General features: G+C 36.3%; 10 protein-coding genes, 3 long non-coding RNA genes and 1 pseudogene across 22 annotated transcripts in view; 10 read left to right on the forward strand and 4 right to left on the reverse strand.

The window, feature by feature from the left end:
• Window positions 1-1,093, forward strand: part of LOC132156196 (zinc finger CCCH domain-containing protein 18-like) — a 32,415-nt gene extending 31,322 nt beyond the window's left edge. For all 6 annotated transcript variants that reach the window (XM_059565095.1, XM_059565094.1, XM_059565097.1 and 3 more), the window contains exon 19: window positions 36-1,093. In XM_059565095.1, coding sequence (XP_059421078.1) covers window positions 36-267 — 232 coding nt within the window. In that variant the 3' untranslated portion in view covers window positions 268-1,093. The remainder of the gene's footprint in view (window positions 1-35) is intronic.
• A 1,370-nt stretch (window positions 1,094-2,463) lies between these two features.
• On the forward strand, window positions 2,464-4,078 carry LOC132155691 (interleukin-17C-like). Its single transcript, XM_059564411.1, has 3 exons — window positions 2,464-2,712; window positions 2,853-3,097; window positions 3,619-4,078. Exons 1-3 carry the CDS (start codon window positions 2,707-2,709, stop codon window positions 3,848-3,850), a joined length of 483 nt encoding a protein of 160 aa, XP_059420394.1. The 5' UTR covers window positions 2,464-2,706; the 3' UTR covers window positions 3,851-4,078.
• A 3,405-nt stretch (window positions 4,079-7,483) lies between these two features.
• Window positions 7,484-9,087, forward strand: LOC132155764 (transport and Golgi organization protein 6 homolog; annotated as a pseudogene).
• A 22-nt stretch (window positions 9,088-9,109) lies between these two features.
• LOC132155693 (uncharacterized) lies at window positions 9,110-11,591 on the forward strand. Its single transcript, XR_009437340.1, has 3 exons — window positions 9,110-9,160; window positions 10,464-10,533; window positions 11,520-11,591. It is a non-coding gene; the product is annotated as an uncharacterized LOC132155693 (long non-coding RNA).
• Window positions 11,592-11,902: 311 nt separating this feature from the next.
• On the forward strand, window positions 11,903-14,203 carry LOC132155692 (uncharacterized). The gene is made up of 3 exons (XR_009437339.1): window positions 11,903-12,677; window positions 12,725-12,785; window positions 14,110-14,203. It is a non-coding gene; the product is annotated as an uncharacterized LOC132155692 (long non-coding RNA).
• A 3,909-nt stretch (window positions 14,204-18,112) lies between these two features.
• LOC132156201 (hyaluronan synthase 3-like) lies at window positions 18,113-24,909 on the forward strand. 3 transcript variants are annotated; one of them, XM_059565103.1, is made up of 6 exons: window positions 18,113-18,378; window positions 18,506-18,699; window positions 22,426-22,469; window positions 22,544-23,173; window positions 23,719-23,820; window positions 23,943-24,909. In XM_059565103.1, exons 4-6 carry the CDS (start codon window positions 22,544-22,546, stop codon window positions 24,870-24,872), a joined length of 1,662 nt encoding a protein of 553 aa, XP_059421086.1. In that variant the 5' UTR covers window positions 18,113-18,378; window positions 18,506-18,699; window positions 22,426-22,469; the 3' UTR covers window positions 24,873-24,909. The 3 variants fall into 3 exon arrangements, with proteins under 3 accessions (XP_059421086.1, XP_059421087.1, XP_059421085.1); XM_059565104.1 differs by having other exon boundaries at window positions 18,113-18,699; XM_059565102.1 differs by lacking the exons at window positions 18,113-18,378; window positions 18,506-18,699; window positions 22,426-22,469 and having other exon boundaries at window positions 22,476-23,173.
• A 4,624-nt stretch (window positions 24,910-29,533) lies between these two features.
• Window positions 29,534-37,560, forward strand: LOC132156202 (TBC1 domain family member 15-like). Its single transcript, XM_059565105.1, has 17 exons — window positions 29,534-29,618; window positions 30,638-30,733; window positions 31,009-31,080; window positions 31,260-31,401; window positions 31,604-31,808; window positions 32,889-32,991; window positions 33,116-33,313; window positions 33,437-33,565; window positions 34,593-34,696; window positions 34,785-34,879; window positions 34,997-35,113; window positions 35,383-35,483; window positions 35,700-35,799; window positions 35,916-36,013; window positions 36,187-36,303; window positions 36,886-36,972; window positions 37,094-37,560. The coding sequence occupies exons 1-17, from the start codon at window positions 29,595-29,597 to the stop codon at window positions 37,298-37,300; spliced, it is 1,995 nt and encodes a 664-aa protein (XP_059421088.1). The 5' UTR covers window positions 29,534-29,594; the 3' UTR covers window positions 37,301-37,560.
• Window positions 37,561-41,913: 4,353 nt separating this feature from the next.
• LOC132156204 (uncharacterized) lies at window positions 41,914-42,709 on the reverse strand. Its single transcript, XR_009437390.1, has 3 exons — window positions 42,607-42,709; window positions 42,130-42,275; window positions 41,914-42,033 (listed from the first exon to the last, which is right to left on the reverse strand). It is a non-coding gene; the product is annotated as an uncharacterized LOC132156204 (long non-coding RNA).
• A 4,770-nt stretch (window positions 42,710-47,479) lies between these two features.
• LOC132156206 (P2Y purinoceptor 8-like) lies at window positions 47,480-49,737 on the reverse strand. The gene is made up of 2 exons (XM_059565108.1): window positions 49,233-49,737; window positions 47,480-48,608 (listed from the first exon to the last, which is right to left on the reverse strand). Exon 2 carries the CDS (start codon window positions 48,594-48,596, stop codon window positions 47,640-47,642), a length of 957 nt encoding a protein of 318 aa, XP_059421091.1. The 5' UTR covers window positions 48,597-48,608; window positions 49,233-49,737; the 3' UTR covers window positions 47,480-47,639.
• A 7-nt stretch (window positions 49,738-49,744) lies between these two features.
• LOC132156205 (uncharacterized) lies at window positions 49,745-58,234 on the reverse strand. 2 transcript variants are annotated; one of them, XM_059565107.1, is made up of 7 exons: window positions 57,634-58,234; window positions 57,364-57,477; window positions 57,075-57,188; window positions 54,428-54,619; window positions 54,054-54,210; window positions 53,034-53,222; window positions 49,745-50,195 (listed from the first exon to the last, which is right to left on the reverse strand). In XM_059565107.1, exons 1-7 carry the CDS (start codon window positions 57,812-57,814, stop codon window positions 49,994-49,996), a joined length of 1,149 nt encoding a protein of 382 aa, XP_059421090.1. In that variant the 5' UTR covers window positions 57,815-58,234; the 3' UTR covers window positions 49,745-49,993. The 2 variants fall into 2 exon arrangements, with proteins under 2 accessions (XP_059421090.1, XP_059421089.1); XM_059565106.1 differs by having other exon boundaries at window positions 57,075-57,191; window positions 57,634-58,232.
• A 3,061-nt stretch (window positions 58,235-61,295) lies between these two features.
• Window positions 61,296-66,727, reverse strand: LOC132156208 (uncharacterized). The gene is made up of 11 exons (XM_059565111.1): window positions 66,598-66,727; window positions 65,623-65,662; window positions 65,430-65,549; window positions 65,043-65,267; window positions 64,322-64,678; window positions 64,093-64,220; window positions 63,842-63,983; window positions 63,286-63,523; window positions 62,597-63,175; window positions 61,858-62,076; window positions 61,296-61,472 (listed from the first exon to the last, which is right to left on the reverse strand). Exons 4-10 carry the CDS (start codon window positions 65,244-65,246, stop codon window positions 61,892-61,894), a joined length of 1,833 nt encoding a protein of 610 aa, XP_059421094.1. The 5' UTR covers window positions 65,247-65,267; window positions 65,430-65,549; window positions 65,623-65,662; window positions 66,598-66,727; the 3' UTR covers window positions 61,296-61,472; window positions 61,858-61,891.
• A 2,185-nt stretch (window positions 66,728-68,912) lies between these two features.
• LOC132156210 (zinc finger protein 143-like) lies at window positions 68,913-75,359 on the forward strand. Its single transcript, XM_059565112.1, has 14 exons — window positions 68,913-69,039; window positions 69,297-69,392; window positions 69,537-69,617; window positions 69,969-70,153; window positions 70,478-70,543; window positions 70,649-70,765; window positions 70,870-70,945; window positions 71,033-71,158; window positions 71,295-71,474; window positions 71,630-71,857; window positions 71,936-72,069; window positions 72,263-72,418; window positions 72,855-72,998; window positions 73,874-75,359. Exons 1-14 carry the CDS (start codon window positions 68,928-68,930, stop codon window positions 73,955-73,957), a joined length of 1,785 nt encoding a protein of 594 aa, XP_059421095.1. The 5' UTR covers window positions 68,913-68,927; the 3' UTR covers window positions 73,958-75,359.
• Window positions 75,360-75,389: 30 nt separating this feature from the next.
• LOC132156207 (wee1-like protein kinase 1-A) lies at window positions 75,390-79,858 on the forward strand. Of its 2 annotated transcripts, none has more exons than XM_059565109.1 (10): window positions 75,390-75,863; window positions 76,256-76,461; window positions 76,789-76,858; window positions 77,002-77,174; window positions 77,285-77,553; window positions 77,719-77,811; window positions 77,909-77,994; window positions 78,086-78,256; window positions 78,398-78,543; window positions 78,689-79,858. In XM_059565109.1, exons 1-10 carry the CDS (start codon window positions 75,390-75,392, stop codon window positions 78,843-78,845), a joined length of 1,845 nt encoding a protein of 614 aa, XP_059421092.1. In that variant the 3' UTR covers window positions 78,846-79,858. The 2 variants fall into 2 exon arrangements, with proteins under 2 accessions (XP_059421092.1, XP_059421093.1); XM_059565110.1 differs by having other exon boundaries at window positions 76,792-76,858.
• Window positions 79,859-80,814: 956 nt separating this feature from the next.
• LOC132156211 (switch-associated protein 70-like) lies at window positions 80,815-99,121 on the forward strand. The gene is made up of 12 exons (XM_059565113.1): window positions 80,815-81,033; window positions 81,665-81,805; window positions 85,740-85,913; window positions 86,355-86,582; window positions 87,836-87,982; window positions 88,154-88,262; window positions 88,868-89,049; window positions 95,054-95,161; window positions 95,585-95,751; window positions 97,409-97,607; window positions 97,776-97,872; window positions 98,400-99,121. Exons 1-12 carry the CDS (start codon window positions 80,938-80,940, stop codon window positions 98,516-98,518), a joined length of 1,767 nt encoding a protein of 588 aa, XP_059421096.1. The 5' UTR covers window positions 80,815-80,937; the 3' UTR covers window positions 98,519-99,121.
• Window positions 99,122-122,671: the final 23,550 nt, after the last annotated feature.

Consider the following 122,671-nt stretch of genomic DNA (forward strand, 5'->3'; position numbering starts at 1 on the left):
TAATTCACTCAATTCTTTCTATTTTCCCTCTCCAGGAAGCGTCCTTTATCTCCACCACCCAAGTCTTCTGGGAAAGGTCCTGCTGCTGTGTCTACAGGTAAACCACCTGCTCCCGGGGCCGGGGCCGGATCCGGCTCTGGCTCCGCTTCTAGTTCCGGCTCGGGCAAGCCGAGCAGCACACTTTCTCGTCGCGAGGAGCTGCTGAAACAGTTAAAGGCTGTTGAGGACGCCATAGCCCGCAAAAGGGCCAAAATCCCTGGAAAATAAAAAACCTGGCTTCATCCAACTTCTGGGACATCTGTTTTCTTGACGCCCATTGTTTGCCAGAAATGGGGAAATGGTCACCGTTCTGAACTCTAAGGGCATAAATGTCCTTGGGAAAAGAGACTGCCGTTACATTTCTGCTCGTTTTGCCCTCAGAGAGAGGTTGTCTAGATTTTATATTGATGTGCTAAGGTTTAAAAGTGGCCCTGTTCACTTGTTTGTTTTCGCAGGAAGATGGAATCTTTTCTGTAGTGTCTCAAAGATTAAAAACAATGTACATTCAGCGCACATTTTTGCTCTTCATCCTGCCACAATCCCTTCTCTCTCATATTCTAGCTGCTTTATCCCTACTCCTGTTATTTTATGTGGTGAGTTGCATTGTGACGGATGTATGCTTAATCTGTTAGGACCATCCTTGACGCATCTGTGCATTTCATGTTGGTCCTGCTCAAAGAATCTGGAACCTAACCTTACAGTTATGAAAGTCCACCTTAATGAATTTGTCTGTCCACCACCACGTATTTAGCATTTACGGCTTTTCACAATGTACAACTACAAAATCAGGTGCCAGAATACCTGTTGCTTCAAGTGTATGATTCTAGAGAACCAATGACAATGATGTGAAGTATTGCTTTTTTTTTTTTTTTTATAAAGAATCTGCATTGTTTCCCCTAGTTTTTCAAGTGAAAACCTGCATTTTATTTGTCCCTCATTTTTAGTTGAAATTGAGAGGCTGCAATGGGGACACCCAGAGATATGAAATAATTCCGTCTTGCTTTTTGTGACAGAAAAAAAAAAGCTTCGAAATAAACTATTTTGATAAAGATAATTAATCTGTTGAAATGATTCCTCTTTAATGGAAAGATTGCATCTAATGAAAGACTTTTCCATCTGTGCACATATGAAGGTCTGGTGCCCTACTTTGTCCAGAGCATGTGCACATATCCATCACTGGTGTTATTTTATTGCTCAACTCTGTTGATCCATTATCCTCCTTCTGCAACTTAGAATCTATACCTACAGCAAATTAGTGAGATCATTTATTGACAGGGTCGGAACATTATTCAACTTCCTGTTTTTACTTTTATACGTCATATGTTGTAGCTGTTAAATAATCTTATCCGCTCTTCAATGAAACACCCACATTCTTTCATGCGTTATTGTAAATGATTAAGCCGTCATGATTTGTTCAATTATTGTTGTGCACTTTTGATTTATTGTCAGTGCAGCTGAATACAATACAAATTACTGTTGACTTCAAACTAACGGGTCATTGTATGAAAAAGAAATAATTATTTTAGTATAAAATATATTTAATGGTTCATTAATAAATATTAGGATGTTTAATAAATATTAGAAAATGTAAATGTGCAGTTTGCTATGAATAAGTTATTCCATATTGCAAAAATATATATAACATCCTGATTGTTACAATTTCTGTCAGCATGTGACTGAAATTAATTCACCATGTGTGATTCATAGCCAAAATAATCACTTTCACATTCTTTTTACAATGTATAGAATTTATGCATGAAGCTTAGGGGACTCCTGGGGAGATGTTTTTCAGATTGGCTGATCTGATGATGTTGGGAAATTCACTTGGTCCTGTCCCGTGATGGCAACCCCACGGGCAACCAAAACTGCTATCAAAGCTCATTTTAGTTAATGAATGACCTGTTATTGAGGTCTTTGTCATGTCCAAAACATCCAGGGGGCTCCCACAATTTATCTCCACATTCACTCTTTCAAGGATTTGAAAAGGTCACAAAAATGCTCAGAAAAAGGGAAATTTTGTCCATCTGAAGCAGAATATTGGTGATACCTCTTCATGTTGAGTAATGTTGTTCGGTTCAGTCTGAGTGAAATGCAGGGTAAGTTTGGTAAATGTTTTGTGTGAGTAAGGCATCTGGGGTTGGCTTGCAACACTTCTCTTTAATATTAATGGAGCTTTCATCTCCCCTTTCCTATCAAAGAAAAAAAATGTACTGTGTTTGATTAATGAAACATTTTGCTGAACACTTAAGGATCGGGAAAAAATGGAATACTGATGATATGAGAGGATACACTTCCACTTTCCCATTCAGATACAATCTGTTTAAAGTATAAACGGCGAAGAATTTCATTCGAATTAACTGAAGTGTTTTACAGACTGATTAATGATGAAAAGACAAAAAAAGGCTAAGTTTTTTGTCTTTTCTTTTTCCCCCCAGGTAGGCTACAGTATAATGCGCTTGTGTATAGCGCTTCATATGAAAGAGGAAGCACGGAAGTAAATATTTATTACTATTTCCTCATAGACTCGGATTTTCCCAGATGATGGATACGACAGGTATAAATTCGTAAGCACTTCAGGAAAACCATAACAGTCAGGCCCAACGCACCCTGAACACTGAACTTGAGCATCTCTGCGGGTCACCCAAGTTTGAAAATAAAGCTCGAATTATGTGGGTAAGTAGGGAAAAATGTTTTATGTGCCTAGATGCATATTTTACAAAATAATGGATATCTTAATCTATAAAATCTATAAAAAATAAATTATCGCACTCTGCTTATTTGATTTATTTATCTGTTTATTCTTTATCTTGCAGTCTCCGCTGTTTTTTGGAATAGTTTTCTTCTTCTTGTCGGAGAACATCGTGAAAGGAAAGAATTTGGGATGTTTCAGTGAATGTGAACATGGGTTCAAGAAGATTCACAACAAGCTGCTTCACTCTCTGCATGATCACAAGCACGCGCGTCTGCCGCCCGTCCATCATAAGGCGGACTCCTGTGGAGATTTCGCTCGGTCTTCATCAGCACTCAATGATCGCTCACTGTCCCCCTGGCGGATAAGGTAGATATAGCTCTCTAAACCACGCATTTTAGCAACACCATTGAAATCAGAAACCTGCACAAAGCTCTACAGTGCAGTATTGCAGATGACGTAATCGAACCGTACCTGTATTTAAATGTTTGACTATTTTGCAGTGAACTTCAAATATATTTTATTTGATACATTCTTTAATATATACGTTCATATTGTATTGTCGTTTTTATTTGATCACGTCATTTCCAGTGCCTCATGCGCTGCGTGGTTGCCTCATAAAAGCCAATTTTTTGCTTTAAAAGAAAGTTTTGAATGTTGCAAATGTCACCACGAAGCTGGCTATGTGTATGCACATTTATTAATTTATCTTGGGGGTGGATGACTAGAAAAGAACCAAGGCTGTTGAAAGCATTATGAGGCATCGTTAGTAGTGATTAAATAATAATGCAAAACCATAAAATAAAACAACTGTGTATATGCAATATCTATTTAACCGTTTTTAGACGCTTGCTACATGACTAATGTATCTGCATCTGTTGTATTTTCAGAACTGTGGAAAATGCAGACATGTACCCCTCAAAATACGAGGAAGCAGAGTGTTTGTGTGAAGGATGCATCATTAACGGGGTTGAAAATAGGACCTACAACTCTGTGCCTGTGAAGCAAACTCGTTTATTCCTGAAGAAGGTTCCTTGCCCGTCTGACCCCAAAAAATACTCCTTAGAGTATAAACTTGTGTCAGTGACTGTAGCCTGTACCTGTGCAGTTCCTAAGCAGTAAGAGAGGATGATAGCTACTATATAGACCAAAACTGTAGAGACGTGTCTCATGTACCATTTCGTGTTTGTTTTAAAATGCAATTTTTGATAAGGTACTTACATTGTTTGATATGCTTATATATATAAGCTGAGAAGTTGCATGTATCACATGGTTTATTTTTTTAAGCAAACCAACATAATCTTTCTTGAAAGGAAGATATATTGGTATTACTGTAAAACACTACTTTATTTGGGCTTTATTTATTTATATGATAATAACTTATTTACTATTTATATTAACTTTTATGTACATTATGCTAATATACGTAAATTTTTATCTTGCGCCTACCTGTCTTTTGGTAATGGTTAGTTTAATTTTGTTTCAGTGATGATAATATGTTTTAAAATGTTTGTTTTTTTTCTCTCTCAACTTTGCATTTTGTCCAAATGTTATCATGTTTATATTGTGTAAAACAAACAGAATAAAGTTGATGCTGATCTTCACTCATTCATCTGTCCATATCTGTAAATTCCTCAAATCTGGGTAAATTTCAAACACATCTGAATCATATTTAACCATAGAATGAATGAATGAATTAAACCATTCTTCTAATTACTGTTTTGCTAAAATATTTCTATATTAAAGTATTTATCAATTATAGTAGCTTTTAATTTGTTGTACTTTTATTTAGAAAGGTTTCTACCGTATTTATGTTAAAGTATTGCATAAAGTATTGCACAAAGTATTTGTAAACAACACATTGCAGTGTTGTTTAAAGGGATCATATGATACGATTAAAGACAAGTCTCAAAACCAAAGAGATATTCTTTATGAAAATTAATAGTCTCTTAGTATTTTAACAAAACCTATTCGGGGTAAGAAAGAATATATTACAGTCATGTCAAAAGTCTCAAATCACAATTTTCTAATCATTATTTAGGTATTACTTTACAATAATTAACACGTTAATACACTTTAATACATTAACATTAAGTGTTACAATTATTTGTTAATAAAGTATATATATGTTCACAAAAACACAGTTAAATTACACAAAAAAGCAAGCAGGTGTGCTTGATTTGGCGTGGCAGTAGTTTCCTTAGATTCTGCGTTTGGACCAGATCGGTTGCAGAATCACATCTGTGCTTCTTAAATTATTATATTTTTCTATATAGTGTAGTTAGCTTTCTCTGTGTCGTATGTTGCCACTTGTCAAGCATGAAAAACACGAAAAACAAGTTTTATTTAAATTCTGAATTTAGCGAAGAGGTTAGATGGCTTCAGACAAACATGTGAATTTTTTATTTCAACATCTGAATAGGTGTTTAAGGGAATGGAATCAAATTGATAAGATACAGCATTTTTGTTTTGTTTGTTTGTTTGTTTTTAGCAAATTTTGAGTAATTATTGTCTACAGTAATTAAAAATCAGTTTTTTATGCCTTATTTGCTCTTATTAATTTAAATGATTAATAATAGCATAATACCAGCCATTTATTTTATTCTCCTCAAAACCAATTTCAACACTCGTTCAGTAATGCAACCCTAAGCTAGTATAATAAAAAATAATAATAGATTTTTAACATTTAAACATTAAAACATTTAAATTACCTGATTTTTTTAAAATAATTTATGTGCTAAAATTTTACTGTATCATTGGTAACATATTTGTCCTTTATGCCTTAAGGCCCGTTCTCGCCAAGAACGATAGATATCGTCTGTTTATTACAAGCACACACTTGACTGCCGCTTTAAATTCTCGAGCTTGTTACGGCAGGATTGATTCTGATTGGCTGTCAATGTTTTTATCGTTCATCAACTGAAAAAAAAGTCGTACTGAAAGTGATTCCAACGATATTTTATTTCTCTGTGCCTTTATCATTCGTTATAGCTGTGGTATGGACTCTGCCATTCTTTAATATTGAGGACGATTTTTAGAACTATATCTTTATCGTTACCTTTACAGTATCGTCCTTGGTGTTAACAGGCCTTTAGGCATGATTCTAAATACGTTTACAAATACACGTGTTCCTGCGCTCAGTTTTTTATTGTCCACAAATTTTAATGAAATGCAGTTTCCTTTTACTGTGTCCTGTCTCCTACAACATTAACCCCCGGGCAAATGCCTGGTTTGGAATGGATAGAGCTAAAAAAAAATAGGAATGATGAACTAAACATAGGAGACATAAGTGGGCAGGTGTGTTTTGCATATTCTGTAAACAGCACAGTGTCAGCAGGTTCAGCCAAGTTATGGAATCATATATTTTTTTATCGTGGTGGAAAACGTGTACTCTCATCCAGTACATAACTAAAAATTCCAAAAGTGTTTCCAGTGAGTTTATCATGCCATTCTTTCAGTCATGTTTATCTGTGTTTCTCATTTCTGACCAGCAGGTGGTGACTCTGACTGGAGGAAATGTGATGCTGTGGCCAAGATCCTTGCCGCCTGAGTTATTACAGGCAAGTGTGTCCACAGGTCAAGTACTGTTCGCTTATTTCAGTCAAAAGAGAGAGCTTATTGCCATAATGGTGGTTCAGTTATTTTATTTGGTTCACAAAAGTTAGTCATATAATAACAAATGTAGCAGTGTATTGTCATAATTTCGTAATTTTAGGAGACTAGTTTAAGCATTTTATAGTGGCTGATTGATATAGGTTGTTATGCTCTGACTGAGTGATAAAGCTGCATCAAGCTGCTAATGTTTGTGTCAAAATACAGGCCTAAAACTTTTGAGTATTGTAAAATTAACTGATAAGCTTTTGCAGGAGATGACCTATCCAGGGATGCAGTGGAGGAGTGGGAGCTGACTCACTGTATTGGGGATGTATATAAAGTAAGCAAAGCATTCTGTATTCTTTAAGCAGCATATCATTACTTATATAAAAAATTATATATAAAACTGCAATATCATCATCTGCATAAGAGCTTTATTTAATTCTGGTCAGGTTTTTGTGGTGGGTAACAGTCCATTTGAAATGCTTCTGAAAGCTTTAGCAGATGTCATCTCAACACTGTTAAGTGTCTTTTGCTTCACCAAAAAGAATGTCTCTCATTTATGATCAGTGTGCATTTTCTGAATATGGCACACTTTTTCAGAAGTATTTATAACAGGCTATATGTTTGAAATAAAAATGGTTGTTCCCTACAGCACACCCTGTCAGGAGATCCTGACATGGTTCCTGTCTCACTTCTGCTGAAACGTCTGTGCAGACTGCTGGGAGAAGTGAGTTGAGTCAAACACGGCTTTCAGTTCTCAAATTTTTGTTGTTTTTAAATGTTTAGTGATGAATTTTAAATCGATATTGTGTAAAATACTAATGTTCAGTATCTTTGTGAGCATATAATTTGCTTTCATTAAATTAATCATGAATTATATCGCTATAATGTCAACTATCAGCTGAATTAACATTTACTTTGATTCATCAATACATTTATGCATTAAATTGATCAAAAGTGAAAGACATTTATAATGTTACAAAGATTTCTAGTGAATTCTGTCCTATTGAACTTTCTGCTAAAAATATTAAGCAGCACAACTGTTTTTTTTTTGCATTCTTAATAATAAGTCATGTTTCTTGCCCTCCCATACTTTGTTTTGCGGTTTTCATAGATCAACAACACCACATCAAAATATTAGAACAAAATATTGTAACAATGAAGATGAGAGTAAGGGCTACTGAAAATTCAGCTTTGCCATCACAGGAATAAATTATATTTTAAAATATATCATAATAGAAAACAGTGGTTTTTGACAATATTAGTGTTTTTGTTGTTTTAAATTTATTTATTTTTGATTAAATAAATGCAGCCTTGCTGGGTATAAGAAAGCTTTGAATGGTAGTTTAAGTAGCAAATCATTATCAAAACCTTATCAAGTTTTTCCTACTGCTACGGCAGGTGCTGACCTCTGCCAGTCTGGTTTCCAGTGTAGCTCAAACTATAACACATAAGATACATGAAGGTCCTAAAGATGTATTTATGAATCTAAAGCAAAAAATTGAGGCCTACTTAAGTATTATCTTCTGCTAGACCTAAAGACTTGGAATATTCCGTCCCAGAATGATATAAATAAATAGTTTTTTTTTTGCAGATGCTGTGAAAATGGTTTGAATTTGAAGGTCACCAGATTTTTTTTTTTTTTTTAGCATGCTACACTTTAAGGTGATGAAGCCTCGTTGAACATCTGATATGTCTGTTTCGTGCTGTTTCTAGGATTTAAAGGCTGTGGCTGCTGAGCAGGAAGAGGTTGAGCAGGAAGTGGACAGCTCATCTATGACGCTGCTGGAGTTAGAGCAGCACCTGCTGGGGAGTGTGAGAGGACATGGACAGAGACTGGCTCTGCTGCAGGTGTTGGCCATCATGTGTGAGTGTCTTCCATACACAGCTGCTCCGCAAGCTCACTCAGGTATGATATAGAAGAAATCATGCATACAAGGTTATTTAAACATGAGATGGTTCCATCTCTTCTCTTCCTTCAAAATCTTTTAAGCTGTTTTATCCTTTTGTATTTTCTCTTTTTTTTAACAGAGGTTTTAATAGGGAAACTTGGGTCGTCTAAAAATAGAGCACATCATCTCCTGGCCAGATGTGTTCCATTTAACTCGCAACAAAGAATATCTTCTCTCTGACTGTTATTTAGGGTATGTGTATGAGACTCTCTTGGCACAGTTGTGCTATATCATCAGCTGTGCTACTTTATGTAGCAATACTAGTGTCAGACAGAGAAGGTATGACATTTATATGCCAGCAATACATTTCTTTTTCTGCATACAGGTGGTGGGGTTCATAGTGTCCATGCTGCAGAGGGCATGTGTTAGTGTGTAAATGGAGAGTCAGACACTCAATATGGGAATGGGAATTGTGGCCACCCTACTTTCTGGAGCTGCTGAGAGAGCACCAAGAAGCACCCAGACCCAGTCATCCAGGAACTGTCATCTGATCTTAGGGCCACTATTGCCACACATGGGGCTTATCGCCATAAAACTGACCCCAAAACACCCACCCAGCACAGTACTGCCCACAGTCCTGCTCAACCTGCAGTTCACAGTTCAAAAACTCTCCCAGCTAGTACACCATTATCTAGAGGTCTTTCTAGACCACAGGTCTCTTCACCTCCAATTTCAGGATCATTAGAAAATAACAGGTAGGTGAGTTTGATCAAAGTTGGAGCTAAACTTTGAAGCAGATTGGCCCTCCAGGGCAAGATTTGAGGAACCCTGTAGTAAATCTTTCTCTGAGTGCCTCCTGTAGACCTGTGACCCAGACCTCCCCACTTGAGCCGTTAGAGATAGAGACAAGGAGGCAATGCAGAACAAGGACAAACCACTAACAGTAAGTGAGAAATATATGAGTGTGTGTGTGTGTGTGTAATGGAGAGTCGTTCCATCAGGTAAAACTGACCTTGCATAAATGTTTTTAAATTCCGTTTTCAATTATGTACGATATGAAAGTTAAGGAGTGGTCACATTTTCTACTGCTAAGCAAATAAATATATACTTTAGATAATTAGAAAAGCCTCAGCCAAGTGCATTGTAAATATAAATCCAATAAATTCTAAAATATTACCATTAGTTTTATACATTATTATTATTATATTAACTTTTTTTAAATATTAAAAATGTTTTTATATAATTATAAAAAGTTATTTTTATATTATTATTTATTTTTGTATTTTATTCCTGTATACCATTTCCATTTCATCCATCACTGTTTATTCTAAATGGCTGGTGAATTTTCTTTACTTCTAGGTTAGAAAAATATTTCCTCTTTGGTGTTTTTTTTTTTGGGGGGGGGGGGGGGTCATTTTGAGTTCTAGAGTTGTGCTTTTATGAAAATAATCATAGTATTATTACATCTGATAAACACTTATTCTCCCAGTATGCATTATTCTCTCTGATGCTAGAAGCCAGGTGTCACGTGCACCTCTCTTCTGGGGTTCCTTAGACTCTTCTTCCCTGGGTGACACTGTTTATATGGGCCAGTTATTTTCAGTGTTCCTCTTTCTCCTGTGTGCTGTTGTTGAGGATGGGTGAGGGTCTAGACCATGATTTATAAATGAGGTGGGATGTTTGGTGTGTAAAACCTCTTGCTTGAGGGCACCTGAAGACTCTCATGGGATCTAGTTATGATGAGTGGCTTTCTGCAGTGTCTCATCTAATATTCTCTGTAATAAAAGCCTCTTCTTTGTCCATTGCTTCATAAATACAACTAATTCACACTGAAACACGGAGCTTCACACTAACAGTGACAACACCTAGTAATCCAGTAACATGGTGTAGCTCAGGGAAGTTTTTTTTTTCAAGTACAAGTTTTTTCCCCTTTTTGATTCATTCAGTATTTTTTGAATATTTATTTTTTATCATGTCTTTTTTTTGTCTTTTTCGATTGAGATTGAGGTATTAACACTTAAATATGTTTGTATGGTTATTCTTTAATTCTTCTCACGGTCACACATCTTCACCTCACGTGAACTCATTTAAATCTCTTAAAACTGAAGGCCATAGACATGTTTTAATTTGCATTACTGTAAACGTGCTGAGAACTGAGCTAATGGCTCCTTGGAAAACTGTCAGCGATAATTAGACTAAGGAATTAATTTACTCAGCTTTCAGTGAATAATTTAAATGTGTTGCAGCTCTTTCTGGAAAACCAGGAACATGAAGACTCCTTTGTGTATCTGTCTGCCATTCAAGGTAATTCATTCAGTAGTTTAAGAAAGAAATCAACCCTTAGAAATACAACAAAATATGACAATCACACCTGCATTTGTCTAATTTCTTTTACACAACTATTGATGGGTTAGAAATTAATATCAAATTTTGATTTTTTTTTGTAGTTGTAATGGTGTATAATAGAACAGCTTGGTTTTGACTGGTTGAATGAATTTGTTGTAAACGGGGGTAAAAGAGAACAGACATTACATTGACCTGATTTACTTTCCCAGTGAAACTCACTGTAAGCTTTATGTTGGCACATCACAATATGTGTTCAGTATTCTTAAAGAATGCAGACATTTTGTATTTTTTAAATGACCAAATGTTTGCTTTGCCATAATGAATAGACATCATGTGTTCCCTGAGCTCTTCAAAAAAGTAGTCATTATATTAATCCTTGTGATGGTTTCTGAATAGAGTATATATATACTAAATAACTAATAATTCTTAAAATCTTTATATATATATATTTATTTTATTATATATTTTATTATATTTATTATATATTTATTATAAGATTTTAATAATTATTAGCGATTTTCTTTGCATATGTGTCTTTCTCAGAAATTACTGGATCAATCTCTGGTTATTTTAGGAATAGCTTTGGGATTTATGAGAACTTTGTTTCTGGGAGAGCAGACAGATTTAGAGTGATCTATTTTGGGGTCGATTAGCTAAACCAGCTCTGTTTGCAACCAAAATGATCTCACCTCTTGTCCATAAATAGTCATACAGGACTATCTCGACCCTTTTTAGCCCTATTGATGAATAGCTGAGTTAAGATTTTAATGCTCTGGCAGCCTGTGGTAGTTTTTATTCATCCAGTCTTAAAGAGGGTATGTCAGACATTCAGTATTTTTTTAAATCTGTTGATTCTTTTTTTCAGTTCCAGTATTGGCTAACTCTTTTCCTGAACAGATTCTGCAGAGACTGCTGGGACAGTATCAGACCGGGGTGACTGTCGGTTCTTCCAAAAGGGAGCCCTCCCTAGAGACATGCCTCAAAGTGGGCGAGGTTTTAATGAGAGCCAGTAGGGCCAAGGGTGAGCACAGTCACTGTCTGTAGTCTTTTTTTATATTTCTTTCTTTCCATATTTCTTTAAAAATAATCTATTTCAGGACCTGTTCGTCAGATCTGGGCAATGGCGTGTCCCCAGCACAAGTGTGCGGTTATTCATTGTGTCTGGAGATCATTCAGTATGGGTGTGAGACAAATCGTCTTGGCCCGGCTCCTTAAAACTAACAGACCAGCTCTGAAAAAGCCCAACAGCTGCTACAGTCTGCTGAAAGCACACAATGAGTCTCACAGCTCTCTGTCACATTCATAGCACCTTCACACACAGCAGGGGGCATCGCACACTTGAGCTTCATTTACATTTTCAACCCATGAGTTTAATCTAATGGGACACTGATTTCAATCCCAAAATCCTTGATTTTGTAATAACTAATTATCTAACCACAACATTTCATAACATACACATCCAGTCCGTTATTACAGAAAATCATTTTCCTGCATAAGTGTAGCTCTGGTTTCTAATTAAACATGTCACTTAATAAGGGGCTTGGACAGATGGCCACAGTTAACAAGAAGCACAGGATCAAAGAAGTGTGTTTCATTTTTTCTTGCCCCTTCTTCCTCCCCTCAGACACACTACTTTTTTCTTGTAGATGTAGTCCACAATAGCCATTAAAGCTCTTTTGATCTGTTTAGAGGATTGGTCAGCAGAAGAAGTAGACATTCATGTCTGAATAGGTCCTGGCACATGGGTTCTAGAAGATTTTATAGAGTTTGAATGATATCTTAAACAGAGCCAGAAAAATCAGCGGTGGATAGCAAGACCCTCCTTTTCATATAAGCCCAAAAATCCAAGTTTAGTGACTTTGGTCATGTTGTAGGAACGTGCTTTGGACTTTCACACTGAGATGGAGAGATTGGAAGAGGAGTGGTGACTTCAGCTTTGTGTTTGATGTGTGTTCAGAATGGAGCTCTCATTCAGTCTATATGCGGTATTAGAAAGAATTAGTTTATTTTTTATAATTTGAAGACTTTGTTTGTCTTTATGTCTAAATATCTGTACAAATAAAAAAAATCTTGTTGTTTATCTTTTAGGTGACCATACTCCACATTATGGCCGTGTGTTCCTGAGTGTCACACGAGATGAGGACAGTAGTCTGCATGCCAGTAGCCTCTCTAATTTGGGTGAACTCTGTCTCAACTTTTCCCTCGGACCACTGGCACAAGAGGTAGTACCGCTCTAGTATTCGAAAAAGTCAAGACAACCAGTCAAGCTGATGAAAAGCTGATTCTGTGTGTCGTTTAGTCTGTAATTAGTTATTTTTATGCTTCTAGTCTGATGTCATCGTTCTCTGCACAGCTGTGTTTGTGTGTGTGTGTGTGTGTATACACACATGTACATCTCTCTACTCAAGAGATGACCACGTCTAGTGCTGAGATCAGGATTTCTGCTAGCACAGCTGGGTGATAGATGGATGAACCTGAACTGCTGCAATTTCACTGATTTGTTCTTTAAAATCAATTTCTTGACCATAAATCTTAATGTAGCAATTAATTGTGTATGTTTAAATGTAAAATATCACTGTAAATGAAAATGTTCCATTTTTAGAAGCATGACCATTCAGAATGATCACATTTTATTTTTAGAATGAAAACAATGACAATATTTGCATACTGAATCATGTTTGGTTTCGTGAATTGATTTGCATTCTTAAAAAAAATATATATAGTGTCTTATCTATTTATAGCTGCCTGTAAAAGTGTTACAGAATGTGTTTATTATCCATTGTGTGTTAATTCTCATACACAGCCAACAGAAAACTGTAAGAAAAATTATGCTTTTCGTTCATTCTTAAAATCCCAAGATTGGTATTTTACTCCGCCTATTTTCAGTGGCTAATGCAAACATATTTGTTCAGCATTTGTACAATTCACAAAACTGGTTTTGATCAATAGTTCTTTTTTCATATGTAAGTGAAATGGACATTAATAAATGTAATATACCCAAATAGATCAGAATTTAATCTAATCGATTTGAGAGCTTGGGAATCAGAATCAAATGTATCTGTATTGATATCATTGATAGCCATCCCTTGAGTACCATGAAATTATTTTTTATGCAGCAAATTCTAAAAGCCTACCTGAGACTTTATCATTATGCTTTTCCTTTAGGAGATGGTGTTCTAGTATTCTTTGATACTTTTAAGTGATATGTGAAATGTGTGACTGTTTTGCACAGTTAGTTTGTTTATTTTTTCCGTGCTTTTACATACGATCGTTGAGAAATCTAGTGTAAGCGGCTGAGCTGCAGCAGTGGTCTGAATAAGCATCTCTGTCAGTGTGACTAACTTGCTTATTTATGAAAGAGCCCGTCTGCAACAGACTGATCTCCACTGTCTTGTTGATTAACCTTCTGCAAACCCGTGTGCGTGTGTTTAGACATCAATTGACCCACTGCATTGACATTAAGATCAGCTAGTTCAGCATTGCAGATCTTTATGGCCTGTGTACGTCCTTTATATTTGACCTCTGTTTGATTGCTGGTTCTTACAGCTGAGCACGTCTCACCGCCCTGATAAAGATTGACAAAGAAGCAAAGGTTCCAAGAGCTGCGGTCCACGTCATTGCTTTGGTTCTCAGGTGCCTTGAGGTGAGTGTTTTTTATTCAGTCTGAAAAGTAAAATAAAATAAATTTCTATGTTGGGTGGGACTTCTTTAATTAATATTGAGTAGTTCAAAAGATATATGTAACAAATGTTTACTTTGTCTTTTAGTCGATTAAATGCATCCTTGCATTTATTTATTTATTTTAATTTAATAAAATTTTACGTAATCTTACTGAGCCCAACCCTTTTAAACATTTATTTGGGTTCTGTATACTGGTTAAATAAAATAAAATAAATAAATAAATAAATAAATAAATGTGGTAGTCAACAACGTGCCACAAATACCATTAACAGCATGTTTTTAACTATTTTTAACACTTTCTTTAAAGGTGTGGAACCCCATCTCTTCAAATTATTAATGTGCAAAGACATTTGCTTTTTTTTCAAAATGATTCTAAAAAAAAAAAACGGAAAGACATTCTCTTAGTTTACAGAATATGTCTTGTGTGTGAGGTTATGAAGTAGGTTGTTAGGTCTCCTGATCTGGTGTAATCGCATCATCACATGTGTTTTGTGGGAGGAATTCTTCCAGCATCTGGACTGATGAGCAGCAGCTGTAATTTTCTACTCTCTTATTTAGAGGTCACCTGCTGTGTAAGACAACCAGTTCTCTGTCTAATCATCACTATCAGCAGGCACCCTTGTTCCCACGGCCCTGATCACTTTCCACACAATGGCTTTAGTTTCAGATAATAGCTCCTAAGGCTCATTTGGTACATGTTGAATAAAATGAATACATCCAGACCACAGGATAACCATTTAAAAATATTTTTTTATTTTAGATTTTCAGAAGAAAAGGTGGTCCTTGCTCATCCAGAAATCGTCCCTACTATGCTAGAGTGTAGTTGGTAAGACATAGTTGAAAAGTATTGATGTTCGTAACATGAACTGTGCTGGATGAGGTAATAAAGTTGAACTTTTAGGGTTAGAAGTTTGCTTTGAATCCTTTTGTATGATATGTGTTATGAATCACAAGATTAGAGCTTTGATATTGTTAGAGAAAATTAAAACTAAACCTTATGGAACACAAATTTAGTAAATTAAATAATAATTAAATGATTAAACAATTACATTTGTAAAAAAAATAAACACAAAACAAACAAATAAATAATAGAAATTAAATTTAAAATAGTTTTTTTATTGTGTTTTATACAAAAATATTTTTTTGGTAATAATAACATTTTTGTAGACAAGTATTTGTTTAGTTTTGTAGAGATGTTGACATAAAATGTAAGACTGCTAAATCTTCATCTACTTTGTCCTTTTACTACTTGACTTTGCAACATCTTGGATTTTTTTGAGTTTGTCCAGATGAAACACATCTTAAACTCCCTCTGTATACACACATAAACTGATCCCATGAACTCAGAGCGGACTGAACTGACCACTGCTAAATGACCTTTTATACTTTTGACACCCTGATTTACAGCACCAGTGTCCACCCTAGTTAGTACCCTGACTCTTGAAATATTTGCACATGCACTTTATAGAAAAGGGTTTACCAGGCTCAGACAAAGCTGTCCCTTGCATGCACCTTGACATTGGCCTGTGTGCAAAGTCATATCTGTCATCGCCGTCTGTTGAGTTTCCCAGGATGCAGATTCACAAAGGTCCTTCTGGTACGAGGAACGGTTGTTACTCTGTACAGCTGTTGCAGTAAATAATTACACGCTTTGTCCAGGTAAACCAAAAGTCTCACTGCACAATATTGAAAATTTCTATTCATGTTAACCGTTTCTATAGCTTCCTGACCTCCTGGGTCTGTACCAAAGGAGAGCTGGTTAAATACCATGTAAATTTACATTTTAGCATTTACGCTTGTGTTATGTTCGTCTGGTCATGAGGTGTCTCTGAAATAAAATAAAAAGTTCTTATTTTTCCACAGGTGGTCTAATGTGTTTTATTATTTTTTCATTATTCTGTCATTAACTGTTAATTTTTGCCTTCGCTAGGAAGGCACTTGTCCGAACATGTGGGTTAGGTTGCAGTGCATCAAGTTCCTGTGCTGTAAGGTAATAGAGGTGAACTACTGTAACCATTCACCTGCTAAAAGTAGTTCACACTATAAAAAAAAAACAAAGCATTTATGTGTGTATTATATTTGTTCAATATGGATTCATCTTCACAAAGGATTGTGCTTAGGATTGTAATGTTAAAAGGATAGTTCACAAAAAAAAAAGACATTTTATAATTTACTCACTCTCATGTTGATCTAAAACTATACAACTTTCTTTCCTCTGTACAATGTAATATTAGATATTTTAAGAAATGTTTTTTAATCTTGGAAGTCCTTTGATTACCAAAACTGATTGGTTGCAAACATTCTTCAAAATGTCGGTCATACAGGTTTGCAACAACATGGCAGAGAGATGGCAGATTTTTATTTTTGAGTAAACTATCCATTTAAGTAGTTCTGAGTGAAGCAGGAAAAAATGTAGGGCAGGAATTTTGAGGGTGTTCAATCACAATGGAGCCAGACCGATTGAGAGTTAGCAAAAACAATGCCTAAATGTTGAAGTCATTACATTTCGATTACAAATAATTTTTTTGTTGAAATAATAAGCACAGATGAAACATTCACCTGTAACGCTCTTTTAGAAAGTTAATATTGCCAGTTTAGATTTTATGTTGACCATTTTTACGTTATCATTGAGTTTTCTGTGATCAGAGAAACTTCGAGAATTAAGGAGAAACCAGGATAACCATAATTCCTAAAGATTCAAATAACAAACAAAAAAAAAAATCAGAGATAGTTTGTTTAAAGTTTTTTTTACTTATATATATAAACTCAGTGTAGCATCTACTGCTCTGCAGATCCTTCTGAAGGATCCCACCAATTTGATGTATCCTTGATCATTTCAGTCCACTTTTAAGACTAGATTAATTTGTGACTTCAATAACTTCAACCTCAATGGTGATTTGTGTTCAAAAATCAAAGAGTTTATTCAGTTTTCATTAATCACAAAGAGCAAAAAGACAAATGATTCACATCTCAGGCCTTCTTCAGTGTACAGTAAACTACCTTATGGAATTGCATTATTTTGTGATTCTGTCACAATGTAAGTTTGACTTTGACAATGACTTTGTAATAGGCAGTTACTGATGGATGGAGCAGTAACTCTCTATATAAGTTTGTATTATATTACACCTGTCAGCAAATTTCAGCTTAGGGATGCTTATTTTGCCTGTAAATAATAATGCTTATGTAGCAGCCTTAAATGCACTATATTTAAAATGAACTGCCCATTTAATCGATTCAGAGAGAGAGAGAGAGAGAGAGAGAGAGAGAGAGAGAGAGAATAAACTTGTTGTTTTTTAATTTAAAAAACTGTTTTGCACTTGTATTTAAGCCCATATTCAAGATGTGTTGGTTAATATAATTGCTGTGTAATGGGCTGCTGCCTGGTTGGAAGTCATAAACTTTGCCTTAGTGTTTCTGCGAACAAACCTCACAGGCTCTTGAGGTGTCTCTTATAATTGCTTCTGTGGTTAGAATCCAAAGACTTTTCCACAGTAAGGGGTAATTCACTGCCCAGCACTGTAGCCAGGCTGATGGAGAGTCACACTTTCGCCTTCCTTCCTTACAACCTCTATAATAACCTTCCCACGGCTGCTACTTAGCCATGAAAGAGCCATTACACTAATCACTCTTCCTGCCATGCAGCAGAGTCGGAAAGAAAAAGGGCGTGAGTGTGTTTTACCTGGCCGGTGAATTTCGGAAGGATCATTTCAAAAACAGAGCTAGTTTTTATTGGGTGTCTGAGCAAGACACCACTGAGATTGGAATGTTTGGATATACCGTGAATATTGATTATGTCCGATCCTGCTGCAGTCTATCTTTCTCTTCCTTCTCTTGCAGATATCTTCATCAGCCGGTGTTGGACCTGCAGGCTGCCAGCAGGAGGGGTGTAGGGAGGGGTGATAGATAAATAAATAACCCAATAAAGGATGCACTGAGAGGATGTGTGTGTAGCCAAGAAAAGAGGGTGCCTGCTTAAACAGCCCCAAGTCTAGTTGAACACTGGCTGCACTGCAGAACAGGGGGGAAAGCACAGAGAAGGGACCTTGAAAGATTTCGGGCTGCACTGCAGAACGATGCCACTGCAGTACAGCACTGACACAGAGACACAGAGGACACCCGACCTCCTCACATCAGGTGAGAACTTAATTCAGAGCTGATATTAGAGGCCTTCATGCCTCAGGAGGAGAGGGAGGCAGAGACACAAAAAGAAGGGGAGGGAAGCAGAGGAGGAGGAGGGTAATGGTGCGTATTTTTGGATAAGGGATCTCCTGAATTAAGTGTGGCTGGAATAAAGATGTAGTGTGAGCAGGAGGCTGAACAAGGACAGTGCTGTGCTCCACTGTGGTGGAGAGGAGTGGAGCAGACGCCTGGCAGACACACACTCGCACACACTGGCTCAGAGCGACTGAGAGAGAAAGAGAGAGAGCCCACCCTCACATCTGCGGGGCTGGGAAGGTAAGAGATGTTTAATTCAACTTGAGTTTCATCTTGTGTCTGTGTTTATTGAGGGAGTGGATTGAAATATGAAAGCATGCAGCTTGAGAGCTCTGTAATATGTCCATTGTGTGGTTGTATGTGTGTGTGATACTAAAATTGAGAAAGAGTCAAAAAGTGGTTGGCTGTGTTTCCACACAGATAGGTTACTGTAAGCTTGTGTTTGTGGAGGGTACTAAAAAATCACAGCTGCACTAAATATCTTAAAATAAATGGTTATGGATAGCTTTAATATTGGATTTAAGAGAATCCCTGAATGTGTTAGATTTTTAAGGTCCTCGTGTGTTTTTAGTAATTGCAGTCTTAGTCCTAGTGGAATGAGGCCCATGGTTTGCTGGCACCCTTGTTAGTGCATTGAGGCTGAGTAAATAAGTGGGCAGCAGGACGGCGTAAACCAGGATAGTTTCATAATTTGTGTTTTAAGAGTTGTCGCCCGATTTAGGAAAATTATGCCTGTTTATCTTTCCATGTCATCATACAGTATATTGAAAACACAAGGGTCTGGTGAGAGTTTTGAAAAATGCTTCTGGGATTGTACAGTTTGCCTGGGACCAGAATAACGAGCAAATGTTCAAGATTCACCACAGCACAATAGACTTGTTAATTATTACATGCAAGTCCATGCAAGAATTATGCATGCAGGTCCATTGTGTTTTTTTTTTTTTTTTGGCAAATCTGATGTGTTTTATAAAGTTTATTTAACAGGATTAAAATTATTGTATATATTATCCTAGCAACTTCAATATTGTTAAATCAGTTTTATATAACTGAACTTGTTCTTTAATTTATTGAAACACTAGGAATACATGATTCTGGATGCTTTGGATGTTGGATATTGGATGTGAGAGGCTGAAATCTCTGTAGGTGCCCGTGCCCCCTAGTGTTTTTCTTTTTATTTCTACATTTTCAATAAAGTTCTCCTATTCACATTTTATTGTTAAAAGGGTGAAAGACAAATAAGTAGAAATTCCTGTTTAAAATGTCTTTCTTAGAAGTGTAATCTTTGCATGACAAAACAACTTTCCTTCATGTTGGTTATGCACCACATCAACTCTGATTTGGCATATGTCATATAAAATACAATATATACATTTTTTATATTTTTTATATTTTACAATAAATATTTTTTTATTTATTTTATTTTATTTATTAGAATCTCCATTAAGTTACACTACCTACACAATTTTGACTTAAAAATGTAATTCAGAAACTAAAGCCATGTTTGTCATAGAAGAAATGTATTCAAGACATTTACATTGTTAAATTAATTTAATTTTTTATGTATTTTTAAATGACTTAATAGATCCAGGGCAAAAAAATAAAAAAATAAAATAAAAAAGCATCACATCATTGACCCATTAACTATTTTAAAGGGGTCCTATTATGCTCTTTTACAAAGTCTTGATTTTGTTTTGGGGGTGTACTAGACCAGGCTCTCATACTAGGTTGTTCGAAAAACATACTTGGTTAGCTCAACCAAGTCTCATTCCATTCGTCGATCTTTGTGATATCACAAATCCCAGAAAATATGCGTTGTAGTTCAGACGAGTTGGTCGTTGTAGTTTTTGAAAAGTGATTTCTGTTAAATAAAATAACTCCATTTGAATTGGACTTTGAGCTTTGTAGATCTTTTTATGATCAAACAGCAACATTACAGACTAACTAAAGTTGAAAAAGTGAAAAAGCATAATAGCACCCCTTTAAGAATTCAAGTATATAGCAAGCCAAGTCTTCTTGTTAAGAAGCTATAACTCCAATCACATCATGATATGACTGTGGAGAATGCGGTTTAAAAAAGTTTAAACTTGTATATTCTGTATCTGACAGTCTCATTTGATCATCATTTTAGTTGATCATTATAATTATAATGTACATTGTACTGGCACATACTCAGTTTACCCAAACACATCATGCTCTCCCTTCCAGCCATTCATCTCACTTCCTCTCACCTGCTGCCCTCCCTCTCCGGTCCTGGTGATTCCCAGCCCCCCTTCATTTCTCTCCCACCTCCTCCCTTTGTCAGTGTCTTGTCCTGCATCCAAAAGTCCTCATTCTGTCTGGCCCACAATTGAGAATACAGACTATCAAGAGGCTTTGGCTGGTTATCCCCCCACTACCAACCTGCAATGCACCTATGACTTCATACAGCACTTCTGGATCCTTTCTACATCTGTCAGGGCTGCATGATTGCCCATGATCATCCCCTACCATTACTCATAAGACAAACAGACCTGAGAACAACATCCTGCCACTTATTGGATTAAAAAGATTTATTAAAGTCAGAAATACGGATTTAAGATAATTGAGCTCTCATGGACTGATCTCCACCCGGGTCGTGAATATCTCATCATGACAACAGTGAGTAACCATTGACCTATGACCTTTTTTATTTGTCAAAAGTTAAAAGATTATTCATTTTCAGTGATTATATTCTGGCATATACTGTGACTGTTTATGTCATACTCTGACAGGACATATACAGGGGTTATGCATCTTGGTTGTGCATCTTAAGGTGACAAGTGATCAAAGACTGTAGTTTGAACACCTTTATGCCTTTCATCACACATATGGTAGTGGGTTTGTTTGCAGTGTTTGGGGACTGAGAGATGGTTAGTGTCCTGTTTGACATGGGGCTCTTCTACACCCGTCCCTCTGAGCTAACAAGCCTCCGGAGGAAGATTCCCTCTAATTATGGTCAAACATAACACTCTGCCTGCTGTCTCTATCTGACCCTCAGGGTCTATACGGTTTGTCTTTGTTCACATCACAGGCAAATGTATAGAACAAGAAAGGGAGAAATCCATTATAGTGCATAGGCAATATTCAGGATTTTTTGCAGTTCTAACTCCAGATACATTGCTTAAAGTTAAACCCAAATTGCTAATATGAAAGGATCAGTTATGTATTTCTTGGAATTATATGACGTAAAACAGCTAAGTACTGGTCTGGTGCAGCTGTAAATAACTGTGAGAACAGTCAGTTACTGTGGAAGAAAAATCAACAACCACTTCAGTTCAGTGGAAGTCAGCGTTATTTCTGCCGCTCTTCTCCATTGCGGTGGCTGTTATGATATAAGGGCACTGAGTGAAGCGGCTCTTTCTTTCATGAAAGAGGGAGCAGGAGGCAATTGAATGAATGAAAGGGGGGGATTGTTCCCTAGTCTGACTGCCACTGATTAACTGTCAAACTCATTCTAGCCTTTAATTAAAGTCATTAACCTGAGAAAATGAGAAACAAGTGAAAGAGACTGAGAGAGAGTTTCACATGAAGTTTGTTAATGTCAGTTGTTGCTGGCTTTATTAAAAATAATTATTATAATTATTATGTCTACTTAAGATGGTTTTATATAATGAAAATATTATAATTGGAAATAATTACATTAGGAATAACAAACAAACTTAAAAGTAAAACATCTGTACACATTTAGATTAATGGGAATTTGGAGGTAAATGATCTTGATGGTCATAAAAATAAGTTTTTATTTATTCAAAACATGATTTCTATTTTGTATTATTATAATTTCTTTTTTTTGGGTGAATTCATGTCGTCATGAGATTCACGGTAATTTAAAATTCAATTCTTATTACTAAAATACATATATGCATGTCTCTACCTACTAGGATATTTGCTGCTGATATTTGGATTTGTGCTGTTTCAAAACTGTTAAACATCACTGTTCCACTATAGAGAAAGAGCTACTTGCTGATGAGGAGAAAAGAGGAAATTGTCAGGTAAGGAGAGAGAAGAAGAGGTAATGATGATTTTTCTACCCTTAATTATGTCATGTCTTTTTCTCTCACTTCAGATGCCCTCTCCCTTTGGCACTGCGGTGCGGATCTTCATCACCACTCTATTTGCAGCAGTGGTGCTTTTTGCCATCCTACTGGCTTATGTGACAGGTTACCAGTTCATCCACACCGAGCAGCACCACCTGTCTTTTGGCTTGTACGGTGCCTTTCTATCCCTTCACCTCCTCCTGCAGAGCCTCTTCGCTTTCCTAGAGCACCGGCAAATGCGTGGCCCTTCCAGACCCCAGCACCTGCGGCGCACTGTTGCCCTCTGCATCGCAGCCTATCAGGAGGATCCGGACTACCTTCGCAAGTGTCTTCGGAGCATTCGCCGCATTTCTTTTCCTGGGCTTAAAGTCGTGCTGGTGGTGGATGGGAATCGGCAGGAGGATGCTTACATGATGGACATCTTCCAGGAGGTTATGGGGGGAGTGGAGCAGACAGGCTGTGTGGTGTGGAAGGGGAATTACCATAGCGATGGGGATGGGGGAGGAGGTAAAGGCTCGTTGCATGCTGAGGAGGCTGCAAGGGTGGCCAGGGTGGTGCGGAGCTGCCGTTACTCGTGCATCATTCAAGAGTGGGGCGGCAAGCGAGAGGTCATGTATACAGCCTTCAAAGCACTGGGAGATACTGTGGATTACATACAGGTAAGTCTAGACCCCACTAACTACCTAAAATGAGTTAAACAGAAAGGATCCTGCATGAATAAATGTTCACACAATAATACGACAATTACCCCTAAAGTAATAGGAATAAAGAGCATCCATTCCAGATATGCTTAATTGTTGCTTTAAGAATGCCAAATGACTTGAAAACATTGGATTTTAATATTGGTCAGCCAATAATTTACTGTCACTATTCATAGTCTGCTAACACCTCATAGTTTCCTCAATGTCACTGAAATCCGAATCCTTACAACACAGAGGTCAATGATCAGTCTTACTACTTACCTTCACCTGTAGTCCTGAACACACCTGTGGTGTCATCAGCCTTTCATTGTTCAACATGTGACTGATATCTTCAGAAACAAAGATGACCTTGAAACATCTGAGTCAATGTAGTAGTTCTTGCATTGTTCAGACAATCATTGTCAACATCAGCCTCATTTGAAAAAAGGAAAGTAGTGGTACATGAGTTAAATTCTTGAGAAGTCTTCTAAAACATTGTATATATCTCTTGGTTTTGTTTGCAGGTATGTGATTCCGACACTGTACTTGATCCAGCATGCACCATTGAGATGCTGAAGGTTCTAGAGGAGGATCCGGAAGTGGGTGGGGTTGGAGGAGATGTTCAGGTGAGAAATGTGCCTATTTTAGTCATTTTTATGTCACTTTCTACAAACTAATTTGAGAATCTTTCCAGTGGGTTTCCTCTTAATAGAGTACTCACCGAAAGGTCTTTCATTGTCTCTTTTAGATTCTGAACAAGTACGACTCCTGGATCTCCTTCCTGAGCAGTGTCCGGTACTGGATGGCCTTCAATGTGGAGCGGGCATGCCAGTCTTACTTCGGATGTGTGCAGTGTATCAGTGGACCTCTGGGAATGTACCGCAACTCTCTTCTTCAGCAGTTCCTGGAGCCCTGGTACCATCAGACCTTCCTAGGAAGCAAGTGCAGCTTCGGGGATGATCGCCACCTCACCAACCGCGTCCTCAGCTTTGGCTACAAAACCAAGTTCACGGCACGCTCACAATGCCAAACCGAGACCCCCACGCAATATCTGCGCTGGCTCAACCAGCAGACCCGCTGGAGCAAGTCTTACTTTCGAGAGTGGCTCTACAATGCACTTTGGTTCCACAAGCACAGCCTCTGGATGACCTATGAATCAGTGGTCACCGGGTTCTTCCCTTTCTTTCTGGTGGCTACAGTCATTCACCTGTTCTACCGAGGTCGGTTATGGAACATCTTGCTTTTCTTGCTAACAGTCCAACTGGTGGGCATGGTGAAAGCCACCTATGCCTGCTTTCTGCGGGGCAGGCTTGTCATGATCTTTATGTCACTGTATTCACTACTCTACATGTCAAGCCTGCTGCCTTCTAAGATCTTTGCCCTGTTGACTATTAACAAAGCAGGTTGGGGAACATCAGGCAGGAAAATAATAGTGGTAAACCTTATTGGGGCTGTGCCTGTGACCGTCTGGGCAGCCATACTGCTCGGTGGCGTGGTTTACACCATTTACTGTGAGGTGCAAGAGCCATTTAGTGAGACAGAAAAGGCTCTTCTCATTGCAGGCACCATCCTCTATGCCTGTTACTGGCTCATACTCCTGGTGCTTTACCTGGCCATAGTGGCTAAGCGCTGTAACAAAAGAGAGGAACAATATCACCTATCCTATGCCGAAGCCTAGCATGGTCTCTCCAAAAGATCTCTACATGCTGTCAGGGCTCATTAAGTTAAGGGGCTATATTGGTGCTTGGACTTTAATTAGACAGAATGTGAACTGTCAAGGATAGAGAGATGTGTGCCAACACTTGAGGAAACCGGCATAAGAGTTTGCCAAACCCAGTCAGTATTTTAACGTCTATTATCTGACAATCCAGCATAATTCTCTATTTCATCATTGGAAATTGTGGTGCTGCTGATCCTTTTGTGGGGTAGCATTATAGAATATTCAAGAAAGAACAAACAGCATTTAAATTAGACTTATGGTACTCCACAAATATTTAGTATACTGTACATGTTTACATTTCAAGATGTATATAGTAACATTCAGTTCCAGTAAATGGATAGTGTCAGGCAACCAAAGAAGATTTTCTGTAGCATCTAGAATGTTTTGTTCCAGTGTGTTAGTTAAAAAAAAAAAATGGAGGAAAGATTGGTTTACCATTTTTATTCCCATTCTCCTTTTTTACCTATAAGACAAACTTGGTAGAAGTATAAGATACATTTGTTTTTCAATTATTTTCATTATACCAGAGACATAACAAACATGGTCAGTAATACTCAAATTTTTTCCCCCTAGTTCTGAGAACTTAAAAGCATAAACAGTGTTACATTTTATATATATATATATAAATGTAACACTATTTATGCTTTTAAGCATACATACATACATATATACGACTGTCCAGTTATACTGCCTGAAAATTTACACATTACATATTTTTGTTTACAGACTTTAAATAGCATATAGTCATTTTCTATAGAGGCTTATAGTTTAATAACATTTAATTCATGCTTCACTACCTGGTGAGATTATTTTTTACCTAAGAGGCATGTGGACCTGTAATGTCATGATAGTTACAGCTTTTTCTCACCCCCCAAACTGATTATTTATATAAATTATATGTTAGCTAATTCCGCATGTTTAGCCTGATCAGAATCAGTTACAGAATCTGACCACTTTTGCAAATTCTTATGACCATTTCCTATAACATATAAACTATTTAACATATACTATTCTATTTCCATTAGTTTAATTAAAATGTTCGGTTAGCTAGAAAGATAAAAGCAAAAAAGGTGGACTGAAGCAAGATGTTTATGGTATGCAATGTTAGGTGGTTTTAAGGATTACCATATCTGGATCAAAGGTGTACAGTAGACTGTTTTAACACCCTCAACCCACCCATGCAACAAATTAGTAAATTTACTTCGGTAGCGGTTCACCACTTTCTCTGCTCCCTTCCCCCCAAAACACACATTAAACTCGGGCAGAGACCTAAACACTGAGGCTAGTGTGAATATGCATGCACGTTTAGAGAGAAGCTTTGAGTTCATGCAACATTTGCCAGCTCGACTTTTGCTTGTGCATCACATGTGATAACTGTGTCTTAACAGTGAACTGATGTGGACTGCAGCATCCTCTAAGGCTGCAAAAAAAATCAGGTGACTCTGATGATATAATACAATTATGAAACCAGAACTCTTACCGTGTTTACAATCAAACTTGGAATTGCATTTGTGTGTTTTCAGATTTTATGCAATTCAGTTGTAGACTGGGTGGCTGATATGCTCCTCAGGAACAGAGTGCAGGACTTAAAAATGAATAATAAAAAAAAGGATTTGCTCTGCTGACTGGCAAACACAACCAATTAATATGTAGATGGTTACATTTATTTTATCAGTGAAAACTAGGTCATACTTCTTTCAAGTGTATTGTAAAGTAATATATATTTTTGTAATGTAAAATTCAAATATATTTTAAACATGCAAGAATCCTAACACATTTTCATAGGAAATGTTATTTCATGGAAAACATGTTAAGTTATTTTCATTACACTGTACAGATTATGGATTAATAAATTATTAATAATCCATAATAGGAGAGGTTAAGTGTTTTTAACCAAAATGCACAATTGTTTTACAGATCACCACTGGCAGCTTACATCTACTCACAAAATTAAATATTCAAGTGTTAATGGATTGGCACCATTTAGTCTGCGTGTCACAGCTAACCTGTACTTCCACAGTGTACGATACTTAGAAATGGCCATCATGGTCTTTTAATCTCACATAAACTTTACATATTATGTTTTATGTATTTATGTATTCTGGTGTATGTAAAAGAAGCTGGATTCTTTAAATTTGGATATTTCCCATGTAATTATTTTTGCAAACACTGTTGTTTTGATACAATAAACTTCAATTGAAAAGTAAGCATTTTCTTTCTTTTTTTGACTTTTGACCTATTACTTAGAAAAATTACATTTGTTAAACTTTATTGTCAGTTACACATTCCCGACAATTCAGCAGTCTTGAAAAATATTGGAGAGCTAGAAAGACCGCTAGCAGCTTCAGTCTGTTTATGTGCCACCCTCACTGAGCCTCCGTCCAAGTCCCATGGGCTGGGCATCCTTGACAAACCGCCCCCCCAACCTGTCAATGATGCATCTGTCATGACAGTCTCGTGGGCAAAAACAGACCCCTAGTCGAAATCACCTAAGAAATTTGGTTGATGTCCAGGTCTTTATCGTCAGAACACACCTCCATGTCACTGAAATCGTTGGATGTGAATAATAATGGGGTGAAATCCTTTGGCTCTTCGTCCACCATTGAAATGGGCACATGTGAATTAAGCCTAGTTGGATTACAGGGAATGCTGCTACCATTAGACTCAAAAGTCTGAGGCACAAACTCACCATCACTGTGCGGCCTGCTTTAAAGTGCCAAAGGTATGACTTGAAAGACTGAACGCACGGGGGAGACAATCGTGTCCTCATTGCACGAGAGTCCAGATCTATCCCCAAAAAGGTTATCTGCTGGGAGGGAATCAAAACACTCTTTTGGAGATTCATGCGTAAGCCCAGGCTGCTTAGATGATTTAGCACAATATCTTGATGAGAGGATGCTTGAGTCTGTGATTGTGCTAATACCAGCCATCGTCTAGGTAATTTAGCACACGTACGCCCTGGAATGGCAAAGGGCCAGAACTGTGTCCCTGCATTTAGTGAAAGTTTGTGGAGCCAGGGCTAATCCGAAGGGAAGAACATGGTATTGATACGCTTTGCCCTCTAAAGCAAATCTGAGGAACTTCCTGTGTCTCTTGATGATCTGAATATGAAAGTATGCATCCTTCAGATCGATTGTGACAAACCAGTCATTTGGTTGAATCTGAGGCAAAATAGATTTTACTGTCAACATCTTGAATTTGCTCGTTCTGAGTGCATGAATCAAATGGCGTAAACCCAATATTGGTCATAAAATATCGGCTGTAAAAACCTGACTTCATCTGAGAGGGGTGTACTTCTATTGCCCCTTTTCTCAGCAGAGATGACATCTCTTGTTGCAGCACTGCGGTTTCTTTTGAACTCATGATCGTGGGAAGAATCCTGTGGAAAGGACGCGGGCCTTTTCGAAACTGAATGGTGTATATGTAAGGAATTGAGCGTAATACCCATTGCAGAATGTCGGGCAAGTGACCCCAAGTGGCTCAAAAAAGCTTTAATGGCCTCAAGACCTCCATCTGCGGCTGTGATGTCTCCACATGCATTAGTATTTCCGAGCACGGAAAGCTGGCAGTGTTTGTAAGAAGCTTCAGTGGACAAAACCGTTGTCATACAGCCTGCGCAGCTGAACGACATAGCTTTGCTGGCCTCCAGGGTGGGCCGTAGATCCTCGTTTGTAAAAGCTAAGGGCTCCACAAAGTTTCTGCTGACTTCTTGCACTCGAGTCGGGGAGAGCAAGCGAAGTGGAGAAAACTCCAGTGCAGCACTGTCCTTATAGCCCAGTTTGCACACATTGCCCCAAGCCATCGCCTCGTGCAGTGCCTCGGCAACCACACAAGCGTTACGGCGGGGGTTGGACCCGGGGGCATCCTTAGAGAAGATTTCCACTCTTGAGCGCAGAACTTTTAGCCACAGGCTATCACAGTGAGGACATGTAGAGATGTCTCTAAGTTTACCTCATGATAAATCTGTTACACGGCTCCTTATACTTTCGGTGACTCATTGCCAGGGGCGCTGCACAAGATCCCAGGCCCTATGCATAGGCAGTCCTAATGCCCCCCCTTGAAAATATATATTCCAGACTTTTCAAGGGCCCTCTCTTCCTTTGGGGCCCTGGTAATCAGTACTGGTTTTATCTCCAGTCCGACGCCCGTGCTCATTGTGTCCGCAAAGAGGAGTTGAACACTCCTTGTATAGTTGTTTCTGAGAATGCGAGATGCTTTCTTAGGGCACAGATTATTTGTTTTCCTGAAGGAAAAGAAATCTGAGCAAAATAGTGCACGGCACGCAGGTATACTATGCTTACGCATTTGTAAGGTGGTGCCAAGCGCTATTTTGCCAATAGGATTGATTTTTTAAATAAAATCTCGATAGTTATTCATTCAAATAGTGTTTAATAATGTTTCTGATTTCACGCAGTAACTTCAAAAAGTTATATAAATATAATATCGTTTAAGTAAATAAAAGTGAATATTATAACACAGTGACGAAAATATATGTAAAGCAGTTTCAGGCAACCACTACAAACTTCTTCTTCTTATTATTATTATTATTATTAATATTAATAATAAACAAATTTGTCAGTGCGCATGCGTGGCGTTGGCCATGCGGAAAATGACTCGTCAGTGTTGTTGTGTATCTCTGACAGGCACGTGAGCGGTGCTACGTAGTCAATAGCAGTCGACATGGCGGCCACATCTCCTCCCAAGGTACTGAGCATGCTGCTTTATAAGGCAATACACGGTCAAAACGACAAATAGCTCAATTTTCCGGTGTTTATAAGTGGGTTTTGGAGTAGATATTCTGTTTGGCTAGCTTTTTGAGCTGACGGTGCTGGTAAATAGGTGATAGACTGGTGTGATAAACTGCTGTGTTTAGCGACAGTTAGCCTGGCTGCTAACACCCAAACACACTGACATACAGCTGATAAACTGCGAAAAACACGGACGTCGGAAGCAGCGATAACGCTGCCAGTTCAGCAACGAATGCAATATCGATCGTATTTGGGGCGTTTGGAAAATAAAAACAAAAAGTCCCAGTTGTGTTTCTGTGTTTAAACTAGTGTTGAGTCATGAGTTGCCTGTCAGTTTTATGAAGATCATAAGATAGATGAATAGATTAAAAACTTGTTTTGAGCTAGACGCCTGGCAGTTTATTCCCTGATTTAGGTGAATTTATTAAATAAGGAAACTGGCTTTCAGTATTTTCAGTTCTCTCAATGAGCTATTTCTTAGTACTACAGAACCTAATTTTCATTTTGTTTATCGTTTTCTCGTGTCTGTTACTCATGCTTGAGCAAGTACCTTTACCACCCTGATGTTTTGATGGTTAGCAATTACAGCTACCAACACAGATTTAATATAGAAATGATGTGTTTTACTCATGTGGTTTAAGTTATTGCAGGGTTTTGTTTTCAAGACCAATTGAATTCAAGGTCAGTTTTTATTTTTACAGCGATCAGTGTCTTTATTTTTTTATTGTACGGTAGCCTGCAAGAACATTCAGTTAGTGTCAGTATGACTGGAGTTATCAGTTCCTTAAGTTCAAGCCTCAGGCTGCACACTTACTAGCCTTTTAAGGCACAGGGAGCGGAGTAACATTACAGGATCTTGAAATGTTTGTTTTTAGTGACCTATTTAGGGAGAATAATATATATGGTCACTGTAAATCAAATGTAAATGTGTAATGTTTTGTTAGTGTATGTACTTAGTTTTTCTTTGTTTTGCAGGTGGTGTTTGAACACGAGGGAGTCTTTATTCACACATCTCCAAATGAATCTGAGGACCAGGATCTAATATCGGGATTCCTCAGGATTGTTGATAAGGTTTGGTTTTTGTCAGTTGCTTTTTTGTTGTTTCTTATAATAATATTTGGATTTAACAAGCTTGTTGTTTTAGAATTATCATGATATACCTGAACTGGGTCAATGTGACATACCTAAGACGTTTTACCACATTCTTGTGTCATTCTTACCCAAAAACCTTTAAACAGTAGTGTATGTATCTAAGAAAATCCCACCTTGCTGTTTAAACATTTGTAAAATCGTACTGACCTTTCAGTATCTCCCAAAATCGTCTTTTTTTCCTACTTTAACTGTAGGATGGTGAAACCCTTGTGGAATATAAACCACTGGAGGATGCAGATCCCTCAAACATGCTATGTGCCTGCAAGGTTTGTTAATTATTCATAAATTATGCGTTTTCTGTTTCATCTGTGAGATTTTGCATATTTATGTTGACTGAGAGTTCAGATCACTCCTGCAGTTCTTCTGTGCTCTGTACTGGTATTTTATGATTCTGAATAGTTCTGGATTAGGATATCCTGATTTTGGTTCGTTTGATTGTGTGTAGGACTCCAGCTCAGTGGTGGAGTGGGCTCAGAGGTCAGGAGACAGCCCTCACCATCCAATTGACCATCAGCTGAGCTATGAAACAGAGTGGGACATGATCAATGCTGTGTCATTCCGGAGAAAAGTCCACACACATGGAGATGGTAAACAATTGCACTTCTACCACATCAAATGTGGTTTAAAAATCAAAATTACTGTCACCATGCACTTTACCAAGTACCTAACAGATAATGTCAGCATGTTAACTCATGCATCAGGCAGGCAATTATGTGTATAGTCCTGTTTTTCCAAAACCAGAAGATGGAAATCTGTAACAGTAACCTAGCATTTTATTTATTGTCACAGGTGGATCAAACCATGCAAATGACCGGAACAAGTGGGCCTTCTCTTTTAATGTGTGTGACCTCAGGTCCATCACAGTAAAATGTGAGGGCTGGTCATACATCACTTTCCGCTTAAAGGATGGCACAGTACTGCCAGCTATTCATTTCCACCAGGGAGGGAGCACAGCATTCCTGGATAGCCTGAGGATATCGGTTCAGATCAACGAGTAAGTGAAGTGTCAGGAGTTGATTTATTGTAAATAGGTCAGGCTAAATCTTTGGCTCAGCTGTAGACAAATATTTCGCAATATCTGTTTCAATATCATTTTATTTATGAGAGATGTGAACGGTTCGCCAGTGCTGTTTTTTTTATTGCAGCATTAGCCCAGTAGAGTGTAGTCACGAGTTACTGAAATGTTATTAATGATTTTGAATACATTATAAACAGTGCTACACGGAGCCTGCACTCTTATTTAATGTTTTATGTGCATGTTGTGGGGTAAGATCCACAAAATAATTGTAAATTTGGGTTAAATGCCTACAAACCTTTTATATTCATGTGAGGAGATCAGGGATGTAATGAGTAACTGCAAACTGATCGAAAATCAATTCAGGTCGGTTGAGATGCCAAACAAATCGCGATACAATTGGAGTAGGAGTTTATATGAATGTATGTCTGAGGGGAACTGACTATCTTTAGAAAAGTTTACGTGGTATTTTCTTTTCATCTTACCTCTGAACAATGCATATTAAAGTAGCGTTCATAAGGGCAGCTCTGCTTTGTTTGCAGTGGTAATCATGAAATCAAAATCATGAATGTAAACGTGAGTTAAGTGAATCGTTACATCCCTAGAGGAGAGTATTTAAATGAGTCATACAAGATGATTTACTAAGGTTTGCGGTAGTCAGTTTACTACCATTTATTTAACATAAAAAAATGTAATGTATTAATACGTTAATCCATCAATCCAGTGTTGTTATGAGATTATATCCTTCTCTCCCCTACCACTACGGAAGGAAAGCTACAACAGTTGAGTGCATGAAGTGACATTACAGACATTAAACTCAACGCTGCTGGGTTAATAAATAACTGTTATTAAAGTTCTTATCTGATTTTTCATAATGAAACATAGGCTTGGCTTTGTGTGCTCGGCTTCTCCCATCATTCAAACCACAGAGTGATATGGCTAGTGATGTCATGTGTTTACAATTCGACTACTTGTTGTTATGTGTACTCTTAAAATTATTGCTGCTATTTATTAGGACTACAGAGTGTATCTTACTATCATTGTTTGTGTCTTTTAAAGGAGTCCCGATGATGAAAGTGTCTTGATTGTCAGCACCTACAGCAAAGCCTTCTCACAGTCCTTTGAGAATCTTCTGGATGATACAAACTATGGCTTTGTACAGGTTTGTGATTTACAAGGGGAATCATACTAGTAACCTTCCATGAATTGACCTTTGATCTAAAAAAAAAAAAATTATTTATGTGATTGAAAGTAGTCTTCACAGTATTATCTCACTCTCCAACCAGAAATTCAAGAAGGATCCTTATACAACAACACTGGGTGGCTTCTCCAAAGTCACAAACTACCTCTTTGATGCATTTCGGGTGCCTGAATCAGAATGTCACCAGCGGCCTGCGGAGGAGGTGGCAGATTTGTTGGGAGAACTCATCCCTGGACTAGAGATTAACCAGCAGGAAGAGCCTGGATTTGAAGTCATCACCAGAGTGAGTGCAGATCAAATGCCAGCCCAAACTCTGACTCTGGGTCTAGACACAGACAGCCGACTTTAGGGATCCTTTACAAAACATACTGTTATGGTAAATTGACTTGTGGTGTTTGTGTTCCAGCTTGATCTGGGACTGAGGCCAGAGGTGCAAAGAAGGGGGCCAGTAGCAATGGAAGAATGGGCAAAGTACCAGGACTCAGAGGGAAGAATAACCAATGTACCTTATTTAAAGGATGTTATATTTAAAGGGGTAAGAAGTTACTTTGAATATCTTGCTGTAGTGTCTTCCATTAATGTACCTAATTTCTGATACACAGGATATACTTTTTGTTGCCTTTGCTGTTTTGTTTTTCTCACACTCTTCCCCGTTTTCACTATAGTCTTCACCTGTCTTCTCCTTGCTTGTGGTTTTATCACCACCTCTTCTTTCTCATCTTGTTAACTTTTGTGGTTGATTGCAAATGTTTAAGTCATGAGTTCATTTTTTTTCATATTTTATCCATCTGTCTTTGTTCTACATCATAAAGTAAATCACATACCCAACCTATCACTTATTTGATTAGTAAAAGCGTTTTAATTTAATTTAATTTAATTTATCATTGTGATGACAGCTGAATTTCCAGCAGTCATTACTCTATTCCTCAGTGTCGCATGATCCTTAAGAAATCATTCTAATATACTAATTTGGGGCTCAGGAAACATTTCTTAATTCATTCAAGTAGGTTTTCAAAAATATTAAGCCACACATTTTTTCTGCATTCTTTGATGAATAGAAAGTTCAAAAGGACAGCATTTATTTGAAAAAAAAAAAAAAAAAAAAAAAATATAAATATATATATATTTTTTTTTTTTTTTTTTTTTTTTTTTAACAATGTAAATGCCTTCACTGACACTTTTTATTAATTTAATGCACCCTTAATGATTTTAAGTAATAATAAATAAAACAAATCTTAATACAAAAACAAAGCATTAAATATACATTAAAGGTACAGTATTTCATCATCCCAGTCTGATACATTTGAGTGGATTTCCTTTTGGCATACCTTCCAAAAAGCTAGATGCAATGCATAACACCACATTTTACATGTTCAAACTCAACAACTTGATTTGAAAATGAGACAAGTCTGAGACGAGCTGTTGTAGTGTCCCATTTGTCCTGTGACTTCTTGTCCACCTGCTTTCGGTTAGACCAGAACTGTTTATACATGTATAATAGACCTGTTTTTAAATATTTCAGAGAATGTAGCTTATCAAGGCTGCTGATTTAATCACAACAGGGTCTTTGCCATGCGGTGAGGAGGGAGGCTTGGAAGTTTTTGCTCGGCTATTTTCCATGGAACAGCACTCATGAAGAAAGGAAGCTACTGCAGAAGAGAAAAACGTATGCATGTGTCCCTCAGAGAAATTATATAAAGCTCTTTTCTTATCAAATTGAGCATACATAAGATCATGTGTTTTCCTGTCAACAGTGATGAATACTTCAGAATGAAACTACAGTGGAAGTCAGTAAGCGAGGAGCAAGAAAGAAGAAACTCAAGGTTACGAGATTATAGGAGCCTTATTGGTGTGTATATAATTACATTGCAAGTTTTATTCTTTAGCTGTTTTAAAAATGTTTCCAATATATTCACCTTTTCATTACCTGAATGAAGCTCAGTTTGTGGTTGTTGACCCTTTTTAGAAAAAGATGTGAACCGAACTGACCGGAATAACAAATTTTACGAAGGCCTGGACAACCCTGGCTTGATATTACTACATGACATCCTGATGACGTACTGCATGTTTGACTTTGATTTAGGCAAGTGACTACATTTGTTTGAATCATCATTTAGTGATTCTCTTCATAATAACTACTGTAGACCACTGTAAAAAAAAAAAAAACATTTATGTAATTTACTATCTATGTATGCTCCCATGCCGATATCTTTTTTTCCCTGTTGTGTAAAATCCTTTAGTTAATGTCAATGTGATTTTAACTGCACATTCAGTTATTTAGATTATGGATAATCTTAAGTGCTTTTCAATGTAGCATTGCTTGTATTTACCTAGTTTCCTGTTCCTGTCCAGGGTATGTGCAGGGCATGAGTGATCTGCTCTCTCCCATCCTCTATGTGATGGAGAATGAAGTGGATGCCTTCTGGTGCTTTGTTTCCTTCATGGATGAAATGGTAATCCAGTGTGTTCATTACACAACGTCTCTCTTTGGCACTCTTGGGTTTGCTGTGCATGAGAAGATTTGACTGCATCAATAAAGTGTGTTTGTGTCCTCAAAATATTGCAGTTGTGTGCAAGCACTTTAAATGGACCTAGTCAACCTACAAATGGTTTATTTGTAATTGTCTTAGTAGAATGTCTTTTTTTTTTTTTAATCGCTCATGTTACAGCATGAAAACTTTGAAGAGCAGATGCAGGGGATGAAGACCCAACTAATCCAACTCAGCACCTTGCTTCGGCTGCTAGACCTAGCCTTCTGGAACTACCTAGGTAAGATACCCCGAGGAAGACTTATTGGAAATAGTCTTTTTCCTTAATGTTGATTTCAAAGCGTTCTGTGACCAAGTAGCCATTGTGTACATTTCTGTGTTTATGTGATTTTACAGAGGCGCAGGATTCTGGGTACTTATATTTCTGTTTTCGCTGGTTATTGATCCGATTCAAGAGAGAGCTGCATTTTCAGGACGTCCTTCGCCTTTGGGAGGTATGTAATAACTCTTTTTTTTGTTGTTGTTGTTCTTTGATATTTGATATCTGAACCATTTCTGTTACTCAGGACAACGTAGCCAATGACTGTAATAATTTTGAATATACTTGATTAAGTTTTATATTAGCATTTGATGTAATTTTTTTTTCAACTTCTATTTTCTCCTTCAGGTCATGTGGACCAGACTACCTTGCCAAAACTTTCACCTTCTGGTGTGCTGTGCCATTTTAGACTCAGAAAAACAAAAAATTATGGACAGAAAATATGGTTTCAATGAAATCCTAAAGGTAAGTTTTAACTGTATCTTATACACTACCATTCAAAGTTTATTTTTTCTTTTAATTGAGTTTAAAATTTAGAATTTTATTTAGGAAGGATGCATTAACAAATGTTATTTAAAAAAAATCTATTTAAAACAAATGGTGTTCTTTTAAACTTTCTATTCATCAAAAAAAATAACAATTTCCAGCAAATACTACTACATAGCACAACTGTTTTTAACATTGATAATAATAATAATAAATGTCTCTTAATCACCAAATCAGCTTATTAGAATGATTTGTAAATGATCGTGTGACACTGAAGACTGGAGCAATGGCTGCTGAAAATTAAGCTTTGCCATCAACTACTTATAAACTACATTATAATAGTTTTCTATTTGAATATATTTTAAAATGTAATATATCATATTATTACAGTTTTTACTGTATTTTTGATCAAATAAATGCATCCTTGGTTATCAATTGAAACTTCTATGAAAACAATAACAAAACCATACATACTCTAAACTTTTGAACGGTAATGTGTGTATCTACATTTTATAACTTGCATAAATCAGCTTGTATTCACCTATTATGTTTTCTTCACAGCATATAAATGAACTCTCTATGAAACTGGACATCGAAGAAATCCTTAGCAAGTCTGAAGCTATCTGCATGCAGATAAAGAATTGTAAGGTATGTCCTTAGCATGATTGCAGGTGTGGGGCATGTGATCTATAACACATTTTTCTCAGTAATATGTGATTATTTCATCCCATTAATACTAGTTTTTAAATCTCTTCCGATATCCTCTAAGGACTTGCCCCATTCAGTCAGTGAGATTCTGGGTCTCAACACAGTCACTGAACCCTCTGCAGCATTAGAAACCAGTGAATATGGAATACTTGAGTCACCTCAGACCTCACCAAGATCCACACACAGACAAGATCACATCGTCTCCAACGGCCACAGCCACTTAAAAGAATCAACACACAACGGCTGCAAAGTAGCCATCATTTCCTAGTGTATAACACTACAAAGATGTATAGTACAGATTTTATAGCCCCTGTATTCCAGCAAGATGAACAGTATTGGGTGTCATGTAGATATTTGCTACCAAATGCCACACTAAAATATCACAGAGAAAATATATGAATGTAAAACGATCCAAAAGGATCCCTGAAGCATTATTTTTGTAATATCTTGTACCATATTGTCTTTCATTGAAATAATCATTCCTTCTCACTGTAACGAGAGAGTTTTCATAATGTTTCAGAGGTGGGGTATCCATTGTTGAATATTGTTTTTTCCTCAGAGGAAGCTGGTAGCTCACTGCTCACCTCACTAATCTCTCTTCTAACTTTCTTTCATTAAAGAACGGCAGCATTTTGTCCACTGACAAGCATACTCATTCACCAAAACCTATAAACAATATGCATCTGTTCTCAACGGTGGTCAAAATCAGGTTTCCACAATTGCTCACATTGCATTTTGCATACATTGGTGTTTAAATGAATTATGCTGACATTTAGGTTCATATTTTATGAAAACTATTGCTCTAATCTCACTACTTTTTTCTAGCTTTCTATCTTGAACATGTTTCTAAATCCTGGCTCTGAAGGATAATCTGTACAAAGTAGTGTTGTCACGGTACCAAAATTTCAGTATTCGGTACCGATACCAGTGAAAATCCACGATTCTCGGTACCAATTTCGGTACCAAAGCAAAACACAAAAATATGCTAATTAAAAAAAAAACTTTTTAGCACTAAAAATAAAACCAATGCCATTCTTTATAATTATTTACAATTGTGTTTAAAGTTTTTCTACAAGTTATATAATTATGAAAAACAGTAAACAAGTTTCACCCAAATTTAATTTGTCTTTTAATTTATGCAATTTAAACATTTTATTTCTGGTAAATAAAGGGGATTTTCTATTAAAATTAAAACATGTAAGAAATATTGTCATTTATTTCTTTAAAAAATAAAGTTTTATAAATTTTTTCAACAGTAGTAGCAGTATCACATACATTTTACTAAATAATAGTAATATTTCTAGCACAATGCCTTTATGTAAAAATTAACTTTTAGGTCTAATGAATGAATATTTGTCATTTTAACTGAATTTAAAACTGGTGGTGATGCTTAAGATATTTTTGGTCATTGATGGTTTCTGTAAAAAAAAATAGTAATAGATCATATTAATTATTATTAAAAGATAATACTACTACTAATTCTACTATCATACTAATGTATATCCAATGCACTATGAATGCTGAGCTGCTGGGTTCATGAATATTAATCACGTTGTCTGCGTTCGGTCAAACTGATTTGCTGAAATCAAAAACAGGGACGGTACAAAATCAGCGCCAGCCAATGAAATTGCCATTTGCGCATTAGCTCCGCCCACTACCGGAGAAACCGGTATGTCTTCTGCTTGTTCAAAAATGAATATGAATAATTCTAAATGAACTCCATTACAGGAAAAGACAATAAAGAATAGTTTACATATAGCGTGTCGATTCAGCGTGGTAAGACTCTCGCTCTCTCTATCTTTTGCATGTGTGAGAAACTGAAAAGATCGCTTGATGGAGAGAGAACTCTGAAGCTCAGATGCTGAAATTAATGCAAGCGTCATGCGCTTCGGTCTATGTAGTAAACAAACCCGCACGTCTGCCATTCATTAATTCACACAGAGACGCGCAGAACACGGATTCATATTTCAACCAACATTTGCGGCTTAACATTTACAGCTACTGGTCCATATGGAGATTTGATTTGATTAATTTATGCTAACTTTGACAAATTCTATAACTTTCCATATTAAAATGTTAGTTTCATTTTCATGACTGGATTTTGAGATTCCGTCCTCATTTTCTGCTTCGCGGATATCATAGCGCTGAACCGGGTTTGAACGGGACCTCGGTACTACCGGTACTTAAAGAAACCTGGTACCGTCACATTTACATTTTTTAGTACCGACTTGGTACCGAAGTACCGGGTCTTTTGACAACACTAGTACAAAGGCCTTTAATATCTTATAAAAATGATGGGTGCTGTTTGCCCTCTGCCCCATACAGCTGGAAAATAAAGCATAATTTATGGAAATCTTGAAATCTGAATTATTTTGCTCTAGATTCATTTCTCCTAGAAGGTTAGATGAGCTTATCAACTTCAGTCATGGCTTGGACATGTCGACATTTCCCAATGGAACAGCCATCCCCTCAAAAGCTAATATGAGTGAGTGCCTACCCTGTGAGACAGTGGCCCTTAAATGTCATTCGTCACAGTATATAATCCCAGCTCTGATACTGCCGCGGGAGGAGTGTCAGGTACTGTGGCACATGCAAAGAGCTCCCAGTGATATCTGAAGGGGCAGCTTAAGGGGATATAGTCTGAGACAATAGTACATTTGCCATATGAAATGCAAGGAAAGAAGACCTTTCAAGAGAGCAACTATGTCCTCTGAACTACAAGCTAACCCGAATGGACCCCAGGCAACCCCTAAATCACCAGTTGGGCTTCTTAGGAAGAGGGGTCAAGAAGCGATTCCTAAAATGCAACCCGCTATGATGATGTTCTCCAGCAAATACTGGGCTCGGCGAGGTCGATCTTTGGATTCAGCAATGTATGATCAACAACATTCACTAAGCAACACCTCCACACAGCTACGCAGGACATCCTCTAATCAGAGAGAGGAAAAAACCTGATAAAGAAGAACCAAAATCCACTCATGGCCTTGGGAAATTAGCAGTGATTTTCTCTCTGAAGAATGAAGTGGGCTGTCTGGTGAAAGCACTGAGGCTCTTTCAGGTTAGTGTATACATCATCTTAAGGTCGGTTTGATTAATAGTACACTTTAATAAGTATAACTAATGCATAATAATTTTAGTGGACTTTTGATTGAAACCAAAGTGACATCCTGCTGTTGTATGTTTAAAGGAGAAGCATGTGAATTTGTCCCACATTGAGTCTCGGAGATCCCAGAGAGTCAACAATGAGGTGGAGATTTATGCAGAGTGCAACTGCACAAAAAAACTGTTCAGTGACTCAACACGTGTGGTCTGCAGAGACCGGTAAGCCTGAACTCTATGAGCAGAAGAATATCCATTTTAATTATGTTCCGGCTATGTGACAATGTATACTGATTCACCTGACTATTTATTCCAGACATTTTGGACTGTGTGAAACCTTATTGTAAAGTGGTTCTTTGTTGCAGGGCTTTAAAGACAAAGTGTATCGGGAGAGAAGGAAGTACTTTGTGGATGTTGCAATGAACTTCAAATTGTTAGTATGGATTATAATATAGTTTATATTCTTGTGTAGTTGATTTGCTGTTGGGTTCTTGGAACTCAATTGTTAACTTGTTAAAAACGCCAAAATAGTTCAAAGCTGAAGCATAAGAATAGATGAGCATAATTAGAGTAGTAGTCTAACTAACTGAAATGACAGAAATGGAAGACAGTTTTCTTCCTTTTTTTTATACATGAGATAAGCATTATATTTTAGCATTTTATTTTTGTCTGCTTTACAAAAGTGTGCAGCAATGACTTAATGACTTAGCAATGACATTTCATTCATAACATTTAATTGTACATTAAATGTATATATAAACACGTACATATTTAATACTGTGAATGTATACATTTAAATATAACAAGCATAATAAAAGTAAAGAGTATAGATTTGTTTTTTTTAAATAAATCTATTATAATAATATCAATTTATCACATTGACTACTAATAACCATCCAGTTCACAATGTATCTTGTCAATGGACTTCCTCATCATCGTTGTCGTCAAAGGCTTTCTCCTACAGTGAGTCAGAGATTACAAGTAAGTTGTGTACTAAGCATTATTGTAATTATTATATTCAGTTAACTTCAATCATTTCAAGTAAAATGATTTATTTGAAACCCTTATTTTTTTAAACTAAAATCAACTGGTGCATAAACTCTCACCCAACCACCATGCTGTTTAACCCAGGGAGAAAAATTCTCCTGCAGGTACTGAGCTCCGTATCCCATGGCCCTGTTCATGGGGTGTAGGTCCAGGGCTTTGAGTCTGCTGGTGACCTCAAAGGCCAGGGCGATCTGCTCACGTTTCCTTCTGCTCTGCAAATATTCTGGGACCACACTCGTGATGAAGGCTTTGGTCAGTTTTTTAAACAAGTCGTAAGAGAAAGTACGCTGCAGGTATCCTAAAAGCTCATGGTTGCTCTGAATCTGAGAAGGCAGAGGGGACATTTAAGAGCAGGAAAAGGTTTAAGGACAGCACATTGAACATCTTTTTTTTTACAGCTTTGGTTATGATTTTTTTTTAAAATTCTAATATTTTATAATTGATTGTCATAATATTTAAGAGTTTCTACCTAAAGTCTTACATTTGATTTGTATCCGTCAAGTTCCAATTTCCAAATATCTAAATATATGAATTTAATCCAGTGGATTATCCAAAACTACCTACTAAACCAAACCTAAGCAGTTAATCAGACTACAGACTGTAAAGAGATCATGAAGTTTACCCTTTCATTTAAGTTGTCCCCTGATTTCTTCAGTAAGTCAACAAGCTTGTCTATAACATCTTGGTCAACATCTTTAACACATAGGTCAACCAGACCTATAGAGTTACTAAGTAACTCTAGTACTTCGTCAACAAGAAGTCTTTTGTCTACAGTCTGGAGTAGTTCTTCATCAAGAAGTCCCTTGTCTACAATCTGGGTGAGTTTTTCAGCCACATCACCAAATTGCTCATCGTCTGTTTTCAACAGACACAACATTAAAGTGAGAATAAATGTTATAATAATCTCAGAAAGAGTCACAGATCTTAAATACAGTATCTCTGCGGACTAACCTGATTGTGCCTCCAGACTGCACATACATGCACTTTCCACTGATCTGGCGGGGCTTCCTCCTATTCTGGCAGTATGTTTCAAGAAGTCGATATTCATCACTACAAGTTATTAAAGGTGAATCGTCTTCCATCATGTGAAACACCTGCTGATTAGATAAAGAAAGAGGACATTTGACTTGTTATGCTACATCCGTGAAAAACGTAATCAAATCATAACGAATAATGTGAACTTGTTAACATTTCATACCTAAAATGTCTTTGACGGCACTGTTTCTGTCTGTAAACTGAGAAGAGTTATGAAACTACAGTTTAAGCTTTAACTTACACGACGCCACTGATCGTGTCTGGTTCCTCTGACCTCAAATTTCAATGGAAAACGCACATTTCATTGTTGTAATTCTTTAATCGGACCACATAAACTCTATTGAATACATGTCAAAGCAATGCGGTCTCCTATTCTCTAAACAGCAAATATACTTCAAAACTTACCAGGAAGGCGGGTAAAGTTTACCTGAGAGTTGGAGAGGTGTTGTACTACATATGCACGTAAGTTACGTCAGTATACTTGCGACGAAAGGCTTAAGGCCAATTTATACTTCTGCGTTCCAATTTAAACACCCGCGAGGAATCTAAACACAGTGGAACATTAAAACCCGCCCCCTTCAACTAGCGTTTCGGCTGTGCAACTGCAGAGCAACGCAGACATAACGCAGAAGTATAAATGCTCACGACAGAAGAATTCACCTCTTGTATTAAGTTGCAGGGTAAAGATTTCACAAGTTCTGGATGTAATAATATTTTTTTGCGGTCCCTTCTTCAATCTAAATGTATACTTGCTGTTACTACTCACTGGAATTTTTTATTTAAGAAACATATTGAGTGGAGTAAAGTTTGGATGACACCTCATAAGTATTGCATTACAAACAAAGTAAAAGAGGTTTCATATAAAATTTTCCATCGAATTTACCCAGTTAAGTCACTTGTGGTACAGCGTTTTAAAGTAAACATTGAAGATATTTGTGCTTTTTGTAAAATTACCCCTGAGACTATTAAGCATTTATTTTGGGAGTGTCCCAAGACCCAAATGTTTTGGAAGGAACTTAGTAATTACTTGCAAAGTAAAGTTAGGATTCTTGTTAACTTTGAAGAAATTGATGTTATGTTAAGATGTTTTTCATTTGAGGGTGATAAAAATCTTTTGTTTATATTTGATTTAATTGTTATAATTTCCCGTTACTATATTCATAAGGTCAAATGGAGTGGAAAGATACCAAATTTTGAACATTTTAAAATTGATGTTAAGATATATTTAGAAACTATATCCAAAAGTAAAAACCTGAAAGCTATGAAAACTACACAGCTGTTTGACAAGTACAAGCTTTTTTGTAAAAAGCCTTTCTAATTTTTTTTTTTTTTTTTTTTTTTTTTTTTTTTATTGTTATTTTTTATTTTTTTTTACTCTCTACCCCTGACATATATGGACATGTATGGTTATGTGTACTCTTGTATGTAATATGTTTTGTTATTATTGTATTTCAAAAAAAAAAAAAAAAAAAAAAAAAAAAAAATGCTCACGACGGCGTCACCTACGTGCGTAGCCTACGACGTACACTACGGCGTACCCTCGACGCAGAAGTATAAATTGGCCTTTATGCTTTTGCATCGAACCTACGCCGTAGCCTACGAATAGACGCACATCCTAAAACCGTAGCATATGCTATGGAAACCCAAAAGGGCCAAAACACGTGAATTTTAACGTGTCAACAACACGTTAAACACACGTATTTCAAGCGTACACAAAACTTATTTAACGTGTTAAATACGTGTCATTTAAGCGTCAAAAATCAGCGCATTAAATAATACACTGTGTATTCAACATGTTAAATATGTGTGAAATAGACGTGACGTGAAGTAGAGTTAAAAATCAGTTTGAATGGGTCAATGTCATTGGCTGCTGAGGACTATGGAGGATTTATTTGGTCAGATTATAAACTAAAAGTCTAAAACTAAAAGCCTTAAACCAAACCTAAAAATCTAAATTTGAAAATTAATTTGGTATTTAGGATAGGGCATTTTGTATTTAGGATTGGGCATTTTCTATTTAGGGTTGGTCATTTGGTCATTTAACCATTTATGATTTAGGATTGGGCATTTAGGGATTTAGGATTGGGAATTTGGGTATTTAGGATTGGGCATTTAATCATTTAGCCATTTAGGATTGAGGATTGGGGATTTAGGATTGGGCATTTGAGGATTGAGTATTGAGGAGTGTATGCAAATTAGGAGGCGTGGCCCAAATACTGCAGGCTGGGTTTGAAATGGCTGGGGCGCAGAGGCACCTTATGGACAGCAGAGGGAGCTCCCAGTGCTAAGGAGCACACTGTAATGAAAGTAATGTAATTGTAATGTAATTCTGTTTCTGTAGTGAAACAGAGAGAGTGAGCGGCTTATCTCTGTGTATATTTTAGGCAACGAAATATGTTATAAAACACCGTCCTAACTATTTTCGTTTTCATTAAAAGAAATCTTAAACATTATAGCCACACAAATGTGGTTCAGGCAACGCATATTGATTATATTCAACTACACATAACGTTTGCCTATTTATGAAAAAACAAAATATAAAACACAAACCTGCCTCTTTTCATTTTAAATATAATATAAAAATATTAAACATTTTAAGGTCAAGGCAATTTGTGCATTTGTACTAAACAACAAATTTTGCAGTAAACAACATTACAGATCATCTTCGTTGTATTAAAATTTAAAATGACAAAACTCAACCCAGTCTCTTTTTGTTAAATTTCAGTTTTATCAATATTTGCCATTATAAAAGTATAAGTAAAAGGTATAAGAAGCTATACAAATAAAGCAAACAATTCAGTTAAACATACAAAATCAGCGCTCTAGTCTAACCATACATCGGTAAAGTTAAATAGCTTATAAAGTTATGAAACTTCCCCTCAGCCAAAACAATTGCCCAGGGAAAAAATTATAGATTTACGAGACCAAAAATCAACCATTAGATATACACAAGATGAATTATATCTCATGTTTAACCACTACAGAGACGCCAGAGTCCGCGGCATTGGCGGCAAACTTTAGAAGGTCTAGATGAGGAAAGACTGCTTCATGCGGGATACATGAACGCCGAGCGCCCGGTCGTGAATAACTTAAGACATCCCAAAGACTAAACAAGTCAACTAATTATGTCCACCCGGCCTGCCACAGAGCGGGAAAGATACATCCACAAACTTAATTTGGTCAATTTAAAAACATGTAGGTCCCTTCATTCTCCCAGTGTCAAACTGTTACTGATCTATATGTTCTCTATTTTAGATCAGCGGTCTCTGTTCATTTATCGGTGATCACATCATGTACAGCTTTTAACTGCGTTTAAAAAACATATGACATGTGACATTAAATTAATCTACTAGGCTACTATTAAAAGCTGTAGAATGTGCTAATATTTGTAAACATTTTCATGTTTTTTGTTTAGCCTTTTTATGTTTTTACCTATTTACAACCATTAATAAAATAAAAGTAGGCTAGGCTAATAACAATAACATATATTTCTGAAGAAATGTATAACTTATCTATCTTCTGATGTTTGTTAACATGTTCATAATAGCTAAATGATTATGAAGTCTGTAGCCAAAGTTTATCTTTAAATATGAGATACAGTATTAATTTAGTTCAGGGTAATGTGTGTGTGTGTGTGTGTGTGTGGGTATGACACAGGTATTACAAGGAGAGGGTGACTTATGAGGACATAACCCAGGTTCCCATTTTTCAAAACACTTATAAATCATACAGAATGAGTTTTTTTTGAGAAAGTAAAAATGCACAAAGTTTCCTTTGAGGGTTAGGGTTGGGGTAGGGTTGGATATACAGTTTATACAGTATAAAAACCATTACGCCTAAGGGATGTCCCCACTTTTCACAAAAAAAAACGTGTGTGTGTGAGTGTCTCTGTGTGTGCAATAAACAACAACAACAAAACAATACAAGGGATTTCCTATTGCTAAATATTAAGCAAAAAGTGCAAAAAGTTTATTTTATAAATGTATACATTTTTGTAGGCCTAATATTATAAAGGGTAGCATCTACGATCTCAAATGATAGACTGATTACAAATATTTCTTTGAGATTTTGTCTGCAAGTCCAAAAGTAGAGTAAGAACCAGGTCATAATAATCTGCATTTTGGTTACTAAATTCATTTTACAGTGTTTATATAGGTAAAAAAGTTAAATCCAAGGGCAACAGACAGTATTAAAATTAAAATGTAAACAATGTTGTTATTACTATTGTTGTCTTGGTGTGTCTTTTTACCTTACACCTTTAACCCGATGATTATTCAGGAAGGGTAAGTATAGTAAAATCTAGCCTAAACCTGCCCGCAGGTTGAAGCTCTTCAGGAATTACATTTTGTGCTTATTTTTTTGTTCGTAGTTTTAAGTAGTCTCACAGAAGGCAATCATAACAATAAAACACTTATTTTATTGGTTACAATATAAATCAGTTAATGAAAAAAAAAACTTCACTTAAACTAAGAGCTCTATAATCAAACTTTAATTAGAAATATTGGTGATGCTGTTAAGAGTTCCTTGACAGGGTTTCTGGTGTCCTTCACGCTTAATGCAAGCAGTATCTAAACAGTGCTTTACTCCTCAGTCTTTTTATACTTTTTTTGGGGGGAATTCCCCTTCTATCTCATTTTCATCAACTCCTTCATGTCCTGTATGAACAGTCTTCCTGTTGTAAAAGTATCAGTCTAATTCCTTCCATCATCGCCTACCCTGTTGTCTTCTTTACACACTTTTCCACTTCTTCATTATAGTCTTACCTTCGCTTGTGGTTTTAACACCTTCTCTTCACCCCCTGAAGTAATTCATTAAATTAGTTTTCACATTGTTTGCTCATTTCATCCTGCTCTACATTATAAACAAAAGGAAGCCAAGTACATATGTCAACGTCATTTTCAGTATTTCATTACCCTCTAATCACACAACATTCAAACATCTTTATATTTAAGCATACATGCATTCACTTATAAGCAAGTGGTGTTGAAGGCAACACATTACAAGCAACACTAGTTAAATAATCAGATTACTTTTCTTTTAAGTAACTTGTAAAGTGACTCATTACTTTGAAATTTACAATGAAATATAGGATTTAATTTTTTAAGTAAGTTTGTGTTCCCATTTATTCACTGACACCTCCCCTGTCCCTGTGTTGAGAGAAATTGAGAGTGAGGTGCACTGGGAGGCATTTCCTTCAGCCTGAGGCTTATTAATTTGACTTTGAGTGAAAGAGACAAGAAAAAGGGAGGGGGGAGGGGTATTTTGTTATTAATAAACAAATAATAATGCATTATTTTAACTTTGCAAAGCAATGAAAGCAAGAAAATAATATTTCTTTAAAACGGGTAAATAGCAATATCAGTCAAAATAATATTATAAATCCTTTTCAATGTACTAATCCAACAGAGGTCTTCTTAAAGGAAACTTCACCTTGCATCCTGTAGCTCTTGAGTCACTGTTTGTTTTTCTTCAGCATTCTTTTTCCAGCAGGCTAGTTGTTTTACGCGGGACATGTAAAACACAGGCCCAATGCAGGACCCAAAACTGGGAAAGGTATGCATCAGATTCAGGATTATACAGCTTGTGGGACTAATGTCTTCATCCCCATTCTTAAGTGTGAATATGAAAGGAGCGGTAGCCAGTAGAGGTCCATAGATTACAGTTGAAGGGATTAGAATCAGCAAGGCGTTCTTTAGTGCTCTGTTTTTTATGGATGACCCACCTCTTCCACCAGTTTGCCCTTCACCCGGACCTTTTTTGCAGAGCACATGCACAATGCCTGTTAGACATGCCAGCATTATCAGTAAGAAAACATCAAGGGTGATTGACAAGTACAAAGCTAATTTAGGAAGCCTTTGTAGGTAGGTAATCACCGCAACACCTAAAGTGACAATCCAGATTAGAGCCGAGGAGACAACACGATACTCCCATTTATTCCCTAGTTTCATGTAGCAGACTGCATGTGCTGCGGCCAGGTAGCGCTCCACACACATACTGGTCAAGAGAAGAGGACAGCCAATCAGGTTGAGGATAGAAATGGCCTCTGAAACTGCCAGGAGCTGTCCAGAGCGTACACTCACAGAAATGTACATATCAAGAGGGAGACTGATACAGAATATGACATTCAGCAAGGCAAGATTGAGTCCCAAAACTTCAGAGGGTGATAGAGCTTTCTTGCCCCTCACTAGCAGCCATAGCAGAGCCACATTACTTGGGAAGCTCACCACAAGAGTTAAAATTTCTATTGGTAAGCGAACATAGGTATAAACTTTATCATTGCACTTATCCACAATGGTAAGAAACAACTGATGAAAATCGCTTGAATAGCTGCTGCTATTGTAGATTGTGTGTGTATAGGTTACATTTGATGTCCTGTTTGCCATGATGATTGAGCACTGTAAACAATAAAGAACATTGCTGCTAGAACAAAAACATGGCAAATATTTTCTTCCTATTTTAACATATCTAAAAATGCAATTACCTGTGAGAGCAAAGCTACATTTTTAGCAGTCATTATTCCAGTCTTAAGTGTCACATAATCCTTAAAATCATTAACATGCTATTTTGGTGCCTAAAAACTTTTACTAAAATTATTGATTTGAAATCATTTGCTGCTTAATTATTTCTAGCATCAATTTCAGGATTATTTTATAAATAGAAAGATCAAAAGAACAGTACTTATTTTAAATATAAATCTTTTGTAACATTATAAATGTCTGCACGTTTAATCACCTTAGATCTATTTAATGCATCCTTGCAGAGTGATTATAAATACTATGTGTGCATATATACACACACACACACACACACACACACACACACACATACAAACAAAAGTGTATTTCATCAAAAAAAAAAAAATCTACTGACCCATCTAAACGTTTTAATGTATATAGTGTATAGACACACACAAATATATTTGAAATGTATAAACTATTAAAAGCATCTAAACTATGATGTGAATAAAATAAGCAAATAAAATAAGAAGTTACGGAAAACGTTGAGACATAAAAACTGACCTTTTCTTGTTATGAGATCAATTGTATTGTCCGGTGTCCTTTTTCATCTTTCTTTTCGACAGATCTTAAATACATCAGTCCTTGTTCTGTTGTGTTCATGTAAATTAAGTAAAACTATTTGAATTTCTGTGTTGGTTCACTAAACGAATTGTGTCTACCACTCAATGAAATCGAGAGAGATTGTTTTGTATTTCTTACCACATTTGTTCTGGTTTTGAAAAAAACCCATGTAGCAAATTTTACTCAAATCAACAAGAGCATCCAGACTCATTTAAGAGCACAAGAAAAATATTGAGACAACAATTACAAATGAATCAATGCATTAAAGTGCATATTTTACAGTTAGGTTACAAATGGCTTATACACACACATATTATATATATATATATATATATATATATATTAATATCTGTTTTGTTTTACAACACATTATGAATATAATAGAATGAAACTGTATGGAAGTTCACCACCTTGAAGAAAATTTCTAAAATGTGCAAATCAAAAAATCTTTCATCTTCCATTTACAGTTCTATTTAAATTAGGTATCTTTAGTGCCATCAAAGATCTGACAAAAATAACCATGGTTCATCTTAAAATGGAATATATTTACAATAGAGCAAATATTAAAAGACATCAACATTAAAAATATCAAAGCACTTCTGCCCACCACAGATGTGCAATGTTGTCTGTATTGTCTTGGACACATTCAGTGCTGCTGAAGAGAGAAATGGAGTACTTGTTGCATCTGTGTTATGACAAGTCTATGGGTGGGTAACAGTAAGGGCCTGTGGGGCATTGTTTTCGGGAGGTGTAGAAATTTGTATGTAAACTGGGGAGGTAGAAGAGGTGGAGGGGATTGGCTCATTTTGAACCCTCTGAAAAACAAGGGCTGGGTAGATTTGGCTGTTGGCATGGTATGAAGTGTATGTGCTATGGGGCCTTCTCAGCAGACTCTCCTGACTCCTATGGGGAAAGGAGAAAAAAAAATTAAAAATAATATTATATATATATATATATATATGGTCTGATAGCTTCGACTTTGTAAGTCGCTTTGGATAAAAGCATCTGCTAAATAACTAAATGTAAACGTTTTGTGATGCACAAAAATCACAGAAACTGAATCACGGGCCTGTACCATGAAGCTGGATTAGCTGGCTAGCCAGGTAAATTTCAGGTTAGTCTGCACCAATTCTGGGTTTTAGGTACCACATAAGTGGCTTGGCTTTTAGCGGCATTCATTGCCATAGTAACTTACACTCCACGGCTTACCTGCTCCGGGGAAGGTTATGTTCTGGGTTAGAGATCTCAAAGTGAAGTTGGACCAATCAGATGTGAGAGAGGTGAAACATGTCTGACACAAAGTCACTCCAGTTTATCTTACTCCAAATTAAAGGTCACTAATGCTAAAAAAAAAAAAAACAGAAGTCGGGCTTTAATGATAATAAGAGAGTCATTTTATGATTTATGTAATTATTGTGATTCATATTATTTTTTATCTTTTACACAAGCAATTTTAGTTTAACAGTTATTAAATAAATATTAATGTATAGAGATTATGTAATATAAATAAGCTGAAGTATCAAAAGATAGCACTATTTAAAAAATTAAAAAATCTGACCTTACATGTTCGAGTCTCGGTCACTATGTATTTTCAAATGTAAACTAAGTTAAGTTTCACTTGTGACTGCACTGATAGAGCAAGATTATTTATTTTATTTGTCCTCTTTCATATGACGTTTAAATTTGTCATATTCTTCAATCTCTTAACCATTAGCAAAACCTTTAGTTTTGGATCTCGCTGGGTCTCTCGCAAGAAGTAAATCAAACATGCTTTGTGTTGCAAGGCTCGTGATTGGCTGTTCGCCAATGATGTCACATTCATGTGCACGCTCTCCACAAACTCAGGATCAAAGCTTGAGTTGACAAAGAAAGTTGATGAACAGCATCATGGCACCAACAAAGCTGGATTGGAGAGGTTTGGTTGTGTCAATTCAAAACTAATCCTGTAACTCTGAATTTGTTCAGCTACCATCATGGTACAGGCCCCAGATCTTACAGTATATGTTTTATGGCTTAAAACATCCTCCCACATATTACATAATATTAAAAAATGTGGCATGTGGTATTGTAGCGAGTGGGCTCTGGATGTGGGTTTCAATAAGGGGCCTTTATTGTGCCACAAATATAGGCAGAAGAGAGGCTATTTCTGTTGCATTCCATTTTAAAATGTAATTTATTCCTGTGATGGCAAAGCAAAATAATCAGCAGTCATTAAACTAGTCTTTAAATGTCATATAATCTTACATACACCGTGTTCCAAATTATTATGCAAGTGACATAGGATTTCGGTACAATGAAGAGTCCAATCTTTGTTTGTGTTGTTTTTTACATCATTTCAGGTAACTGGTATCTATCTCAGACTGGTTTGGTCAATAGTTTGCCAGGTCTTCTTAGATAAATGGAAACCCTACTTAAAGAGGTTGTTCCACATTATTAATCAAGGTCACAGATCTCATGAAATATGGTGAGGAAGAAAGATCTTTCTGAAGATAAAAAGTATGAAACCATGCAATGTCTTGCAAAAGGCATCAAAACAAACAATATTTTTTTAACAGCAAATAGAGATTATTGAACCGTTAAGAGATTTGTGAGTGACTTCTGGTTGACAGAAACTTTCCTTAATAAATCTTAATCTGACCAATATCTTATGTGCTATAAGATCTTGGTCAGATGAAGATTTATTAAGGAATTGCGAACCAAACCTCACAAAGAGAAACCTGCACAGTGGCTGTAGAAACACACAAAGACTTATTTTAAAATGGTTTTATTCACTTACGAATGCTTCAGTACAATGGATGGTCCAGATAAATGGATTTCTGATAGTTGATGAATGGCCATCCTATTCCAATAAGACTGCAACATCGGCAAGGAGGCGATGGGTGATGATTTGGGTTGGAATATTGGAAAGTGAGATTTCAGGACATTTTAGGGTGTCAAAATGACTTCTGCAAGATATGTGGAGTTCATCACGGACCATTTTCTGGTGTGGTATAAAATTAAGATTATAGTGTTCTCGGAAATAAAAGGATTTTCATGCAGGATGACACACCATTCCATGTTGCATAAATACCATGGTGCTAAACAGTTTGAAAATGAGTTTCTACAGCCACTGTGCAGGTTTCTCTTTTGAGAGGTTTGGTTAGCAATGACTGAAACGCAGCTTTACACACAACTGCCAGTATGCATGGAGAGGATCTTGAGACTCCAGTATCTTCAAACATCTGTCTGCTGCTCAGCAGTGGCTTTTTTACAATACGGTTCATTTGTTTGACAGAAACTTTCCTTAATAAATCTTCATCTGACCAAGATCTTTTGTGCTCTAAGTCACTCACAAATCTAGTGAAAGTTCAATAATCTCTATTTGCTTTTTACAAAATATAGTTTGTTTTGATGCCTTTTGCAAGACATTGCATGGTTTCATACTTTTTATCTTCAGAAAGATCTTTCTTCCTCACCATATTTCATGAGAACTGTGACCTGCTTAATAATGCAACAACCTCTTTAAGTAGGGTTTCCATTTACCTAAGAAGACCTGGCAAACTATTGACCAAACCAGTCTGAGATTGATACCGATTACCTGAAATGATGTGAAAAACAACAAACAAAAATCTGACTCTTTATTGTACCAAAATCCTTTCGATAGGTCACTTGCATAATAATTTGTAAATCAGTCTAATATCTGGTGCTCAAGAAACATTTCTTTCATTTTTTCAAAAGATGTTTTACGTTGATTTCCTTTACCTCTCATACCCTCTGTTCTCATAGGCTCTGGTGACCTCTGAATAAACTGGACTACCAGGAGGCAAAGGTTGGTCAAGACGCTGGGACAGGCCGAAAAGTTTAGGTGGAGGGAATGCCTCCCAATCTATATGCTCTCGCTCCAACCAGGACGGGCTCCTCCGAGACCTAGAGCTCCGTGTTTCCTTTCTCCTGAAGGTGAAGACAATACCAACAGATTTAGTCTAATGATTGTTTAAGATTATTAAAGTGCATGTTGTCTCTAAAAATGGTTTTTCACTTGAATTTGATTCATTATAACTTTAGAACACAGTGTATTTGCTAAAGCCTATAAATCCCCCTTCCTCAAATCTTGCCTTGGAGGACTAATGCACTATAGAGTTTAGCTCCAACCCTGATCAAAGTCACCTGCCTGTGATTTTCTAATGACCCCAAAGACATTGATTGGCATTTATTAGCATGCTCAGGTGTGTTTAATTAGGGTTAGAGCTAAACTCTGCAGGAAAGTGGATCTTGGGGTCCATATTTGAGGAACCCTGCTATAAATCAATCGAGTAAATGCAAAACTCATGAACTGCTAGGAATTTGGACAAATTTGTACACTTAAACCATGATTTAAAATGAATGAATTTAATTGCATTTGATTTGAAATATCAAACAAGTAGAATCTTCAAAAAAAAAAAGAAAATAAATGATGCTAAACCTTTTCTCAGAACTTAAAAAAAAATAATAATAATAATTTCATTTAAACAAGTAGTCAAGGTCATTTTTAATGGATGTATGATGTCAATTGCACTAATATTTGACAATCAGAATATGTCCAAAAATGTTGTCTTAATATTGTGCAATAACATTTTTAAATCCCACTTGGTTTAATAACTTGATATAATACAATTACTTTTATACATTCATCCTTAAGTATAGCTATGGGGCTCCTATATATTTGAGTTTAATGATTTTTTTAAAATGATTTTAAATTTCAAAATATGTAATCTTTCAGGTTATTGTATTAAAATGACTAACCTGCTTCTACCCATCCGACGCTTTTCCTTCTTTTTCCTCATGCACTCTTGACAACAGCAGATGATGAAGCACACAGTCATGACAAGAATGACCACCCCGCTCACAACAGACACCAGTAAAGCAATGCGAAGTCCCTGGTCATTTGGCCGAGGGATACCTGAAAGTTGTAGTGTTTATTTTACCAGATATGATGGCCAATTATATTTCAACTGAAAAAAGAATCCCTGTAAATATAAGGTATATTATACTAAAACATACACTTACAGATTTTAACATCATATATTAATTTACATTTAATGGAAATGGACCAAGTTGTCTATGGAAACAATAATAAGGGTAATTAGGATGATGATAAGACAACACGGTTGCCCTACTCTCACAGACTGGCAGGTAGCTGCTCCATCGAGGGACACCCGCATGTAGGATGCATGTGATTTTCTCATGGCCAACCAGCTGGTAGCCCTCCTTACACCAGAACACAAGCATGGATCCCACAGATACCCCCGTGCCGTGCTCCACATAGTATGATCCCCGTCGTGGGGGAAGCACATAAATACACGCATGTCCTAGAGGAACACATTGACATACAGAAGTGTAGATAGATACAATGGTAGATACAGGCTTTCAAAATTTTTGTTGTGTTAAACTGCGATTAAATAATAATTTGTCTCATGACACTTGGCTGAATGTATTCAGTCATTCTGTAAAAGCTTTCAAATCCAATAAATGCATCATGATGAAACCCTCTGAGGAATGACTCCCACTGTATCTTTCCAGTTCCAAAATTTTTTGCATATGTTATAGATTTTTTATGCCACATACATCTTGCTGTCATTACTGCAGACATCTGTCCTTTGTAGTGAGACATCTCACGCACCTTTGTATCCGGTGGTGAACCACAGTGAATTTTCATTCATGTGTATAGGTCTTCTATTTGCATAATGCTCTGAGAGTATATATTGCTTTGCATCGGTGCTAACATATCAGACTGTTCTTGACCATCCTTTTGCTAAACCCCCCCCCCCCCCCCCCAGTTACTCCCCGCTTTTGAAATAGCAACTGATTAAATAAAGATAAGACCCTTTATCAAATATTGATTAATTCCACACAGTTCACCCATTGTGTATGGAGAGTTTGTGTACACAAAGTGCTAAAAAGTGTCTCTGTCTCCCGCCCTCTCTCTCTTTCTCTGTCTCTGTCTGTCTGTCTGTCTGTCCGTCCGTCTATCTATCTATCTATCTATCTATCTATCTATCTATCTATCTATCTATCTATCTATCTATCTATCTATCTATCTATCTATCTATCTATCTATCTATCTATCTATCCATCTATCCATCTATCTACCTATCTATCTATCTATCTATCTATCTATCTATCTATCTATCTATCTGTCAGTCTGTCTATGTACAGGTGCATCTCAATAAATTAGAATGTTGTGGAGAAGTTTATTTCATTAATTCAACTCAAATTGTGAAACTTGTGTATTAAATAAATTCAGTGCACACAGACTGAAGTAGTTTAAGTCTTTGGTTCTTTTAATTGTGATGATTTTGGCTCACATTTAACAAAAACCAACCAATTCACAATCAATAAATTAGAATACTTCATAAGACCAATATAAAAGCATTTTTAGTGAATTGATGGCCTTCTGGAAAGTATGTTCATTTTCTTTACATGTACTCAATACTTGGAAGGAGCTCCTTTTGCTTTAATTACTCCCTCAATTCGGCGTGGCATGGAGGTGATCAGTTTGTGGCACTGCTAAGGTGGTATGGAAGCCTAGGTTTTTTTGACAGTGGCCTTAAGCTCATTTGCATTTTCTGGTCTCTTGTTTCTCTTTTCCTCTTGTCAATACCCCATAGATTCTCTGTGGGGTTCGGGTCTGGTGAGTTTGCTGGCCAGTCAAGCACACCAACACCATGGTCATTTAACCAACTTTTGGTGCTTTTGGCAGTGTGGGCAGGTGCCAAATCCTGCTGGAAAATGAAATCAGCATCTTCAAAAAGCTGGTCAGCAGAAGGAAGCATGAAATGCTCAAATTTCTTGGTAAACAGGTGCAGTGACTTTGGTTTTCAAAAACACAAACCAACACCGGGCGATGACATTGCACCCTAAATCATCACAGACTGTGGAAACTTAACACTGGACTTCAAGCAACTTGGGCTATGAGCTTCTCCACCCTTCCTCCGGACTCATGGACCTTGGTTTCCAAATGAAATGCAAAACTTGCTCTCATCTGAAAAGAGGACTTTGGACCACTGGGCAACAGTACAGTTCTTCTCCTCAGCCCTGGTAAGACACCTCTGACTTTGTCTGTAGTTCAGCAAATTCCTTGACACATCTGTGTGTGGTGGCTCTTGAAGCCTTGACCCCAGCCTCAGTGTGCATTCCTTGTGAAGTTCACTCAAATTCTTGAAATTATTTTGCTTGACAATCCTCATAAGGCTGCGGTTCTCTCTGTTGGTTGTGCATCTTTTTCTTCCACACTTTTTCCTTCCACTCAACTTTCTGTTAACATGCTTGGATACAGCACTCTGTGAACAGCCAGCTTCTTTGGCAATGAATGTTTGTGGCTCCTTGTGAAGGGTGTCATTGATTGTCTTCTGGACAACTGTCAGATCAGCAGTCTTCCCCATGATTTGCAGCCTAGTGAACCAAACTGAGAGACCATTTTGAAGGCTCAGGAAACCTTTGCAGGTGTTTTGAGTTGATTAGCTGATTGCCATGTCACCATATTCTAGTTGGTTGAGATAGTGAATTGGTGAGTTTTTGTTAAATGTGAGCCAAAATCATCACAGTTAAAAAAACCAAAGACTTAAACTACTTAAGTCTGTGTGCACTGAATTTATTTAATACACAAGTTTCACAATTTTAGTTGAATTACTGAAATAAAGGAACTTTTCCACAACATTCTAATTTATTGAGATGCCCCTTTATGTGTCTGCCTTTCTATTTATCTATCCATCTATCCATGCATCCATCCATCCATCCTCATGGAGTGTCTTCAATTGTTTGCACCTGTGTTGTTGCTGCTGGGTGGATCTGTAGAGTCATTCTGATGTTTTGGAGTGCTTGATTGTGCATCAGTACTTGCATCAGAGGTGGTCATGAGCAGAATGGAACTCACTGAGGCTGCTTGAGTGTTGAGAAACCATGCTTTTTTATTTCATTTTCATACATATGAATATTCTATATATAAAGTATATCAAGATCTACATAAATATATATATTCCCAGATATTAATTTCCTGAAGGTTATTTTTCAAAGCTTAAAAACTTAATGCTTTCATCAGCACCTCACATCTCACCTGTGTCATTGTTGCTGAATAAATCTGTAGGTTCAGTCGGATGTTCTGGATTTATTGGTTGCTCATCAGTCGTTGAATCAAAGGTTGGTATGAGCAGATTGGGGCTCAATGAGGCTGCATGAATATGAGTAAATCACATAATCAGTACACACAAAGCAAGTTATTGTAGCACCACATAAAATGTATTGAAGTGAAATATTATATTTGTCTCAATGTAAGAGTATCTCTCTCTCTCTCTCTCTGTCTGTCTATGTCATCAGTTGTTCTCACCTGTGTTGTTGCTGGGTGGATCTGTAGATTCAGTCGGATGCTCTGGATTGATTGGTTGCTCATCAGTGGTTGGATCAGAAGCAGTCATGAGCAGATTGGGGTTCACTGAGGCTCCGTGAGTATGGGGAAACCACACCATCAGTCCACACACAACCCACTTCAAGGACCATGCGGATGTCATGATCAAAGGCCCCCAGGGGCCGCAAGATAAGGATCAAAACAGCAGATATGTCCTGAGCTGATCACAGTACTCTGCGTAGCTAGTTAAACATCGCTGATTATAATCCATTCATAGTGCCACATGAAGGAATCTCAGAAATAGCTCCTTTCACTAGAAGTGTCATTGAATATCCAAACTCATCCAAGCATAGTGCATCCAGGCTAATGCCCATAGCTTCAAAAAATGGCAGATTCTTCTCTGTTTCTCCTGCTGTATTAAGTGTAGGTTTCCCTGTGTATGTACACAGCATCTGCTCTGCCTGTCTGCTTACTGCTGCTGTTATCCTACAGCATACAGTGAGGCAGTCAAGGCTCTTACATAACATGAAGTGCACGTGTGGATGTAATTTTGTGCACTCTTAATCTCATCTCTCCAGTAACTCATCCACACTCTCTCTTTCCCTCTCGGGACAGTCAAGGGTGAATCAGGGCATGTGGCTCTGTGCATGTGAGCCTCTGTCCCATATCTGCAGAGAGTGAAAACAGAGGCACAATTTGCAGGCACACTGAATATTATATATTTATATAATCAAATCGGCATGTTGACTTATAATGCGTCACGATTTCTTGTGCACCTCAAAACATAATAAACGTGTGTGTATAAACTGAGTGTGTTGCAGCAGATGGTGTTTAAAGATGGCACATGGACCCAACACCAGTACAGTTGAATGAATTCTATTCACTTGGATGAGCACAGTGGGTTTCAATCTCAGTGCAGAGAGCCTGTTAGACTGCGTGGGAAGTGTAAGAAGGATGCTATTGGGAGGTTTCCTCACTGGATAGCATTGAAACCTTGGTAACAGTGCTGTCAAGATATATATTAAAGTCGATGCATTCAGCATGCTGGCAATTCCTCTTTTGTTTTGTTTGCCCATTTATGGTCTTTCTTCCTGTAGAATGCCTTATGAATGTTTGATAAACCACAGAACCGTCACAGGATGGATCTGTTCCCAGAGACACAATAAAATAACAACAGCCTTTTTCAGCTACATTCAGTACATTTTTTTTTTTTTTTAGAGAATTGGAAAATTTATTTGTTGTTATTGTGAATATTATTTATTCATGAATATTAACAGGGCAGAGTAATAATTGTGATTACTACTTTTAGCAATTAGCAGATCTTTCTATATCTAACATTCACAAACATCGGACACACACACACACACACATACACACAGTCTTTGTATTTTTGTAAGGTTTTTTTTTTTTATTTAAGTCCCGCTCATTGTCATAAACAAAAGGCATCTTTACACAGCCGAGTTAAGGCTGCTCTGTACCTTACTAAAATTATGTGTAAAGATGTAATGCATAAAGGCCAGATTAAATTAAGCCTGCTCTAACCCACCTCAGACCTTATAGGCTATCTAAGCATACAGTTGTATCCATGTAAATGCATTTATGCCAGCTCTGAGCAGCATCAGACAGCCTGCATGAAAACATCTAGGAATGCCAGAAGTGCTTCTGTGCAATCTTTGCAGTGTAAATTTAGTAATAGACAAATGGTCAGAAATATGGCAAATGGGCATAAAAAGTCACATGACGGAAATAGATGAATAGACGAAGAGTTATTTTTAATAGATATAAATACTTTTACATTTTTAGACAGTAGACTGTCGTATTGAACAACTTGACAGTTTAAATTTTATGAAAAAAGTGACATATAGCCAAGTGACCCTCACTCAGAATTCGTGCTCTGCATTTAACCTATCCAAAGTGCACACACACACAGCAGTAAACACATACACTACACACACACCGTGAACATGCTGCGGCACCCGGGGAGCAGTTGGGGGTTCAGTGCCTTGCTCATGGGCACCTAAGTCGTGATATTGCAGGCCCGAGACTCGAACCCACAACCTTAGTAGGGTTAGGAGTCAAACTCTCAAACCATTAGGCCATGACTTCCCCAAATATGTATTATCAATATGAGTAGATTTAAAATTTATTTTTAGCCGTGGACAAAAGGCTTCATTGCCCAGCAACCCGTGGGAAAGGAGGAAATGAATTTCAACTTTCACTTTAGCTTAGTCTCACTCGTCCATCACTAACATACAGAAGCAACAGTTTGGAATTTTTTGTCTGAATGCGATATTCAGTTTATAGAGTTCAAAGAGCAAAAAAAGGACATTCTGGGCGTAAATGGAGGGTAAGTTTTGCGTTGTGGGTTTTAAATGGCAGACAAGAAGCGTATGTTAGTAGTTTTGCCATACATGCGTTTAAATCTTTAGCGAAAATTCAATGGTAGTGCAGTCCAGGACGCTTGTGTAGATGGCCAAAGAATCCTGGTTAGACTCTTCCCTGCGCCGTTCATCTAAACTTGGACAGGAGGTGTTGAAAAAAGCAAAGAGACGATCTGTTAGCTAGTACAAAACCAAGCTCATCACCGTGTTCGACCACAATGAAATAAACTCTGAGATGTGTAGACTCAGTTGGTATTGCTTTGATCACTAAAAGTGATGTCCATGAGACTAATGCTTTGATTTTTCTTTCCCCCGTGTTACAGAGCGAAATTTTCCAGTCAGACTTGGACCATGCTTTTCAAAAATAGTAGAGTAGGCTACATGTCAGAAACCACCAGACAATGCAAGGTGAAAATGCTTTATTCATTAACTTGCACTTTGAGATTTGAATGAGAAAAAATCTGTTATCTCTTTGACAGAAGTTTTATGAGACTATGCACCTTGCTCAGCCCAGAGAGCGAGAACACATCTGTCGCTACCATTTCCAGCAGATGTTGAGGACCGCAGACCAGAAACAGAATGCTAATGCAGCCATCAGACGAGACATTGTAAGTACTGTACTTGACAAAAATATGCCATACTTTTCTGTCATTGTAGGGATTTTCACACTTGAAATAGTTAACCCTGGGTCATTCTAAACCTCAGTTAGATGGAATACTGGGTTATCTTGCTTCACGTTTCACATTGCTAAAATTTATTTGGGGTTAACAATTAATCCTGGGTATTTGTATGCTGACATTTCACAATGTAAATTCCTAAATCCAGTGTTAATGTTCTTTGCATATTTGCAGAGTCTGTGTCATTGATTGGACGCATGCAGCCTGTTTACATAAAACCATACATAGGCTGTTGCAACTGCTATCAAGTTTTTCAGTGACTGTCCAAAGCACATGAATATGAGCCGGGTGATCAGGTGTCTGTTGCTAATCATCTAGTTGTAACATTCTAACACCGCATTGCTTCACACTGGACATATTTGGTTAATGGTGCAACAGTGCTCCCAGTGCTCCAGTGCAGAGTTTCATAACCCTGGTAAAAATCAGTTCTAACTCTGCTTCTACAGTACAAGTGCGAAATGTTCCAATACCCAGTTTTAAAACCTGACGATAAATTGGGGTTAAGCACAGTGTGAAATGTCATAGTGTATTAACTTAACGTAAAAGCATAGTAAAACATGTTGGTTTTGAGCATAGAGGAACTATATTTAACCAGGCCATATTTACAAAGTTTATTCCACAAATCCACTCTTTTGGTTCATCTACATATTTGTTTGAAGGGTTCATCAGAACCAGAGGATTTCCTTATTGAAGTGTCTCCAGGCACCTATTCCATCACAGCAGCAATGCAGGACACATAGCCACAGACGGAAACTGTCCACATCTAAGCAGAAGAAAGCATGAGCCTTACATTCAAACTCTGAACCTCACCTGTATATTATTATGTGTAAAATAAAGTGACTTAATTGAGGACTTGCACAATTGTAAATGCACTGACTTTTTTTTTTTAGTATTCATAAGTGTTATTGTTTAATATTCAGGAATATTTATATATTTCTTTATAGTAACCATGAATTTATATTGAGACATAGAAGCCATAATGAGATTCTATTGCATTTGTATTTTGCTTTGTTTATTCTATAAAGCTTTAATAAAGTTTTGCTTGATTTTACATAATAGTCTTGTTTATTTAATTAGTACACCAACCATAGGATGTTTGATTTACAAACAGATATCATCTCTGGGGGGGAAAATCAGCAAAAGCTCACTGGCGATACTCATAACACTTTGGCTGTGGAACTATCAGTTTAGTTGGCCTTGTGCTGATCCAAATATTTCCCTCATATTAACTCCTCTTTTTGGTGAATCAGGAACCAGCTTAAATAAAGAGCTGTGATTGGTCATCATAGCGTTATCTGTAGAGCTCCCAGAATTCCCAGTGTCTCTAGGCCAAGAATGGCTGACATTTGGAGACCGGACTGCTCTTCCTGAAATACCAAGAACACTCAGTGAGTCAGTACAAAAAGTATTTTAAGACAAAGAAGGTGTATTTTTTTTTGCACTTGAATTTAGACCAAATAATTCTAAATTGTTAAGTTCACCTGCACATTTTTGTACCATGTACAGTACACTACTGTTCAAAAGTTTGTGGTCAGTATGATTATGATCAGATGATTATGATTTTTAATCATTATTTAAAAAAAAACAGTTCTGATTTGGTGTTCATGAATGTCTTGATAAAATACTTTGATACTTTTTTCAGGACTAAGAACAGCATTTATTTGAAATAGGAATATTTTGCAACATTGTGTCTTTACTGTAACTTTTAAACAATTTAATGCATCCTTTCCGAATAAAAATATTTCTTTCTGTCAACAAACAAAAACATGCTGACCCCAAACATTTTATATATGGTCACAAAAAAACTGTCACTTCATTAAGTTTTTTTTTTTTTTTAATTATGTGTGTCCATTTTGACAGCTATATTGTAAATATTTTGTCCATTACCTGGTTTCTTGTGCTGTGGTTCTGAAGATCCCCTTTTCCAGTATCTCCAGGCCAGTCTGGTCTCAGGTTGAGCGTATGGCTTTCTCAGGCAGGAAATGTCTGTGTTTATAGATCGGTTCACAAGTTCTGACCTTGAAGGCCTGTGTTTCTCAGCTGCAGTATCCTCCTCGTTCTCATCTGATTCAGAGGCTGATGATGAGGAACACGAAGGCACTTGTGTCTGTTGAGAGCTCTGTAGTTCTTTAAGTTGGAGATCTAATTTCCTCTTCAGCTCATCTCTCCTTTGGTTATTTAGTACTGGAGATGGCATGAACACTGGCCAGCATCTCTTGACAGGACAGTGGCATGGTGGGATGGAGGACAGACTGCGGTGGTTGCATTGGTGACATGGCAAATCAAAACAATTCATGGTGCCGCAGTGGGAAACCCTGTAGCAACATGGCCGAGATGAATAATGCTGGAGGTCTTTGATAATTTGCTCATGATGAGAGGCTGGAATCCATACTGCGAGCTGTTTGGGAACATGAATTGTCATCCCATTCCAGAAGAGAACCTGGAGTCCCAAAAGACCTTCGTCACCTTTAATGAGAAAATAGATTTGAGCAAATTCCCCTAGGTTTATTCATTTCTGCATATCACTCATATGATGCTCAAAAAGTATTGGTTCAAAATCTGTATATACATCTTACTTTTAAGTGGATCTCTTGGCTCCATACCAGAGATGACTCTTCCAGGCCCATATCGTCTCATGTCTGGCTCCCATGGTGCCAGAACAGTGTCTCCTGGTACAATACTGTGCCTATGTGCACTGGCTAGACTGACCATATCAGGCTGGCAAATTGGTTGAATTGTATTTAATGTGTCCATAAATGTATTTCCTTTAGGTCCAAACTTATCAAACTCCACCGTGTAAAGATTTCCTCTGCCCTGGAGACAGACAAGAAATGTTTAAAATGTTTAATAAATTTTGATCTGGATTAAAAAAAAAAATCTGTATTATTTTGAATTGAAGTGCTGACTATATTTAAAGATACACTTTCTAAAAATTGGGTCAGTATTTTTATTTTTTGAAATAAATTATTTAGGAAGAATGCATTTTAAGTTAATGCTACAAAAGTTTTTATATCAAGTTAATGTTGTTCTTATGACCTTGCCATTCATTTAAGAAATAATATATATATATGTGTGTGTGTGTGTGTGTATGACCAGGAGTGTTCATGATAATGTTCTTTATATTTATGGTACCTGATGTATGATTGTCCCCAGGTAGTAAAACCCATCTATCTCTCTTCTGGCTAACACACGACAGCCAGAAAAAAGCTCAGCACCTCGCATTACCCTTGCAGATACACATGATACTGTACTAAAAGGATTCATAGGGGAACACCTGCAAATATATAAATCCACAATGTAATCAGTTCTTGCCTTTTGTCTTACTTTCTCTCTTTCCAATTAAAAAAAATTATAAAAAAAAAAATTATTAAAAAAAAACTTACCAGCATGATAAGGAATAGACACTTGTGAAGTTGGAGAATGGGACCTGATTGAAGTCCACTGAATGGCATGGGTCCTCAGAGTATGATGGCATTTGAATCAAGTCATCCGTTGAATGCAGCAAACTGATCTGTTCGTTTAAAAACATTAAATTTTCAAATAGATAAATAAATCTTAACAAAGGATAAACCGTATAAGTGGTGGACACAATACAAACATTCAATATCTTACCTGGTCCATGTTGCCAGCTGAGTTGAGCGTCATGACGTAACAGCTTCCTCTAGTGGTGGAGGTAATGCACTGCAAGAAGTCTGATATGTCCGTGTTCATGGGAGTCTTGTCAGATATGTAAAATGTATTTACGGGGCGCGTCACCAGGGTTGATAATGAAGCTAGACATTGTGGTGGGTTGTCTGGGAGACCGTTGGTCACCAAGTGGACAGAGTGACAGACAGGGTCAGAGAAAGCTAAGGCCAGTGCTGAGTGGAGGTCTCTGCCAGGACTTGTCTGTAATGTGTGGATCCAGCTCAGTGCTTCATAGACTACATCAGGGGTGCAGGGCATCATGTGAGAAGACCACGGTGTTGACTAGTAAAATATAAGTCAAGTCAACTTTACTTCTATAGCGTATGATACAATACAGATTGTGTCAAAGCAGCTTTTACAGTGTCAAACAGGAGAATAGTTTGCCAGTAATGCAAGTTATTTTACTAAATGTATGTATATATATATATATATATATATATATATTTATTTATTTATTTTTTAAATAACATAAGCCTAGCCCTGCAATGGACCGACAATCTGTCCAGGGTTTATATTTTATTAAAAAAAATTAATAAACCAAACATGCAGCATCATCTATATTGGAGACAATAATACTGCATTGTCAAATACCGGAACAAGAGACATTAAAAACTTATACATATAAAATTATTCATTGTAAATTTACCTTGTATGAAAAGCTGATAATGTTGAAGAGCGAGTCTCTGAGTGAAGCTTTAGTAATCAAGGTTTGTATGATGAGATTCTTCACTGGTCCCAAAAAGCCAATCATTCCCACAGAGGAGTCCAGAACAAAGGTGATATTTCTGCCTTTACCCATGAACAAGGGAAGGACACTTTGGCTGTGAGATACCTGAGGACTTGATGACATTATCAAGTCTGACAGAATAATCTGCAACACATTAGAATTTGCTCATTCGCAGCTGAATTAAGGACCGATCCGACTAACTTCTGGTAACACAAATAGCCTAGTTTTTTCATCTTTTCATATAGAAAGCAAATGTAAAAATGAAAATACAAATAAAAAAAAATAAAAATAAAAATGCATTCATACCGTTCTTGATTCCTAAAACACAGTTTTGTACTGTCTCTAGTAATGACCTGCTGAACAATGATTCCTGTCTCTACTGTGTACTGAGGTTGCCATAGTGAGCCACTGTCCATCTAGTGGGATCTAATGTGCACATGGAAACAGGTTTTAAAGGGATAGTTCACACAAAAATGAAAATCTGTCATAATTTACTCACCGTCAAGTTATTCCAAACCTGTATGAATTTCTTTCTTCAGCTGAACACAAAAGATTTTTCTGAAGAATGAACCACTCTACAGGCACTAATTTTATTAAGGCTCTTGAATGACTCGTGCCATTTATTTATAATTCAGCATTCTGACAGTAGGATTATTTTGGGTTCTAGAAGCAATAATAAAAGGAAGGGATAAAACTTTTAGAAATGTTGTTTGACAAGAAATGCCATTTAATGTTATCCTGCACCAGAAAAGGAAACCTGAACCTGATTTTAGAACTTGAGTGCAATGACGTCCATCCTGTCACAGACTCTCAGTCCTAAAATAGATTTATACACTGTCATCTCCTCTTCTGCTGAAGCAGAAATGTGGAGGACGACATTGAAGTGAGAAAAGCTGATGCAAATACATGTTTTCGAAAAAGGACCCAACAGTTTAAGGAATATTGCAAATGCAGAAAAGCTCAAGAAAACTCAAATAATCATTCCTTCATTTGCAAGTCACCTGCAAAAATGGACTTGCAATGGAATGTACACTTATTTTTCTATGGTATATATAACTTAAAACTGGACTTTTGTAGTCTTTAGGATCTTATGTCTTCATATTATTTGTGCCAAGGGATACATGCTGTCAATGCCCAACAGCCCCTTTTTTATCAGATTTTTTTTGCTTTTATTTTTTGCATAAATATCACATATTAAAATGACATCAAAATAAGCATAGCATAAGAATTTATATTCTTCTGGTTTAATATTTTTTTTTTATAATTTCAAACAGAGCACTCCATATTCTCCTTCAGACAAAAACAGAAGTCTATTCCAAAAGTAAAGACAAAGCCTTTCTACTGCACTGCATTGCCCAAGCATCCTCGCTCCAGCTATGACATAATACAATTCAAAATGGCTACCAATCCTTCTGTGATACACTGTAAAAATGTGCTGTTCTAAAAACAATAAAACCACTGGGCATGTCATTACTTTCGAAGAAATGCAAACAAAACCCGCCGCATCTATCCGCCAAATTAATCTTTCACGGGCAGACATTACTGTGCTAGATTTGCGTATTCACCCTTGAACAATACACCCAGCAGACCCGAATGGCGTCCCTAAGGTGCCCCTGAACGAGAATTTCTGACAGCACATATTTGCATGGACGGGCGTTCAGCCAATGGGAGCGCGGCGGTGGTCTGCTCCAGCCAATCACATATTCGTATTAAGGATCAGTTGGAGAAACACTTCCGATATTCAGGTTCTGGGGTTGTATTTTCTGCATAGCGTTTCCTGCCCTGGTGCATGGTGGTCGAACGAAGGGATTGTTGGAAAATTTTCGGAGGTTAGTATATAAATGTGTTTTTACCCAGTGTGCCTTGTTTCCTCAGACGCCGCTTAGCTGGAGAGTGCGGTGATGGAATTGTGGAGGAAGTGTATGTGGGATGCAGAACGAAATAAACGAGTGAAAGCGCATCGGAAGCGGTGTTTTATTTATTAAAGGCAGTTGAACTCGGGGTTGTAAATAATCGGTTGAAACATTCTAACGTTACGATTCTGATTGTCAAGTTACCGCAGCAGAGAAATTAGTGTGGGTTAACGATCGGTCCTTTATGTTTAAACGCCTTTATAAGGCACAATATTGCTTTGTGTTACTTAGTGTTTCATAGTTACATGAATCGCAACGATGATTTTAGTATGTAAACATTAGGAAACGGCAGATGTAAAACGCGAGCATTATTGTAGCATGTTTGCTAACATGTGAGGAATAGTTAGCATGACATATGTCCTGTCAACTTGTTCATCTAATAAATTATGAGAAACTCTAGCCAGGCTGCCTTTGCATTCCTGTCTAAATATTTATATAATCCTAGTGTTATTTTTTTTTTACAACGTTGTTTCCTAGCTATTTGACTAGAATGGGCATTAGTGATGAAATGCCCGCGTTAACACAGTATTTGCATGCGACACGTGCCGAATCGCAAAAAAATATTAACTCTTTCTGAAGAAAGCTAGCCAGTTTATTCAACGGCAGGGAGTTTTAACATTTCCCATTTTTTATTCTATAAAATATTATTATTAATATTATACTTTGTAAGTTGTGTGTGTATATATATATATATATATATATATATATATATATATATATATATATATATAATTGTAGTAATGCATACATATATTAATATTCTAATAGTGGCAAATTATCATCGAATCCTTTGGGGATCAGTGGTTCACTTTTTAATTCCTGACTATTAGGTATTGTAGTTATTGCTGGTTTATATTTAATTTTATCACTACTAATTGAATAGATACTAAAATGTGTTTAATTGGTACAAGTAACATGATTTATATTACTAGAAGAGTCTTAAGTGAACCATAACACCATGAGTCATAAGTATATGTTAAGTAAAAACGCAAATAAAAAGAAGTTAGATAAGAAATGTAACGTAAAGCTGAAAGAGAAACTAGTATCTACTGGAATTTAAACAGTATCTAAGAAATAATTTCTAGTTGTTTAAGTTATTAGTTGAAGTGGTACCCGTAACATTTGGACTACTAGTCAGTTGATATCTGGACTAATATTGGACTGCTACCAGTTGATTTCTGAATCGCAATACACCGTTATAATACAACTATATAATGAATAAAGTATTTTTAAAATGTGAAAGTACTAGGACAAAAACAGATACTAGTTAGTCTTAAGAAATGCATAATAATGACTTGCTATAGGACAGAACATGAGCAAGTCACACAAGAACAGTTCTAAACAATACTGGATTAGTAATAGTACTAGAATTAACTATATAAGATTTTTTTTTTTAATATGTTAAAATCTTTAAAAACTGGGCCATACAGGAGGAGTACTAAAGCACAAAATCAAGAGTCATAATTGATAACTATAAGAATATAATATCCTGCCATATATTTATTTTTTCTGTTTATGTTTGCAGTATGTCAAATTTATATTGTTAAAGTAATTGTGAAATAAATTTAGGGACATACAAGTAGTTATTGGACTATCTGTCTCTTTTTTTTTAAATAATAAAGAGTATTAAAAAACCCACCAATAAATCAAGGCCTTGATTGGCTCTGGGTTTTAATAATAAATCTTTAATGGCTGTTGGTTGGTTTGTACAGGAGAATCATGCTCTTAGCCCAGGTGAACCGGGACACCCAGGGCATGGAGTTTCAAAGTATGGATGGGGACCCACAGCAGGTCACCCTTTGCCTGACTGAGGCAGTTGCAGGTGAGATGGATGTGTATAAAATCTATACAGCAATATTATATTTTGTTCATAGTGCAATGTTGACTCATAATGGCCAACTGTGACCACACAGATGACAGCATAGAGGGAATGGACACTGTGAGTTTGCAGGCTGTGACTCTGGTGGATGGCTCCACAGCATACATCCAGCATAGCCCTAAAGGTATTGTAACTGCACTAAGGTTTTGTATATTCACTAATATATATATATATATATATATATATATATATATATATATATATATCAGGTTGTTCATCTGACTTATAGATTATATTTAAGAAATAAAATACTAAGGAATGTTATTAACTCATTTGAGGATGTCTTGCATTCCATTTATCATACAGCAAATATTGTGTAGTTACAAAACCTGCACAAATTTTACTGCTTGGTCACTATTCAAATCTTACAGCATACAATAGTTTCTCTCACAGAAAATAAAATAATGGAAGGACAAGTGATTCAGCTGGAGGATGGATCTGCTGCTTATGTCCAGCACTTACCAATGTCTAAATCAGGTATTTCATATGGATTTCATTCTGATAGATGCAGCTTTATGATCAGTGACTGTCTTACTGCGATAAGACTAGATAAGACACAGACAACTTCTGTGTTATAACGACCATACAACATTTGCCTTTATGTTTTTAAACATTTCTTAGGTGGAGAAGGATTGAGACTAGAAGATGGGCAAGCTGTGCAACTGGAGGATGGAACAACTGCTTACATCCATGCACCCAAAGGTCTGTCTCTTAAAAAAAATCTATTACTGTATATTGTGTATCATACAGACACTATATTCTTTTTAAGAAATTCCTTTTCAGCTTAAAGGAGTAGTTCACCCAAAAATGAAAATTTGCTCAGGCCATTCATGATGTAGATGAATTAGTTTTTTCATCTGAACAGATTTGGAGAATTCATGTGTTTGTAATGAACAAATCCATTAAGGTGTTTTTAACTTCAAACTGTTGCTTCTGGAGTCCTCTAACCATAATATTGTATTTTTTTTTTCAGTGAATTTTTGGGTGAATGATTCCTTTAAATGTTGGATTTGTTATCAAATGAGCAAATCTCCATGTATTTCATCTTTTTAGAATCATATGATCAGGGCGGTTTACAGGCTGTTCAGCTGGAGGATGGCACCACTGCATATATTCAACATATGCCTCCATCTAACACTATTTTGGCCATTCAGGCAGATGGTACTGTAGCAGACTTACAGACAGAGGGCACAATTGATGCTGAGACTATCAGTGTGCTGGAGCAATACTCTGCTAAGGTTAAGATCATTACCCTGTCACTTATTCTGTATTCGTATTCCTCATTGTGTGTTCATATGGTTTAGTTCACCTATTCTTTGTGTTAATTCATAAATTAATGTGTAATGGAATGCTAAACCAATTAAACTTGTGTATATATATTATGCACTGTATATGAAGCTCCTTTTTGTTAATTTGTATCACATTACTGTTCATGTTTAGAGAAAGCATTAAGTTTATGTAAATTTACCCTCAAATCCATAAAAAAAATACAAAATCTCTCTCTCTCTCTCTCTCTCTCTCTCTCTATATATATATATATATATATTTCATATTTTTTGCAGATGGAGGCCACAGAATGTAGTACTGGGTTACTTGGTAGAGGGGACTCTGATGGTGTGCATATGCAGGTACTGTCTCTACTGAAAACTATTTTCTGCATTTATTAAATACGGAATTTATAAAATGAATACTTTGCAGGTTAATGAAGCAGTGACCCACTTTTGTGTGCTCAGATTATACTGCAGGGTCAAGACAGCCAGTTAACTAGAGTCCAGCATGTTGGGGAAAAAGCCTTCAGATGTGAACATAAGGGATGTGGCAAACTCTACACTACTGCTCACCATCTGAAGGTGAAATCACGCAAGAGAGAAGACATACAGTACACATTTCACCGTGTTTGGATCTGTGCTTTGTCTCTGTATTAATTTTAATCCACTTCTGGAAATATTTTTAGGTACATGAAAGATCTCATACTGGGGATAAGCCATACACTTGTGAACAAATGGGTTGTGGCAAAAAGTTTGCAACAGGTAAAGATTTGTCAGAAAACGTTTTTTTTCTCTTCCAACATTTTTGCACATGCATTTTTATTTTATTTTCTCACTGCTGTTTTCAAGGGTATGGTCTCAAGAGTCACGTCCGAACACACACTGGAGAGAAACCGTATCGCTGTCAGGAGCTTAACTGCTTCAAGTCTTTCAAAACCTCTGGAGACTTACAAAAACACACAAGAACACATACAGGTGTTTGTCATATTTACCTGGCCTGTTATAATGGTTTCATCTAGTTTATAATATTATGTTGTCTTAAAATTATTTGTAAAACTTTGCTCTGTTTTTAAATTTGTGATTTAATGTTGCATAACTGTTCATATTTTAGGCGAAAAACCATTTACATGTCCATTTGAAGGCTGTGGGAGATCTTTCACCACATCCAACATTCGTAAAGTTCACATCCGTACTCACACAGGCGAGAGGCCCTACTACTGCTCTGAACCCAGCTGTGGAAGGGCCTTTGCTAGTGCCACCAATTATAAAAACCACATGAGGATTCACACAGGTATTTTTCCTATTTGCTCTAACTGCTTCCAAAATCAAATTAAGCATACATTTCAAAGAAATCAGAAGCTTCGAAGTTGCAAGCATTGTTTTTACAAAAATAAGGTATAATTTCACACTATGAGCTCAAAAGTATGTTTGTCTTATCATATCCAGGTGAGAAGCCTTACGTCTGCACAGTTCCTGGCTGTGACAAGCGTTTCACTGAATATTCCAGCTTGTACAAGCACCATGTAGTTCATACACCCTGCAAACCCTACAACTGTAACCACTGTGGGAAGACATATAAGCAGATTTCGACCTTAGCCATGCATAAACGGACAGCACACAATGACACCGAGCCCATAGAAGAGGAACAAGAAGCTTATTTTGAGCCTCCAGCAGGTCTGTTTACTTTGAGGTTGTCTGGCAACAAACAATGACCATCTTATATTGATTAACTAAAAATTCCATCTTTTTCAGAGGCCATTGATGACCCTGGGTTAATGTATACTCCAGCAGTAGTGGAAGATGACTCTGGGTCTGAGCAGGTGTCAGGATCAGAGCTCATGGGACAACAGCATGTGGCTCTCATATCTCAGGATGGCACACAACAGGTCAGTGATGACTTGCATAAATGTCGACCACTATTGATCACACACAATATCATCAGGACCTATTTTATTTCATACTTAAGTACTGTACTCAGACTTCACACTCGTACTTCATACTACTGTAATACAAGCTATTGGAAGGTAGTTGATATGCAGTTATCTTCCAGGTAAATACTTGTAGTCTTTTCCCTCTCAGGTTCTGTCTCAAGCAGATATTCAGGCCATGGGAGGCACGATTACCATGGTAACACAAGAAGGAACCACCATAACCATCCCAGCACATGAAGCAATGCTTTCCTCAGGGGGAGCACATTCTGTTACTATGGTGTCCGCAGATGGTACAGAGGGACAGGTAAGTGTTGTTACTGTATAGGGATAGTCCACCAAAAAATGAACATTTTGTCATCACTAACTAGCCCTCATGTTGTTCCAAACCTGTATGAATGTCTTTCTTCTGTGGAACTAAAGAAGATATTTTGTAGAATGTTGGTAATCAATTACCATTTCAAAATTCTGTTGCATTTTTTGTCCACATTATGAAAGATAGTGGGACACAAAACTGTTTGGTTACCAACATTCTTAAAAATATAATCTTTCTTGCTCCACAGAAGAAATAAATGCAAACAGGTTTGCAGTGACATGAGGACGAGTAAAATATGACCAATTTTTTGACAACCATTTTTTTTATTGGCCCATCCCTTTTACAAGCTTGTGTTCTACCGTGGAACTCCATTACATAACTAAATACAAGTTGAGCTTATTGTGTAAAATGTTTATTTGTGTTTTAGGTGGCTATTGTGACGCCAGATCTGTCTGTGTACCAGACAGAAGAGGGGGAGCTCATACAAGATCAGGAACAGCATGTTGTTTCCACAAGCCCACACCCAGTCACTCTGCTGGCTACTTCTAACGGCACACACATAGCTGTGCAGGTATAGAACATATACACACACGTCATGGACTCTTCCTCTCACAGTCACATTAACATGCACAGTTGGGAGGGGTGGCAAAACTTAAATCATGTGTTTACTTTGCCTGAGAGTAAATAATAAAATGCAGTTAATGCCGTAAACCTTCCAAGCTCCGTTTAGGGTGGGAACATGCAATTATTCTCAAAAGACTGTATGTTTGGGGCTTGCAACTTATTTCCATTAGATGTGTGTTTTTAGGATGCGTGTTAATGATGTAGGTCTCAATTGAATTGGTATTATGGTCCTGTAGGTCTTACGTTTGGAAACTTTTGAACGAAAATGTGATCCGCTCCGCATCTCGGCATGATATAAGTTATATTAAACTAGGCCAGATCAAATGTAAAAAAAAAAAAATTACTTTTTTTTTTTCCACTTAAAAAAAAAAGGAAATTTTACACCGAAGCAAAAATCTTTTTTTCTTCTGATGACTTAATGTGCATAAATGTGATTTACAGTTTTATGGAGCATTTAGAGAAAATGAGTGCAGAATGGCTGTGGCTGTGACAGTAAACCTTAAAATAGTTAAAATCAGTAGCAGAAAATAATATAATAATTATGATTAGTCATTGTATCACTTGCCTTTATTTTGCACTAATGGAGAACTAATTGAGCGAACTGGTCTAGTCAAATCAACCTTGTATTAATCTTTACACCGACGTGCCTTTCATTTCTGATTAATGTGCCCTCATTGCCAACAAAGGGGAAGTGTCTTGTTTTCTAGAAAAGGGAAGCCTATGTTAGGTTGTGGGTACCATTGACCAAAACAATTTTGAAATTACTTGTTGAACTGCATCTGTAAACATGTTTTTTTTCTTCTTCACTTTTTCCCCTCTTAGCTCAGTGATCAGCCCTCTCTAGAAGAAGCCATCAGAATAGCATCAAGAATACAGCAAGGAGAAACCCCTGGCATGGACGATTAACTCACATTGTAAAACTTATCACTGTGAACTAAACGTCTCAAGGGTCGATGTGTTGTGAGTGATTGTGTATGTATGCAAGTCTGGGTATTGAAATTTGTCAAGCATCATAGTTTTTCATAATGCTAATAGCTATATACCAAGAAGATATTTTTGTGTGGATATGTACATAACTGTTTTAAAAGTAGAGTTTTTTCTGTATATATTTGATTATGCTATTTTTTGCAAGCTGTTAAGAAAAGGTCTACAATTATGATAAAAAAAAGAAAAGAAAAAATCATTGTATTGTATTCTTTAACTTAAAAAAAAAATTAAACTGGTTAGCATTCAATTCATATTTACCATATACATACTGGGTACTTTCCAAACACGGTGGGCTTTATGTACAATATACTAAATGACTGCAAAGTCCGTTAATGTTTATGTAAAAAAAAATCAATAATGAAGCTTACAGACTCCTTAAGTGATTGCTATTGTTAACGGATTGCCTGCAATTCTACTGTAGAACCTCTGCAATCAAAACAAACCCATGTGGCTAATTTACACAACCATGAAAACACACACACACAAAAAGATTAATCTCATCAAATATAATGTCATGTAATTCATTTAATGTGTTCCTTTGTCACCAAGAAAGGATCACATTGTGTCATAATGAAAGCTGATCAAGATCGACTCCAAGATCAAACGAGACCGTTACACATGTGAAAACGCATTCGCGCCAAATTGAGGTCACAGTCCTCCTTGGGCACTTCGAGGGAGGGACTTGCTTAAGTACAGCTCCTCCCATCTTTTAAACTTTGGAAGTCGGCACTCATTGGAACATTCCACGTCACATGACCAACGGTCGCGGGAAGACTGACCACGCTTGTTGGTGGGAGGAGTAACTCGCCATTCAAAATAGTTTCGTAAACATTATTGTCTTAAACGTTGCTATTTTGGATGCTTTGACATGTTTTGAGAGTTTGACCTTTTAGTTCGGCGTCTCCTATATCCCGTAATTATTATTAGGATTCTTTTTTTAAGTTCTTTAGATATCAGTTGGAAGTTTGTGAAGCAGCCATTTTTTTCACCTGAAACGTCGCCGTGGACACTGGTTAATACGATTACAACGTCGTTCGGATTTTATGCGACTAAACCGAGCTTGTTTGGACTTGTCACGGATATATCGTTCAGCGAGAGAAGACATTTTCCTCGGATAATCTAACAGACTGTTTTCCTTTCGGAACAATTTGGGAATCACATCGCCGTTTTTCAAGACCGTTCATCAGCACTCGGGTTGGTGTATTGCAAGACCCGTAATAGATATGTTTATCTAGACCACAATCTCTGCCTTATTTTTCAGCCAGTTAGGCTGTGTTTTATAGTTTTGAACCACTTGCTTTGTGTGTTTGTTTTTTTTTTTTTATACAAAAACTTAACTTTTGCCTAAAAGATGAATTTCGTTACACGGAGGCACGGCAAGTCTCCAAATCTTAAACCCGTTCGCCAGAAGTTGCAGTTTTCGGCCAGTGATGGTGAAGAAGAGGGTACTGAAGATCCGAACAACAGCACCGGGGCCGAGTCGGGCTTCACGGAGCTGGACTCCCCGGTGTCCGTGCGGCGCAGCAGCGGTAAGAGGCCGGAGGACATGGGCGGCGGCAGTAGTCCTCTCAGCCGAACCAGAGACGACGACGAGTCCTGGGATGAGGAGGGCTTCGGCTCACCGTCTCGTGCAAAACCAGATTTTTACATGAAACGCTCTCCATCGCCAAGAAAAAGTCCCCAGGCTTACGACAGTTCACCTGAGAGGAGTTACATTCATGATGACATGGAAGGATCCAGCTCTCCTGTCCCGGACTGTCCTGATACACCACCCCATAAAACCTTCAGAAAACTCCGCCTATTTGACACCCCTCACACCCCAAAGGTTCGTATTCACTGATAGACAAAAGTTGAAATTGTATTTGGTGTGAATATACGTGAATATAGAATTGTATTTTTATATTTTGTTTACGTTTGTATCATTAGCCCACCCCACCCCAAGTTATTGTTATTTTTCGAAAATTAAGATTTAAAAAGGCAGTCCTGAGCCTTAAGCAGTTGGATGAGTTTCACCTAGAGACTGACCCAGATACTGGACGAAAGTTGTGTAACACCAGTGAATCAGTCTATTGATACCAGCACATCATTACATCATCTGAAATGTGTAATGTTAGGGCTTTCCCCTGTTTTTGTGTGTTGACTTGAGACCGATTCTTCTGCTGTGATGTTTGCTTCAGGAATGCAATTAGTTAATTATGCATATCATTTTATCTACAGAGCTTACTGTCTAAGGCCAGGACGATGGTATCGACGGAACGGAGAGTCACCCTGTTTTCTAATGTGGATTCCACCAGTAAAACCTGTCTGGACGCAAGAAGAAACCAGACACCCCTAGTAAACATCAACCCCTTCACACCAGACTCCATTCTGATGCAGTCATCGACACTACAAAGAAATAACAGGAAACGAGCACACTGGAATGAGTATGTTGAACCATAGTTCAAACATGTCTTTTCTAGCATCTCCTCATGCTTTTTTCACAAACAAGTTAACCTCTAGTTTACGGACCGCCGTTAAGTAGTTTTAATAGAATGAAACACTCTGTCCACCTTGAACAGGTGTGGCACAGGTTTGCAGGACTGACTGGTCATTAAATCCGTTTCCTAATTATGTTCCAAGACAAAAAGTTGGAGACGAACCAGCCCCTCGTGTTCGCTCACTCACCGCGCCACGTGCTTAGTCAGGCTTCTCTGCTGCCCCTATTGTTTGATGTCTGTATTTACATCCTTTTTAATTATGTCTTTATTTAGCAGCTCATGTGGGGAGGACATGGATGCAAGTGATCCTGAGATAGAGGATGAGCTCATTCCTCCCTCAAAGGTAAAATTTAATTAATTAAAAAATTATGAATTACTTTTATTGACTTAGTTTTATGTATGTTTTTATGTATGAAAGCACCCCTACTTACTCTAGTTAAGTATTGCTTTATTTTCATGTTTAATTAAAACTGATTTTGTCCACAGAGGATAACTATGATGGAGAATAACATGATGTCCAGATACACGTCTGAATTCCATGAGCTGGAGAAGATTGGTTCTGGAGAGTTTGGTTCTGTTTTCAAATGTGTCAAGAGGTTGGATGGCTGTATCTATGCCATCAAACGTTCTAAAAAGCCCCTGGCAGGCTCTGTGGATGAGTGAGTGAACATAACATCTTTTTTAATACTATTTTATACCTCGTAACACCATCTATTGAATGGAGATTCTTATTGCTTTTTATTTATTCCTATGATTTCTACCCCAATAGGCAAAATGCACTTCGTGAGGTATATGCACATGCAGTTCTTGGACAGCACCCCCATGTCGTGAGGTATTATTCTGCTTGGGCAGAAGATGACCACATGCTGATCCAGAACGAGTACTGCAATGGAGGAACCCTGTCTGATGTTATTGCTGAGAACAATAGACGCTTACACTTCCTGTCTGAGATGGAGCTGAAGGATCTGCTGCTGCAAGTCTCTCGTGGACTCAAGTACATTCACTCTACAGCACTTGTTCACATGGATATCAAGCCAAGTATGTATATGCTCATTATACCCTTTAAAATATCTTTTTGATGTATTTTGGAGTTATAATCTCTCTCCCTCTCTGTTTCTCTCTCTCTCTCTCTCTCTCTCTCTCTCTCTCTCTCTCTCTCTCTCTATATATATATATATATTTTAATTAGTTATTTTTTTTCAGGCAATATATTCATTTCACGCAAACCTGTTGCCACTGTAGAGGAATTTGAAGATGAAGAAGATGGTCCCATCACAAGTGTAGTGTACAAAATAGGTAAGATAATAAAATTGCATCCCCAGATGATGGTAAAGTTTTATCGCGATTTGGCTTTATTAACTGGGCAAGATTTTGACAGTAATTTCTCTACCAGGTGATCTAGGTCATGTTACAACGGTAACCAGTCCACAAGTCGAAGAAGGTGACAGCAGATACCTGGCAAATGAAGTTCTTCAAGAGGTAAACACTTTTATTCATATTTGGTCTTAAAGAAATTCCTGGCAGGTCATAGTTTTTTGTCATGTACTAATTTTGCTGTTCTTGCCTTCAGGACTACAGTAACCTGAAAAAGGCAGACATATTTGCCCTGGCTCTGACTGTAGTCAGTACCTCTGGAGCAGAGCCCCTTCCCACTAATGGGGAAAATTGGCATAAAATCCGACAGGGCATCCTGCCCCATATCCCACAAGTGCTTTCTCAGGAATTTTTACGCTTATTAAAGGTAGGGTTTCTACTACAAATCAATTTCAATAAAGAGAATTAATCATATAAACTTCTCTCTTAGTGATTTCAGTTTCTGCCAGTACTGCATTGATTGGGGTCTTGAACATTTGATTAAAATGTGCATATATCCTCCTGACAGCTTATGATCCATCCTGACCCAGCACGGCGACCCTCAACCTCTGACCTTATCAGACATCCCGTTCTTCTGACTGCTTCTAGAATGAGTGCTGACCAGCTGCGTGTAGAGCTCAATGCTGAGAGATTCAAGAACGCACTTCTGCAGAAGTAAGTGATATATTCTTCCATTTACATGGACCGTTTTCAGGCTTAATTTCAAAGTATTTTACTTGTTATTAAAAAATGGTATTGTTGGAAAATTTACTTTTTTTTTTTTTAAACTGAAATAAGAGGTCTGGTTTTCGTTTCTCAGGGAGCTAAAGAAAGCTCAGATGGCAAAGGCTGCAGCAGAAGAGATGGTTCTGTCCACAGACCGTGTTCTTACACGTTCCACAGTCCAATCCAGCTCCAGAACTTCTCGACTCATCGGGAAAAAGATGAACCGTTCCGTTAGTCTCACCATTTACTGAACTGAACCTAAAGACAAAGGAGATGACCTGTCCTAATAGGAACTACAGTGGTGCTTATCAAAGACTTGGGAACACAGACAATTTTGTCTGTAGCCAGAAGGAGGACACGGACTGTTTTGTGACTTAAAGTGCTTATACTGTTTGGTACAAGTACCATTGTCTTTACTGAAGCTTGGGTCCTTCTGCATTGTATTGGCACTCTGAGTACATAATGCAGATCTGGATTACCATTTAGGTTTGTTTTCTCAAAATCTCTTGACAGAATTGCCTTAAGATTTTTAGTATAGTTCTGCCTTCCAATACTTTGCTTTAAGTTCCATAGGTAAGGATCAAAATGGTCTCCCTGCACTTGCTTTCTCAGAGGTGCAGTGTTGCTCTTTACCAAATGGGAGATGTGTGCCCCTATTAAGCCCTGTTATGTGAATGTACCAGATCAAAGATTTGTGCACCTTACTGCCTGTGATAAATGCCTGTTGGGCCACAGAAGTTGGGGCTCAAGTTAGATTGCCATTAAATGAGCACTTTGGGGGCAATGGTGAGCTTGCCACAAAAAACCTGCTGCTATTCTTGTTCGTCTGTATCCAGTTAGGGTTGGAAGATTTTTTTTCTTTACTTTTAAATCATTTTATCCATCCAAACAAGCTATATTTCATAATCTCATCATCATAATAGATTTTGTGCTCCAGTAACTGTTTCCTTTTTAAATCCTCCCATTTTTTCTTTGTCCAATCTCGTCAAATCTTGAATTTAACCATGTGACAAACCAAGCTTAAAACTGGAAGCAAACGATGATTTAAATGTACACATGCTTTCTCAATCTCCAACCTTGTTTGTAGCATTAAAACAATCTTTGTCCAGTTCATCTGATGTCCTTAGTTAATAATGTATAATTCTGACTTTTGTGTTACTTCAACTACATAGATGGGGTACTGTTTAGATTTGGTCTTGTTAATACTAAAAAACTTCATTTTGTCCTTAAATCCGTTCATTTTAATAAACTGTTTTCACCTAAACATGCCTAGTATGATTTATATAAACTTCAATAGTATGCCAATTTGCAGTTACTTTAGAGTGAAGGGCTGAGGGGGACTTTTGAGTAGTTTGAGGTCCAGCAGTTGGATGTTTTTTTTCACACAGCCCATCACCTCAAACTCTGTTAACTTGCATTAAAACTATATTTGTGATTTAAATCTACAGAAAGTGAAAAATGCATTACTCTTTGTGGATGCACAGTCACATTCTGACATAAAAAGAAACTGAGAAATCCAAATTCCATTGATCCGTTGACATAAAAAATGTAATTGTACTATAAAAACATCCTGGAAGTTTCAGAACTAAACTTTTTCGTTAGTCTAAAAAAATGACAGGTTGTGTAATGTACCACTTTGGCAACAGTGTTGCGTTGCTAAGAACCGCCTCCACGGATGAAGATCAACGCCTACCTCTCCGCCACTAGCTGTTTAGCCACGCCCACCGTTTCGCGACTCTTGTAGTAATAATAACAAGAGACGCAAACGCAGGTCTATGCAGAAACCAAACAATGATGCCCCGGAGACAAGCTGTGGAAAAACAGTCTTTGCATTGCCTTCCTTCTGATCCCAACATTGGGAAAGAGTGGATGAATCATTCCAGTAACGTTAGGCGTTTCCAAGTATATATATATATATATATATATATATATATATATATATATATATATATATATACACATATATATACATATATATATATATATAAGTAAAAGGCAGTTCATTATCATGCTCAAGGAACTTGCTGTTTCTGTGGTTACGTTACCCTCCGGCGAATGTTTGCGGTTACTGAAACCTTTGTAAACACAGTTGAAATGCAAATGTTATGTACAAATCTATTCTAGTTTGTGGGAGGTTTATAATTCTCAGCCTGGCAAATGCTTTGATATCATAAATTCCTGCCAAATCCTTCAGCAGCACGCGCTCATCGCTGAGTGGTGCTCGAACCGCGAGATCAGTTCTGGTTCTAAGGTCACGTGACCGCTCCATTGTAAAACCTCTTGAGAAAACAGTTCACATCTACTGCGACGCAAGTCAATAGTCCGGAGGCACTACTTCTGAAAATGGGACTAAGGGATGAGCTCCTCAAGGCAATATGGCATGCTTTCACATCCCTGGATGTGGATAAAAGTGGGAAAGTGTCTAAGTCACAACTGAAGGTTTGTTTTTGCCACTGATTCAACTTTGTTGTTCTATTAAAATCGGGCACTTTAGTGTAAACGCTGTTTCAGTGACTCATTGCAGGAAATTCTTAAGAGTTTTAAATAATGTGTGAATCACACTAGCTGCACTGACTGTAAAAGTAAAATTGTTTCAAGTTACTTTTTTTTCTTTAGAATTTGAAACTCTAGTTTGTTTCGAAAATTAAAAACGTTATAAAGTTCTAGTGGAACTGAGAATTCTGCTTCTGGTGTCTGAGTGTAGTGTGTCACGGATGAGGTATTAGGTAATATATAACTGCAACCCGAAAAATTACAAACCTTTAGTTATTTTCTAATCCTTCCCGAACCTTCTTATTTAAATACATTCAGATGAAATGGAAGAGTTTTGTTTGGCAAATTAAGATGATTATATCAATACTAATGTTAGCAATATATATGGGATAGTTGTATGATGTAATATCTAGATGCAGGCTCTTCCAAAAATATAGTGGATACACAAAGTGATTGAGTGCTACAATGATATTCTACTAAAAATCACTACTTCATAAGTGTTTAAGCACTGACTTAGATGATGATTATTGTTATTATCGGATTATGTTTTGATGTTAAATTTAGTGATGTCTTTCAGGTGCTTTCCCATAATCTGTGTACAGTGATGAAGATCCCTCATGATCCTGTAGCTCTAGAGGAACACTTTAGAGATGATGATGATGGTCCTGTTTCCAATCAGGGATACATGCCTTACCTGAACCGGTTCATTCTGGACAAGGTGAGCACATTTGTCATTGTCCAAATAGGACTTTTTGGCAGTTTGACTTGTGACAAAATATTTGGATTTCCATCTTTTTTGGATCTTAGTCTGGATAAAATTTGTGCAGACTGTAATTGATAGAGTGAAAAATGTTTTTGAGGACCATTCTTATAAACAGCATGTGGTTTTAAATGCTGAGCTTTATATTATATCACAAATGCTGTCATTTTTTTATGGATGTTAATTTTCTTATGTGAAAATTTGACATCCTCATGGTTCACTAACCCCAATTTGACTAAACAACTTGTTCATTTACTGTAGATATTTACTGAAAATAATGAAAGGCCTCCAGACATGAGAATGTGTTTCTTTTTGTGAGAGAAATGATGTTGAAAGTAAATAGAATTGCTTTCTTTGTAATTTCTCATTTTCTTGTGCAAAAAGGAAACAGATGGATGGAAGAGATTTCACAATGCACCACAATGCAAGTATTACGTTCTGGTGTTCAGGCAAAAACTATTAGTCGCTGAAAGGTATTATAGGCAATGTAGGATTTAATTTTTAAAATGCGGACAATGGAAAGGCAAATTATACCTTTTGCCTATTCTATGTTTGTCTGAGGTCTCATGTTTAGCACACTTTAGGGATTTACATCATTTTGGGGAGCCACATATTGTAAGCCTCCTCTGGTCACACTTTTGCTTTTAATTGTATAGTTGTATGAGTGATAAAACACACACTCCACCTTGCAGCAAAGAAACCCACCTTTCCTCTTTTTCTGCCTTCCATTTTGACTCTCAGCCAAGTAAATTAACTTGTGGTCAGAGGAAGAAAACAAGTTACAGTGCTTTACTTGGTTTTACACTTATACATTCACACACCCATAGTCATTGACTTCTGTCTGAGATAGTGCAGTAACAGCTTAGTCACACATATTACTTCTCATTTTACAACGATGAAGGATTGTGATTTTTTTGGGGGGGTAAATTGTGCCCCACATCTTTCTCACCCTTTCAGCTCTCTTGATTCCAGGAATGCATTTTCTGTAAAAAAAAAGTGCTCTGATCTTAATTGAGGAACAAAAGCTCTAGACCCGTTCTCAAGCACAACCCCAAAATAGAGTGACGCTATCAAAACGGCTAGTGCATTGTGGTCCACTGTTGCTGTTGCTATGCAATACGTTGTTATGCTCTAGTATAACATGCTGTGACCAGATGATCAGAGATCAAAAATGAGTTTGTTTCCCAGCTATGTTTTACTTGAGACGATGGTAAGTTGATGGTTAAAGAAAATCATACACTACCTTTTAAATGTTTGGGCTCAGTAAAAAGATTTATGAATATTAATGCATAAAATTAATACTTTTATTCAAATTATTTGAAAAAAAGTGCCAATAAAATTCTTACAGATAATTTCCAGTTTTAAATGAATGCAGTTCTTTTGAACAAAGAATACTGAAAAAAAATCATGCGACACTGAACACTGGAATAATGGCTTCTGAAAATTCAGCTGTGCCATCATGTGAATAAATGACATTTTAAAATTAATATTTCACAATATAATTTTTTTTTACTGTATTTTCTGATTAAATAAATTCAGCCTTTGTTAGCATAAGAGACTTCTTTTAAAGACATTAAAAAAACTTAACGACCACAAATGTTTGTACAGTAGTGTACATAATTTAATATTTAATTCTTACTGGTCAGTCGCAGCAGTCTACAGTTATGTATATATGGTTCTGTTTCAGTAATGATCATTAAAGTATATAATTCACAGTTGTCCCAGGCAATTAACTTGTTACATGTGCTAGTTTAAAGGGGTGGTTGATCAGCTGAAGTGGTCGAAGGCTTGATTTGTTTTTGTAAGGTGCAGTGTTACATCTTCATGTTTACTAAAAAAAAAAGCATTATTTTCATATATTTTATCTTTTTTCCACACTGCTGTTTCTGTTCTCATCAAAACGGTCTACAGTTTCTTGTTCTATAAAGCCCCTCCCTCAGAAACACGCAGTCGGGCTCAGATTGGTTAGCTGGCCCAGTGTGTTGTGATTCGCTAACTGTCTATTGCACATTATCAGGAAACATCAGGCCCCCTTACCATTACGGGTTGTTGCATGTTCCCAGTGGTAGGGTTTATGTAAGAATCGGGGTTTGTAAAGTCACAAACCCAGGAAGAAACTTGTTGTAGTTTCTACCAGTCTTTTTTTTGTAGTCCTTAAATAGCAATTTCAATATCTACCTTTGCATAGAACTTTGGGCATTGTAACTTTGCAGACGTTGTTTATGCTCTTACAGCAACATTACACACTAACTAAAGTTAAAAGAGTGAAATCATAATCAATCACTCCTTTAATGTATCACTCAGCAGCAACTTTCTTCTTGCGAAATAAAATAGTTTGAAGTTTAAACTCAAATCAGTCCATTTATTTATTTTCTAAGTAACTGTTTAAAGTAGGATAATGTACGGATAACTATATGAAATAGTTGAATGTGTTATGTGACTTCTAGCTCACAATATTCAGTGTGTGTCATTCGATTATACATGTAGGTCTTCTAAAGCTAGAGATATTCACTCAAAAAACTGATTGCATTGACTAGCTATCAGAATCCATGCTGTCTTGCTCATCCCAAACACTTCGTACAGTAAAACTATAATACTTTCTCACCATCATGACCCCTTACAGTCAGGGAAACCATAAAGCATTTATTCACAGGCATGGTAAAGTCTATTTATGAATGAGATAGAGCCCGAGCTCCACTGAATACAAATGAACAGCTTCATCTGGAGAAGAACAGAGGCTCCACTGGTCACTCAGGTCTCCACAAGGCCCTTATTGTGAGTCTCCCGGAGAAACCCGGGACACGATGGGAGGTGCATGTGAGCGAGGGATGAAGTCAGGAACATATACTTGTCAAGAGGAGCTGCCATTTCCAAATAAACATACTTACACCACTGCAACCGAGACGGCGCTCAAATTGGTGGATTACAGTGACAGTGATTCATGGGAGTTGTCTTGGCTCTTTTGTTCCTCACATTACTCCAGGAGGACTATAAATAGTGTCATAAATAGCTACAAAAGGTCATTTGAGCAGTTCAGCTTCTTCTCTTGGTTTGGTTTTAATGTATGAGTTTGTAGCAGTGAATTAATAAGATCTCAGTTTAAGTCAGCTGTGGGCTTAAGTTGTCAATTACCACCCCAGATGAAATCTGCACATTTTCTGTGCTTATTTCTTTATAAAATATGTGGAATTCTGTTGAACTGATTGAAATTTGATTTGATTCGATTTTTCATTGGAGCTGAAAAATAAATTGCACACAATCTCTGAAAACCAAACATGCAACATTTTCAAACAGCAGCTGTTAAAATTAAAAATATTAAAATTATTATTATTTTTTTATCTTATCTTGTTCTTTGTCAGTAATATTTAGAAGCATTTTGATTCATATTAAATAATAACTGTAATATGTGCTAAAGTAGACTAGCTTCCGTTAGCTTTTGTCAGACTTATTGTGTCCAACACACATTTAGTACTATATCATTTGAATTTCGCCATTTGAAGACAATTAAGTTTGGGTTTGTCAGGACATCAAGCTTGCTTTGCTATAATGTTTTGCAGTTTTCCCAACAGAATGTTCAGCACTAGTCAGATTGCCACTGGATTTAAAACTGTGCCCAGAACCCTCTAAAAGTATCCATGGGAACTCTAGTTAAGTACTGGGGGAAAAACATGTCTTATTTGCAGTGTTGTGTGTGCCTTGAATAGGTTTCAGGCCTTCTTTGCACTTGTAAACCAGAATCAGGACATTTTGTTCATTCTGATCTGTACATCAAATCTAATTAGAGTTGAATCTTTCTAACATTTTGTCTTTTTCTACTGTTGTTTGGAATCTACGCATTGTTCTTGCATTTCTCAGTTCGATAAAGTCTCATGGGGACATTTATTTTCTGCAGGTCCAGGACAACTTTGACCGAATGGATTTTAACAGGATGTGCTGGACTCTGTGTGCCAGAAAAAACCTCAACAGAAATCACCTGCTTATCTCAAATGATGATGCATTTAAGATCTGGTGCATTTTCAACTTCCTCTCTGAGGATAAATATCCGTTGGTCATGGTGTCAGAGGAGGTGAGAAGGATAACTATATTTTTGCTTAATTCTGGAACAAAATTTTACAAAAAGGAAGTAGGCAGCTTGGTAAAAACATTTGTAAAGCGATGCAAATGTACATGTACATTAATAGTGTAGTTCCCATTTCTAATCTCCCATGATATCTTTATGGAAATAAGATTTGTATTCTTTGGTACTTGGTACTTCTGTTTTACACACTTCTGTCTTCCATTCTGGTTATGATTGTGATCAATCTTTAAAAAAGGAAGTTGTCAGCTTTCTGTTATTATGTCAGTGTAATATGTCTTTACTTATCAGAGAGAGAGAACAATATCAAGATTATTATAGTTGTTCTTAGTGAAATCAATATAGTCCTTCAGTCATGACTTTTTTCGGGGGGCGGGGGGGGGGCTTTTTTTTGCCATTTTCACATATTTAAATTTATGCTGTCACCCTCAGATAGAGTACTTCCTTCGTAAGCTAACAGAAGCCATGGGTGGCAGCTGGATTGAGGAAAAGTTTGAAGAATACAAGATCCAGCTGAGCGGCAAGCACCAGTCTCTGAACGTGTGGGAGCTGATTGAGTTGGTGGGTATGGGTCACTTCAGTAAGGGCATGGACCGCCAGACCCTCTCCATGGGCATTAATGAAGTCTTCCAGGAACTCATACTGGATATGCTCAAACAGGTAAAAGGAGTACGCTCCAGTATAATATAAAATGTATAGAGTATACACTTACAAACAGGGTCCAAAATGCCATGCCTCCCAGTGGCGTTCGAATTGAGAAAATCTGTCCATAAATACTTTTTAATCCGCAATCAAACTATTTGTACCTATAAAAATGGAATTGCAAAGTTGTTTTTTTCCAGTATATTTTTGACAAAAAAATGTTGTTCTGACTCTCTCAGCACGTGACGAGCCAATGTTAATCTCCATGGGTTCATCTCCCTTGTAACAAATGCTTTTCCCCCCTCATATTGTAATTTTGATGGCAATGTTCCATCTAACAGAATATTCCACATGTTGTTCCACATGTCGTTGCCTTTCCTCTCATTTGGCGCTTGAGAAGTGTTTATTTTGAATCCTGCATACATATATGTTCTAATATAGACAGCTGAATGTAAATGTAATTTATTCCTGTGATGATAAAAGCTGAATTTTCCTGCAGTAATTATTCTAGATTTCAGTGTCACATGATGCTTTAGAAATGATTTTAATATGTTGATTTGCTGAACAAGAAACATTTCTTATTATTATCAATGTTGGATATAGTTGTGATGCTTAATATTTTTGTGGAAACCAATAGATTTTCTGTATGTGAATATATGAGAAGAATTGTGCGTTGGTTTTTTCAGCACATTCTTTTTTTTAATGAACGGGGGAAAACTGGATTGATTTAATCACAATGTTTCATTGTACCCGCCCAGTTGTTGTCAAACCTGTTACAATTCCATTTCCTCATGCTTAAGAAAGTAGGTCATACCTGGATGTAGCCTATGTAGTAGACATCTACTAATAATGACCTTTAGTAGATTGACGTCAGCCATGATATCAGCTGCCTGTGTTTTAAAGTCAGTATGTTTTGGAGATCTGAGGGCAGTGTGAATAAAGCACACTGGCATCAGAGTTGTTTCCTACTCTGAATGAGAGAGCCAAGGCCAGCTGTGCAGCAGCAGTCAGGATCAGATACAGATTAAGATAGTCATATGAAATTGATGCTTAAACAGGATGCAATATTTACATGGCGTGAAATGTGCATTTAGCATTAACGAGGCCTTAGGAAAAAATGAAATGTGAGTCAGCATGCAGGATCCAGATTTTCAGCACTTGTAGCAGTGATACAGAATGACTCGTAGATAATTTGAGGAGCAGAACTCATCGTTGTTTCCACCAGCAGGAAACTGAAATGCAATGTGACCAGTTCTTTTGACCTGTTTCAGGGTTACTTGATGAAAAAGGGCCACAAAAGGAAGAACTGGACTGAACGGTGGTTCCTGTTGAAGCCCAACCTAATTTCATACTATGCTAGTGAAGATCTCACAGAAAAGAAAGGAGAAATACTACTAGATGAAAACTGTTGTGTTGAGGTAAGGGCTCATCAAAGATGAGTGATGATTTATTCTAAATAATATTTCAGCTTGCCTTTTACTGTAAGTAATGCTAAATGTTTTTAAGGCTTTAATTTGTAAGGTGACATCATTCTCATTAACGCCTTTCCTTTTCCTCTTATTGTGATGACCTCACACATTCCTGTGCAGTCCTTACCTGATAAAGAGGGGAAAAGGTGCCTTTTCTATGTCAAGTGCTCTGACAAAAGCTATGAAATAAGCGCCTCCGATAAAAAGAAAAAACAAGAGTGGATTCAAGGTGAAATTTGACTCATTTTGATGACTCATTATTGTGACTTTGACAGAAAAGATAAATAGAGACTACCAGTCAAAAGTAATCACACTGAGTTTACATTAACATTTACTCATTTTAATTAATACATTTTTCATTTCAAACATTTTGATTAAAATGTTAATGTTTAAATAGTTCAATTGTGGATGAATGGATTGGGATAGATAATGAAGAAAAAACAGCACACATTCAGCACTTCAGGGTGGTGACTTTAAAGAAGGAAAATATATAAAAACACACACATTGTAAGTCACAACATAATTTGCAAACTTCCAGTTGTCATTTCATAATTCTGATGACGTCAGTTCAATATTAATTTCGACTATTGTTCAAAAATTTTGAAAATATTTCTAATAAGGAACATTTGGCTAAATTTAAGACTGGTGAGAACATTTTTAATGTTTTTAAAAGAAGTCTCTCAGGCATATTATTAATTATTATTATTTAAAATAACTGTTTTCTATTTAAATTCTTTTTTTTTTTTACCCAGTGTTAAGTATTCTATATATACTGTATATATTGTGTTATGTACATATTGAAGTATACAACTTCTGTCCTTTATGTCCACTTAGCTATTCAGACTTGCATCACACTCCTGAAGGTGGGACGTCCAACTCCACACCACGAAGCACGGCAAAAGCGGCGAGAGTTACGACAGAAACAACAAGCTGAGCAGGAAGAACTGGAGCTGAGGATGAAAGAGCTGCAGACGGCCAATGAGAACAAACAGAGAGAGCTGGAAGCCTTGAGGAAGGTCTGTAGTGTTCTGCAACAACAGCTGCTGAGCTTCCAATCTCTCTATGTTTCTAGCAACTTACACAAACAAATGTCTCTCTCAGGCCTTTTACTGTCACATTGTTCCTTCTACATTTTATTATACAAAATTTGGCTGTTACTCCATGATTAAAAAACAACCAAAGATCCGTCTATTAAAATCCTACTATTAATAGACTTGTAGAAAGACTGATAATTACTCATGCATGTGGAAATGGCAACACAGCGTCTTGCATTTAAAAAGAAAAGAAAGTTCTGTTGGTATTAGAACAAAACTACAAACATGCCTCCAGCACTGCAGTTTAATGAGTGAAACAGAAACTGTGTCTGTTGCCACACTGACCATTCAGGAGCCCGTGGTGGCTCATTTGTAATCTCTCTCTGTTATTCATGAATTCTGATTTCACTGAAACTTTCACCTTTGATTTCAAGTACCGCCTTCTCTATTCAGGTCCTCTACAGAAACCTTTCTGCAGAAGTTGTTTCATGCTATGGCCTGTACTGAAAGCTGAAATTAGATTAGCTCAAGTGTATGGTTTCACACCCAATATAGAGAGGTGGATTGAGCATGTAGGTGTGAGAGTTGGGGGTTGGGTGTTTAACCCTTCTTAACCTTCTTTCATTTAAGTTCTCGTTATCCTGATTATCTTTTCTGGTTGATTGTTTTAATATTGTTAAATCTGAGTTTAGCCAGACTTATCCCCAACAAGTTTTGTCATCAACAAGTGGATTTAAATCAGTAAAATAAGCCTGACCATGTGACATATCGTGTGAAACCATTGGTTAACCTACAAAGACTTGTGAGATTTTAATGGTCAGCACTCAGATGTTAAGTAGTGTGCAGGAAAGTGATATGTCTGTCAATTTTTTTCGTTTATAGACGTCACACTGTACTAAATTAAATGTTTGGCATAAAAGTATAAGCCAATAATTAAGACTGGATTCTTTGTCTACCTATATGCAACAATAACCAAAATAACCATATGAAAACATTCAAAAATATACAGTCGTGGCCAAAAGTTTTGAGAAAAATACATACATAAATATTGGAAATTGGAAAAGTTGCTGCTTAAGTTTTTATAATAGCAATTTGCATATGCTCCAGAATGTTAAGAGTGATCAGATGAATTGCATATTCCTTCTTTGCCATGAAAATTAACTTAATCCCAAAAAAACCATTCCACTGCATTTCATTGCTGTCATTAAAGGACCTGCTGAGATCATTTCAGTAATCGTCTTGTTAACTCAGGTGAGAATGTTGACGAGCACAAGGCTGGAGATCATTATGTCAGGCTGATTGGGTTAGAATGGCAGACTTGACATGTTAAAAGGAGGGTGATGCTTGAAATCATTGTTCTTCCATTGTTAACCATGGTGACCTGCAAAGAAACGCGTGCAGCCATCATTGCGTTGCATAAAAATGGCTTCACAGGCAAGGATTTTGTGGCTACTAAGATTGCACCTAAATCAACAATTTATAGGATCATCAAGAACTTCAAGGAAAGAGGTTCAGTTCTTGTAAAGAAGGCTTCAGGGCGTCCAAGAAAGTCCAGCAAGCGCCAGGATGGTCTCCTAAAGAGGATTCAGCTGCGGGATCGGAGTGCCACCAGTGCAGAGCTTGCTCAGGAATGGCAGCAGGCAGGTGTGAGCGCATCTGCACGCACAGTGAGGCGAAGACGTTTGGAAGATGGCCTGGTGTCAAGAAGGGCAGCAAAGAAGCCACTTCTCTCCAAAAAAAACATCAGGAACAGATTGATCTTCTGCAGAAAGTATAGTGAATGGACTGCTGAGGACTGGGGCAAAGTCATATTCTCCGATGAAGCCCCTTTCCGATTGTTTGGGGCATCTGGAAAAAGGCTTGTCCGGAGAAGAAAAGGTGAGCGCTACCATTAGTCCTGTGTCATGCCAACAGTAAAGCATCCTGACACCATTCATGTGTGGGGTTGCTTCTCATCCAAGGGAGTGGGCTCACTCACAATTCTGCCCAAAAACACAGCCATGAATAAAGAATGGTACCAAAACACCCTCCAACAGCAACTTCTTCTAACAATCCAACAACAGTTTGGTGAAGAACAATGCATTTTCCAGCACGATGGAGCAACGTGCCATAAGGCAAAAGTGATAACTAAGTGGCTCGGGGACCAGAATGTTAAAATTTTGGGTCCATGGCCTGGAAACTCCCCAGATCTTAATCCCATTGAGAACTTGTGGTCAATCCTCAAGAGGCGGGTGGACAAACAAAAACCGACTAATTCTGACAAACTCCAAGAAGTGATTATGAAAGAATGGGTTGCTATCAGTCAGGATTTGGCCCAGAAGTTGATTGAGAGCATGCCCAGTCGAATTGCAGAGGTCCTGAAAAAGAAGGGCCAACACTGCAAATACTCTTTGCATAAATGTCATGTAATTGTCGATAAAAGCCTTTGAAACGTATGAAGTGCTTGTAAATATATTTCAGTACATCACAGTTTTGCATATATATATATATATATATATATAATAAAAAAATCCTGTTGGGGTTAAAAGTTACCCAACAGTTGGGTTAAAATCCTGTTGGGTTAAAAATTACCCAACAGTTGAGTTAATTACGTATATTAATTAACATCAGTATTTTTATTTAAAAATGACTTAATACAACCATATTTTGAAACTACTTTGTTGTAAATTACAGATTTTATTTTAATATGCAAATAACACATTTACAAATATATTTTAAAATATTTTATTTAAATGTACAAGAATGTGTAAAAATACAACTGACATTTTCAAGATGTACAAATGTGTAAATTCATATTCATATCAAAACACACAAACGTGCAAATACAGTTCACAGCTGTGGCCTAATGTTTAGAGAGTTGGACCTGTAACCCGAAGGTCGCCGGTTCGAGTGTCTGTGCTGGCAGGAGTTGTAGGTGGAGGAAGTTAATGAACAGCGCTCTCTTCCACCCTCAATACTCATGGCTGAAGTGCACTTGAGCAAGGCACTGAACCCCCAGTTGCTCCCTGGGCGCTGGATAAGGCTGCCCACTGCTCCGGGTGTGTGTTCACTTCTCACTGCTGTGTGTGTGCACTTGGATGGGTTAAATGCAGAGCACAAATTCCGAATATGGGTTACCATACTTGGCAAATATTACGACTTTCAAATAAAATGAACCTGACATATAATAATAAAACAAAATAGAAAATAAAGTTTTTTACTGATTACAAAATACAAAGTTTTTAAGGAGGAGACAGTGTGCAGAAGAAACTATTAAAGACTGTGTGTTACAAAAACTCTCAAATATGAGCAGAGGGCTTTGGGAAGTAGATGTCATATACGAAGAAAAGTTTGAAATACAGATCGACTGCTTGTAGTATTGTCTTCTGTTCCATCGCCTCCCCGTTTAAAATTATAAAATCTTGGGAGGAGTTTTCCTTGTCACCAAGCACCAGGACATGTGGATTCTGGCTTGTCTCATGATTCAAGTACAGCACTAATTAGTGCCAACCTTAAAAGAATAAAAAAAAAAAGTTCAGTTAACATGCATTGTGATGATATTTCAGTGATACACTCACTTTACAAATGAGTGAATTTTAATGAGTTAAAAGCTATAGTGAATTTAAATTGGTTAAAGTGATAATTCATCCATAAATTAAAATTCTTTCATCATTTTTTTTTTATATCTTCTTGGAACGATTTTTATTGTACAACGTGTGTCTTTATACAAAATAAATAAAGGTGACTTGACTACACAGGGCACTGTAATTTTGTGTTACAGTGTGTAAAAAAAAAATTTTGTGTAAAAAAGTGTTGCTTTTACTTACAGGTTGAATGTCAATGAAGGACCGCTTCATTTCCGTGTATGATGTGCACACCATTTTTCCATTTGTGTGGTATGGAGCAGACAGCAGGAAGGGTTTTAAAGACAATTTCTGCACGAAGGCCTTTAAATGACAAAAGTACAGAGAAAGCACAAGTAAAAAAAAAAAAAAAAACTAAGCTTACAGTTTAAATTTTTACAGTCTTTGTGGGGATCTACTATCATTTGCACTAAGAGACAGACTAAACCAGTTTTCACTCCCTCCAGAAAATGTGTGGCAATATTATAAATATCCGCTGAAAGAGCAGATTGCTTCACGACTGCGCGCTTTTCTTTCCTCTGGGTTTTGAACTTTTATAACAGAAAATTGCAGGTGCATTCAAACGATTCTCACGGAGTCTGTTGTCTGTCGCATGACTGATGTGTGAGCTCAGAGGTCGCTCGAGCAGCTTCTTTCACTGGTCCGATCCGATAAATGGTCCGTGCGGCTTTTCTAGCTTAATTCTAAAGATTTCGTCAAACTTTCACATTTCACCAGACATTTTTATCAACTTTAAGTAATACTTGTCTAAACAGTTTTGCAGCTAATCTTTTAATGTATTAACGCTGGCGAACAAACAGGAATAGGATTCCTGTCTGGGGGAAACAAATGGACTAAAGGGAATAAAAACTTTTTTTAACGTATAAAAAAAGAATAATTAACGTATCAGACACATTACTTAATGTTATAACAGTTATATACATCATACGATTATATTAACAATAACTCACCCTTCATAATCATGCAGGCTGCCGCTGATGTCCGCGCTGAATTGCTGACTGGATCGTTAAAATTTAAACCGGAGTGAAGCGGGAAACATATTTAACCCAACAGTTGGGTTATAACTAAAAATAACCCAACGACGGAAAAAAAATGACCCAAAAAATTTTAAGATAACCCAACACATTGACCCAATATGTGTAACCCAACGGTTGGGTTAAAAAAACGGTTGGGTTAAGTTTTTTACTGTGTATATATAGTGTGTTTGAGTCTTGGGCAATACCATGACTGAGGTGCTCTTGAGCAAGGCACCAAAGCCCCAACTGCTCCCAGGCACCGTAGCATAAATGGCTACCCACTGCTCCAAGTGTGTTCACAGTGTGTGTGTACACTTTGGATGGGTTAAATGCAGAGCACAAATTCTGAGTATTGGTCACCAAACTTGGCTGTAGATCATGTCACTTTTATATATATATATATATATATATATATATATATATATATATATATATATATATATATATAATTGTGAAAGTGATGTCACACACAAACACACACACAAAAATATATATATATATATATAGATAGAACATTTTTAAAACAATAAATACCACAAAAGTTTGAACATTTAGTCGAACTATCAAGTACTAATAATTGTTTTACTTTTTTATTATTGTTTATAGGTCTATAAATTCAGACAAAAAAAACACATTTAAACTGTGTTAATATACGGATATTTTTAAAGCATTATGCAGCAACCATAATAAACAAGTTACATTGTTTTTTAAATAAAATTAAAATATGCTTTGAATTTGTTTTTATTTTATATTTTAAAAATATATATATAAAATACATTAAAATATGTGTAAATATATGTACAAAATGAAAAGCATTTTTTTGATGAATTGGACTGAATAGTTCAGGAAAAGCAGCAAATAAATGTCCTTTAAAACTTATTTATTGGAATAAAAATATAAGACTATAAAATCTTTACTGTTTAAAGGAGTATGCCATAATATCCTCAATAAATTATCCAAAAGCATTTAAAAAGAAGCTTACTGAAAAGTCAGCTGATGGCTGAGTAGAGTAAATTACACACAACACAATATTCTTTCAAAGAAAACCAGTCAGACACAGTAAATATAGTGTTAACTGGGAACAATCATTTGATTAACGGTGATGACAAGTTCTCATTGTCTGATCTCATTGTGTCTGAACTGTTGTCTGAATGGAGAACAGTCCAGCATTGATGTTTCAGTGCCTGTGCCCCTGTCCTCTAATGCATAGCAGGACAATAAGTGCCTGGGGAGAGAGCTAGAGTCCCAAACCATGAGGAGTTCATACTAAAACAATACCTGCCCTGTCACTCAGTCAGATTTTTGTCTGATTTCTTTACAAATTAAGAAAGTGTTTGTGTTGCACAGAAACTGGAGGAGGCTGCAGTCAATGCTGCAGAAGAAGAATGCAGACGTCTACAGACCCAGAACGAGCTGCAGGATCTTTACCGGGAGGAAATGGAGAAAGAGAAAATGGTACAGTAGTTGTTTGCCATTTTTAAATTGGGTTTGGCTATTATATTGTTAACATGCTTTTAGCACTGAACGTTTTATAAACTTTGATTATCATGTACAGAGAGATTCTGACCATTAAGTTTCTGGATAACTTCAGTTCCACAGGTCCATATTTGGAATATTACAGGAAGTACGCTGCAGCATAAGTTCTGCTTTCTACAGTTATAACTGGAAACATGGAAGCACAAAATGTGCACACAGTCACACACAAAACCAGTCTACACTGATACTCTTTTTTTTTTTAAAGGGACAGTTACCTAAAAATGAAATTTGTCGTCATTAATCATTCTTATGTAGGTCCAATATTCTTTTGACAGTTGAAACATTCTTTGAAATATCTGTTCTGCAGAATAAAGAAAGTCCATTTATATATATATGTTTTAGGTACGGCAGCAAATGGAGGAACAGGTGGCTCAAAAGTCCAGCGAGTTAGAGCAGTACCTGAAACGCGTACGTGAGCTGGAGAACATGTACCAACACTTAGAAGGAGCATTGGAGGAGGAAAGACAGGCCAGACAAGATGAGGAAACTGTCAGAAAACTACAGGCCAGGTAAATATAACAACTCAGAATAGTTTTCGCATATTAATAGTTATGATAATGTTAATGGATTTGGTATTGGTGCATTAGATCTGCTATGCATGCTGCTGCTGCTGCCAATAGATACACAGACACACTGCTGTGAGCTGCACGATAAATTGCATGCAATATTTAATGCACATCTTGTCAGTAAAGCCGGTTCTGTAATCAGCGGTAAATCTCCACCACCTGCACGCTTTCACATGGAGCAGCATTTACTACACAGAGCCATTGTTTACTTACAAGCTGCGCAAAACCAAGATCATAACGGTTTTTGTGCAGCATTAAATATCGCATGCGATTTATCGTGTACCCCTAATGAGCATGTAAGATATGCTGCTGCTGCTGCATGAATAGGCATACATAAATCCTGTTGCAGATCTAGACAGGTGGAACTGGGGGAGGTGGATGCTTTCTGAGAACTCCGCAGGAATAGCTTATAGCAAACACTGAACCAGACTGTATTAATAATCACGTGCATTTATATGGCTGGATATTAGCTTAAAAAATATAGGATTTTTCAAAAGTTATCAAAAAGGCTGTGAGTTATCAAAAAGTATATATATATTATGTGTGTGTGTGTGTGTGTGTACTGTTCTGTTTCTGTTCTGTATGGAAAAAATTCCATCTTTCTTATTCAGTTTAATAATTCACATACATTTAAATGACTGAATATTAACATGTGTTTATAAGTGCATGCTGTCTGTAATATAATGATCATGACCCAGTCTGTCTCTTCCAAGCCTGTTTGTTCAGATCCTCACTGTAGTGCAAATAAGGTTTAAGCTGTAGTCTGATCTGGCCAGCAGTGGCAAAGCAACATTTTATTATACTATATACAAACAGTTGCGGCACGACAAAACCTTTAGAGAAAGATCATGTGACACCAGGAATGGGTCAGCCTACAAAAGGCTGTCCATTTCCTTGTAATGTGGGAAGTTCGAGTAGCGTCACAAACACGAGGATGTCTGAAATGTCTGTTCAAGTCTGCAGTTCCTGTTCCCTGTCTCACCCCACAAAACCCAGCTCTCTTCCTGTGCTTGTGCTGACCCATCGCCAGCTCATCACTTTACCCAAACTCACACAATCAGCTCTATTAACAGTATGTGAATTCCCCTCATTTATATGGATTCTATTATTCGAAACTCGGTTGTGGAAGTTTTATTTTTATTCCAAAACACTCCTGAATTTGAATTAAGGGAGCAAACAGGGTTCAGAATTGTAGGCAAGAAAGCAGAATTAAAAGAAATGTTTCTTGAGGAGCTTCTCGTTTCTTATTAGATTGTTTTGTGAAGGAGCATGCAACACTGAAGATTGGAGTAATGATGTAAAATTCAGAGTTGCTACAGGAATAAATGTTGAAATGTTGAATTTTGCACAACACCGGTACTGGCACTGGCAGTACTAGCTCATTCACACACTATGATCATTTGAGCTTTTTTTGAGGCGCAACTGTAACACAGGGGCTTGTGACATATAGGATTTCCAATTTCCTACTGCCACTTTTCTCTCTGTCTCTACTGCCCTTCTAATAGAGATCTAAAAAGCTCGTAAAAAAATTAATAAATAAAAACTAATATAATATGACAGTGTTATTTAAATGTGAGCATGTTATCTCTGTCTGCTGCAGGCTGCTGGAGGAGGAGGTGACCAAGCGTTCCGAGCTGGAGCAGATACACCTCTATCAACAGCAGACCATTTCCCAGACTCAGGCAGAGAAACTGGAGCTGGAACGAGAACAGCTGACGAAGGAGAGCGCTTTGCAGTCTGCCATGCAGCAGCTGCAGCAGCTTGAGGCTGAAAGACAGGGTGCACTGGAGCAATATGAGGTAAGATGCTAGAACAAAATAGCTGGAGGCTAGTTATGCTTGTGATTTATAAGTTGTGCTGAAAAATGTTCCTGTGTAGAGTGCCATCAAGTGTCTGAATAGAGCAATGTGAGGTATTACTACTTCTGATGTTGAGATTGTATATGTATTTTTTTTTTATTTGAACAGGAGGTGATGAAAAAACTAGCAGATGCTGCTAATAAAACAAAGAGCTGGAAGGACAAGGTGTCTTATCATGAAGGGCTCATACGGCTCATTCAACCAGGTGACCTCCTTTTCTGTACTCTTTAATTAAAAATGCAAGGATTTTTATTTTTTTATTTTAACATTTATATACCAGCATCTAATCATTTTACATATGGCTATTTTTTTTAGGTTCAGCCTTATTTACATCATACATCATAAAAAATAATAAAATGAAACCATGCATCTCTATAAACCTATTCACACCAAATCTGACAAATCACATTGCGATGATCCATCATTTTTGTTTATATATATATATATATATATATATATATATATATATATATATATATATATATATATATATATATATATATATATATATATATATATATTATGTTGTATAATAAAAATAACAATGATGATTTATTATTATTAATAATAATAATAATTAATATTATTATTTACTGACCATCTAATACCATTAAAAATGCAGTTGAATTGAATAATTTCTTTTTATTCTAATTTGTAAGTATGTTTGGATAAAAGTGTGCTGAATAAATTAATATCCATACCTTATTTATCGTGTATGTTTTGTCTTTTCAGGTCCCAAGCACCCTCAGAAAATCACAAACTGGGGACCTGCAGCATTCACAGAGACAGAGCTGAGTCTGAGAGAGAAAGACTGGCAGGAAAAGAAAACCAGGCCTGCTACGTCCCAGTAGTGTTTTCCGTCTGCAGATCTGCTTTCCTGTCAATACACGTTACTGTAGATATAATCACTATACTGTAAATACTACTGCCACACTAAAACTGTAGGCCACTTGACTTACACGGAGTTAAGCTGAGTCTGGACTCATCTGAAGAATTGTCTCACCATTCCAGTCTTCATGTAACATTCCAGTGTCCTTTGCTTTGATGATTTTATACATTTTTTTGTATGATGTTAATACATCTTATGAATGTATACATTTTGGTGCATTTCCACCAAAGTAATGGCAGATGTTTCAGCCCCATAGTTCGAGTTTTAATATATATATTTTTAAGTAAAAAAATAATGCAGTAACTAACCTATCTGACCAAGTAGTGTATATATACCTACATTGCATTTTCATCTCTAATTTAGTATTTGAAAGTATCAAAAATGTCCATTTTACGATTTAAATAGTAATAAATCATTCAAGGAGGCATGACTGCAGTATGAACTAATTTATATGCTCAATTTATTAACACATTTGTGTTTTACCTACATTTTACACACCCCCCAACCATGATTGTGAAGCTCTTTGGTTGTACAACAATACACAATAAAGCGCTATATAAATGCATCATTCATTCGTTCGTTCATTTATTTAGAGCCAAAACCAAACGTAGCGGAGTAATTTTGTTGAGCGCGTGGAAGGTGACAGCGGTTTTACGGCCACTAGAGGTCAATAGATCGCCGTATTTACAGCCTGTCTTTATGCTGCTGCTGTAGAAATAGTTCGTATATTGGGTGTGAGGAAACTTAAAATAGGTTTAAGAGGGACATGGCTATTTATGTATTCATAATTTGACAAATTTGTAGATAAATTTAAATTTGAGAACTCTCAAATTGTAGACGCTTTTATTTTGGAATGTCACAGTTATATCAGTTTTAAAATGTACTCAATTCTATAATTGAGATGTAGCTATTACATGGGGCAAATAATGAAAACTGATGGGCCTCGAAAGGCAAATTGTGATTAAGAGGGTCAGAAGACTAGAATGTGGTCTCTGAACTGGCATGTGCAGAAATGTGTTCCTGATCAAGCGTGACACAAGGCTATTAAAAAGATTGGCCACCTTTCAGGCCACCATCATTCTCCATGGATATGATAATTGGATTCCTGACACACTCGCAGTTTCCATAAACTATTTCTGTATAAGTGTCTGAAAATCATTCATAGTCTAAACAAAGCACAAATTTAACTTTGACTTGGTGGAATGAAAACATCTCGTCAGCTTAATTTCTCAATGGGGAGCCATGTATTCAGATAACAGGGAGGAAATCAAATTTCTTATTTAGCATGCCTGCTCATGTACAGCATGGAATGATTAAAATGAGATTGGAATTGTGATTGTATAATTAACTTGGACCAGAGGTTGATGCTCTTAACTAAGAGATATCAACACTTTTACATACTAAATTTATCTCACTGCCATTCTTGTTCGGAAATGTCAGATTTGTTTTATTAATCACAAGGATCCATTTGTTTTACATGAACTCATCTCGTGAAAGTTTCACATAAATGTGTGATTTATCTTGTGAACACATGTGCTTCTTTCGAGTACTGTGTGTCATATATGGGTAATATCATAAAAAAGAAAAATATGCTTGTTAATAAAAAGATTAGTCTGTGCTTAAACACTTCTTAGCTAATAATCAAATAGATATTTAAATATAATGTGGTTATTATATCTATAAAAATATTAGTTTTTATGTATCTAAAAATATTTTCTATTGTTATTATTTACTTGATGTGCTTTTTTAAGTGTTGCGTGTCATATGGATAATAGTATATAGAAATAAAACGTTCCCTACATTATTTAATAAAAAAAGACGTCTGAAAACACAGTTACCAAATACATAAATAGTTATAAAATATTTAAAAATGTTATATATTTACATAAATATTTAAAAAACTATACATATTTATGTGTATTTAAAATGTCTTATTTACATGATGTGCCTCTTTTGAGTGCTGTGTGTCATATATGGGTTTTAATAAAACAAAAGGAGAGCAAACTTACATCGTTAATAAAAAAAGATTAATTGGTGCTTCAAAACTTCTATGCAAATAAATAAACAGATATTTTAAAATATGTGATTATTATTATAAAAAAGATTTAATATATTCAAAAATATTATTATTATTCTTTACATTATGTGCTTCTTTCAAGTGCTGCGTTTCATATATAGATAAAAAACATTCTTAAATTATTAATAAAAAATATTAATCAGTGCTTAAATACTTAAATACTAAAAACATATTTTTAAATAACATTTACACACATTTAAAATAAGATTTACAAATGAATATTTATACAACTATACATTTTAATTATATGAATAAATATATTTTTTATTATATTTTATATTTAAATAATTATTATACATTTCATGTTCTACATTTTAACAATTAAATAATGTATTTTCATTATTATTTAATGGTAGCACTTTACAACAAGGTCTCATTTAGTGAATGTTAAAGCTAACATGAAAATGAGCATTATATTTTTCTACTGCATTTATTAATCTTGGTTACTGTTTGTTAAAAAATATGTTGCTCACCGCATTATCTTGTTATCAGATTCAACTTTTTTTATTTGAAAACTATTAGTAAATGTTGAAATTAATATTAACTATGATAAATTATGATAATTAAATTCTATCAGAAAATTATTTCATTATTATTTCATGCTAATGTAATTAACTGTACCATGCAAACACTGAGGGCAAAAGGTGCACCGCATTAATATCTTATGTAGCATGTACAGCTGTGCATGTAGCCTTATTGATGGTGTACCTGACAATACCACTTAAAGCTGTATTTACTGCTGAGACAGCGACCCCAGGCCCGTCCAGCAACCATTCAGTCAATTTCTACTGAATTATTTTAGCTCATTAATGTAACCCCGGTCCTCGCGTGTGTTCTCACATGCAATCAGATATTTGATGATAAAAGCAATATTTATTTCAACTACATCCCCCAGGCTGATTGATTGGCTTTGACGAAAGACGTCATTAGTGATGTAAATGGGCGATTCTCTGCATTCCTCCAAATCTATCTGATGTACGTCCAGAAAAAAAGTGCAGCATTCATTAAAGAATGAGCACAACAACAGAATCATTTCTGATATCGCCGCCCATACTTGCATCCATCATCATTTTTAGGTCCGTCATGTAATTCACATCTCACCACTCAACACTTGAGAAAGCTTGAGCTGTTCAATGACCTCCAAAATTATTTTGATATTAAAACCAAAATCTAATGATTGTGCAAATATCTACATACTACGTGAGTGAGGGAGAGCAAGAAGCAGGCTAGGGGTAAATGTGCACTCCAGATGCATGGCGTTCTGGCTGAACTAACGCTTTACGCAACGAGATGGAGGGTCATTAACATTATAGTGAGGCAGTGCTCCGGATGCGCCCCGCTCCCCAGCAGCGCCTGTATCCCATCATTCCTCTTTTCAAACTTCCCTGAATCCATCAGCTCCGGTTTGGGGCCTTCTGTGCTAGCGCAACATTCCAGAGAAATGATGTGAAACAGAAATGCATCAAATTTCCTGATCTGGAATACATCGCTGGGTTATGCCTGTCCGTGGCCTCTCAGTAGATACTGTAAAAAGGGGCTCTGGGGTGTCCACGGAAAGGCATTTTTACATCTGCGCTGTGCGAAGCTGCTATAGCATCTCTGGGGAGCCATGTTCAGTTTAATTCTTTGAGTCTTTGGAATGTGTGAGTGCTGTAAAAGTCACAGCTATCTATGGAACTGATTAGTGGCTTGTTCTGCATTGATAGTCTGCAGGCATTTGTTTAATCTATAAAAATAAGTTCTAAATAAATTACAGCGAAAAGATCCATAAATGTTACAGTTCCAAAAAGATTTAATTTAACTCAGGTTTATAGTATGATGATGATATGATGAATGGGTCAGATCCAAGCATTTTCTTTTGTAATCAAAGCTGTACAGAGTAAAAGTAATGCACACATACTGTACATACACCACAATGAAGAAACTGTCTGACATGATCTGCCAGAGCTACTTACTGTCTGGTCTAAACAAGCTGTGACTGCCCCAAACCGCCCCCTACCAAAACGTCTTGCTCTGGCCTATAATGTTTTAAATGCTGTGATAATAAGGAAGACTTAACCACATCAACTCTGGGGACCCACCGGTGGGTCCAATATTGCATATGCCTAATTCTCAAAAAATCAAAATAACAGCTGAAGTGGTTAAAGATATGAATAAAGATAAAGATCATTCAACTCACACTAAACCGTTTCTATAGGGTGAATCTGATGAAATGTTAAAGTTAAATATATTCATATTTAATCATATAAATAATAATATATTATAAATCTATCTATACTAGATCTATCTATCTATCTATCTATCTATCTATCTATCTATCTATCTATCTATCTATCTATCTATCTATCTGTATCTATCACACAAATACATTTATATAAAGAGTAATATTTGTTAAAGCTAAAAAGGCATATATTTTGTTGTTTATATGTTGCACGTTGCAAAATAAATTAAATGTGCTGAGTAATGATTAAATACTTTAATCAAAATCAACTGGTCATTTCCTTTGCTTATCATTTTCTCCAGTTTCTTGACCTCTTCCTGAGGTAGTGGGAAAAAGAAAGAGCCTCAAATAATTTTACACATTGGTATATTGAAAACCTTCCCTTTCAATTGTTCTCTCTGGTTATAAATATGCTCAGTGGGCACTTTGACCTTTGTGAAGCCACTTATATAGAACGGAGACTCAACCAACACAGAGGTTTCATAATGAAAGGCAAAATGCCTACACCGCAACTCTAACTCATTTCTTTCTTTCTCTCTCTCTTATGCTTTTTTTTTAAGGCACAGTCCTTCCTCATCCCTGTTCCTCTTCTTCTTCTGCTTCTAGCACAGAGGAATGTGAGGAAATGAACATATATAAAACATCAGTGCCTCCACAAAAAAATGTGAACCACCCCCCATGGATCTATCCCCTTTCCCGCCAACTCCTCACAATCTGTGTCTCCTTATAATTCCTCTCGCTTTGAGATGTCTGGCCTGGTTCAGGAGTCTGGAGTTACACCAACATATTGTTTACTAGCAAGCTTCTGCTGAAATTTACATTGAACCTCTGAAAGTAGCATAAACGAAGAAAGACAGAGACACAAAGGGATTATAAATGTATCAGGGTCATATTAACGGCACTGGAGTAGAGCATTATGAGACAATTATGAGTGAGTCCATGTTCGCTGATAGCGAGAATATTTGTTTTAGTTATAAGTAAAGACTTAACAGAGAGTAAAAGTTAAAAAGTATGTATACAACTTTTTTTGTGTCAGACTAAATGACCAGTAGCAGACAGATCCATCCTTCTTGGCTGGAGACTTGAGCTCAGAAAAACAAACCCCAACAAATAAGGATTCACTCACTGGCCCATTAATTTAATAAGTGACAGAAGCCTAAACAATGAAATGAGGACATAGGTGGTGACTGCAATATGTTAATACTTCAGAGTGCTTTGCTTATGATTGTTTAGCCAATTCCACATTGTGCACAACATATACAACTGATTACGGAGTGAACAAAGGTCTTATAGTAAAGGTCTTGTCTTTAGCAATTTTACTGGATCATGATTTTTAAAAATCTTACACAATTCTTGGCATAACCATAAAAAGGTATATTCATTTAAAAAATGCCAATGGAGTTATGAGTTTGTATTAATTTGCATGACTTCTCCAGGTCTAGAAATCACACTTTTAAAATTAGGTTACCTCGTATATCCAGTTTTTACAGTGGTTCTTCAAATAAAATTTGTATTTTTAGCAGAATGTATGAAAATACTTTTACATATCTTAAGAATCTTCAGAATCTTTTGTATTCTAAAGCCAAATACAACAGTATTCACAACATAAGGGTAAATAATGAGAAAATATTTTTTTTTTGGCTGAATTAATAATTAAATCTTTATTACAATGATTCTATTAATAGTAGTATAAACCAAATCTGACACTCGCAGCTTATATTGTATGATGTCATGGTCTCTTGTTGCCTGAGGTTATTGGATAAAGGAAGAGAGACTAATAGAGAAACTCAATACAGGCACCTCTCACCTCTCCGTGTCTGTTGCCAGCTGGCCCAGACAGTCTGCTGCATTTAAGAACTGGATGTGCTTAAAATATTACAGGGTAGACAGATCTGAAAGAAAATAAAACAACAACGCAGGTCAGTGCAAAAAAGGTCAATAAATAAATAAATATATAGAAGTATTTACCTGGGAATAAATCTATCAACAACGCCATCAGGAAGGGCTGGTAGAACTTTTGTCAATGATTAAGTAGGGTGTTTGTTTATTTAGAGAAACTACATTTATTTTAAACAGTTTAACCAGTGTTTCACACTAGGGGGAAGTTTAATTGTGTACTGTAGGCAAAATCTGTCAGTTTTGCTTAAAGCTAAAGCAATAACCTGCAAACAGGAACTTGCACAATTATGCTACCAACAATTACTAAAATGTCAGCAGATCAAAAGATGTGAACCAAAATTGATTGTTTTAGACTGAAATGTGTGTATTTGGTGAGTTTTCCTGCTGGAATCAACTATAGCTTCAAACAATAGTTTACATTCTTTCAATGGAGGAACGCCAATATGTCCTGGAGTCCAGATTATATGCATGTTAATGTCATGTCATGATGTATATCAACAATAAAGGTAGTTTTTTAGGTCCTTTCAAAGCATGTCATCCGCAAATAAGTTAAACAGTGCAAATGCTGCCAACACTAAGCAGTCGCAAGACTTATTAAAGAGATTAAAATGCCAAAACTGTTTTAGGCATCAAAGTGTACAAATTCTCCAACATCAAAGTGTTTCACAACCCTGTGTGCTGTTAATTTGACCGGGACAAGAACGAGAAAAACCAACAGCCTGTGGCTGTGGTCATGTGATCTCAGAATGAGTCAGATCTGCACTCTCCCCCTCAGCAGATCATTCATCTTCTGCATCCAGATCCCTGTGGACCACCACTTCTGAAAGTCCTCTGTGATGACTGTGTTAACTGTGAAAACTTAGCAAGTGCTTTCTACCACAGCACAGCTTGTTACACACGATTATGAGAGGTCATGTAAGTTGAAAGGAATAATTATTCCAAAAACGTGCTAGAACTGACATTACACAGACTATGTAAAATAGCATACTTTTATTTAATATGAAGTATTTAGTATTTAATATAGTATTTAATAATATAATATTCTGATTTAGCCTCCCCCCTTTATTTTCGTTTTAGTTTCAGTAATTTAATTATGTGCTTCTGTCATTTTTATTCGTCTTTAGTTTGAATTCATTTCATTGAAATTGACAATTTCAGTAATTTTAGCAATTCAACATTTTATTGCCAAGACAACGTATCGTTAATTTTTTTTTTTTACATTTTTCTTTCTTCATTTTATTTCAGCCTCATTTCAATTAACATAACAATTTCAAATAGTTTTAGCATTAATTCACAATAACAACACTAATTTTGAATTAGTTTTGCAATAACTAAAAGTAAGACCGACTATATTACGACCCACTAAACAACTGAACATGGAAATTAAATATTTATTTTCATTTTAAATTATTTCATAATATTAACTATAGGTCATATTAACTTCAGCTAGTGTTAATTTTGTCAGCAAGTTTTTTATTTAGTCTTTTTAGTTATTATTATAATTAGTCAACTTGTACTGTTTTTGTTCAGTCAGGTTTTGAGCATTTTAGTCTAGTTTTAGTCAATGAAAACATTTTCATCATGCTGTATAATGGTTAAACTAATAAAAAAGATTAATTTGCTCAAAATTATAAACAATGATTGTTGTCATTTTTAAATTTTATTTTTTTTGTCACACCTGGTTGTAAACCACACACACAATGAGAAAGATGATGGCTCAAACAGTCTTAAATAAATCCATAAGTAAATCCACACACTAGCAATGGAAGAAATGCAATTAGGATGTGCGCACAACGGAACAGAACATAACGTGGAAAGTGAAGTATCCACCTTTTTTCTGACATAAAAACGGGAGCCGCCGTTTGTAAATTCTATGGGTCTGGCTTTTGATCTCATTTGCGTCCAGCTATTTTTCGTTGTGCAAAACAGTTCGTTTTGCTGCTTGATATTGACAATTGATGTGTCCTATCATATTATTTTAATCTGTTATCTTAATTAAGAACACACTTGTTAGTACTGCAAACAGTTTTACCGTTTACTGCATGTTGTTATTCTCCTCATTGTTTACCCAAAGCACCTAATGAAACGGAAGTCTCACCTATAGACTTACTTCCACGTTGAGGAAAAAGATGGATGCCTAAGCCTTAATTTTTTTTATTACATTTTAGTCTTGTCTTTTACCATAAATTATATTGATAGAGTTCTCATTTATTGTCCTTATTGTCGTTTTGTCATCGTCTTGTTTTAGTCATTGAAAAAAGCTTGTCCAGAACACATCAGCTAAGAAGAGTAAAAAGTCCTTTGCTATGTATAAAACCTTCAGCCAAGCAGCAAGACAAAACCTGCAACAATTTTATAGGTAATATTAATAAATTCTCTTTTTAGGTCATTTTCACAACAATCGATAACTGAGATTCAAGATTATGCATTTGTATGAGTCAAGAGACGGTGAGTTCACGGGGTACGAAAGTAGCGACGAGTGTTCTGATATACAGTACAGTTGCCATGGACAACGGTGAATATTTGAAAATATCTGACCACTAGATGGAGTGACTGGCCAATCAAAATTGAGTAATTAGACCAGACTTTTCAAATGACATTGGTTCTCAACAGCAGTTGAGCATTGCATATCAGATAACAGGTGATTCAGTCTCTCACCTAAATTCAAACTGAAGGACTTGAACCAGTGCCTGTGTTGTTCTCTGATGTCTATAAAAACATAACCAAAGAGAAACAGCCTACAGCAAATGAGTCATGCAACATGTTCCTCAATTACCACAAAGAGAGCATAGAAGAACATTTAAATCTTAAAAGTTCATAGCATAGTATATACAACACTGCACAAGGAAAACAGCACAGAACAAGGTTTTTTTTGGGGTGGAATATGACCATAAGCTTTGTTTTTCTGTCCGTATATATGTTCAATTCCAGTGCCAGCCCAATCCAAATGGCTTTGTATGTTTTCCTAGGGATTTTCAGATCATTCAAACTGCATTACAGCACAGCTGGGTAAAAAAAAAAAAGAATATATAAAGTATATATATATATATATATATATATATATATATATATATATATATATATATATATATATATATATATATATATATATATATATTTATATATACTTCATTTACTGGCCTACAAATATATATATATGTACAAAAATAACCATCAAAAGTGTTATAAAATGCCATCAAGTATTTTCCAGTATTTAACTTCTAAATGGAAAAGCAAAAGAAAAGTCCCAAGAGCCAAATTAACCCCAGTTGACCTCTGGACTGAAACACAATCTGAAGTGTTCAGTGGGGACACAGAAAAGCCAGTCTGCCATTGCACTGCTGTATTCTTAGAATACAACATGGATTAGGCAACCTGAATGAATTTAGTGAGCAATTTGACTACTTTCAAATTGCTAAGGTAGTCACTGTGGATTGAGCAGAGAGCAAACAGACAAACCGAGGAAGAATTAATAGAACAAGACAGTCCATTTAAGGTTTCTCTGTATATTATTACCTCTCGGTGTGTAGTGTTCTAGGGTCATCTGGGGTACGCCATAACAGCCATCTTTGTTTGGAAAGGAAACATTATGATCCTTCCCATCGATCAGCACAATCCAAGCACCATATTTTATTTCAGATCAGTATAATCTTTCAAGAAAAACAAGCGTAACTCTAAACAGCTTTAATGAATTGTGTCAGTATAGGAAGTCTTGTTTAAAGCAGACAATGGCTATTTTTCACTCTGTTGTATATGATTTTTTCCAGTGAGGATTTTCACCTTTAACTGTTTTGTCCCAAAACAATGCTTCTGAAAAGAGGTGAAACACATATCTAAGATTATTTTAACCTTTGAGCAGTCGTGGACGAATATCTGGGCTCTAAATCTGACTATATGAAACTTTTAGCTGAAGTGTTTTATCCGACCTTTTATATTCTGTGACAGTTATATCAGAACATTCTGATTTCTCAAAAGCCATGATTCCTCTAAAATGTGCTTTGTGGTGAAAGCAAAGCATTTTAATGAGACAGAGGAATTTCTATTGGTGAATCACACACAGACCCTAAATAATCCAATCACACTTCACTTATATATTTATATATAGACCTCAGAATCATATTTGGTACAGGAGATTTTCACCCATTTATGGACATGGTTGTCATAAAAAAAAAAAAATACAGCAGTAACCAATTTACACTACAGTTTAAAAGTTTGGACTCTGTAAGATTTCTTTGTTATATTTCTGAAAGACATCTCACAAACTCACCAATGCTGCATTTATTTGATCAAAAATAAAATAAAACTGTAATATTATGAAATTTCAATTTAAAATAACTGTTTTCTATTTTAATATATTAAAATTTAATTTATTCCTGTGATGGAAAAGCTGAATTTTCAACAACCATTTCTCCAGTCTTTACTGTCACATCCTTTAGAAATCATTGTACTGTATGCTGATTTGCTGCCCGGGTAACAATTCTTATTATTATCTATTTTCAGATATTATCTTATCTTATTATCTTATTTTTGTGGAAACCATGATGTCAGAATTTAATAGCATTCATTTTTTAATTGTACATTACCAAATCTATCTAACATTATATAATAAAATAATGCTAATTACTGTATATTATATTTATATTACCAAGGTAAATAATTCTGCAGGATACGTTTCTAGTTTCATTTGAAACGTTTGGGAAATTGTTCATTTGTGATAGGTTAAAACTTCTTTGTCTATTTAGAGTGACATACATGGCTATGGGCATGTATTAGCATCTCAAAAGTGACATGTTAAAGATATATTATAGAATTTCTAAGAAAATGTTCACCCAAGCCTGTTTCGTTTCATCTGCATCATTATGTAACAGCGAGCACTTTCTTTTTCATGCCATAGACCTGCATGAATTCACAAAGTTTTGGCTCTGGTTCCAACTGAGAAAACCTACGTGCAGTTTCACCATCAACAAGTATCCCTGCATGCTTTTAAAAATGTCACAGATGTGTTTGGAAAAACTACTAATTCTATCCGTTGTGTGTGCAGACAGCAAACTCCAATTAAACTCGTCTGTGTCTAATTAAGCAGTTTAGAGATTGTGGAAAACACAGTGATGATTTAAGGGGAATCATGTCATTCCTAACGATGACAGTTGCAATCTAAAAGATTTAGGTCAGATTAAGTAATTTTTCAAAAACATTCCAGGGCCAAATTTTTTTTTTTTTTTTTTACTTCTAATTACCTTAATAATTAATAAGCACAGATAATAAGCAATGTTTGAGCACCAAGCATATTAGAATGAATTCTAAAGGATCACTGAAATTTAAGCAGAAAACATTTATTTTAAATTGTAGTAATATTTAACAATTACTGCTTTGCTGTATTTTTGCTGTATTTTTGATCAAATAAATTCACCCTTAATGAGATTAATAAATTCACGTTTCAAAACCCTTGAAAATCTGAATTATTCCAAAGTTAACTTGTACTTGGCACCTTAGAATGACTTCAAAGACTTTTTTAAACGTCTCATATGTATTTCCTTCATAAATATTTTTTTTTCCTGTAACAGTGTTTGTTTTTATCTATGTGCTGATGGATGTCTAAAAAAAAGTCAAGGAGCAAATGATAAAATGTAGTACAAAGGTGGAGCAAAATCAATGATCAGGATTTAGTCAATGATGCTTTTCTTATAAAGTTCAACAGCACATGATCTGCTTTGTTATTTTACCTGCAATTAAAATGACTTTTAGTAGATTCTACTGCATGCTATTTCAGATAATGTACAGTCCACCAGTGTATTATTTTTGACTGTGTTCTAATATGTGCATATGTGCATTTTGGTGCATTCAGAGGCAAGACAGTCTGCTCTGATTTATCTGTGAACAATTAAAGACCCTTTCAACACTAGATACTGAACCTACATTAGTCATAACCTGTATGTTTCTCAGACACAGAAGGGTTGGTTTTAAGGATGTTTATCACATCGGACTGTCTATTAATGTGCTGAACCTGATGTTCCAGACCCAGAACTCTATGCATGATGACTGATGATGGGTGCATTCTCAAATCCCTGCCCCAAATCCATCAGGCTTTCAATTGTACTGTTTGCGCTTTTCTGCAACGGGACATGTGTTTTGCCTTTAGCAAGTGTATTTTTAGAAAGCGATGGGGAGGTGGTGGACTCTGAATGGTACACATGGGGGCAGAGGGTGATGGCTGGGGGCAATTACTATAAGTGCAATTATATGAGAGCGGGTTAAAGTTCAACACATGATGAATATGATAAGAATGCAAAACATCATTACAACAAAATATGACGATGAGGGATGAGCTGATAATTGGTTTAGTCTTTTTTTTTTAAATCCTGTGTTAGTCGTCCATATCCAGCATCTTTATTCAGAAAGTGAGGTAAGTGCCTTTGTTACTCACACATAGACAAAAATATATTGGAAACACATGGCCAAGTCCCTGTTTCTGTGCGAAGAGGATAAACATTTCAGTGTACAATCCCGAAAACAACAATGTAAACCAAACAAAAGCTCTGCATTCCTGACTAACATTTACTTATTTACTTTTATTTCTGGTCATTTGGATGCTTGTGAAAGAAAGATAGGATTCTCTGTTGTGGTTTAGTTTGCTGGGGGCATAAAACAGAGTCTAGGAGGATGAATTCTATGAATAATGGCATGGAAAGAAAGGGAGTGGAGAGAAGTAGTCAGCGTTTAGTCTTTATTTCACTAGTGCAAGATGTCTCTCAGAAATGTAGCTTGCATGTTAAAACACCTGCTCTGGTTCTACAGGTGCTGGTCATATAATTAGAATATAATCAAAAAGTTGATTTATTTCACTAATCCCATTCAAAAAGTTAATTATTATATTCATTCATTACACACAGACTGTTATATTTCAAATGTTTATTTCTTTTAATTTTGATGATTATAACTGACAACTAAGGAAAATCCCAAATTCAGAATCTCAGAAAAAAACATTCACTTTTTGAATGGAATTAGTGAAATAAATCAACTTTTTTGATGATATACTAATTATATGACCAGCACCTGCATATGGGGGTCAAATCGGAGTTCTGGAAAACAGGGCGGAAGAAATGCAGGAGGGGAGGAGCGCTGTTACAAATCTACACAAATATCAGCACCAAAGTTCGCTCATGAACAAAATTAGGATTAAATCTTAGAACCGAAGACTTGGTTAACAGGTGCGAGCTAAGAAAGAGAGTATTCTTGTTCTGAGGTAATCACAACCATACTGATATACAGAGCAAAAACACTGATGCGCATATTATGTTTCATACAACAGTCCAATAGACAAGTTAAAAGTGAGTTACTTAAATTTTAGACACAATATTGCCAGTAACCTACTTTGTCTATTTTTGCTCCAGTGTCAAAAATAAGACAAGAAAAAGGCAACAGAATCAGCCGTTGTGCATCGAGAAGAAATACAAAGACTGTCTACTTCCTGAATGAGTCTGAATTAAGCCTTTTTAAACGAATCAATTCAGTGAATCATCTTAAAATCACTTAGTTTCTGAATGACGGTGCATTCCAAACTGGATTTATCGCCCTCCGAAGGGCACTTCGGTGTGAAAACAATCATGGCCGCCATATTGGAGGATGAAGGATTTCGAAGGGTACAACTGATCCTTTGCTCAGAATCTTTGAATAATCACGGTGCCTCCATGTGGGCGCGTGATGATGATGGAGAAGGGCACTTCAAGAAACAGTTGTATGGTCCCCTCACACTTCAACCCTTCGACGCTCTCACTCCGGACGGTAAACCCTTTGAAGGGATTAGGACATAGGGATGAGCCCTTCCGAATGGAACGCAGGGTGAATCAGTGTTTGTGAATGAATTCTTTGAGTAAATGATTCAATCAATAATTCATAAAGACTCGTAGCTGGCGTAACGATATAAACTGCAGAAGGAGTGAAGGAAATTTTTTTATCATAAATAATCAATATAAAATACAGTACTGTTTAAAAGTTTGGGGTCATTTTTTGATTTTAGTAAGGTTTTTTTATTTTTTATTTTTTTATTTTTTATTAATGGGCTACCGTTTATTCAGCAAGAACATGTTAAATTGATCAAATGTCACAGTAAAGACAATAATGTTACAAAATATTTTTATTTAAAATGAATGTTTTTTAAACTTTTTATTCATCAAATAATCCTGAAAACATCACAGTTTCCCCCCAAAAAATAAAAAATTAAGCAGCACAATCATTTTCAGCATATTAGATTTCTGAAGGATCATGTGACACTGACGACTGGAGTAATGGCTTTTAATCAGCTTTGCTTTTTTAAAATTTTAACAATATTTCACAATATTACATTTCTACTGTTTTTGAACCACTAAATGCAGCCTTGATGAGCATTTAAGAAACTTGTTTCAGAAACATAAAAAAAATCTTACAGACCACAAACTTCTGAACAGTAGTGTGTACTAAATTACTATTAGACTAATATTACTGACTGAAAAATTTTAGAAATTATTTTTGATTTGTCTAAATAAAAATAGGCAGAAGGAAATTACTGCTTCCCTCCTCCCCTCTTTACAGAAGCCGCAGTGATTGCCACCCACATGCAGGTGCTTCTGACTCACACTAAGCTCATCTCTTATTACTGATTAACCTGCCCTCTCCCGCTCTTTGTTCATTTTTTTTCCCTGAGCGCCGGCGTTTTCCATGAAACTTGGCTTGAAAACATACTCTCAGTCATCCTTAATAAACAGTGAAAAGATCCAGCCCTGCAGCGACAAACTCATGACATGTGCTACCTTACAAGATGACAATAGTCAATCCAATAGAGATCTTAAAGAGAAAAAACAGGATCAAATCTTGGTGCAGACAAGTGGTCAACAGGCAGAGACAACATTCGTTTAATGTAATTTGCAATAGAGAACAATGCCTTAGGAAGGTTCAAACAACAGATGGTTCTTTTTAAAGGGGTCATATGATGCCATTTCAAGTTCTTCTTTCTCTTTGGAGTGTTACAAGCTGTTCGTGAATAGATCCCTAAGGTTGCAAAGACTAAAGTCTCAAATCCAAAGAGATATTCTTTATAAAAGTTAGGATTTGTCCACGGCCTCCTAAAATGCCTCATTTAAACACGCCCCCACATGTCTACATCACAATGTGGGAAGATTTGCATAACGCTACCCAAATGTTCATGCAAAGAAAGAAGGCGTAACTTTTATTCTCGCTGTTGCCGCCGGCGTCATGTCATGGAGATGCTGTAAATACTTTGTTTGACCCAAATATTTAGTGTACAGCACATTTTATGGAGAACTGTTTTCTGATCCTGGGAGAGAAGACTATGCCAGAGCTTCTGACTCACAGTCTGTAAGTACATTTACATGTATTTAAAGGATTTGCCACTGATGATTCAAACTCAAATTTTGAGCAGTGTAGAGCAGCGATTCTCAATTCCAGTCCTCCCTGCTCAACACATTTTGTATGTTTCTCTTATGGCTTTAGACGTCTGTTCTATTCGAACGTAAGTGTCCTGCAAAGTGTACATCACAGGATATTCCGCCATGATTACAGTTCAAAGCGAACGTATACTGTATGTATAATTTTTTTTAAAATAAATTAATAGGCTACTGTTTATTCATCAAGAACATGTTAAATTGATCAAATGTCACAGTAAAGACAATAATGTTACAAAAGATTTTTATTTAAAATAAATGTTTTTTTTTTTTTTTTTTTTTTATTCATCAAATAATCCTGAAAAAATAAATCACAGTTTCCACAATTTTTTTTTTATAAAAATTAATTCCCCTGCTCAGGGAGCAATGAACACTGTGTAGGGACCATGTCAATGGGAAAACAGTTCATGCACGGTGCTCACTTCTAACGAGCTGATTATCTGAATCAAGTGTTAACAAAGAGAGACAAGCAAAATATGCAGAGCTGGGGGGCGCGAAGACTGGAATTGAGAACCGCTGGTTTAGAGTAGTGCTTGTTGTTTGTCATTTCTCCGATCACCAGTGCAGATATGTTTTTATGTTTACACGGCGCGATGCATGCAACACGTAAAAACACTGTATAAGTCATTATTATCTGTAATGATGTCCCCACTGAATGCAACAAATGACTTGTTTGTAATGGGTTTTATTTTTTTTGTCTTGTGGTGCTGGTGTTCTTAGAGCAGGGATCCTCAAATCTGGCCCAAGAGATCCACTTTCCTGCAGAGTTTAGCTCTAACCCTAATCAAACACACCTGAGCATGCAAATCAATGTCCCCAGGATCATTAGAAAATCACTGGTAGGTGAGTTTGATCAGCGTTGAAGCTAAACTCTAAACTCTGCAGCGCATTGGCTATCCAGGATAAGATTTGAGGAACCCTGTCTTACAGGGACACGCATCACAACATGTTCATAACGTAGCCTATATTAAAATAAAATAGAAATAAAATAAATAAAATCACAGTCAAAATCACACCGATCCACTCCCCGCTCCGCTCACATACTCTGGTTTGGACAGTATCTTAGACACACAATTGAACCTTTGACATATATTGTCATTTAAAGTTGTCTCCCCCTGAAGTGTTTCTAAAGTGCATTCCAGCATGTGTTCAGTTGTGCCTGATACTTTCTATTCTATTCTATTCTATTCTATTCTATTCCAGTGTTCCTGAAAAAAACAAAACTCATCAATTGGACCCGTATCATCCTAGGGCGCCAAACAGTAATTCAACTAAATATGAAACATATCACGTGAAATAAAGCGAAGGACATTCTATGGTACATTCCAGAGCGCACAAAATCTTTTCCATTGCTTGCTCTTCACTCTGTGTTTATAGCATGTCCTTGTGCCCCATAAACAGTTTGACCAAACAAGCTGCAACGATTTAAGATGCTCAACATTTTTTGCCTGGTTCTCTGGTCTGTGGGGGGGTCATTAACTCAGCATTAATCAAATGAGGGGAAAAAAGCCTGTGGTCTGATGGGAGGAAATAGCAAGGAACATAACAGAGCGTAGTTCTTGCAGTCATCACGCAACACTGGCGTGTGCACACTCTTGGAATGGATGCTGTGCCGTGGATGCAGAGAGGCTTCGAGAGAGGCTCTAAATAGGAAAAACGTGTCTGCGGCCTCACAGGTTCAAAGAGTTTGGCAATGTGATTTATTCTTTTATTTTCCATGTTGCAATGAAGCTTGGACTGATTTGGGAAAATATCTGCAGGGGTCAGAAGCAAAGCAAGTGGATGGCCTATATGAACTATTGGATGTAAAAAAGCCACCAAAAATGCATCCAAATGAATCTGTATTTATTTACTTCCGAGATTTCAGTCATAATGATGCATCATGCTAAAGCATTTGGCACACATTCTTCATTCACCACATAGGCACACACAGCATTTTTGAATCATCAGCACTGACATCATTGCTATCTTGCTGAAACATGTTTGAATCTGACAGGTCTAAGGGCAAAAACTCTTATAATATAATGATGTTAATCTTATGGCAACTAGCAGATATTTTGTAAAGCAAATAACTTCCAAATCATTCTATTGTGTTCTATTCATTTTGACTAATCATCAAAGAATCCTGGAAAAAATGTGTCACGGTTTCCACAAAAATAAGCAGCAATGCATTGATAATAATAAGAGATGTTTCTTGAGCACCAAATCAGCATATTAGAATGATTTTTGAAGGTCATGTGACACTAAAAACTTGAGGAATGGCTGCAGAAAAAAACTGCTTTGTCATCACAGGAATAAATTAAATTTTAAAATATTTTAATATCGAAAAATCTATTTTAAATTGTAATAATATTTGACAATACTATGAATTAACACATGTGGAATTATATATGGAATTATATACATAACAAAAGAGTGTGAAACAACTGAAAATATGTCATTTTCTAGGTTCTTCAAAGTAGCCACCTTTTGCTTTGATTACTGCTTTGCACACTCTTGGCATTCTCTTGATGAGCTTCAAGAGGTAGTCACCTGAAATGGTCTTCCAACAGTCTTGAAGGAGTTCCCCGAGAGATGCTTAGCACTTGTTGGCCCTTTTGCCTTCTGTCTGTGGTCCAGCTCACCCCTAAACCATCTCGATTGGGTTCAGGTCCGGTGACTGTGGAGGCCAGGTCATCTGGCGCAGCACCCCATCACTCTCCTTCTTGGTCAAATAGCCCTTGATGCCTTCAGTGTGACTCTACAATTTTCATAGTGATGAAAATAAAGAAAACTCTTTGAATGTGATGGTGTGTCCAAACTTTTGGTCTGTACTATATATATATATATATATATATATATATATATATATATATATATACAGAGAGAGAGAGAGAGAGAGAGAGAGAGAGAGAGAGAGAGAGAGAGGGTTTAATTTAATTTAATTTAACAATTTGGATTTCAGTCTTTTTTTAATAAGCAGCTATTCAGTTGACTCTGCTTACATCAGCAGTCAAGATGGATGAACTCCATTGGTTTATGTAAATGATCATGTTCTCCAGCATGATTTGAAAAGCATGTTGTGCTTTTGTAAAATAAGTTTACATGATCAATGTTACAAATTTGACTTAAAAATAGTGCAGAAAGTTTTTTTTTTAATTGATGTCTTTTCTGTCAGCTTTGTCTATTTCCCGGTCTTTCTTTCTATTTTTATTTTCATTTTTTGACCCCACTGTGATAGAGATAAAATGTAAAAAGAAGAAGAAAAAGAAGAAAATGCTCATCTGTTGTCCCCATATTGGCCCCTGTTCTATCAAACATTTACATTTCAACTGAAACAAACACACACAAAAAATATTCAGACACAGCGGTTGTTCTTAGGTTCCAATTTTGTTTTTCATATTCCATTTAAAATGAATGTAAATCAAATGCAATTATCTTGTGGGCCGTTGGGGGTGAAATAATAATTTTTGAGATTACAGAGGACTGTTGTGAATTAAATAAGCTGGCTCGGAGAATGTTTAACAAACATTAGAAGGATGACGACCGCTCCATATTACTAAACATGGCACATGATTGACACCCTTACTAACATAACATTTATCTTTTTCCACTGATAACCCTCCTGTTCTCAATCGTAAAAGTTGTGGTTTCTTATAGTTTTTAAAGTATCGTCATAAACCCGCTACCTTTATACAGACAGCTCTAAACTGGTCTGCCATGTGCTCTAAAGCACAGCCTAAAAGCATCGTCATGTGACTGAAATTCTTTTGCAATATATTAATAGCTTTTCAAATGCCAAATAGGAATAGTCACAACCCTTATAATAATACGAAATATGCAAGATTTATCACTTCAACTCACATGACTTTTGACTCATTATTAAAAACATTTCAAAATACACCAGAGGCCTCAGGAAAAATGATCTACCTGAAATCCTACTAAGCTCTTTTTCTACATATTTACTCAAAATCCAGCCGCATAACCATAAAAGTGTTGAATTGAAGATGGTAGTGCTTTTAATCATTACTACAATCCGATGCTTCCAGAGACAGCTCAACAGACAGAAAACATTATTCTGACTATTTCTGGCAAAGTATAAATTGTCTTTACAATACCCTTTGGACTTGGTGGAATGAAGGTCTAATTCAAACCAGAGGGAATCCTTGGGGTGTCAGATATTCCAACTGTCCCATGTCTGTTGTCGTTCAAAGCTTTATCCCTATTTTCTAGCCGAGCCCTTTTAAAAATAAAGCCCTTTTAAAATATCAAATTATAGATCATTTCAGCTGTAATCATTACAGCTGTAAGTATATTTATCACCTTAACACTGAAATTCATCTGCAGATGAGGCAGTTGTTGGTGCTAATTTTGTTTGTCAGTGTGTTTTTATTGTTGCTGTTGCTACATTGAGAACACTGAGATTTTTGTATTATGTTGCAGCCCAAATCTAGAAAACATGGGTAATATGATACATACAAATCAGATGACTCCAGTTTTGGGATTAGGGTGTGCAGGTGTTACGGTTACAGCTTGCGTTTCTGACACTGTTTGTCTGTGCATGTGTTAGGATGTAACCATGGAAACTAAATGGGAGCCAATGCAAATTATATGCAGTGATGAAACCCTGTATTAGAATCAATATAAACAAAATATGTTCCCCGTTCAGTTCAAATCATTCGAAACGATCACACTCTGATTTTACAGCAGTTGTCACCGATTAATGTTTTTTATTAGTCGTTGTTTTTTATTTGTATTATTTATTCATATGCATAAACCCACAGTGAGAGAGATACATTCTTCCTTTGTTGGCTTTAGAAACAATGCAGTTGTCAGTTACAATAAATCAAAGTCTTTTATTTATTTATTTTTTTTAAACCAGCTTGAAGATATTGGTAACACATAAGGATCCATTTGTTAACATTTGTTAATTACATAAGTTAGCATGAACTAATAATAGACACTACTTCTACAGCATTTATTAATCTTTGTTCATGTAAATTACTTCATTTACTAGTATATTTAAAAAAAACAATCCTCTGTTAACATTAGTTAATGCACTGTGAACAAACAAATATAGATTTTTTTATTAACAAAGGTTAATACTAAGTCATTTAAAATATATTGCTCATAGTTAATATAAACTAACTAATATTAAATAATAGACCTTATTGTAAATTGTTACTAGTACATAAAACTGCTAAGTTTCATCAACAGTAGATCAATCGAAAGTATTTTGGGCCATACCATAAAAAAAAAATTAATTTGTTTTAATAAATCAAAATGTGAAGCTTATAATTTTATAAGGAGCACTTACATTAATGCATCTGTTTAAGCTGGTGTATTTATTGAGCTGTGAAGTTGTTATTGTCAATTTTACAGCAGTTTTTGGATTGATGTTATTGTTGCCATGGCAGATCATAGAATTGGACATAACCTTACAATGTCACTGTAAAATAAGAGTTTTTTTTTTATATTTGTGTCCATACACTGAAAGTCATTATTTGGAGAGTTTGTGGAACACAAAACAAGATGTTTTGAATGTCTTTCAAAACATCTTGTTCCACAAATTCTGTAAATACTAACAGAAGTCATAGCATTATATGGCAGGACATTATTCCCAGTAAACATAAACCCAGAACTCTGAAAGTTGTGCAAATCTGAATGATCTGAATGATTTTTTTTTTTAGACCCGTATAACCCATAAGCTGCATAAATGTTTCATAGATGATGTAGAGACTCCAACAAGAAGTGCTTATCTCTGGCACGGTCTCAGAAAATGGCACGAGCCTGCAGACCCCCCTTCGTCCACAAGGAACTCATAAGGAAACAGTCTAGCTGTTGCAGGATATAAGCTGCTCTCACTTATGCTCTGCATATACACCACCAAGCACAATGATGGATGTCTTTCACAGCAAAACAACAATACAAAGTGTTAGGTCAACACATAGATTTAACACACAGAAAGAGATCACGGTCAGTACTCAGTACATAGTAAAAACTGAAGTATAAAACAAGCAAACAATAATATTCATAGTTCCATGTTAATTAAATATTTCAAGTTTAATACAAGTTAATTTGTAGTTCATTCTGTGAAGTTGCTGTAATCAATTTTATGGTCGATTTAGGAGTTTATGTGGTTTTAATATTGGACATAACCTTAAACTTTTGTTGTAAATATAACAAAGATTATTGGAATATCTTTTACACGAAATTACTATTTTTAGTCTATCTACTTCGAAATTTCATGTGTTGAATTTCACATGAGTTGAATGTGATTCTTTGTAAATATTTATGACAGCAAATTCTGAGTGAAAGTTGTTTCTATGCTATTTTTTTTTCAGTGTAAGTGACATTTTTACACTAAAATGATGTTATAGTAACATAGTATTCATATTTTGTGGCTACAGAAACAGTGAGGATTTTAGTTTCTCCCATTTACTTCCATTGCAAGTGCCTAACTGCCTAAACAAATTTTTGTGTTTATCACATTATGCACATTATAGTGCTGTCCATTGTGCACTGAACACAGAATGTGAGAATCTGAAAATTATTGCTGTACAAAACAACCATATGCACCTCATGCATGTGTAAAAAGAGATCTTTAAGAGTTAAACATATTCTATGCTGCAGCTTGCCATTTATCTGACTTCTGACACCAGAGTCACTATAAATGCCACACATTCCATGCACAAGAGGTAATTCTGATTGGACACACATGTTCATTTCAGCCAAATCATATCTGGGGATAAACAAGATGTATCTACAGCTACGTTGAATTTCAAAGCAATCATAGCATATTAGTGTAATGACTGAAAAATAGCCACTAAGCACATGTTTTGCATTTCAAACCTGCATGTGCAATGCAGCTTTTTTAATTACAAGATGACCCCACCTGACTCTGTAAACTCAGAGTTGGGGTTTCAAAGCCAGTCGGATTTGATGAAGGATGGAGGGAGAACCAGCAATTTTTTCCAACTAAATGTCTTTATTTTATACATGATACAAGTGTTTATACAATAGGTTATGAGCGTTACAGTATGACTTTAAAAATCATATTCTGTCTGTCTCAAAAACACATTTCATTGTCATGACACCTTCACATTGGGTGATTGGATGCTTTGGATGTCATTTACTCCTGTTGTTCCAAACCTATTTGACTTTCTTCTGTGAAACACAAAAATATCTATTTTGATTTTCTCCCTCAAATGTCTGACAGAAAAAAATACAGTTTTCTCCTACCATTTTAGAGTGACATGACTTCAGATTTTACATTTAATAAAAAAATAAAAAAATAAAAATAAAAAATAAGATTCTAATTTTCATTTTTTTTTTTTTATACTTTATTTGCTTACAGTGATAATTAAGTAAACTAAGTGGATAGGTTAAAATATTTTTTTAATGCTCTTTGCTAATAAAAATGGGAAACTTCTTTTGCAGCTGTGACCATTTGTTTTTCCAATAATGAAACATGATCTAATGTTTGCACAACATCAAGCTTGATTTGAATATTCTTTAATTCAGTTTGTGTACAAATCTAGTTACACCAAAAAAATCAGCATCAGGTTTAAAAAAACAGGATGTGATTAAAAAAATCTGTTCTGAATAATTATGACACATAAATAATTCTTATTTTGCAGATGCTTAAACAGCCTGACCTTTTGCCACTAAAAACTAATTTCATCCCAGAGTGACCGTGGTTTACGTGCGCTAACAAACATGCAAAAATTCTAAAGTGCTGAGTCAAAATTCATCTGTAGGAGCAAATTTAGTCACGGATCATAAATAAAGGGCAGAATTGGATTAAACCAAGATGTGTACAGGGAATGCGGTCACAGATTAAGAATGAGGAATAGTAAAGGGACAGTTAACACGAAGCAGATAAAGTGCTAAAAATAATTCACATGCACAAACCCGTTTCATTTTTACAGAGCAAGTGTGTTTTTAAAACCACCCCCTGGTGCCTAACACAGGCCAAACGAAGCATCAATCATTTATGTTTTTTTAACAAACAAGAATCTACTGGCAACAGCCCACACACATTTTAATCCAATAATTTATGGACAAATTAATCATAGCACGGGTTCTCATAAATTTAAAAATGAGAGGTAAACAAATAAACCTGGTATATAATCTGAACAGCCTCATGTTGGATTGACAGGGGCAACAGATCAGAGCAAAGGCTATCTTCTCCAAATAGTGAAAAGTGTCAGAAAGAATGGAATTTGAATTTTTCTAAATTTAATTCAGCAGATCTCCATCTGCTTTGGTGAAAAGCTCTGATGAAGCTGTCCCTGGACCGTGTGGCATGTCCTGCATGGCCCCTTTGTAAAAGGATGTTCAGGTGTTCACTGTGGGGCGTAATTCATTTCATGGTCAGAAGTTAGGAGTATGAACACAGATTTCTATAGCTGATCATAAATGCCAGAATTTATATATATTTTTCTGCAAGTAAAACTACGTTAACTATTCATGCATGGATCACTTTGAATTCTAAACAGG

The sequence above is a fragment of the Carassius carassius genome, chromosome 13 (genome assembly GCF_963082965.1).
Source record: "Carassius carassius chromosome 13, fCarCar2.1, whole genome shotgun sequence".
NCBI lineage: Eukaryota > Metazoa > Chordata > Actinopteri > Cypriniformes > Cyprinidae > Carassius > Carassius carassius.

Coding starts and splice junctions, on each gene's coding strand:
- LOC132155691 (XM_059564411.1), top strand. Junction 3,098..3,618: donor CTGTCCCCCTGGCGGATAAG/GTAGATATAGCT, acceptor TTGTATTTTCAG/AACTGTGGAAAATGCAGACA.
- LOC132156201 (XM_059565102.1), top strand. CDS start 22,493: ATGATGATTTTTCTACCCTTAATTATGTCATGTCTTTTTCTCTCACTT. Junction 23,174..23,718: donor ATACTGTGGATTACATACAG/GTAAGTCTAGAC, acceptor TTTTGTTTGCAG/GTATGTGATTCCGACACTGT. Junction 23,821..23,942: donor GGGTTGGAGGAGATGTTCAG/GTGAGAAATGTG, acceptor TGTCTCTTTTAG/ATTCTGAACAAGTACGACTC.
- LOC132156202 (XM_059565105.1), top strand. CDS start 29,595: ATGGCGGCCACATCTCCTCCCAAG. Junction 32,992..33,115: donor CAAACTATGGCTTTGTACAG/GTTTGTGATTTA, acceptor CTCTCCAACCAG/AAATTCAAGAAGGATCCTTA. Junction 36,973..37,093: donor TGCAGATAAAGAATTGTAAG/GTATGTCCTTAG, acceptor ATATCCTCTAAG/GACTTGCCCCATTCAGTCAG.
- LOC132156206 (XM_059565108.1), bottom strand. CDS start 48,596: ATGGCAAACAGGACATCAAATGTAACCTATACACACACAATCTACAAT.
- LOC132156205 (XM_059565106.1), bottom strand. CDS start 57,814: ATGACATCCGCATGGTCCTTGAAGTGGGTTGTGTGTGGACTGATGGTG. Junction 57,192..57,363: donor ATTCAGCAACAATGACACAG/GTGAGATGTGAG, acceptor TCAACACTCAAG/CAGCCTCAGTGAGTTCCATT. Junction 53,223..54,053: donor CGTCGGATGGGTAGAAGCAG/GTTAGTCATTTT, acceptor CTTCACCTTCAG/GAGAAAGGAAACACGGAGCT.
- LOC132156208 (XM_059565111.1), bottom strand. CDS start 65,246: ATGTCATCAAGTCCTCAGGTATCTCACAGCCAAAGTGTCCTTCCCTTG. Junction 64,679..65,042: donor TTATCAGCTTTTCATACAAG/GTAAATTTACAA, acceptor ATATTTTACTAG/TCAACACCGTGGTCTTCTCA. Junction 63,524..63,841: donor TGGGGACAATCATACATCAG/GTACCATAAATA, acceptor GTCTGTCTCCAG/GGCAGAGGAAATCTTTACAC.
- LOC132156210 (XM_059565112.1), top strand. CDS start 68,928: ATGGCCAACTGTGACCACACAGATGACAGCATAGAGGGAATGGACACT. Junction 71,475..71,629: donor CCACATGAGGATTCACACAG/GTATTTTTCCTA, acceptor TATCATATCCAG/GTGAGAAGCCTTACGTCTGC. Junction 72,999..73,873: donor GCACACACATAGCTGTGCAG/GTATAGAACATA, acceptor TTCCCCTCTTAG/CTCAGTGATCAGCCCTCTCT.
- LOC132156207 (XM_059565109.1), top strand. CDS start 75,390: ATGAATTTCGTTACACGGAGGCACGGCAAGTCTCCAAATCTTAAACCC. Junction 75,864..76,255: donor ACACCCCTCACACCCCAAAG/GTTCGTATTCAC, acceptor TTTTATCTACAG/AGCTTACTGTCTAAGGCCAG. Junction 78,544..78,688: donor AAGAACGCACTTCTGCAGAA/GTAAGTGATATA, acceptor TTCGTTTCTCAG/GGAGCTAAAGAAAGCTCAGA.
- LOC132156211 (XM_059565113.1), top strand. CDS start 80,938: ATGGGACTAAGGGATGAGCTCCTCAAGGCAATATGGCATGCTTTCACA. Junction 87,983..88,153: donor ATGAAAACTGTTGTGTTGAG/GTAAGGGCTCAT, acceptor ATTCCTGTGCAG/TCCTTACCTGATAAAGAGGG. Junction 97,873..98,399: donor CATACGGCTCATTCAACCAG/GTGACCTCCTTT, acceptor TTGTCTTTTCAG/GTCCCAAGCACCCTCAGAAA.